A 144,179-nucleotide genomic window follows, 5' to 3' on the forward strand; every position below is an offset into this window, starting at 1 on the left:
TCTCCCCCCCATCTCTTTGGATTGGTGTGAAGAAAGGCTGGAAGAAGTACTGGAAAACTCAATAAACAATACTGGCAATGAAATACACCTACAAGTTATAATATAATATAGCATTTAAGAATGCCTGAGTGACTGGAGAACAATAGCACAGAAGACACTATATACAGTATGTGCTTTGGATATGTAGAGTTCCTGAGATGATCAGAAAGATCTTTGAATACATGCTTAAAATCAAAGATGGAATTACAAAAAGTTGGTGTAAGAATAGACTTTTTTACAGGCAAATTTAGCTTTGTAAAGATTTTGCAGAGAAGTTTTAGAAGACTTGGAAGTATCACTTAGTCCCACCCCTTCCCTCACCATTGCTGATTGCTGAAATGTAACCACCATACTCACAAATAGTCTTGGTTTGAAATCACACTTTTAAGCTCTTTTGCTGTTCACAGATTTCACCCCTTAAGACATTTCTTCTAAAGTTTAGAGAATCTGCAATTTTCACCCTTTATTTTTATTCCCTCTTTCTGAAACATCGGCAAGCAAATCTACCTTCTAAGAATCTGTTCATCATATATTAGCATCAGTATTGTAGAAAGTGAGCACCTACCCTTCTCCTAGAAGAATGAATATTTTTAGGAAATATTTAAAAAGACAGAATATTATAGTTCCCTAAAGGGAGAAATGGAGAAACATACTCTTGGAAAGCAGCCCCCACCTTTCTTAATAGCCCTCAGTGGACCTCAGCACTTAATAGATAAAGAGATAGATAGCTCTTTTCATAAGCAAATACACTCACCCTAGATCCAATAAAGGTAGGATTAGCCCTCAGCCACAATAGGAATTGCCCAATGTCAACATCAAACAAATTTAGCTCAGACAACCTACAGAGCCAGCTATGACCCCACATAACCCCTACAACAGCCAATAGAGTACATGTTCTTGTACAGGAACAGGAAGTTCAAGTGCAAATCCCAAGAGTAGATATAAATACCCCCCACTCTCAACTCCATGTGGTCAGCTGCTTCAGAACCCATGGGGTTCTGCTTCATCATTAAACCATCTTTCCAAGCAACTTCCATGTTTCCAATGTCTTTCTCCCGGCTTGGAAATGAACAGATAGATATTTCTTCCAACAGTACAAATACCGAAAAATATAAACAGGGTAGAACATAACTGATTTTCAAGATATTCAATGAAAAGCATTATAAATACCCCGTGAAAATAGAAGAAAAAAATAAGATAAAGATGCTTCAAGTTGGACACAAATTATTTAGGGAGGAGGCTAAAAGCCAGGAGAGTTCTAGTCCTCCCTCAGACACAAAAGCTGGCTATGTGATTTTGAGCTAGGCACTCTCTTTCTCTCAGCCCAACTCATCTCACAGGGCTGCTGTTGTGGGGAAAATAGGAGGAGGAAGGAATGTTAGACATGTTTGTTGCCTTGAGTTTTTTTATAAAAATTATAAAGGTAGGAAATAGATAAAATAAATAAAGAAGTAATTTTTTAGTATTATCAACATTGGTATCTTACAGGGACATCTGCTGGAGATTAGAAACATTGTTTGGCAGTGGGCTACCTCCATCAGTGAACGGTTTTAGCCTGTGATGGTGGAGAATGAAAGGTTGACTCAATGGCTTCTGCTATGTTGAGTGCTATACGGCTGAGTTCCCCAACTTTTCCACCTTGCAACAGGCAAGTGCACACATCCAGTTCCATTTGCACAGCTAGATGTGCATACGCACACACTGCTCATGGAAATGGAACATGCGCACACATGCTCACCCCTGCTCACACAAGTGGGGATATACACTTGTGCACTCGCCTCCCACTTCCACAATTCGATTCTGAATGGCTCAAGGCCCAGTAGTGGATTGCGGACAGGGGAATAGGGATCCCTGTCCCTATTCTTTAACATCTGTATGAAATTCTTGGGAGAGCTCATCTTTGGGGGAAAGTATCATTGGTATGCTGATGATACCCAACTTTAGATAATCACTCCTGGCTGGAGGAGAGATATTATCAATATCCTATTTTGGGTTTTGGAACTTATAGCAATTGTCAGCATTCCAGAAAAAACAGATCCCAACCAGCAACTCTGAGACACATTTTCTCAAAGTTGCTTTTTATTGGAAAAGTCATACTGGCAAATCTGGGAAAACCTGAATCTGAGAGTTCCGGGTTTTCCCTCAGTAAATCAAAATCCAAAATCCAACCCCTGCACCCATCAGTCAATCACATGGCCCAATCACCATCTGTCCCAACAAGAGACATCCCTTCAACCAGTCCTCCTTCAGGTGCAAGAATAACATGACCTTGACCGAATAGAAGAATGCTATTATGTCTAACTACTAACACTCTAAAAATCCCCCCTCCCAATTTCCCAAGCTCAGGAATGTGGCAGTGTGGAAGTTTCTGGTGTTAATATGGCTTTCAAAGCTGACAGCAATCTTGATTACTTCTTTATTAAAAATGTTTGCCAACCATCTCATGGCGAAGTGGCTCTGGGTGGCTTACAGCATAAAAATATTAGATTAATCAAATATAAATATTCCAACCCAATAAAATGACAATACAAACAAAAATAAAATCATTGTCAGGAGATGGAGAAGGAGGGAATAGATGCATGGCAGGAGGGGGAGACAGGGTTAATTCTTAACTAGTCAGCTATAGAAGATAGCAGTCTTGATGGGAGAATAAGATAGAGTTGTTATTAGTATGTTGGGTGTCTTTGCTAATACTAGTGTTACCTCTGAATGGACAAGCCACCCATGAAGCAGGAAGCACCTGACTTGGAGATCCTTCTAGAAATGATGGCTCCTACTTGAACTGCAAGTGGAGGCCATGTATAAAAGGAGAATATTTGCCTGGCTCTAGCTGATGCTCCAATTACAACATTTTATGGACTAGGAGGACAGCGCTACAGTAGTAATTCTCATCATCATTACCTCCTGGTTGGTTTATTGCAATGCACTTTACCCGGGGTTGTTTACCCGGGGTTGTTTTTAAAGGCTACTTGGGAACTATGACAGATCCAGAATATGACAACCTGTATATTTATTGGCTCTTGGTGTTGGGAGTAAGTACTACATAATGGATTCTGTGGGCTCTGTATTGGTTGATAGTTGGTTTCTCTGTATAGTTTAAAATGCTGATTAACCTATAAATCTCTTCAAGACTTGGTGTCTGGGAATTTGCTGTTCAGTCAGAACTTAAACATCTCACTAGATCTTGTAAGGAGAAGTATAGCCCTTCCAAGGAAACCCCTTTTCTTCTAGGAAAATATTGAGGTATAAGTTACAACTATCCATTTTGTGGTTTGGCAGACTTCTTCTACATTGATCTCCCCACTCCATCTCTAAATGTCTATTTTCTGGTCCTGGTAAATAGATATATTTTCTCTTTTGTGCAGTTGGATTCTGTGCAAATGAGCATAAATGATCCAATAATGCATTTGACTTCCATCTTCTGGTTTGATTCCATACATTCACACTAAGCAATCCACATCTGGGCAGTTCCTATTCTGAAATTCATTCCCTTTATTTTTCTTTTTAAAGCAAGCTGAAATAAAGAGCTTCTGTTCTGTTGAACAAACTCAAAAATGATCTCAGGAACATTAAGAGTCCCAAGACAGGTCTTGCAAAGATTTTCTTTCTCAAAGAGCTTGCAAAGCCTAGCAGCAGACAAAACAAACATTTTTCAGCCACTTCCTTTTCCGTCTCCTTAGCTCTTTCTGTCTTTTTCAACCATAATACAAATTTTACTTCCTGTTACTGGTAATTATAATCCAAACTCAAAGGTAAGTTAGGTTTTTCTTTCCCTCCATCCCTTAGAAACAATCTGAGTTTATAAATGTGTGTGCGCAATGTATTTGATTATTGCACTGTTGGTTAATGCTGCACAAACATTGTGAACCAATCAATTTCTATCTTGCAGCATTTGAATTTTTAGAAGAAAGCTCTTTTCAAATCCAACCTGCAGGCAGTTTAAATGTGACTCATTTGTTTAATATTAAGATAATTAGGAAGTCAAAGTTTCATGCATTAAGTAATATAAGAAATGCTCAGCTATTTCTTAAAAGTAAAAATTATAAGAGATTAGAGAGCAGGTTCCCACAATGTTAAAGGGCTGGTTTATGCTCCATGCAGCATTCCCAAAAGAAATAAGAGGTTTTTCAAGAGCTTATTTTTAGTTTTCATGAATCATCACTTTTTTCATGAATCATCACTTTGGTGAAAAATAATGCTCCTTATTCTTCTCACACTTTAATCCAAACAATACAATTTCATTTGCAGGGAAAAAACATTATTAAATCAATCTGTTCATGCAGCTTCGATTGCGATGCAAAATTGCCCTTAGTCCAGTGTATGATGGTTCATCATTGCACAGCAGTTTTCATATATATATATATATATATATGAAAGTTGTAGCAATGTTTTGGCAGAATCTCATCTGCCATCATCAGACTTTTGTATTGTGTTCATCAGACGATGGTGGCAGATGAGATTCTACCAAATCTCATCTGCCATCATCAGGCTTCTGTAGCTTCTGTCTTCTATATATATTATTCAGATTTAAACATCTATGGCAGAGGTTGTATTCAACAGGTTCTGACCAGTTCTGGAGAACCAGTAGCAGAAATTTTGAGTAGTTCGGAGAACCGGCAAATACCACCTCTGACTGGAGATCTTACAGTATCCTTCCCCTGCCACGCCCATCAAGCCCCACCCACAAAACCTGTAGTAAAAAAAATTGAATCCCACCACTGATCTATGGTCCATAATATGCACAGAATAAAATAAAATTTAAAAAATGGAGTAGTCTTTTCATATTTTAAATTTACAAAACAAAAAGTGTTCCCCTTTTTCCTCAAGTCACAGTTAAGGAAGGGTTTTCCAATATTCACCTATTTCTTTTTGAGATTTTCTGTATTGTTAAAGTTGCAGTCAAGGTAGCTGCATAAAATTTCATTTTACAGAAATTAATCTTCTATATGAAAATTGTTGGGAATATAGTCCTCGCTTTGAAGCCATTGTCTCTTTGAATGGCTGTCAGTTTCTGGGTGAAGATAACAATTCTCAATGGAAGCTCTTGAAATTGTCCATCAACAGAAAATTTACCAGGCATAGCTAATATTACTCTTTCTGTCAAAATTGCCACAGATGATCAGCATACAGTAATCAAGGTTAAAGAGCAAAAGATCACCATATTTTTCTTTACAAGCAAAGGACCTGATATTTTAAGAGAGTCTTTGGATAGTATGAATTGATTATTTTGTTGCCCCAGCCGCTGCTTTTTGATGCCCATTGCCCAGTCCTTCAAATCCTCACCTGTCACTTGGCACTCTTTGAATTCTAGAATTATAATGCCTGTAGTTCACAATTAACTTCATGGGTATCCAGCATAAAACTGTTTTCAATTATTGTGATGTTTTTGTTTTCAGACTCTATTCCTAGCCACTTAAATATACGTAGGAGATTTTCCCAGAATCTTTTGTTAACTTAATTTGAAGATTTTTTAACTTTTACTATATATTCAAAATGGGTTGCAATGGCAGGAAAGATTCCCCAAAATGTTATACAATCCTCTTTTTAAAAAACATATTGTTTGATATATTTTCCAGCACATTTGTCAGCTGAGTATTTTTTACCAATGTCCTTTTTAAAGAGCTATCGCTTGTTGAAATGCCTATGCTTCATTGCTTACAGTAGAAAGAGGCTTCCTTATAATCATCTGCAACAGATGTGCATTGTGGTATTTTTCAACTGAAACGCTGTTGCCCAATTGCATTACTGCGTAATACTGTACAAGGACTTCCTTTGCGTTTTAGGTTATCTAGCTCAACCTTCTCCAATATGGCATTTTGTAGATCTGTTCAATAACCAGTTGAAATACACGCAGAACATTTTTATACTCAAAAATGCCATGATTTTAAAATTGCTCCAGCAAATATAAATCTCCAGGGAATTAAGCCTATCATGGAGGGTAAGGGGAGGATTTCAGAGGGGAGCTATTACTGCAGACTTCACAAGAATTGTATGATTATGAAATCACACACGCTAAAAATGCTGCTTCCTATTATATCATAAAGCTCAATAGCTTATAGTCAGGGATTTGTATTTTTGTCAATAGAGTGGCATTACATTCTAGGCTGAAATAAGAATACAAAGTGAATTACTACATTTTTGGTTGTAAAAAATTACAGAGATATCAGATAATCCTAAAGCAAGAACAGGTGGGGGGGTGGATCTAAGTGTCCAGGCAGCCTTGCAAAAGTTCATCAAGAAGCTGAAGGTATCTGTGGAAGGAACTGTGAAGTTGTGGCCAGAATGTGTGTGGGTGGCTGTAAGGGTGGAGCAAGAGGAGGAAGTGTCAAAGAGCAACCACCAGCCTCAGAGATAAGGAATTTCCTGTATTCACTTTCTTTTCACTCTGCATGTACATCTCCTAGAGCCACAGACTCTGTTTAAAACCTTAGAGATGATGAAGTTACTGGCAGCATGAGGTGAGAGAGGAATTAATTTATGGGAAAGGGCAGAAAATATCAGTTTAAGGGAACCATTTCTTGGGAATATGAAGATGGGGAACAAAGCTGCAAAATATGGGACAAAGAACAATGCGTAGTATTCTCCCAGCCCTCATATATCTGGAGTAAAGAATTAAGGGAAGAGTCTCTTCTGTTCACTAGCTTCAAACAATAGCCTCAATAGCCTCAAACAAGGAGTATCCATTTTATTCAGTGAGCTTTTGGTTTCTCCCAAACAAACTTGTTGGACCAAATTGCATATTTTTCTCTCCTTTGGCTTTTTCAACCATTTTCAAGAACACCAAGCTAAGTGGCTTCTTCTGTACAAGGCTATGATGTGTCTGATTTAAATGGGGCTTGCTGTACCTGGGGTTTATGCATGATAGAAAGACAGTGAAGTTCTTAGTAATGATCAATTTGCTTGAATGTTTTCTAGGTGCTTTCCTGGGGACATGGGTTCACTGAGCTGCATTCTTTCTGTGCTTCCTGGCCTCTCTTACCTAAGTTCAACAAATCCTTGCTAGCAGAGCCCAGGCCTGGCCTGTTCAGCATGTCTGAGAAATCATAGTTTCTGCATTCTGCAGAAGCAAACGAGGCTAAGAATGGATAAGGCTACCCACAGCAATCAGGAAGTTAAGAAACATGTGCGCCTGCAAGATCGGTGAGTCAGTAGTACTCCAACTTCTATGCATAGACTCTGAGATTCTAGATATTAGTTAAGTGTTAAGCTGGTTCTGTTAGATAATATTATGTTCTCTGACACACTCATAGTTTTGCTGAATCTGGATATAATAGCTGGGAATCATGGCAATTGTAATAAAGAGCATAAAACTGGGAATGCTGATTAAATAGATTAAAATGATAGTCCTCAATTTATGACCAGTTACAATGGATGCTGAAAATGGGACTTACTTCAATTTTCCCCATCATAGTTCCATTATTATATTTTGGGCACTTAGCAACTAGCCTGCATTGATTTATGATATGTTTGAGGGAAACTGACATTTACTTTTAGTTTCCATCAAAACCGGCCCTATAGTAACAACGGGTTTGCTTAACAACTGTAGTGTTCACTTTACAACCACAGTGCTCACATAATATCTGCAGCAAAAAAGGTCATGTATTCAATCTAGTCAAATGGTGACAATTGCCACGACCTACGACCAAAATTGTGGGCTCAATTATACTTATAAAGTCAAGAACTATCTGAACCTTTAGGGAAGAAGGCTGTTAAAGAGTTCATTCACAATGCACAAAGTTATGCTACAAACCATATGCTTCACTATGGTTCATTGAATAGATCTCCATTAGCTAGTTTCATACACGCTACTAAGCCTTAAAACTGGAGTGGCTACATACACATGAATGTAAATTAGTGTATTAAAACCATGGTTTCCATGAGCAGTTTAATCAAGACCAAATGGCATCCAACAGTATGTACTTCTGTTTGTGGTGAGGAAGAGGTTTTTGTTTTGCTTTATTTTAATCTATCACTGTATTGGCATAAAATGGCTTAACATGGGTTCTTCAGGTCTAAAGTCCTAATACTTCTGTAGTCAAAGTCCTGAGGACCAGGACTTTGACTACATACTACTGCATATTTACGTATTGCTTCAATACTATGAGCGATTTAGCTTCTCTTCTTCCCAGAGAAGTCAATGTCAATCTTCCATTAAATATTAGATGAAATATTGTTGATCATTCATAAAGGCAGTGGTTAAAACTTCATTTCTGGCAACCCATCTGATTAGGTAGGGTAGCTAATCATTCTGAAGGAGATAATTAAACGAAAGCATGAATATCTAGGTGCTGATAACACCCAGGCCTACTTCCCCCACCAATTGCAAGGAAGCAACTATAATCTTTAAAGGCTAACTAATATTATTATTAGGTTGAATGAGTGAGTAGAAGCTAAAATTACATCCAGATATGCTAGAAGTGAGAAGCTATTGGTAAAAAGAACATTGTTTGGTGAACTGAAGTGAAGCCTATTCTGGGTAAGATTGTACTCTTCAGACACAGCAGATTCAGGGTATAAGAGTTTTCTTTGACTGCCCTACTATTACCGTATTTGTGGTTCAGAGCGCATTAGCACAACTGTGACTGATGTGGTACTAAGCCAGTTTCATGTAGTGATTAAGGTGCTGGAGTAAAAACCAGGAGACTGTGAGTTCTAGCCCCACCTTAGGAAAGCCAGTTGAGTTCACTCTTTCTTAGCCCAATTCATTTCACAGGCCTGTTGGCATGTGGAAAATAGAAGAAGGAAGGAATTATGTATCATGTATGTTCACCACCTTGAGTTTCTTATAAAACATAATAAAGGAAATAGGAAAAAAAAATAAATAAATACCGGTAAATACAAAATAAAATAAAATTCCTGAGCAGATCTGTTAGCAGTTATCTATGCCTTGCTTACTTAAATACATCAACACTTTCTACAGATGGCTCCCTGGAAAATTGTGCAGAAATTGCAGCTGGTGCAAAACGTACTATTGTATTTTTGACTATGGGAATTATATGATGCCTGTATACTGAAAAATCTGGATATATTTTAAGTTGGTGTTGACAATTAAAATACTAATCACCTTAGGATCTGTCATGATGAACAGTGCTAGTTTTTCAATCAGCAGCAGAGCTCTTTTCAAATTGCTTCTGCTGCCACAAGGTCTGTCTGATAGATTGGAGAAGACATTTTCTTTCATGGCTCCTAGCTGTGCATTGCCCTCCTCATGGTGGTGCATTTAGCCTCCACTCTTTCAGTGTTCAGAAAATGTTTTTGTTTAAACTAATTTTTTCCATCATATGCTAATATAGGACCTTCCGTGCAGACATTCTAGATTTAAATGAGGAAGAAACCTTTGGAGGTTAATGATTTACTAGACTACACTTGGTTATTGCAAGTCTCCCTGCTACTGTCCAGTTAGTGAACTCCTGAGTCTTTTTGGCCATTTTTGTATCATGCACCAGATACTTGACTGTCACTGACCGAGGTTGTTCTGACATATTGTAGAATACTGACTTTCTGGAAGATTGATTTCAGGTCTTCCAGAAGTTGGTCTTCCCACTTAGATACAAATCAAAGACCAAATGACTTTGCCTTTAAGGTGAGCCAGCAGTTTAATACATCTCATAACAAGAGAATTATCACTGGCCTCATCTCTGAGCCCCACTGTTCTACCAATAGCAGGAATTATTGCAGAGAATTTGCACAAATGACTTTAGGCTTTAGATACATCCAATTTAGGCTTTAGATACATCCAATTACTAGCAGATCTGAGCAATAGCTTCTGTGTTCTTGCAGTTTTGCCAGCAGAGAGGGACAGAAGCTTTAAAACGTGTTTCCATTTACACACTGGAGGCAAATATATAAACTTTCAAGTCAAAATAGAAATGTTTGTTGCATATTTTGCTTCCATGAGGAACATTAATTGGAAATACATGCTCCCCACCACCCTTTTTAACTACAGCTCAAAGAATATAGGAGAACGTCATCTTGTTTGCATATTAAACAACGTTATGAAGTTAAAAAGATTAAGCATGTGGATTTGTAGAACTCTCTGAATCACTTACAAAGGACAGGATTGAGTGTCCTTTATATATTCAATCACCCTGGAAGAAAAATTGTTGAGAGAACATGACATAACCCTGGAAATATTGATGGCCTCCAGGAGCGTGAGACATATTTCGCAAGTTAGCATAGCTTTGGAGCAGACACCTTAGGGGAGTTTCTAGGCTGCAGAAATTTGCAGATGTTCTAGCTAATTCAACAGCCAATAGATACCCAGTAAAAGTGACAGTTTACATGCAAATATTGGGAAACAGTTTGTGCCCCAAGAAATTCTTAGCAAAGTACGTTAGAGATATTCTGGCAAAAATCATTTTGCAAAAGTGTGAGCAGTAAAGCAAGACCCAGTCAGCAGAAAAAAATATATACACATATTGTTTATGGAGTCATTATATTCAGAATATCAGATGTGCTAAATAAATCGAACCATTGCATGTTAGTATAATGCTGCAGGTTAGGGTAATTGCAGGGTAATTGTAGTTAGAAAACCTATGACCTGTTGGATCATCATTTCAGAGATAATTGCCTACCAAAAACAGAGAAAGGGGAGCAAAAAAGCAGCTTACTTCTGACTTTCCTTGTTACAAGCTGCCAGGGAGCACTGAAAATGGCAATCGTATGATTGTGGCTGAGTATGGCAAAGTAACAGTGCAGCAGCACTAAAATGGTCAAAACACTGCCAAATTTCAATCCCATGGCAGTCATAGTTTTGGGATGCATTCTTAAATTAACTCATTCGAGCTACATTGATTCAAAAATTGTTATTTTATGATGCACTGTTTGCCCAACTAAAGATTACAAACAATCAAACAGACACGAGAGAGTTAGTAGTATATAGATATTCATCAACAAATAGCAAAATCAGTGCCAAGGCTGATATCAAGGAAACAACTTTTGGTGACCATGTAGTGGGTGATGGAGCATATATTAAATCAGAACTACATACCATGTCATCATCTGGCACATCAAAAGCAGATGTTTAATCTGTTACCTATTGTCCAGGCTTGAAGAAGTGGATTGAGCCGTTAATAAGATTCCACAATATCAGCTCCTCCAGCCTAACATTGCAACAGAATCTACGCTTTTGCTTGAAATTCTGAATTACCTTGAAGTTGCTAGAGATCTTTGAGATAAGATTCATTTATAGTGGATTATTATTATTATTTAAAAACCACAAAAAATAACCAGGACCCAGAAATATTAGACTGGGAGGATTCATTCTCTGCTAGAATTATTGCCAAGGTAAACTCTTCATTTGCATGACATGGAATTGACTTTGCTTGTGACCATGCCTCTTTTGCAAATCAAGCAAGGAATTTACACACAAATGGGGCATTGAGGACATCATTCTAGTCCTACTTATTCCAGTCCAATGGGCCAGAATTAAAAATAATTTAGACAGTAAAAATAATATCCCCCCACCTAAAAGCTCTCCTAAATGGTACTGATACACACATTGCATTATTTCACTTGGGGAAATGATGGGGATTGCTTTTGCTTCTCCAAGGTTGCCGAGAATCTCTGTCCCCCCTCCTGAGATTCCAAAGGAACGGTATTCTTGCTTAGGGTCATTGCAACATTACTAACACAGCAGTATGACAAAGGTAGAATTTCTCTCTCATCTCTGAGGGTAGATGAATGAGTTAGGTTCCAAGTTTTGTTGTTCAGAAGAGAGAGTCTTATGTAGTGGAGATTCAACAAGATAAGAGAAATCAAAGGAATCAAAGACATCTTAAGATGCCTTAAGTCAGTTGCATCTCCCAGAATTGGAACAGAAAGACCAGAAGATGTGTTCCAACACACACTTTCTGCAAATAATTCATCTGAAAGTCAGACAATTCATTTAGTTACTGCACAAACATAAAGTGGGCAATAGTGAAGCCATTGCATAATTTTCAATAATCAGGCCAGGATGAAGCCATTGAAGTTTGAATTGTTGAGCACCACACATCATGCAAATCAGAAGCTTGATGCAAATACACATACACACACATACATACATATTTCTGCAGAAAGGCTTGTAGTCGCTCTTCTGGTAAAGCACTGAGGCCAGCCAGAAGTCCTGTGGTGGCAACTGGAGTTTGTTTTCCAAACGATAGGTAATGTAGGATGGGAAGGGAAAAGATGGCAGGGTTTCTGCCAACTGTTGCTCTGAAACTACCCGTCATTCCAGTGTATGCAGGCAGTAACTCTAACCTGCCCCATTGCTGAGTCATGGTAAGGGCAGTGTTTCTCATACTTCCTGGCTTAGGAGGAAAGTATAGGGCTGATTATTAATTCAGGCCAAATTAACACAGCAACCTCATTTTGTCAGCAAAGGAACTCTGCTGCTATAGCATAGGCTGCTTTCTCTAGTTTGATGGTTTGTAACTTCAGGCTTCTTTGTCTTGCAGAAGGGGCTCCAATGTGTCATTGGTATTGGACATGAGTTCTCTGAGCAACACTGAACCCATTGTGCAAATCTCCACTCCAAGAGATGTCACAGTGCAATTTTTGAACACTGCCAGTCATGTCCTAACACAGAAGATGCTCCAGGAATGGAGCTGCAATCTGGAAGAGCTTCAAAAGGAGTTTGCGGTAAGATTCTCAAAACTGCCTACCAACTTCCTGATTTGATTCCAGTTTAAGCTCCTCTAGTACCTCAATTCCTTCCTGCTCGCCCTATGCCATTTTCAGTATGAGTGGCAGGAGCAAATAGCCTTTTTCCTAGGCTAGAGAGAGCTGCTAGAGAGGTATGAGATCTCTCTTAGGCACCTTCAGAAGTGTCCTGTTTTTGTCAAAATAAAGCACCTTTAGAGTATGTGTGCAGTCCTGATGCGCATGCAAAAGGGGCAGGACTTACAGCATAATGGTGCAATCTGCTTTTGTCATTCTCTCTCACACACTAAGCAGTTATGCTCTGCTGGGCTCTCCAAATGTGGTTTGTACATCAAGTAATGCATGTAGGACAGATAGTTTCCCAGGGCAGGAATGTTGATTCTATTAAAAAAGCAATTACCACTTAGGAAAAGGAAATACTGGATTGAACTGCAGTGGATATAAAAAGGAGAATATAAAAATCACAGAGGAGAATCAGCTGCTTAAAGTACACAGTACAAATTGCTATCTGGGCTGAGAATCTGAGCAGATGTCTTGGTGCCTGCCTATTTTTTTCCAGTGGAACTCTGGCATGCCATTCAGATGCCAAGTTTGACTTTGAATATCACTGTCTTGATTTAGACTGAGGCTGAATTAGTATAGGATCCAGTTGGTCATGGGTCTTAGATAGCAGCATCTGAGCAGAGCAGTAATTCTGAGTTATACATTTTTCCCCACCTCCTTTCTGCTGAGTTCTCCTTGTGGGAAGGTGGGTGTGGGAAATTGCCTACTTGAGAAGATCAAAGGCACCAATAATATTGTTTCCAACTCTCTGGTTACCATTCAAAAAGGAAATTAATTCAGCAATTGCTCCTTAACAGAAAATTCCCTCAAACTTCATCACTCCAGAAGAACTCAACATTCCTGGTCGGGCAGCAAAGGATAGATACAAATCCATCCTACCAAGTATGTTTACTTTGCAATCATATTTGAACAGGAAGAAACTGGGATTGGGAAAGGAAAACAAAATCTGTTGAGTTTTGGCTCCAGATTTTATATTGCGTAACATACTGCAAAGCATGTAGCGTACTGCAGAGCATTTCTGCAACACTGGCAGATCCCTGTTTTCAATAGGATCTCCTGTCAAGTCTCTTGAGGATACATGGCTCAGAGTCTGAAGCTGTCATTAATATCAGCAGGGAACATAGCTGTCAGCCAGTGTTTCTATACCTGGTGATAAAATTCCTATTTTAGATTTCAGAAATAGTTTTCAGTCCACTGAATAAAACGACAAAAAGCATATCTTCAGCTGGATAGGCGTTTGAGGGGCTCTCTGAGGAGGTCAATATATCATACTGGATAGGAAGTCTGGAATGTTAGTCCAAACAGTTCTGGAGAATGCTCAGTTGGATAAATTGAATGTAGAGTACTGAACTGGAGAAACTTGCCACACATGGAACATCACTGTAGAAAATGAAATAGTTACAAAGGTTACTTCTGGATGGAGGACTCCTAGGGCTACCAGTTAAATGAATCATCCATTCCTTGGGTATGAAATATCAAGAAATGATGGGGAAATATGGAAAGGTTCTAAGTAACAGAAGACAATATATTGAAGGAGTCCAATAGAATTCCATGAATAAGACAGAATGATTGTGCAATAAACATTTCAGTGGAAATTGGAAGCACAATTTCTCTTTAGTGGGATATCTTAATGAAAATAAAGGAAAGAAAAGAATGCCTTGAATTCTTCAGTAGAATGGTAAAAATTCAAACATAGGTAATAAAGCAATATCTTTCATATTTGAATATTTTTGAGGCTTGTGTGCTATTTTTGACCATGGTATAGCTTCTTTCCTTTCAGTTACAGGGAATAAAAAAATATTTACTGCCCTGAGAAACACTGAATGCTGAAACTATTGTAAGTTGTAGAAAAGCCAATCCACTCCAGACATTTTTAACTTCTGTTCCCATTATCTCCAGGCTTGGCTGGGTGGAAATTATGTGAAGAAAAGTCCAAGTTATCTGGATGGTTGGGGAAGGCTGCTTTTAAAGCTGTGATGTGATAAAATGCAAACATTCCTACACATAATTTCTTGCTGATGCTAACATTCTTGCCCAAGACTGTAAAGGATAATATAATTTAAAGTGAAAGAAGACAAATAAAATTTCCAGTTGGGCCACTTTGTTGGGGGATGCATATTCCTCCAGGTTTAGGAGAAATAAAATAATTTTTTTTTTTTACTTCTGAGGAGAACTATAGAAACTCAAGGCATCAGGGAAAAAAACTATTGGTTCAGCCAGGCATTTAACTACTGGACTTTTTATTTTTGTCATCCTTGTTTTAAAATATAGGGTTTTGAAATCCCTTTTATACTCCCATTTTGATATTATATTTATATTAATCTATATTTATAATGAAAAGTGGGTGAAATAACGGCCCCAAACCAAACTGACAGGAAACCAGAAAGATTTCAAAACCACTTTTCTGTGGAATGGTTTGGCCCAACTGACAGTAAATGCTATATTAAGCCCTTAGCTATCTCACCTAACTAAAATATTCCTCTAGATCCCCAGAGCCGTGTCTGTCTCAAGAGAGTCAACAGCCAAGAAGAGGAGTCTTACATAAATGCAAATTACATCCGGGTGAGCCAGAGAATTATCTAGAGGTGAGAATAACAAAGATACTAGCTCCAGTGTCTCTTGTTCATAGTTGTTATTTCTCTCCCATTGTCTAGGGTTATGCTAGCCAGAAGAAGACCTATATTGCCACACAGGGACCCATGCTAAATACAGTCAATGACTTCTGGACAATGGTGTGGCAAGAAGAAACTCCACTCATAGTTATGCTCACCAAACTCAAAGAAAGGAAAGAGGTATTATGGTTAGAGATGTATATAAATTTTGATTAATGAGAAGTGTCAAAGTTCCCTGTGTTTATCCTGGGTTCTGTGTCCTTTGGCAGAGGAGATCAGTGCCATTGCTATAGTATAACATCTGTACATAGTCATATGTAAGTTGGCAAAATATTCAGAAACCTAATAAAGGATAGCCACTTATAGCCATAGTAGTATTGTGACATACTATGGCTCTTCTAGAGGAACACATCATGCTATTATATTTTCTGCAAGTTTTCAGTTTCAAGATTTGTGACATTCTGGATTATGGAGTAATGAGGCTATCTTTACGGATTTAAAAGCATTGGATGAAATGCTTATGCACTGTCTTTTAACTCAGAGATCCTGAAATTTGCTGCACTAAATGTCTCCTGGTCTATGAATTTATAAAGCAGTCCTTCTGCCGCTCTAAAGCTCCACTCTTTTCAAACCCTCACAGATAAGCTGCCATTTCAAGGTCATATTTTTGGTCATATTTTGAAGCTGCTTTTATTATTTATTTACCAGTTGCTGGTGCTTTGCTTTTTCTTAGTTTTCAATTAATGACTTCTAGATAGAACTGCTACAAAGCACTCTGGGCATTTTATGGTGGTTTCTCCTTGGCAGATGGATGATACTGGTACCTCTGCATGAAGTTTTGAAAGGTGTTGGGTGAGACTTTGGGAAGTTTTGGTATCACCTACTGATGTGCAGGAAGGTTGCTTATTGTTAAACCTATTGCTTATTGCTTAACTTATTGCTAAACAAGGGCCCTGTTTAGAAATAAAAAAAGCAAGAAAGGAGTTTATCATCTGGCAAATGTGCAGAGAGTGTGGACTTATTATTTCTGGAAGCTTTGTTAGCCAGCACAAATCTCTGCAGACCTAATAAATACAAATGTGTGGCAAGGGAATATTAATAGCTACATCTCAAGTGTATTTTTTTTAACTCTTTAAGATTTTCCTAAGCCTTTTCTTTCTATAAGGAAGCTTTAGAAAATACATTAAAAACTCACACGTGGGGGTTCTGAGCCTCAGCGAGCTTGCTATTGTTTGCTTTGTAGAACTCCTGCAGCCCATTTGCTATGGGGGAATAGGTCTGTGAATGTTAGTTCTGATTTCCTCTTTTCTTTGGGGATTTAGAGTCAGCCGCTTGGTTGACATCTTTATGGATGAGGATCCCTACCTTTATAATTTCAGAAATGTATCTGTTACTGGCCTGAAAGAGAAGCATCCTATGGACCATTTAGAATTCAAGTCCAAGACATTTGGGAATGTGATGACTACACCATTCGTAGCCTTTCCCTGCAGGTATACACTTTTTTATTGATGAAGACAAGTGCTCTGGCAAGATGATTTTTCTTCACAGTTCACCCTTCCCTCCAAATCTCTATGCAAGTATTGTCAAAATGTGTACATGTATAAGTGAACACACACACACACCATATATACCATTTTGGCTGTATAAGAAATTCCTTTCTGATACTTATTAGTGTATATGAGTGGACCTGGCACAAAAGTTTGCAATCTGGATTATTTCTGTTTTATTTTCTACTTGTAGACAGAGTATTCCCTTTCATTTAATTTCCCATTTAATTTCCCTTCTATCTATAATTATCAATGACCATTTCATTGAGAATTCCATTGTCTCACTTAGTTGTCATGAGGCTATTGTGAGGACGGGAGGTGTTTTTCGCTCAGGACTTTTGTCTCCTTAAAGATGTCTGTATAGCTGTAAGTTTTGGAATTCCAATAAACACCTGGATACTTTCTCTCTTGGATAGATGCAGTCACATATATGTGAATACTTGAAAGAGTAAAAGTAATGCTATCTTGTATTTCATTATGATTTTCAGTTCAAAGATGAATGTCGCACTGTGAAACACATTGTCTTCTCATCCTGGCCAGACCAGAGGACACCAGAATCAGCCAAGATGCTCTTGCATTTGATTCTTGAGGTGGAGAAAATTCTAAAGGCTTCCCAAAACAAGGGACCAATTGTTGTGCACTGTAGGTGAGAAATTCTTCTTGTAGCTCCATAGTGTTGGAGGATGCTCAGAGCTGCTGGTTTTGAACTTATATTTGAAATCTCCATTCTAAAATGATGCACTACAGATCTAGCAAATACTTCCCTCTGTAAAATTCTGTACATATAGTCTCTATATTATAGGCAGTGGTGAAACTGGCAAACTGTTTTTCCCAGAAGCGTCTTGGTTTCAGTGAGATGGAATTTAGCAAACCTACTTGATTAGAAGGGGATGGGCAGATATATTTCTACACCTTTGTCCTTCATATCCCCAAAGATGCAATCTGACATGAAGTTGTTGTTCTATTTAGTGCGGGCATTGGACGGACAGGCTGCTTCATTGCTACTCAGATTGGATGCCAGCAACTAAAGGACAAAGGAGAAGTAGATATTTTGGGAATTGTCTGCCAGCTACGCATAGACAGGTATGGATGAAGACCGGTATAGAGGTCAAGTTCTGAGTTTTTCATTTCATTTCAATTCATGAAAAACTGAAGTGGTCTCTAGTTAGCTTACCTTTTTGCTTTGTACGTCAAGTTAAATGTACTGAAACTTCTACTTCATGCTATAGTACATACTTTGAAGGTGTCCGGAAGCATCTTGATAAACGTAGTTTCCTAAATGCTGATAATTTGATATGAAAGTAATTAAATTAGCTCATTCAGTATTCAAGGAAAATCACAGTAGTCATTAATGCTTTGGTAACAAGGCAGTTGATGGTGAGGGATGTACTGTATCCCAGGCATGTTTGTAGGAGACATAATAGGGTTCATGATTTGGTACAGCCAATGGCATCTTTTCAGTAGATACATAGAAATAAGTAAGTTTGATCCCTAAACAAATCAGACCCACTTTGCATACCTCATTTTAAGATCTGTATTTGTCTCATTCTGTATTCTCACCGCATACACAAAGGTGCCAAACTAACTATACCCAGTAATAAACTTATTTCTGTATTGTTACATTAGATTTAGTCTCCACTTTTAACTACCAAGCCCCATTAAAATTATTTCAATGTAAACTTATGGTAAAATGTTATACCTCTGAATGCAACACAAGCATGTATGACACTGTGACATACATTATTAGTGCTATTTGTACGGTGCTCCAGGACATCATGGAGCAAAATACAGTGCCAAGAAATGTATGCAAATCTTTATATATCAAATATATTAAAAAATGCACTCTTTATGAATGAAGGTGAATATACATGTCTCAGGATTATGTTGCAGGATCCAATCTGGGCCGGTCACCAGGACCAGAGGTTTTGTCTTCCAAGCTTTCGGACTCGTGTTAGAGCTCATCTTTAAGGAAGAAAGATTCCTTGAAGATGGGCTCTAGCACAAGTTAGAAAGCTCGGAAGACAAAACCTCTGGTTCTGGTGACTGGCCCAGATTGGATCCTGCAGTGCACTCTTTAGTTCTACACTGGGACATGTCTATAAGTTAAGAGCACAGCCAGACATCCAAGGGTTTGTGTTATTTTATCGACTTCAGTATCTAAGTAAATGTTGTCTATGATATGAATAAAGTACATGCAAAAAAGCAACAGAAAAACTGTAACCTCTATAAACAGCATTACAAATAGCCTGGAACAATATTACTTTACAAGCAATACAGAGAATATTGTCTATCAGGTAAGATTTTTTAAGATAGTTCCTGATGCCTTATATATAATATAAATGGATCGTGTCAACTCTTCAGTTTGCTCTTCCAGGGATTATTAAAAGCTACCTTTATATTTAAGTGCCACTCATAGTCATATTAATACGCTTCGAGTGAAAGATGTTTTTGACCTGATAAAAATTCTCAGTAATTAATTGAATGATTCTTCCCAGTGTTTAATAATGCTATTTTAGTTTGATTTAAGAAGTTTTTTTTAAAGTTTTTATTGGTTTTTAAAAACAAACATAAACAAACAAAACATAAAAACATCAAACCATCTTCCATATATGTACATACAGTGTGCCAGTTGGTTTACAAATTGTTTTGTGCTTCCATTTCATAGTCTTCAATTACAATTACATTGCATATAATCTCGTATTTTCAATCAAAAATTAAATACCTTAGTATCATTATTAATCATTTGACTATACTTTTATTCATTCATGTTTTACAAGATAATCATGATTTACTTAGTTTGTTTTATAACAGTTCATATTATCATCCCAAATCTATCCTAAAATCATTTTGTAGATATAATAAGAAAGAAGTACATCTTTATATATTTATTATTTTCTAAAAGTCTACATATTTCATTACTGTATTTTATTGTCTAACCATTGATAGAATAGATCCCAAATTTTATAAAATTGTTTTATCCTCTTGTTCTCTAATTTCAAATGTCAATCTACTCATTTCAGCACATTCCAATATTTTCTTAATGATTTCCTCCTGTGATGGTGTTTTCTCATTTTTCCAGTTTTTGGCAAATACAATCTTAGCCGCTGTTAATACATTTACAATCAGATATTTCAAGTCTTTACTAGATTTAAGAAGTTTTAAAGGTCATAGTTTCAGTCCTCATTATTTAATCTGTAGATGTTTTATTTTACAAGATTTTTTGCAATTTCTTGAACAGGCATTTGCAATTGAATTGTTTTGCAAAGTATATGTAATTCTCAACCTGCTTTGTAAGCTGTTCTGCTATGGTCTGCAAAGATTGTAAATGATATAAGATTGCAAAACAAATGTATTGTTCTTCCCAGTGCCTGTATATTTAAACAGATTTTCTTTGCATTGCAGAGGTGGAATGATACAAACCAGTGAACAATACCAGTTTGTCCATCATATACTTGCTATGTATGCCTCACAGCTTTCTGAATTCACAGACAACTAATCCATCATGCTGTGGTAGCAAGAGGAACTGTTTATATCTGGACTCTTTGCTTTGGAAAGCCTTTTTTCTGATAGCAAGATAGTAAAGTATTTATATTTCAGCCACTTGAAATACACAGCTCAAACAAGAACTGTTAGGTTGTTTGTTTTATGTAAAAGGAATTTAGCTGGATGTAGAGTTTTAATTTCATTTTTTTTATATTTTGAACTTCCTGTGTAAGTTTTGTAAACATAATATTCATTTCAAGTTCATTAAAAATACTGTTGTGTTTTACATACACACACACACACAAACAGCTGTACATCTCAATCCTGGACTAACCAGGTCATGTTGTTAAGGTCTTTTCCCAGTGTCTGAAGGCTATGGATATTCCGGATGGGTAGCAAAAGACTCAAGCTTGATCCTGACAATCATGAGTGGTTATGGTTTTGGATCACTTGAGACCAGTGGATCCATCTTGAGTCATGAATAAGCTTGCACTTTTCCCTTCAGAACTGATAACTATATGGAGATATTCTTAAACTCACATCTCCTACTTAAGGAACAGGTAGCAGCTATGGCTAAGAAGGCCTATGCACAAATCCATCTTGAGTACTAATTATAATCCTACCTGAACCAAATAGTTGTTCAGATAGTTACTCTATCATCTCACATATGACTCTAGTAATGCAGTCTACATATGGCTGCCCTTGAAAAACACTCAGAAGTTGCAACTGGTACAAAATGCACCATTATGGGCAATTATGGATGTGTCACATGATCACAATTCAGTTTGTTGGTTATCCTTGTATTTTCCAGGTCAGTTAAGAAGTGTCATGTAATGAAATTAAGAAATATGGTTTCTTGGTCACAGCACCTGCTCTCTGGAAGAAGATTTCTCTGAGACTTGTTTGGCTCTTACCCAGTGGTGGGATTCAAATTTTTTTACTACCTGTGGGCGTGGCTTGGTGGATGTGGCAGGGGAAGGCTACTGTAAATAATCTCCAGTCAGAGATTATTTACCGGTTCTCCGAACTACTCAAAATTTCCACTACCGGTTCTCCAGAACTGGTCAGAACCTGCTGAATACTACCTCTGCTCTTAACCCACCTGAGTTGAAAGAAACCCTAAAAATCGGACTGTTTCCCCAGTTGGGTTAGACTAGGTTGCAGGACCTGTGGGTTTTATTGATTTAAAATGAAGAGTTTTCCTTTCTTCAGATAGTAACAACACTTAGACTTATATACTGCTTTATAGTGCTTTTACAGCCCTCTCTAAGCGGTTTACAAAGTCAGTATATTGCCCCCAACAATCTGGGCCCTTATTTTACCCATTTCGGAATGAGTCAATCACAGATGCTTGTGATTTTATTTTTCATAATTATTTCATTAATACATGATGTCCAGAGTTACTATGGAATTAAGAAGCCCTATAAATTGAATTCATTGGTTTGTATTCAGTCACGAAATACAGCCTGATTTAAACAAGGTACTTTAAATGAGAAAGCAAGTCTTCCATGCAGTGGTGACCACATTTAACTATATAGTTAACTTGCGAAATATTCAATCAGTCTGTAAGCATTAACACACAATAGGTTATCTGAATGTATTTATTGGCTTGCTAGTGTTATGTTCAAATGGATGAATATTTAAATAAGCATATTTTATATGCTTAAATAAAATTGGAAAACATATTGTAATATATTTCTTTCCACCCCCAGTTTGGTATGAGTTAGATGCTCTGCAACTAATCAGTTAGGGCTAAAATGCATAGGAAGTTGCCTTAAAATAAGCAAAAGTGCTAATTCACTTTGCTCATCATTGGTGATATTAACTGAAATGAGGATATCAACTTTCCCAGCCATGATATTTTCAGGTATCTGGTAAAATCTACAATAACATATTACAGGTCATATTGTTATGCAGATGTCGCATATTATAGCACTGTATGTACTTTGTGTCATTTGCACAGCAATATCATGTGGGAATAATGCCACTTGCACTCATTGTCAAGCCTAGTCATATCTGGAGTGCTTATGCATACAGAATAAATCTTCTACCTCTGAATTGTGTTTTTTTTAATGTTTTCTCTTACTGTAGAAAAAAGTAAAGCATGTTTATTAAAAAAAAAAAAGTTGTGCTGTATTCTTTCTAATCTTTTCCCACCAAGGCTAGTGACCTTAACATAATAAATAATTTGCATGCATGAATCTTTAACATTCCAGTTTAAAACATAAAAATGTAGTCACTGACTTTTCTTTATTTTTATTATGATTTTTATACGAAGAAAATACCGAGAAAAGGAAATTATCCTCTAACCTCATTGAACTGGAGAGTAATCAAAAAAGAAATCTTAGTTAATTGTGATACAAATTATTTCTTACCACATTTGCATGGGTTTTCCTGATGCTTACCCTAAAACGAAGCTGTGTATTTTTGACACTAAGAATTCATATGCCTTTGAAAATGTATTTTTAATCTAATTTTTGAATTTATGACCAGTTACCCCAAACAGTGGTTATCTCATGCTAATTGTGCATAAAAGCAGGATATATATACCCTACTGCTTGGAGAAGATGATATTTATATATATCATAAAGTTGCTAAGATTTATACCTAAATGCTTTGTTAAAGTATTCAGTGGAGAGAAAGAGGAAGGACGTGGAAGAGCAGGAGGAAGAGACTGGAACAAGCATTTCAGAAAAAGCCAAAATGTAATAAATTCTGGCACAGCAATAAATTCATTGTTTTGGTGTGAACATGTACACATTTAGAACACGTTTCTCCTGTGTAGAGTGGAAAAATTACATTAGCAATCTCAAAGCCATCATTCTGAGGACTAGAAGGTGCATCATATTTTCTAACGTGATTTGTCATATATATAATCCATCTAGTTTATTAAAAATGAGAAGGAGATAGTTCCCAAGAGTCTTCCATTTAAAAATGGATTGAGGGGAAGTAACAAGTGAAAAGAATGATGAAAAAATAAGTGGGTAAACATTCACAGGTTTCTCTGAAATATATATCCCTAGGCTTAATGAATATTGCTTGATTTTAGCATGATATGAATATAGTCATAGCTTATACACATTAAGTGTGTGAACAGATACATTGTGACCTTTTCACATGCAAACTGTGAACCTGAACTGTGAATGCAAACTATGTTTGCCCTGCCTTTGTTCCTGTTGCAGGCTGTTTACTATCTATGAATAGTCCACATTGTTGTGGAAAAAAGAAGTTTACTGAAAAGTGAACCAAAGCAATGGAGAACTGAAACCAATTTTCTTTATTAAAATACTCCGTTATAGTAATCATTGAGCTTCTGGCCAAATGGACCAAGAGCCCCAACAATAGATTATATAGTAGTAGTATAATAGTTAAAAAGGTGCATCAACAGCCATGAATAATTAATTATATTACATAGACAAGAAAAGCCTCCAAGTCTGTATCAGCAATAAGCAGTCAATCAGCTTCAGCCTTTAGCTGGCACTTTGATCTTGTCATCAGTCCTGATCTACATTCCTTTTTATTTTATGGTTTCTTACTCGGGATCACTTTAAACTGAATTACAGTATCAAAGGACATGATAAATCCCAACCATTTTGATTCTATGTAATCTCCTATTGATCCAGGACACAAGTTAAAAATAAAAATAAAAGTCATAATTAATAAAATTTACTTTAAAAAAAGGTTAACTTTCAACTCCACAGTTTATTGTCAGTACAAAGCAGTGTGGTCCTCTTTTTGGTTCTGGAGAACAGATTAATGTCCTTGGTTTTGCATGCTGAGACCAGGGTAGGTAGCAAGAGAAACTCTGAAATGAAGGGAAGTTTGACATTTTAAAAGGAGAGCAATGCAGTTCTACAGATTACTGGATTTTCCAGATCAACCCTTAGAAGTACTGTATTTCAAAGAATAATGGACAAGGTCTCCTGGAACCAATAGCACGTAGGGCTATTTGTGTGTATGTATACAGGTAGTCCTCAATCTATAGCTGTAATGGAGATTGACGATTATGGTCACAAATTGTGACAACCATTAAGAGAGATAGCTTCATTTAATGGCCCCTGCCCCCTGCTCTCCCTGAAGTCCGTTAAATGAATGTGCAGGTCATTAAGCAAACATGGGGTAGCTTAAGGGTGGGAGAGGCCCCAGGAATCCCACAACCCAGCTGACTCCATAAAGGAGGCAGGCAAGTAGCAAAAAGCCAAAAACAGCAGCAGGAAAAAAGAGCCTAAATTAGGGCCCAACATCATGTTCCAATGACAGAGAAGCTTCCAAACAAGCTTTGGTGGGAGCTGGGCCTCTGCCCTAATCCGCTGGCTATTGGGAGGTTGCAAACTTCACTTGGCTCTTGCTAGGCTTTGGAGCATTCAGACACCTGCATGCAAAGGATGAGCTTCCCAAAACCTTTACCATGCTTAAATCTTGGCTGATTTAATATTTTCTCTGAAGTTCAATGCAATTATAAGGAAATAACTCCATTCCAATTCCTGAAGGGACTAAAGATCAAGACTGTTAGAAGTAAAAGTAAATATTTTAAAGTTGGTTTTTTGATCAAGGTTAAAATAGACACGTTATCTATTTAATAGACTTTTGTGATATCAGTACTGAAATGATGAAGCCTAAAAATTTGTTTATAGATGGGATATGGAAGAAGATATTACATACTGTATTTTAAACTAACCTTGTATGAAGGGGAAAGTATACTTTTATTAGTCTTTTTTCTTTCCTATTTTATTTTTTCTTTAATATTTTTTAGTTTGGATTAGTTTTTATTGTTGTAATTGTAATTTTTAATGTAATGTGATTTTTAAAATCATGTGACCACAACCAGGCTTCTGTTTTTACTTAGCTTTATGGTATTAGAAGGATTCCAACTCAGCTATGAGGAAGCCAGGCAGATGGCGAAATCTCATAGCCCTTTTCCCCACTCTTCCACCCCAGGGCTGGGATCATTAGCAAGAAGAGAATAGATGTTCACATTTATATTTATTGCAGAGGAAGCAAAGAGAATAAGCAGGCATATAATCGGAAATATAGATAAAAAGGGAATGTGCTACTGCTGTTTTTTGTTTTTTTTTGTATAGCATCTCACAGCTGTAAGTGCAAGCTGCTTAGGAGGCAAACAAAATCTTTATGAAATTGATCAGAGTCTTGTCAATTTCAGGCACCAGTTGCAAGTCTACTAAGCCTTCTAATTAACAATTGAGGTCACAGAACTGTGCTCGTTAACCTGTGGTTGATACTTTTTAGGAATAGATTGCTAGGGAGAAATGAGCTCAGGAAGAGATCACTTGTTTAGGCAATCTCTCTATTCTTCAAGATTGGAGACAAAAAATACAGATCAGGCACAGGATAATACATACTAACTGATCGTATTGGCAAATACAAGACTAAGAAAGAAAGATGCTGCAAAGATCTTAAATGCAGACATTCATCATCATCCTAAATGGGAATAGTTGCTATCTGAGACAGACACTTAATGGGGATTATCTATATTTCTTTCTTTCAGGCAAGAAAAGGATTAGGAGCTGAGTTCTGGAAATGGAATAGTTTCCTTAGATATGACAGGATTATGCAAATGGAGAAGGTGGATCTGATTTCTGTCACATCCAAAGAAGATGTTCTACAAATACATTCTTTTTTATTTCAGCCATAATGCTACACTATTTAGAGGTTCCATAGTTCTATGGCAGATTTATTTCTTAAAAATAACAAGTCTTCCATTCAGTAGACTTAGTGGAAAGGTTACGTTATTCTTTAAACCAGCATTATTACTGCATAAATATTGTGGAAGGATAATCCTTATTCTTAAGATTTTAAATATCACAGGAGTTTTATTCATAGCTATATGGATAATGTCATTATATAATAAAATCACTAAAGACCATTGGTCTTCCATCTGGCTAGAATCTTTAGACTTTTAAAATTACATGAAATGGGACCAGGTCATTTGATGGACCACGTCCCTACTGTTATATCATCCTGTCCCATCAGATCTGCCAGGAAGGATAGATTATGGGTCCTGTCTGCTAAAAAATTCCATCTGATGGGATCTAAGGGACGAGCCGTATCTGTCATGGAAGCTATCCGGAAATGCTTAGCTCTGACCATATTAATTTTCTGGACACCTCTTAAAACAAGGTTTCTCCAACTGCTTGGGCAATTGCATGGAGACATGGAGCCTACAAGATAGCTATATTGCATTCAGGTAGTCCTCATTCAGTAACTATTCAAAGTTACAATGGTGATTTATGATGGCTCTTCAAAATTGAAGTTGTTGTAGAGTCCCCAGGGTCACGCGATCACAATTTAGGCGCTTAGCAACTGGTGTACATTTATAATGTTTGCAGCATCTCACAGTCACAGAATTGCCTTTTGCAACCTTGTCAGCCGGCTTTCAACAAGCAAACTCAATTGGGAAGGTAACAGGAATTGCAAAGTTGCAGTTATGTAACGTGCTCAGCAACTGCAGGTGAGTTGCTTAATGATAGCAGGCAGAACTGATGGGAGTCAGCACGCCACACTGCATTTCATTTTGACCATGTCACTTAAGCAAAGGAGCTGACAGTCCTAAATGTGGTAGGTTAGTAAGGACTACCTGTATAGGATGTGAGTCCATTCTCTCACAATTTTATGTATATTTAATTGCTTCTGGAGGTTGTTTATACTTGTTTTCAACTACTTGTTTTATTGTAGACTCCCTAGGATCACATTTGTGAGATGGGCAATTATATAAATACGATAGTGTTTGAGAGGTTGCAGTTATACTTAACGAGAGACAATACTATTTTGTTTAATTTTCTAAAGTACAGATTGGTGGAAACTAAATTATAGCCTTCCTATAGATTTTTAAAGGATTTGGAAGAGGCAACGATCTCATTTTTTACCAGTCGGAACAAAATAGCTGTTTGCTCCTCCTATAATTAAAAGCATAACACCTCTCACTTGCGATAACTGTGATACAGATTTGTATTTTTATATAGTATGCAGATCATTCAGGATTTAATTTAAGGAGTGCAGAAGCCAACTGGCTTTATCTGTTAAACAACTACCTTTTTCTTTATTTGGTCTTAAGGTTTCTTACAAACAAAAAACAAAGATCCCATAAAAGTGGATTCTGCTCTATTCTATAACTACTCCATGGTAATAGTTCAAAAGATAAATTGTACTATGTATTTTTCCATGGTTTAGAATAGAAGTGTCTTTTGACACTGATTGGCAAGAGTGAAGAAAACAAGAGTTGTAGCTGGAAGCAGAAATTAAAGGCTTTTGAAAAAGCATAATTTGAAAGAAGATATGCAATTACACTACCGTATTGGAGAATGAAACCCGATTAAAGCAATCTTTCAGATGGCAAATGAACCACAAAATTTAAACTGATTAACTCCACTTCATTTAGAAGCTTCTGCTATTTATCTTTCTTTGCCATTAACACATGTTGAAACCATCAAATTGTCACACCTGCACAAACAGGTCACACCTATTTTTCAAAACTGCTTGTAAAATTCATGAGTTAATGCTAGCCATATTTGAATTTTAGACCACTTAGTCCAATATATTCAAATTTATTTGTTTACCATATATAAACCCTGCTTTCTCCCAGTAAAACCAGGCTTCTATAGTTAACCTTGTAAGACAACATACCGTAAGCAATAAAAACTGACAATTACAAAAATACAGTTCTCCATAAAATATAAAATCCATAAGCAACAATAATAAAACAACAGCAAGAAAAAAAATCAAAAAGCACCAATCATAAAACTAGAATCCTAACAGGAGTTGTTTGAGTATAAAAATAAGTGTTTAGTCTCTTCCTAAAGTGGAGATGAGAACTGATCTGCATTTCAAGGGAGAGGGAATTCCACCAAGAAGTATTTTTACTCTTGTATATTCCAACAGACTTCAAGGTCAGACTTCATAATAATTCCTTTGATTTGTATCATGGAGAACTCCTGATTTGTATCATGGAGAAAATAGCTTCAAATAGATAGGACTAAATCCATGGGACAGTGGAATTATCATAAATATATGCCAGTTGCCAAGCACTAGAATTTTGGTCATATGACCATAGAGATGCTATAACAGTCATAAGTATAAGAACTGGTCATAAGTCACTTTTCAGTGCCACTGTAATGACCCCTAAATGAATGGTTGCAAGTCAAGGACTACCTGTAGAATCTTTCAACCATTGTAAGTCGTTAATAAGGATATTATGGGAGAGCATAGTAATGTTTCTGTGTTGGAAGCATCCAAATGCTTCTGTGGTGAAAGGATTTATCAGTGACATCACCACTGCCCAGGGGACACCCAGTTGGGGACACCTTTATGTGCCTGTGAAGCTGTCCACCAACTTCCGTTTCACACTTTCGAACCACTAGGTTGGCAGGTGATGGATTTCACCCCACCCCATGGCAGCAACAGGTCTCAAACTCAAGGCTGCCGATCATGAGCCTAGCATTCTAACCTCATCAGCCCCTTTGAGGGTATAGTACTAAAGACTTTTGAGAGATTTAGAGAACAGGATGGTCACATTTCCTAGATTTAATTCCCACATACCATTCATGAGAGCAATGGATACAGAATTTGTGCTATATCTAGATCCAGATCTGAATCCTGACAGCGGGATGTGTGTGTGTCCGTGGGTGTATCCAGACAATCTGCTTTTCCCAAGGTTCTTTACAATTACCATCCCGCTAGCTTCTCTACCATCTTCCTGCAAAAGAGAAAGTTGATGATAGGGCAACAAGAATCCAAACTGTTGACTCCGTGAGAGGTAAGGCAATTTCTCCAAGACAGCTGGGATTTCCCTTTCCCGCAATAAAGCAACGACTGTTTCAAAACCCTTGTTCTTTTCCTCCTCAACAGCTTGTAGTTACCAAGTGGCACACAAATGAAGCTCCAAGTGGCAAACTGGCATTTCCAAGGGTTTTTTTTTTTTTTTACTCCCATGGTTACAACAGGAGCATTTTTCTGAATCAGAAATAGATTTTTATGCAACAATTCTGAGCCTTAGCGAGTGCTGCCCGAATGGCTGTTTTTGTTTTTTTGCACAACAGATTTACCCTTCATTAATTTAACCGTGATTTATTCAATTAGCCTAATTTCCGAAGGTCCCCGTACGCCCGGTAAACCATAAATTAATCACACGGTCGGCTTCGCATAACCCTCTGAAACGTGACTCGCTGGCGTGTGTCAGACGAACGCCAGCCTGCCTCAGCCATTGGCTCGGGCGGATCTTGAGCTACTGCAAAGCACAGTAGATCTGACGTCCGACTGCGTCCTAGGCCTCAGCAGAAGGAATCGAGGTGCTCGCGTCGGCGCGGAGTCCTCCGCTTCTCTAGAGGCCACTGCTGGGTTGGGCGCCAGAGACCGTCGAGATCAGCGGCTCCACCCCGGCCGGAGAGCTGCTGACTGACCCCACCCATCAGCGCTGCTGAGCGACTGGAGCTAGGCGAGCTAGACCCCGGTGGCTGTAGCGGCAAGGCCGGATCGTTCCGGGGGAAGAATAAAGGCGCTGGGCCTGGCTGCGCTGAACGATCGGGGCCGGGAGTCGAAGGCAGGATGCTGGCGCTCTTCACGAAGCTGCTGGACTGGTTCCGGGCGCTCTTCTGGAAGGAGGAGATGGAGCTGACCCTGGTGGGGCTGCAGTATTCGGGCAAGACCACCTTCGTCAACGTGATCGCGGTAAGATGCCGGGTGACAAGCATCACGGCGGGGCCCGGGCGGGTAGCACCATGCATTTTTTCCCAGGCCGGTGCCGTCCAGATGTAATGGGACTACAGTTCCCAAGATTGCCAGCTAGGGCTTCGGATGCGTTGGCTCAGGGTGTTGGTGTCGTAATCTCGGGGAGTATTGGGTGGGCACCCCGTTGGGGAACGTCGGCCCCGATGAAGGCGCTGTCACCTTCTCACGCTTGGGCATCTCTCAGTCTTAGAAGGAGGGAGGCCTTCCTCAGCCCAGGGAAAGAGAAAAGCCCCCTCCCCCCGCCCCAGGAGATCGTATTCTTTCAAGGAAAACGATCTACCCACTTCTCTAATAAGGGGACATTACTGCTTTCCTTTCCTCTTCCCAGTGGTGAAATCCTCCCTTTTTCTCTTTCACGCTATTCTGCCCTTCCACGATATCAATGGAAATAGCATATTCAACATGAGCAAAGCCTTTCAGGTCATATTATCCACCACCCCACCCGCTGTTCACATAGGTGGCGGTCCTGAGATACCAAAGAGATAACCAAAAAAATTGTTGCATTTTGTTTGAAAATTATCCTTGTATCCTAATACCTCAGTTCTGAATGTTCTCTCTGCATTTGATCTGTTTGATAGTCTTCTGCTTTTGTGGTGCCTGAAATGTATGTTTCAGTAGGTCCTGGAGGAGGGGGGTGGCGGCAGAAGGATGCTGTTTCATCTTCTGTGGTGAATGGTAATTTTATCTCCCATCTTTTCAGATCAATATGTCAGTTAACACTATGTATGAGTGATTTTTTATTTTAAGCGACTTTACATTAGGATTTGCTGTTGAAATATCTTGGAGGAATACGTTTTAAGAAGCTGCTTTGAGGAATGATAACTCTACAGCTGCAGAAAATATCCTTACTCTGGATATTTCGACTTAGTCTGCCTTGCAGTTTTTTTTTCTCCTGCCTCCCTTCTATGCATCTGCAGTAATGGCTTCAAAGTGTGCATTTATGGAAAGGGCCAAGGAAGACATTAGAGAGCATATGGGATGGAGAATATTGACCATTGGGAATACTGATAGCAATCCAAAGCTTTCCATCCTTAGGGCCTCAAACATAGGGCCCTGCATATTTATTCCTGCATATTAACTCACACTGTTGTCTGTCAATTGTAAAAATGAACTTCTTTGATCTTATCCTCTTCCTGGGAAGAAAACTAAAGCATGGATCAGACCAGATTCACGTGGCAGCTTCTCTGAATACTGAGCATTTTAGTTGGTAGAAGACAGTAGACATGAAGATTGCACTAGTATATTTTCTACTATATTTTCCCATTGCTGTAGTTTTAATGGAACCGTTTTAAGATGCAGTAGTAGAGACAAACTCATAGTGCTTTATTTAAAAAAAATCATGACTGGCATTTTTTGTATTTTGGGGAAGAATATTTTAACTGACATTGTAAATAATTTATTGTAGCTAATACCTGAAACTCAAAATCAACGTGTTTCTAAATTAAAAGTTATATTTTCAGATACTTGATTTTGAATAAATTCTCTGCTCTAGAGTTTATGCTAACTGGGAATCTCTCTTTTGTTACTACTTTGTTGTGGAAGAATTTGTAGTTATTGATACATAATTTCCCAAGATGTTATTGTTTTCTGAATACTGGAGACCTGGGTGAATAAATTGATAATATGCTAAATAGGAAATTCTGCGAAACATGATGTGCTTTGTTACTGCTCACTGATTCAGCACTGGCTACTGGACAAATCACGGATATGGCAAATAATTAGTGAAGGTCCTTGCCATTGCTTGTTTTGAAGATAGAAACTTGTACCTGCATTTTCTAATGTGCTTGATATTGATTGTTTCCTACACTATCCCAGGCATTAAAAGTCTTATTTTCTTTGAACTTAGTTGTGATTCTTGATAACTTCATGAATATGTCCATGTAGTTTTCTTGTTAATCACATAGAGATGGCATTACAACATTTTCTCGAGGAGGCTTCTTCATTATCCAATCTACCTTGTAGCTCTGGGATTTTCTGATAATATACCATCTATGTATATTATATCAAGTTGGATAAATAATACTATCTAGCTGACATCTTAGGATAAGTAAACTATTCATCTCCTTTTATCTCTAAGATAATGAAGAAAAAAAGACAAGTAGTCCTTAACTTACGACACATTGTTTTATGACTATTCGGAATTATGACAGCCTTGGAACGGGTGCTTTACAGCTTGTAAAGCACTTCTGCCCTTCATAAAATGTCACATGCCCATCCGCACAATCATGTGACCACATTTTTGGCATTTGGCAATTGGCTCACCTTGATGACTAGCTGTGATTTGCATCACTTTTTGCCAATTTCTGGCAAAACCCCCCCCCCCCATTCAAGACAATGGTTTTGCTTCACAATCAACACTGTTCACTTAATTACCATGTTAACAACTGTTGTTATTAATTTAACGATTGTCCAATGTGGGTGTCTCAATTTACGACTGCAAAACAACTTACGATTTCCAGTCCCAATTGTGGTTGTAAGTCGAGGATCTTAGTGGATCTTAGAATAATCTTAGTGATTGTTCTTGGTTTAACCAAGTGAATTTCTCTGCCCATCAGTAGCTTGATTTAAAGGTAGTGAAGCATATTTACAGGCCTTGTTTGCGATAGGTTTGAGTAAAGCCTTTTACTGTCAAGATAAATCCTTTCTAACCAGTTCCTGCAACTTGTCAATTCTTAATATTTCATCCAGTTATATGAAAGTCAGTTCTTAATATTTCCCCAAAATGTTTTCTTCTTTTCAACCACAGTTAAATCTGGTTATTATGAACCAAGACTTTTATCAGTTTGTATTCTGAAATCCTACAATATTTTAACCTTCTAATTTTTAACCAATTTTTCAACCTTCTGTTCCCACCAATTTCTCATTACACGCACATAATACTTTTTACATATGTTTTACATATATTCCAGTGAATCACTTTGACTGTTTTATTTTGTTCATTACACTCAATTTGTATGACCTTCTTGCATGAACTGAATTTATGATCTACTGTTTCTTCTGCTTCTTTGTACAATCTGTACTTTGAATCATTTGATTATTTTTCAATCAATTCCAATCAATTCCAACCTTATCTCCTTTTTAATATACAATTTAAAGCAGTGAACATTTTTAATTCTTCTATCTCCTATTACCCCATATAATAATTCTGTGAGATAGCTTGGGCTGAGAGTGAGTGACTTATCAGACAAGATCTGTAATGCATATACTAGAACACCTGTTATTTTAACATTTGTTAAATACATAACTACTAGTAATTTGATTGGAATGAAATCCAGTTGTCTTTAAAAATCTGATGTGGGTGTAATGTGAAATTTCATGTCTGTGTAAGAGGGAACTCGTTCATGCCATATGTGAAAGGGTGGGTTGAGAAATCCTTGATTCAAGGCATTCATCCATTAATGTATTGGATAATGTGGCAATAGCCAAAGAAGTTTGATTATGTCTCCACCCATATTGTACCAATGTTATAATACTGATCCACCTTACAGATATGTTGTAGAGATTATAAAGAGAATTATGCTAAATACTTAAAATATTTGTTGACAAGTAATTTTCTTCCTTGCAAACAGGTAAGAAAAATAGCATTGTATGTCATAGTAGTGTTAATTTCTGTTAGAGCTTTTGTTGATATTATTATTTGCACAATCAGCCATATGTTCGGATTTGGCATTTTTGTCTACCTATTGGGTCCTTAATAAGGAATTATAATTATAATTATTGTTATTATCATCATCATCTTATCAGGCAAGCTAGAGCACATTTGCATCTTAGAGTAATATGATTTTTATAAACATCAACACCAATACAATAGCCATTTCGCAAAGCAGGCTGACTGTCCTTGGACATATGCTCTCTCAAAGTCTTTATCGCAATAGTAACAGACACTCAAGAGCTGCAGACTCTTAAGTGATGCTATATAGAATTTCCTTTTCAATGTATACAATTGCTCTACATATACTTGTGTAAGGTGGGGTTAGGCTTAGAGATTTGTTTTGAAAAAAAAAAAAAAAAGTTATTTCTGAGAGAGTTTTATATTCCATGGAAATGTAACTGAAAGCATGTTATTTGTGAACATATTTTTGTGGCTAGAAAGCACTGTGTATTGTAGACTGTGTATTGTAGATTTTTTTAAAAAAATGTTATAAGTAGAATATGAGAATTTTGAGTAGAATTTTAAAATGCTAATTATAATATAACTAGTAAGACATTTATAAGTGTATTTTAAGCATGCTTGTTCTGTCTTTTAAAAGGAGCAAATAAATTATTTTTACAAATAAACCCCCCCTTCTTTTTCAGCAATTTAGGTTTTGCTCTTTGAACATCTGATGTCATTGGATTTGCTCTCTATGTGTCCAAAGTTTTCCAGGAAAACAGACTGAACAAGTCTCAAATGTCTAATAAGCAGGGAGCTCATTGGTAGAGGAAAAAAGGTACAGGCTAATTTTTAGGCTAATCTTAGAAATAGTCACACCGGTGTAAAGAACCCTCCCCGCTTTTCTGTTTTTGAATCAAGACATCCTTGGCCTAGGACAGAGTAGGAGCCTGATAAATGTTCAACTAAGGCAATATCAAATAGGCCTTGAGGTAGCTATATCCACAATACCATACAGGGGCTAAAAGCTTGTAAAAAGTACGTGGTTGAGCTTTCCATAATTATAACCCCTTTCTCCATGGCTATTTTTGGGGAATATGTGTAACAAACTGGAGGGTCAGTTTGGGTTAGGGTAAAGCAGGAGACAGTGAGTTCCAGTAACGCCTTAGCCATGAGAGTCAGCTGGATGACTTTGGGCCAGTCACTCACTCTCTCAGTCCAAGCCATCTCACAGGGTTGTTGTTGTGGTTCACCACCAATAAGGTCGGGATACAAATAAAATAAAATAACGTATTTATCATATTTGTATCCTACATTACCTTCAATAAGTAACTAAACATCTATACCATCAAGAATCTTGAGATAGGATGATATACAAATTCTATAAATAAATGTTTTTGACCAGGGGTGGGGTCCGACAGGGTTAACTACCAGTTCGGTGATTTACGAGGTTCGGTGATTTACGAGGTTCGGTGATTTACGATGTACTTCCCTGCTGGCACACGCTTGTAAATCATCAGCAGCATGTTGCGTGCAGAGAAGCAGCCTTTCAAAAAGCCCCTTTTTCCTGCTTTTTTAACTGCAGCGGTGCCTTGCACGGCAGCTGAAGTTGAAAAAAATCAGGAAATAAAGGTCTGTTAAGAGCCCAGGAGGGTGGGTGGGCAAAAACGTCAGCAGACATAGAACCGGTCCTATGTCTGCTGCTCTTCAGAGCTACCGGTTCTACAGAGGTGGACAGAACCGGTAGAAACCCACCCCTGTTTTTGACTCTTGCTTTATCCTCATAATCCTTTGAGGTAAGTTAAATTGAAAGAGAGTGATTGCTGGTGTGTTATATTGTACATTAGCTGTAATTTTTCAGAATTGCCTGAGAACCAAGGAGTAACTTTAAGTTCCTAAAATTTTAAGATGCTTTTCTGAGAGGCATACTTTTAAAAAAATATCCCTCAAGTGTTCAATTTCGTGTGAACAGTTTTATTTTTTGCTTGTGAATGATTACTTGGTCGTCTTATAGTTTCGCTGAAACCTCAAAGACCCTTCAGCCAGTGGGAGCAATCTGCTTATTTATTTTGGCTTTTGTGTTCCTTCATTTCTGAAGATTCAGCTGCAGATTGGGGATAAAAAGGAAAAAGGAATAAGGGAAACTCTTTTGGTCATTGTTACTATTTCAGTGTCAAGTAAAAAAATCATTGGCTACATCCATTTTGCTTTCTTATTTTACTTCCTCTCCTGTCTTGAAGATAGCAGGAGCGAGAGACAGAAGTAACATCCAAGAATGGATAGAAGCTTACTAATTTGTTTTTCTTTTAATTAGAGCTGATTTAGGATAGGAGGAGCTGTGTAGATTTTACCTCATGAAAGGCATGTGTAGCAGGGGTGGGATTCAATTTTTTTAACAACCGCTTCTTTGGGCGTGGCTAATTTGTTAAGAGCCCGGGAGGGTTCTTAACAAATTAAGAGGTATGGCTGGGTGGACATGTTATTGGCTGGGCGTGGCCAACTCAATATCACTCACATCGAGGCACGCATCTCCTCACCTGGCCTCTCATGACTGTGGGGATGCTGCAACAGTTGTAAGTGTGAAAAACAGTCATAAGTCATTTTTTTCAGTGCCATTGTACTTTGAATGGTCACTCCACACAAGCAAAGTACCAGCAAAGGAGGGGAAAAAAACTCAAGAGAGGGTCCTGAGACAGGAAGTCTAGTCCTGCCAAGAATGTAACAAGGGTTAACGGAGAGGCAGTTTCTGTAAGCAACACCAGAATGTTTCCTTCCGGCCTTCCTTACAGGATTAGGCCAGTAATTTCTTCTAACAACTGGTTCTCTGAACTGCTTAGAATGTTAACAACTGGTTCTAGCGAATAGGTGCAAGCTGGTAGAATCCTTCCCCTGATGTGTAGGTGTGGAAGACTGAAAAATGAGCTTTGTACAGTATTGGTCTTATCAAGTAGGCCAGACAGGAAACATGACCAGATAAGCTAATTCTGTTTTACTGTAAAGTTACATAAATAGAATCTTGCAAATCTGAAAAGTACTGTTTTGTCAGTTTCCTTTACAGCCTGAGTAACTTCCTTCGGAACCTCTTGCCCTGCCCACTACTAGCTGTGGGCTGTGCTGTCTCTTACCTGACCCTTCCCTAGACAGCATCTCTTTGCCTCACCGTCTCCCAGGGTTTTTCTCATATACCATTACAGAAAGGGAGTTTGGCACAGAAATGATGAAAGTATGAAATAGGGGAAAGATTCAGTTTTGAGAAAATGCGACTAATGCTCAGGGTATGGAGAGAAGAATGGAGATAAGAGATAAAGATGAGTGAATATTGCTGGACTCATTACCGCCATGAGTTACTTATAAAAATGATAAAGCAGGGATGAGAATTCGAAATAAAGCAGGGATAAGGGGAAAGTCCAGCTTGACTGAAAAACACTGTTTTGAATCATGTAATTTCTTGTCTGTATCATGGTGTCTGCCATAGCCAGAATACAATTTAGGTCAGTCCATGATCCGCTATGGATGTTGTGTCTTGTGAATTGGAATGAAATTTGAAGGAAATTGAAAGGTAGTTTAAATGCCTACATAGGGACCTTCGACAGTGATTGACATGAAGTTAACAGTAACATGGAATTGTTCCATCCTCTTTATGTTGCTAAGGTTCACTGGATGAATTGTTGGGATGCAGATGATACAGTATTACATAATAGTATTGAAATCACGATTATGTCTCTAAAAACAGATTTGATATAGTGGGGACAGGCGCCAATCTGCATATAACAAACCTAGTACAAACCTATAACCTTGTTGAAGAAACAGTCAGTCACGTGACACATGAGTAATATTTTAGGTGACTTGCATTGGACAAAATACAGATTTGTGAAATCTAAATCCCAAGACCAGAATTTGTCTTAGAAGATACTGACTCAAGCAAAGAATGTTAAGCTTTAGGATGTTTTACTCCTAAAAACATTTGAGAAAACTGGCTCTTTTATCTCTGATTATTGTGATCAGTTGCTGAAAGGAAAAAAAAACCCACAACAGTAAATAGTTTTAATTTAATCTATCTCTGTTTTAAGTCATGTGCTTTAATTGTAATATGTAACTTGGGATTGATGTAAATGGCAAAACATGCACTTTTCTCAGTGGCATTGGTGTCATACTGGGATATAATGTTGCCTTGTAATTAATGTAAGAGTCTGAAAAAGGGGCAAAATTAGTATTGCTAATGTGCTCGTGGAAGAACACCTGATCTGGATTTTATATAATTATGCTTGAATGGAATGGAAAATTATTCTATGTTACATATAGATGACCAGTTGGTACATGAAAAATCATAGTAATGGGAGCTCAGCAGGAAATCCAAGTCTATGCAAGACAAAAAAAATAAAAAAAGCAGCAGCAGCCATTCTTGTATATAGATTTTTTAAATCTTGAGCACTATGTGCAGTATTTGTTTTTTAAAAATTAAATGGAACTTTTAGAATTGCATTTCAAGATAAATGTGAAATTCTGTGCAGTTTAGACAGAGGGGCCTTAAAGAAAAAAATGATATGAAGAGAAAAAAACGTGTGTCAGTGTTGCTTTGATATAATACAGTAATGGTTGATTTTCATGTTACCTTTCAAGTTTTCATTATTTTGAAGAATTTTCAGGTCCTTGTATTATCACTACAACAATTTAAGCAGGAGTTTGTGTCAGGATGTTCCTCATTATGAAGTGGGAAATGATTTCAACATCATTATGCAAGATGTAACAGTTTCTTTGTTTTAACTGACATGTCACAGATTCTTATTGCCTTTTCCAGTATTTAAACTGATTCTTTGGAATGGAAGCGAATACAATTTTGCTTCATCCAAAAGGATCACATTTTAAACCCCAAATATATAATATAGCATCAGAAATAAATGGTCACACTTTCATTTTCTTGTATAAGAGTCTCTTGCTTGTCTGGTCATTTGATCAAGTTGTATATATTGAAATGGATGATCACAAAGCTGACTCTTCTCTCCTGCATTACAGGTAGTCCTCATTTAGCATCCACTGTTGGAATCCACAACATGATCATTAAGCGAAGTGGTTGCAAAGTGAAACCACAACTGTGCTTATGATCTTACTTCAGCTTTCATTTCTTTTATATGCCTGCAGAGTTTGTAAATGAGAAGATTGGTCATCACTATCATAACTACATATAGTTGCTAAACAAGACAGTCAACCTTGCCATTCTCTTTTACCTCAAGTGTAGAGCAGTATTGGCAGAATAACACATCTCTGGCCCATTAAGATAAGGAAAAGTAACATTTTTATCTTATAAAACCCTTTTTTTACACAGAGAGAAAGCCATGTCAGACTATCCCAAGTCTTACTAGGATAGCTGTGGATAAGAGGTATTTTCAGTTTAGGAAGACCTGCATGCAGGAATGTGTGTCCGAGCATCTTCTGTACTGGCTCAGTCTAAAGCCATCAATCTTTTTGCAGAAGGAAAAAAAGAAGCAAAGATGAAGATAGCAAATGTAAGCAGACAGGGGAGGAGATGGAAAAGAGTGGTTATGCTCAGTCAACTTAGATACTGACAAAGTTGTTTTAATGATCAACAGGAAACTGCACACAGGACTACACAAGCAGCAGCTTGAAAGTCTGTCATATCTTTACGTAATTTCAACTGAACTCTGTACATATGTGATCTCCCAAGTAATTTATTCATGAAGCTATTATTCATGTAAAGTTACAGACCTCTTCCCCAACAGTGCTACAGCTACCAAAGGAAAGAGGATTTCTTTTTCAGTGAGAAAATTAAAGTGGATGAAAATTTTAAATGATTCCAAACAATGTTTGAAAAATCCCCCCCCCAATATAAAATGGAGTGAGGTAAGATAGTAACTAAGATAGTTGCTGTTAGTAATGTCTTAGAAAATACAAAGGAGTGTTCTTCAGCCAAATGAAATAACTGCAATCGTTTGTTGGCATTGCCGGTGAAACTTAAAAGGTTGCTTTTGCAACTAATTTTAGCAGGCAGGACCAACCAGTATGTTACTAAAGATATAGAAAACACCATTTTAACATATAGATAGTCACAACTATTGGTGGGGGGTGAGAAGAAGGCTGCATCATGAGGGCATGTTCTCAACAAATGGTTAGCAAGACATTTTAACGCTACATTGACAGGAAAATGATGGGTGATTTCTGATACTGTCTCTCCTCAATCATGTGTCTACTCATCCTTTTAGATCAGGCAGGAAGGATATGCTCCAGGTGCTGTCTGTAAAGGAATGTAATTTGTCAGGACCCAGGAAGAGAGCTTTTTCTGCCACCTTCTGGAACATCATCCCTTCAGAATTTGAACTTGCCCTGACATTTCTGGCCTTTCATAAGGCATTAAAAGGCTTTGTCCTTGAGCCTACAGCCCTGATAGCATCATAATGACCATGTCATGGCTTGTTAGGATGGTTGCAAGTCTACTTTTATATCATTTTTGTTGTTTGTAACTTGTTCTTTTTATAGTTTTTATTCTGTTTTAATTGTGAACCGTCTAGAGTCATGTAGTTGAGATGGAAATTTATAGAGCAGCCTATAAATTCATAAACAAAATAAATAGAGATAGTCCTTCCTATAGCAGTTGACCTAGAATTATGATCATACGTTGTTGCAGTTATTAAGTGAGGTGCTCATTTGATCACTTTGTTTAATGACTGCAGTCCTGGTTTTCCCTGTTGTCGTGATTAACTGGGGTGCCTCAGAAGGAATAGGCTCTGAGAGAGCTAGAGAGTGCTGGGCCTGTACTGCAGTATCTTCCTGGTTCACTTATAGCCCTCACTGGGCCTGCCAGGGTGTCCCTCAATCCCTGAGGCATCTTTGCTTCCTGATCCACTGGGTCCTGTATCCTTGAGCATCCTCCCCATTGTGCCTCACTCTATTTAATTCTTCTGAAGGTCATCTTTCCAAAGAGTGCATGGCCAGTGCAAAGCATGACTTGCCTGGAGAGGCAGCTTTGCACCGTTTAAGAGGCTGGCACCATTGGTGTGATCTCTTGCAAGAGAGTTTCTGAAAGCTCACGAGAATGGCAGTTGCAAGGTGGCGTCTCTAAAAGGCTGTATTGATTCTTTTGTTGATTCTCTTTCAGAAAAATGATCTTCGGAAATTACCTGTCTGAAAGGGAATCAGCTGATGCACCATACAACCACCTCATTCCATCCACTCCATTTTGGGAATGGCTGAAATAGACTCTACTTCCAGGATGGCAGGAAGCAGTTTTTGTATAGTCAGGCTGCACATTGCATCAACCTATTCTTTTTCGGAAAAGCAGTTTCCAAAGATAACCTTTCTAAGAGAGCATTAGCTGATGCACTATGTGGCCTTTTACAAAAGGTGATTTGTCCCATCCTGGAAGCAGGTGCCATTTTGGGAGTGGCTACAGTTCATGCTTTGCAAGAATAATGGCTACTCCCAAAATGGTGTCCACTTCAAGGATGGCATAAAAGAAGGCCATCTGGCACACTCCCTGTTCTCTTTCAGAAAAGCGAGGGATGACGTGTGGGACATATACAAATGTGTACCCAGAAGGATGGAAAGGAGGGTAAGAGATCCAGTGGGATGTGATGGAAGTGGAAGATAGGTAGCTGGGGGCAGCTGAAGCATCCCTGCCGCTGGTTCTAAGGGTGTTTTTTTTGTATCCCAACTCTTAGAAATGGATACAGCAGTTTATTGATTTAGACATCAACTTACATAGCAGAAATCTTGCTTTGTCAGAGTTAATTCATGATTTGGATTATGGTTTGCAACTACTGTAGTACAAGTGACAGAATATCATTTTGAATATTGTACCAAGCACAATAGTTAAGCTTTTTTTCTTCTTTGATATGACAGATGGAGTGTTCCTCAGTAGAGACTACAGATCAATACAAAGTTTTCATATTCTACTGTGTTCTGCATGATGTTAAACTGCAGTCAAGTATGGCCTACAGTTTTATAATAAGTCCATTTCTTCCTTTAAAGATCCGTTGGAATAATGACTTGCTTCTATTTCCATAAATTTGATTAATTGCAGAATTATATATGAAGCTGTTTTGCAGTTTGAGTTGATATGAAAAACAATTAATTTCCTTGCAGTCTTTCCCTTGCCTGCAGTAGCCTGAGAGACTGACAGAGCAGCCTTTTCTGTATATGTTCCTCTCTCACAGGCTTGTTCTCAGCCCACTGCTGTGTAGGACCAAAACAGTAGAATTATAATGGCTGTGCTATTAATTAATACTTAATTAGACATTTATTGTTCAGTGACATTTCAATGCCATTTTGTTTTTAATTGCACAGATAAATAATACTTGCTCCCTGTAATTTAAACTAGTAGGATAGATACAGGGGTGGGCTGCTGGGAGTTCTTAGGGATTTGGGAGAGCCACTAGCTAAGATTCTGTGTAGTTTGGAGACCCCCAAATCCCACTCCTGGCTGACCCTACCCACCCCACCCTGCTCATCCCAGGAGTCCCCACACTGTCTGTTTTGGATGCAAGTAAGTGCAGGGTGGGCCTGGAGGCTCGGGGAGATGAAAAATGTGCCTAAAAATGAAAAACGTTGCTAAAATTGTTGAAGCCCACCTCTGGATAGATATCCTAAGTATATATTGCTAACATATGTTAGTTACTCTGTATCTTTAAGATTACTAAAGATAAGATTGCAAAACTATCAGCTAGTTGTAATCTAAGTGGCTCAATTTCCCAGCTCCCAACGTTTATAAGTTCTTATCATTTTGGGGACATATTAAAAAAAGGACAAATTTTCCTGGCCGGTACATAACAAATAGATAAAATTATTTGTTAGAAAACAACATTATAAAAGATATCACTTTAAAAGGTAAATATTATTAAAGCACAGATATGAGTTCTAGGTGATATCAAGGGCTTTAAAATCTTAGCTGCTAAACAGAGAAAGAGGCAAAAATGACATGAGAAATCTGATATTGTCAGTATTTTCAAAGCATCATTATATCAAGCACTATAAACATTCTATCCAGATTTTTCAAGCATCCATTCCCAGTAATTGAGTATCCGTGAATCTGAAATTAACAGCTGTTAAATTATTGCAGCACTGCAAAATCTCAATTTGAGAATTCCATTAAGGGAAATCTATGTCACAGCATATATGGATTGTATAAAGCAGATTTGGGGATCCATTGTTGTCTGTTGTCACTGATTCTATTCTAGGATAGTTTTTGTTTTTCCTCATGGTTTACAAAGAAGATTTGTACAATTATCTTCTTTTGAATTGAAAGATGGTGTGAGGATTATTATTAAGAGACTGCACACTGTGAAATCTTGCACACTTCTACTTTTGCATAAGGAAAGGTTCTGTGTATGTATCAGCATACAGTGGCACTTAGTACTCATCACTAATTGGTTCTAGGAAGCAATGACTACCAGAAATGATGAATACCAAACAAATTTTCCCATAAGAAATAATGTAATGAACCATAAGGCAGCCGACACCAACAAGTTCTAGCTTGTGCACTGAGTATCAAACAAATGATGAATACCGGGTCAATTTTTTCTCATCAAAATGTATTGAGTACCAAATTTGATGAGTTTCAAAACAATTGAAACCAAGGTACCACTATATGAGCTTCTCCAAAAGGAGGACATTTTGATTGGGCCTTTTCCACTTCATCCAAGCAAATAAATGGCAGCAATTAAAATATTATTTTGAGGAACTGTATTTGCTGTTGTGATTTGTGCTGTTGTGAGTAAAAATTCAGGTTTTTCACAATTAAATTCAACAGATTGTGTTTAATTTGTTGAGTAGAAATATCTTGCTCACATTTATCCTATACAGGAAGAAATGCTCTGATTGAGCACATCTAAAGGAAAAAATGCCTCATGTTTTTTTCCTTCTGGGCATGGTTAACTATGCTGGATTTCATTTATACAGAAATGAATAGTCATTACTTTTAATTGTAACTGCTATTTAGATTAAACTATGTGTTACCTTGCATTATTTTACAGGTTAGCTGTAAAATACAGACTAGCAATTATAAAATTGTATTATTTTATATGTCATCTTAAATCTGAATGTTTGATGAATAATGTTAAATTATTTGTAAAATGATAGAAATGTTGATAGGCTTTATGCTTTCTCCTAACTCTCCTGGAATTCTCATACATACTAAATAATTCTATACACTTTGCAACTATAATAGCATAAATTATTTCTAAACTTTATTTAAGGTACAAATGAATGGAATGGAATGGAATAGAGCTGGAAGGGGCCTTGGAGGTCTCCTAGTCCTGCCCCTTGCTCAAGCAGGAGAATTTATGTTTAGGTTAACCAGAGGACAACTGGTTAATTGTCCTCACTGTTAGGAAGGTTCTCCTTAATTCCAGATTGCTTCTCTCTTTGATTAGTTTTCAACCACTGAATGAATCTGAGGAAAACCAGGAAGATCCGGTCAGTGCAGTCTTCACTCATTTAATCAAGTGCATGTAGATTAGAGCAGGGGTCCCCAAACCCTGGGCTACGGCCCACTACTGGGCCATGGTCTATCCATTTTCCTCGGAAAGTGGGCACAGTTCCAGACAGCTAAACCATGTGTGCACACCATCTGATGAGTATAGGACACATGTGAATCCCACTGTTATTTTGGGGGGGAAAAAGAAGATGCTGGAATCTGTGTCCCATTTGTCACTACGAATAGCAAACCTCATTTTAGAAGTGTCCATTGTAATACATAGAAATAAAAATATGTTGTATTTCATCTCTGTAGCTAGCTGCAGCTTTATTTAGCTTGCCGGTATCCAGGTATATTTTACTTCCTTACAATTTGCTGAACATGCTTTTATTTTGGTATCACCTGCATGCCAAGGATAAATCATATGGGCATATGAATAGGTTGTGATAGCTCTTGAATTATGGAAGTTGCTTTGCCTGATTAAATTTGGGGTATAATATACAATATTTTTGGCTACTATTCAGTAACTTATGCAAGGACAGGCAGACTAGTCCTTTGGCTTCCAATTGCCATAAAATCTAGCAATGTTGATGAATGAAAAAGGACTGTGAAAATTGTAATCCAAAAAAACTGGGCACAGGTCTCTTGACTCTTTCTAGTGCTGAAAGACAGTATACAATATAATGCTTTCATTTTCTCTTGTGTCCTGATTTAACTACAGTGGCATTTTGACATTCGGCTTTATATTTCTTCCTTTTATTTTCTGTGTGCTTTGAACCATTGGATTAGGCAGTAAATATTAAAAAACATATATTCATCATACATTTTTAAATTTCTTTAAAATGGTCTTTGGCTAGAATTACAAATAAATGGTTCAAATGAATAGTTTTATATGACCTTAGGTTTCTAAATGGGCTAAACGGTGTACAATACAATAGTTAGGCAGCTATTTTAATGATAAACAGTCATAAACAGTTAAATTGCTATTGGAATGTAATTTGCTCCTTGCTGGTATAAAATTTGGTTATAGCTACTTTATAATGCTGTTGCCTTTGGGCAACAGAAGTCACTGAATTAACCTGAATTGTTAATATTCTAGAAGCCTGAAACAGTGCCCACATATTTAAAACATTTAACATTTTCTAGTTCATGGGAGTCAATTATGCACTTGTATTTTTGCCTTTTATTGGAAAAAACTAAAAGTTTGGATTTATTGTAATTAATGATCAGTTGTTCCTCTTTACAATAGGATGCCAAGCTTCTTAAATCTCTACTCTCAAATGTATGATAGACAATGTTACATGGAATATACCCACACATTGAAATAATACATGATCTAAAATATATAAAATGTCTTGGTTCAGGATGGGTACTCCACAGCTTAGTTCTCCAATTCTCTCTCATACACCTACCCATTCACCCACACGCATACATACACACTAAGAACTCAAGATCTCAAGAGGAGTAGTGTCTAATTTTTTCCTTAGACCTTTCTCCATCTCTTATCCTTCTTCTGTTGGGATTTTTCTTTGAGGTTGGTTGAAGTTTTGAACAATAATACACTTAAATAATGGAGAGGCACATTTCTGTAAGTTCAGGTCCCAGTGGTTATCTGTCATCTAATCGTATTCTTAATCTCTCTTTTTCTCTTTTACTGTCAGGTAAATTCTCAGTACTTACATAATTATTTTGTAACAAGAAAAAATGTCAGCTACTTTTTCCAATATAGTGAAATGTTTCTGAGCTATTGTAAAACAAATGTTAGAGTCATTTTTTTTTGTTCCTCTGATTTATGGAAGCCCCATGAATTATGGCTCAAGACCTTTTGCATTGTGATTAGCTTGGGAAACAAACTACTATAGATACATGTCAAGGATGCATAGATTTCAGTAGTGACTTTGTCACTATTGCTTGTTTGATTAAATTAGTTTTTGAACACTGAGCTGTGAATATGTCCTATGTGTTACTGTAAATTCAGTCACTGAACTCTTAACTGACTGGGTTAAATAACAGTTTTCAATCATAATTATATAATTCACATATAATACTAAACAATGAATTATAGCTTATAAACCAGAGAGTCTGAATTCACATGTTATGCTGACCCAAAGAAAAATGCACATTACTTTATGACTTAGTAAATGTGTGAATATGTCAGTCATATTCTATACTGGAACAATATACTGAAAGGCAACTTTTTGGATATATCAAAAGATAGGAATGCAAGTGGTAATAGTGTTGTGTTAAAGCCTAAAGTAAGTCAGCTACTATACCTAGTCTAATTGTGTGCATGTTGCTGATGTTGAAGGAAATCAGATTATGCTGAGGCAATATTCAAGTGACTGATTAGACCATGTATCTTTTTATTATTAAGTATTATATTTTAAAGAGCCATTCTTGCTTGTCATATCTATTGTTTCTTCAAGAAATAGATAGTCCCTGTTGCAAAGATCTAGCAGGTACCCTTAAAAACAGTTTAAGAGCCCTGCTGTCCTCTAAACATCCTAAGATTTGCTCCCAGCTCTACAGCCCAGTTTATTAGATTGATATCCCTGCTTTCATTCAGGAGCTCAAGGCAATATACTGCTGATCCTTCTTCCAGTTTTGCTACAAAGCAATAAACCTATGAGGAGGTTGGGTGGGTTGAGAGACAAACTGTTTCAAAGTCATCCAGTAACTTTCTATAGCTAAGTTGTCTGAAATTTGGGTCTTCCATCTTCCTAGTCTAGCATTTTAATCATTGTAGCACACTGGATTGGGGAAGATAGCCTTAAATTCTCACTTAGTGTCTTTCAAATATGCAATTTTTGTATCTTTTAAAGTCTGGCTAATCTCCTCTGTTAGGAATACCATCATAATAAAAATTCTCAAGTGTGCAGTATTGACAGTCTGTTTTAGAAAAAAAATGGACAGAAAACAAGGATATTTGAGTCTATTGCTTAAGTAAAATCTTATCATTGCTGGAAAAATAAGGTCTAGAGTAGCATGTTGCATTAAATCCCAGTGCAGTGTGAGCTGGTTGGCCTATTGAAGCATGTAGATTTTGAGCAGTCTATTATTATCTCTCTGGCAAGATCAGGATATGCCTTTTAAAATGAAAAGCTGAGGGAGAAAACATAGAGTTTGAGAATCATGGAAGGTTTGCTGATGTGCCAAATCTTTAAAAGCCAGAGGCTAAAAGCTCTCCATTTTAAAAATCAGAATTAGATAAATTTATTGCGGACACTTAGATATACTCACAAGATTCTTAAATCTCTGCTACCAAATTTAAAATGATAAATGTTTAAATGCTGGTCATTTTAAAATTGTAAATTATCGAAAGAAAAAAGCAGTGGGTTGATAAAATTAATTTCGAAGATTATTCTGAGACAAATGTTACAAGATATATGGAACACAACAAATCCAGGATAACTGAAGTTACGATAAGCAAAAAACCCTTATCCTTCATCTGAAATTGTTCAGTTTTATACTTTGGGGATTCCAGTGTATATAATAATACATGTTTATATATTTTTCCCCCTTTTGTGAAGATAAAAATCACAATAATAAATAATCAGATAAATAATAATCAGATTGTAATAAATTCTGTTCTACTTAACAAATGACAATTTACTATTACTAAGATACTACCGTATGTTTTGTGCTATATTTTATCTGTGGATTTGTTCAGTTGATTTCTATCAGATAAAACAATTGAGACCCATAAAATACTTGCAGTTGTCATTTTCAATCAGGCTGCAGTCTGATACTGATTGTATTTTGTAAACTTTCTAATACCCAACATGGAAATGATAGGTAAGTTTATATTCCTATACATCTTATGAGTATTAGTTGCAATTTTAATTATAGTTGTATGCTAAATAGACTGTATAGCAGCAGTAACATAACAGTTATTTTTTGTTAATTAAGGAAACCAAGTGCTGCATACTAGTGCTGCATTACAATGAATACCCTGGGTACCAATGAGATTCAGTTGATCTACTTGAGAATCGTCTATGATCTATCCATACAGACAGGTGGTATAGCTTTTGCTTCAGGTCTTTGAGGCTGCTTTTTCTCCTCTTCCTCCTCCCCGTTACTTTATTTCCTGGATGGGTTTGTTGTTTGATATGTTGTTCGAGATGCTTGACTATCTGAAAAAAAAAATAGCAGTCATTCTTATAGTATCTAGGAATTAAGATTCCTTTCAGTCCTCTGATTTCTGTTTTATCTCCCTCTGTTATAACGATGGACTGCTGTAGCTAAACAGAAATGTAGACATTTCTAATGAATGACAAATCTTTTTTTAAAATTTTGTTTAGTCTGGACAATTCAATGAAGATATGATTCCAACAGTGGGCTTCAACATGAGAAAAATCACCAAGGGAAATGTAACTATAAAGGTAAGATACAAAACATCTTGACTAGATTTCAAACATAGTGTTTGGGGTACTCTAGATTGTAGCCATCCAGGCAGATTAAGAAATTAAATTGAATTAACGGGAATTAAAATTTATCTGCTTCTTTCGCATGTAAAATCATACTGAAATAAGATGACCCTTTTGCCTTTGGATGCTCTGATAGATGTTGATGAAAATTGATTTGGAGGAGATTGGGAGGTATGTATGAAGGCTAAGCTGCACTTTTTAGATGATTACGCAACAGGAGCCTTTCTGTAGATGAAGGCAGGGTGACTCTTAAAGTAGGACAAGAACCTAGGAGGGAATGTTACTAAAATGTTGGGCTACTTTCAGTTGAGGAAGTGGGTTTTCAGAGCACAATTGTTTTAATACTTGTTACAGATTATTTATGGTCCATATTATTCTCAGAGACTATAACATGATTGCTGTATCCTGTTTTTGAGTTACGGGTTCCCAACTCTAGAGTTCAGGGAGGCTAAAATAAGGGCAGATTGACATGTGTTTATTAAGGCAAATTTTTCTGTACATTATTTAGATGATTTATTATCCAGTTTTTTTTTTAGGAAAAAAGAGGACTTCAGTGGAAATTTGAAAAGGAGTATCAGCAATATATCAGTAGTTGGTATAGACATATTACAATGATGAAAAAATATGAGTGTGTTAATTTAGTGCACATATCTCCTGTCATTTCAATCTTTTTGGATATATATGTAATGCATATTAATAGTTTGAAGTGTGGAGAGTTTTGCAAGTTTTATGAATGTGAGAATGTTTCTCGGTAGGATCTAGAATTTCAGTTGAGGAATCCATTTTCTGGGCTATCTTGGTAATCCTCCAGCTTTATTTTCCTTAGCTATAAATGAATACGGTCCATGGCGTAATTGGGGAGAATTGTATTACTTAGGAAAATAGAATATGTATGTAGAGTATAGCATATGCAAGATAATATGGATAAATCTATTTGTAAGGCCTCATATCCTCCTCTTTTCTCATCCTTTCTGTTTCTCTCTCCGTATAGCTCTGGGACATTGGAGGTCAACCTCGTTTTCGTAGCATGTGGGAGAGGTATTGCCGTGGTGTCAGTGCAATAGTGTAAGTAGTTCTTGTCTGCATACTAAGAGTATGGTAAGTAAGATGTGCTTGATGCTTCCCTATAGAGGGGCAGGAATAATACACAAAGAAGGGTGGAAACCTGCAATTAGTTCTAACTCTTTAACTGTAGTATGGCTAAGTGCAAGTTAGGCATCATAACAAACTTTTGCCTCCCCTTTTCATAGCTGTGGATAGGGGACTTTCCCCCTGATTTATCCAATATGCCAGTTGTGCCCTTTCCTGGACCTTGCATCTCTTCTAATAATCACTCAGGTTATCCCAAAGGTACTTTTTCAAGAGGCAACTGGACTTTCTGTTTTTTCTTTGAAGATGTTTCGCTTCTTCATCCAAGAAGTGAGCTGAATAACCTTCTTGGATGAGAAGTGAAATGTCTTGAAAAAAAACCAGAAAGTCTAGTTGTCTTTTGAAAAGTATCTTTGGGACACCATGATCTGAGTGGCTGAGAATTTCCATAGACAGTCTCTCAGGTTCTAGTCACCTCACATGTAAACAATTGCAATGCACTCAATATGGGACTGCCCTGGAAGACAGCTTGGAAACTGCAGCTGTCAAATATGGTGGTTCAGGTAGCAGGTAGTTATGGAGACATTTTTGTATATCTGTGTAATACCATTGCTGCACAGACTGCACTGGTTACCAGGATGCTTCTGGATACAATTCAAGGTACCAACAAAGGGCCTGAAGGACAGATTGCTTCAGCCTGTCCAGGAAGACCTGATAAAATAGGCATGCTACAAGTCCTGTTGTTAAAACAATGTCTTAAATGGACTTAGGCACCTTCTCTGTTTTGGCACCTGCTCTGTGGAAAAGTTACCGCTCTTCAGGTTTAACTCACCTCATGACTCAGGGACATTGCCAGGGGTGGGTGGGTGAGTACAGGACAGCCAAAAGGCCTGAGTTGGGAGAAGATAGGCAAGAGAGGGAGTTTTATACTTATTCCTCTCAATTTAGGGGAAAAAATAATGCTTTCTGATTTTTGACAGAGATTGGAATTAGCTGAAAAACTGGATTTTATTTGTTGAATCTCAATCTAGATAAAGCAGAATTGTGTCTTCTTTATGTATTAATGCTTAACACACACATGGGATTAATCTCTTCAGAATAATACTACAGGAATGATCAATTTATTACTAATCAGCTATTTCTGACCCATCTATTAGCCTGCTAGATAAGAAGGAGGGAGAGATATGATGTAGAGAAAATTATGTAGTCACATAAACAATTGGCATTTATTTCTTCCCTGCATTCCCATGGATTACTTCTAATTATCTCTAAAGGACTTCGTTGTTAGAAACATTCATCTCTGTTCATTTATGTAAAGTTGTATATCAATATTCCCTAATCAAGGCATCCATCATGTATGACAAGTTTAATTCGCACAATTTTCAATTATAGTGATGCTGACAGGAATTCTAGGAACTGAAATCCATATAACTGAACAATATCCAGTTCAAGACTACCCTTTTATGAAGCTGCATCTTTACCCATGGTCCTTCTATTTCACTCATGGTTGTCTTTCCCCTTATCAGTGAGTGCAACCTCCAGTAGTGGCCAATCCCTCTATTACTTCTGCAGATATACATGCTGAATTAGGTCTTCTTTAGCCTGGGCCTCCCTTTCCATATAGGCAAGCCTCTGGCCTTGTTCACATATATTGGCAAATGTTACAAAATAATCCACTATCCCCTTGTTGTGAAGACATTTTAATTAATTGGAAAGTCATTTTAATTCAGCTTTGTTGAAAATGTTGAACTGTATACTGTACTCCAGTTGGATTTTTATGCATTGAATTCTCCTTGAACACTCTATAACATAATGTTTTCATGTTTTTCTATAACATAAAAAGTGAATCTAGAAAATTTGCAGACATTGTCTTATATTTGCTTCCTGCTGTTTTTTAAAAAATAGAATTAGCCTAGCACATTTTGTCTAGTGAATAATTGAACATAGATGTAAGTTCGCTTGTGGTGAATGAAATTGCTATGTGCAACCAACAGTTAGATTAACTGACTGTTGAATTACCCAATACCTGATCAGTTTCCTTTGGGGTGGTTGCTGGTGGTTGCAATTCTGACAAGGGTCATGAATCGGGATGGTCCAAAGATGGGCAAATTCAGGAAGCTGTTAAGATGAAGTAAGAGCTAAAGCCTAAATAATGGCAAAGGTTCTGTTTTCTTGGAAATTTAAGAAACTGATAATAAATGTCTCTTAGAATCCAAAATGTCATCTATATTGAATGTATCTGTAAACAGAATCAATAGCTTAAAATCTTGCCTTAATTATCTGCTGTTATCTTTTTTCCTAACCCTTAAGAACTTTAACATTTTTAGTAACTTCTTACTAAGATGTGGTTAAGACTATTTGATAAACATCCTGTCTACCCCTGTACAGCTCTTCTGTGTCATTTGTACTTTTTTATGAAAGTAATCTTCAAATGAATGGGAATGTAGACTATACAAGTAGAATGGTGTATACTTCAGAAAAGATTGAGAAGGAAGTGCTTTCTGATATTGCATAAATACAACACTTCTCTATTATTCATTCAGCAAGTTTCTATGGTGCTGTCTCAAGAATGGGCTTCTTAAAGCAGTGGTGAATGATGCTTTGATAAATAGCAGAGAGGTGTTGTGTGAGGTCTGAAGCATGTCTCATACATTATTTTCAAAGTATGTTCAGCTCTGCCTAAGCAGTTCTTCACAAATATTTGTAGAACTAGAATCCCAATGCCACTAGGAGAGTAAGTACCTCCTAAGGTATGAAAAGTTGAATAAATATGCTGCCCAAACCCAAGTTTTGTAACCAGTCAGTTAATGAGACTCTGATAAAGTTTCAGAATAATCCATCTTGTTTGCTGGAGGTTGGTTAGCTGATGTTGTATTAAGCTTAGGGGTGGGATTCTACCGGTTCTGTCCAGTTCTATAGAACCCCTTGTTAACTTTCTAAGCAGTTTGGAGAACCAGTTAGAAGCAATCTTCTTTGGTTTTTTTCCACCCTTATTACATTCTTGCCAGTACGCCTAGATTTCCTGTTTCCAGAGCTTCTGGGGCTTGACTTCCTTAAAGGGGAAGGGTTGTTTTAAGATTTTTACACTGCTGTTGGGAGGAAATACTTCCCTGGACAATAAGCACTTTGAAGAAATAATTGAATAATGTAACAAAACTTTTAGTGAAAGGGAACCAAGATGAGTGATATTCAGCAAGGCTTCTTGGCTAGCTAGAAAGATTGACATTCAAACGTGAGTTTACATACCCTTTCTGAGTTTTCGTCTAAAACCTGTTTTTGGTGAAGGTTAATTCTGTGCTTGGTGACATTTAATCCTGTGTTTATTGATGGGATAATTTTCCCTATTCAGCTTCAACAAGCAACAGCTACTGTTGTGATTTAATTATTTGTATTATGTTTGAATCTTTTCCTGCCTCATGGTTTCTTTTTCTATCTGAGGAGGGGGTCTTCCTTCACTGCTTTAGTACTATCTGGCACTGTCCTTTTGGGGTATACTTCCAAGAGGCAGGATGCAAGCTTGGCACTGATTTTTTTACTGCCTTTCTGGGGGGGCATGTGACTTTTCCTTAAATCTGGATGATTTCCTTAGGATATCTTGTGAAGTGAATGAGACCAGTTGGTATCTTTAAGTGGTGCAAATGGATCTAAGGATTGCTTTTTCTGGAGAGCTTAAATGACGTCTCTGCTAAAAGGTTTCACTGTATGAGTAAGAGTTGACTGCTGATAGTTATCATTGCATTTTAACTATTTTAATTCCTCAAGGTGCTCTGGCACCCTGCCTGATTTGTAACCTCGGCTTACAGGTATTTTTAATCTAATGACTGGTAGTTAGGGCAGCTTTTTACAAGCAGAGAAGCTTTTTGTATTTTTGTACAGGTAATCCTTGACTTACAACAGTTCATTTAGTGACCATTCAAAGTTACAATGGCACTGAAAAAAGTGACTTATGGCCATTTTCCACACTTATGACCGTTGCAGCATCCCCACTGTCATGAGAGGCCAGGTGAGAAGAAGTGCCCCTTGACATGAGTGATGTCGAGTTGGCCATGCCTACCCAGTCACATGACCACCAAGCCACACCCACCAACTAAGCCATGCCCACAGAACTAGTTGTTAAAAAAACTATCCCACTCCTGATTAAGCTCTTACATAGTATCTTAGGCTGCCACCTGCAACTGCTTGTATCACCTTCCCAGCTCAGTAGTAATGTGTTGTTTCATTCTAGATACATGGTAGATGCTGCAGATCAGGAGAAGATCGAAGCTTCAAAGAATGAATTGCACAACCTGCTTGATAAACCACAACTCCAAGGCATTCCTGTAAGTTGATCCAATTCTGGAAAGGGTAAAGTATATACAAGTTAATCCATATGACGGATTGAGTAAAAAATTCATCTCAATATTCTCAAAAACTACAGACTAGATTTTGGAACCAACTACTTCTCATTTTCATGACTATTCCACATGGTGCTGAGATATATCTTTTCTAGGATGTGTAAGCTTTTATGGAAGGACTATTGGAAAAGTAAGAAAGGGCAGAATCTGTTTTTACAACATTGCAGGAGATAGGGGTGGCTTTCTTGTTTGGAATGCAAAAAAGAAAAATATCGCACAATAAGCTCCTAGAAAGTAAGGCTGAAGTTTACTAATATAATTAATACTTAGTTTTTAGCGCATCCACAGTTAAATATTTTCTCAGCTTCTGATGACTATATGGATATAAGCATGTAGGGTTTTTTTTTTGCCAATAGTAAGGAAGGAGCTTGCTAGTCTCTTCTTCCATGCTGTTTCTATTTTTTTTTCCATTTATTTTTTTAGCCTAGAGCTTTGGAACTTTCTGATGGTCTCCCATCCAAGTACTAACAGAGCCTGACACAGAGCCAGAGTTGGATAGGTGCTCCCACTGGCTACTGTTCAGATAGAAGATAGAAATAGCACACTGTATTATTGCACACATTGTAAAGATATATGCAAATCTAAGTGCAACTCTGAGTGTTTCTACCTTCTATGAATTAAAATCCTTTCCTCGGAGTTTTTAATTTTTTAGTTAGACAATGAAATAGCTTATTTGAGGCAAAAAATGTGAATACGTAACACATATTTGCAATGATATTAAATATATGGAGACGGTCATTTCACTCCTTTCTTTAAACCTGCTACACAGAAATGCACTATGTTGCCTTTTTAAAGATCTGTGATTTCCATTGCTTGCCAGATCCTTCGACTATTACACCAGTGGTATGGTCTTTAGCAAAACAAATGGGGAGATAGATGTCTTTGGGAGAGAGTTTCATGGTCCAAGTCTTATGAAAATTAGGAAGTCAAGAATTGTGTAGGGTAATATTTTAAAAGAAAAAAAACCAGTTATCAATTAGTATGCTGCCATTTGAACTGGTCCATAGGGAGCATTGCCAAGAGTGAAGTAATTGCAAAGAAAAGAAGCAAGTACTCTTTTGGGTAGCTAGGTTTTAATAGCATATCTGGACACTAGACAACTTTCTGTTTATTGGTTACAAAAGATGTATTGGCTGCCCCCAGGGAATACATTTAAAGGTTAATCATATGCCCTCCATGAGCATTTGATTTTTTCCATGAATGTCTTTCCAAGGGAACCACTTAAATTATTAATATTGTTATTCATATCTGCATTTAACCTTAAAGCAATGTAATGTTTTGCTTCTTTTATGTAAAATCCATCTGGCATTTTACAAATTGGTATTTTAAATATTTGTAGAGACAGCTTTCCTATTATCTTTTTCTCTTTCAAGCCAAGTTGTGTTTTTTCCAACTTCATGCTTGGCAGACTTTCCCTGGATTATAAAGAAACTTCTTGAATTCAGAAAGTATACACTGGTGCACAAGATGCAGCTTGTTTGAACAATGGAGTCATTTCAGACTGTTCCATAACTCTTTGCAGCTTGCACGTATCAGACTAAGAGCACTGTCCTATTCTCTTTTGCAGGTTTTAGTTCTTGGGAACAAGCGAGATCTGGCTGGTGCCTTGGATGAGAAAGAGCTAATTGAAAAAATGTAAGTGTTTATTGTTGTCTTCAGTATCTCCAGTTTGGCTGGAGCGCCTCCATTGCGGCTATAACTTGAGTTTAGTTTCTTGGACATCACATCTGGATATTATGCAATATGCTATTTTTATATAAAAGGCAGAATAAAAATATAATAATCATAATAATAAATGCTCGTTTTGGTATTATAAAGTTACACTGCTTATATGCCACCCATTTTCACCAGTCTAAAAGATATAAACAATATAAACATAAAATACTCCAGCTGGCTGCGTGACTTTGGGTCAGTCACTCTCTCTCAGGCCAGCTAACCTCAAAGGACTTCTGTTGTGACTAAACATAGGAAGGAAGGAGGAGTATTAGATATCCCAAAGATGCTTTTTCAAAAGGCAACTGGACTTTCTTGTTTTCTTTGAAGACATTTTGCTTCTCAGCCAAGAAGCTTTTTCAGTTTTCCAATTTTTTCTGCCCACCCGTTAAGATCCAGCAGAGTGGGTATAGTTCAAGCTCCCTTGATTAAACAACATTATCTGTTAGGGGCCTTTGACGCCTGCCTTCTGCATTGTGGTGCCTGTGCTCTGGAATAATATTTCCCAGAAATCTGTACAGCTCCTACTCCAATGATGTCCCATGACATCACTGAAAACTTGACTTTTTGTAGATATTGAGACAGGGTAGTAGATAAGTTCCTGTAAGTTTTTGTGTAGCATGTATTATATAGGTTTTTTTTTCTGAATGCACTTCAGTTATTTCTTTTCATTGTTCTTTTGGACAGACCAGGATTTGGACTTTATATTTTTTGTTATGTATCTGCAGTAAGTGTTCTTTAAATCAATGTCAGTAAGAAAATAGCATAAAATTAAAAATATCCACAGGTACATGCCAGCATTCCCATGTTCTGGTCAGAGAACATCCTTCTCTTCTGCAAGAATGAACAAGTAGGTCTTTAAAGCTTGCCTGAAGTCTAGGATGGCTGAAGCTGATCAAATTCCCACTAAGAGGGAGTTTCAAAGCGTGGATGTAACTACCGAGAGCCTCCAATATGTGACAATCCCATATAGATAGGGTTTGGAGGAAATGGCCCTATTTGATCTGGTTGTATAGGCAACTTCCATTGTGACATTTGTTTGGCCTAGCGACATAATATATTGGCCTAGAAACATCATATATAACTAGATACCTTCAGCTTAATATTGATTCCAAACAATATTGATGACTTCCTTTAGCAATTTCCTAGAGATCTTAAAAAGAACTGGATAGAAGAAACATTCCACAAGTGAGTAAACCTCTCCCTTGCCACCAAATGGCACTAATCCTTCAGGAGGAGGAAGCACTGCAGAACAGAGGTGGTTCAGAAGGCTATCATGGTCAATAGTATCAAAAGGAGGATTATAAAGTCTAGATCCTGGTCTGTCCAAAAGTCACCCACAAGCCAAAAGTTTCCATGCTGTATTCTGGCTTGACAACTAAAGAGTCCATATCTATTGCCTGTAGGATCCTTTGCAGTTGTAGGACTTCTACTTTTTCTACAATATCTCGGGGTGGGGGGAGAGTAAACAAGTCTATAACTGTCCAACATTGGATTGAGTAAAGCTTTCTGACTGGGGTCTGATTACAACCTCTTTCAGATATGAGAGAAACATATTCTCAGGCAAAGATTATACATACACGTAAATTGCATGCGTACCCCCCCCCCACACACACATGCAACAGATTTTAAACAACAAATCACACCTTGTCTTTACAGAATCATTTTGATTAATTAGTATCTCCATTTTATTAATAACAAACCAGGTCAAAGACCAAAAGTGAGCCTTGACTTCAGTCCAGATTTTAAATTTCTAGTAGCAGTTTCTTTCCAACAAAGCAAAATCATGTTTGTGACTCTACGTTAAGCTTGGTAAATCCAGTTCTTCATAAACTAATAAAATTCCAAGTTTTCAGTATATCACAGTTTCTTTATTTTTTTTTCCTCTTCACCAATCATTTTAACAACAGTTTAAGTATCAGCCTTAAATCAGGACAACTAGAATAGGCCACCCAGAGTCACTGTAAGTTGGGTAGACATATAAATCTCCTTAATAAAAAAACAAAGTCCCAAATCTCTTCAAGCTTCACTTTTGCTGGTGGGATTTTTGAAGAAATGTGAAGCATACCTCAAATTGCTTCAGTCCTGTGTATTTTATTGCTGCAGTCTTGTGCATTTTATTGCTGCATGTTTGTTCTTTTTGTCACACCAGAGCAATTTATTAAGCAGCATTTGCTTTCAATTCCAAATTAATCAGCGCGCATGCTTCTTTCCCCCCACTATTGCAGTATCTCCTTTTTTTAAAACCAATTTGATACTCCCAGTTTATTCTTTACCATCAATGTTCTCCCACCTGGAAAGGAATTATTTTTGTAGAGGAACCTTCCTGAACAATGACACCTGAGATTTCTGAAAAGGGAGATCTGCTTCTAAGGACATCCAGGCCTAATATCCAGGCAGTATTTATGAAGACTTCCACCTAGTTGAACATCTGAAATATGATACTGAAGCTTGCCAAGGCCTTCATTCTTGAACTTGTACAAGTCTAACCAGGTCGGGGTTGCTACCAGTTCGGTGACTACGTTTTGTGCATGCATGCGCGCTTTGCATGTAAAAATCCTTAAGCTGTGGCGCCCAGACAGCTGAAAAAGGGCTGCACGCAAGTGCGCAGCGTTTGAAAAGCCACTATTTTCCTGCTTTTTCAACCTCAGCTGTGCCATGCAAAGCAGCTGAGGTTGAAAAAGCAGGAAATAAAGGACAGGTAAGAGCCTGGGTGAATGGGTGGGCCAAACAGCAGCAAACACCGAACCTGTTCCGTGTTTGCTGCTCTTCAGAGCTACCAGTTCTGTAGAGCTGGGCAGGACCGGTAGCATCCAACCTGTGAGTCTAACTAACTTGATTTATGGACTGTATTTTTTTCAGATGTACATTTGCTATTTAGATTACTTGCATTGTTATTATATGAGTTTGCAAATCATCAGAGACCTTGGAGAATACTATGTTCAAGTATAGTGTAGATTATTGATAATACATTGTAGGTATTTTTAACAGGGGACACTATCCCATGAATACATATGATGATGACGGTGGTGATGAATCTCAGGCAAGAGCAAAAGGCTTTGGGGAGAAGAGCACAGTATCAGCTCTATATCAGCTGTTTGCTTCAGAACTGAAATAGTTGGAAAGGAGCACAATGACAAATCATATTGGACACTACATGGTTTTAATCAGCGAGAAAGCACAGAATACATAGAATCATAGGGCTGGAAGGGACCTTGGAGGTCTTCTAGTCCAGCCCCATGCCCATGGCAGTAGACCTTGTACCTTCTCGGACAAATGGACTTCCAATCTTCCAACCCACAACCCCAGCAGGCAGGCTGTTTGATTATTAATTTTTCTTACTGTCAGAAAATTTCTCTTTAGTCCTTACATATTTCAAGATAAATTATAGGCATAGAGCCATCCACAATTTTTATTTTCAACAGATGGTTTTGTAACCCCTGTGGGATTTAAAGCCATCTTCAAAATCAAAATGCAACTGGATATCCCATTGTTTGAACACTGATAATTATAAGAACAAAACAGAGATACCACTTACTGAGAAAATTACAGTCCAGGGATAGTCCTGGAAATAAAAGCACTATGAACCCATATTGGGTCACAGAAATGCAATTTGCTGAAAGAAGCCAACATGCTCTTTGAGTTTTTCACAGCCTTTGCCACATGGTGGCAGCATAGGCAGGCAAGTATTGCTCATTTCTCCTTTTTCCCAGAGAGGCTGAACAATTGTTGGCAGGGTTCACATATTTCAGGAATTGTTTTTATAGTAATATTTTCTGCTAAAATAAGGAGAAGACTCAAGAAAGCAAGGATTCATTCAAAGTAGGCAACTTAAAAAAATAGAAGGGAATTAGGAGAGGGGAAGAAATATCATTGGCTAAGTCCTGCCTGTGAAGGATCCTGTGCAGGATTCTGCTATCCTTACTGGGTTCCACTTTCTTTGTAAGATTACGAAACACCCTGCAATAAGAAACTAATATTTTTTTCCGTAAAGGTGGTATAAACTAAAATGATTGTATCTGAAAGAGTCCATGATCTTATACAGACGTTCTTAGGCGAGTGAGACACTGGAGTCACCAAATCTTCCCTAATTTTTTTCCTCTCTTGGCAAGAGAGTTTGGGCAGTGAATGATGAGCATTGTTGTGTGCCAGCGCCATTAGTATTTTCGGGCAGAAATAGCAACCATTTTTCTTTGAGCTCTTCAGAAGAGGCTGAGGTGAAAGAGATAACAGGGGCTAATATGTACTATTTTATTTTGCTATTTCAGGGTATTTGGTGTGCTTTCTGTGAATGATGCCCAAGTCTGTTCGTCCAGCAGAGTTACCCATCTGGCTTTGAATGGCCTGGAGTTTGGGGGCAACTTATGACTGTGATCTCACAGATGCCAATAGATCCCAGCCTTTCTCAAGCTTTGAATATAAGCCACAATTGTTAACTGCCAGCTTTCACCCAACTTTGCAGCTTCAAAGTTAAGAGAGGGTTGACCACCCACTAGAAGGCAATCTCATACTTGCTCTGTGGTTCAAAATCTATGGATGCTTATTTATTAGAAGAAATTGTTGTGTTGCTTACACACTCAAGCTTTTCTGGAATAGCAGAGTTCGTGTTAGTCCTAATTGTTGGGTGGGTCTTTTTACAGCATATTTTAATCAGATATGGCTGTCAGAGCTAATTTAGGCAATCTGTTCCATATGCATACAGTAATGAGATCATTATTTTTAAATCCATACCAACAGGGTGCAAATATGAAAACTTTCTCACTTTGGAGAAAGTGACACTTTGGAACACATTGTCAGTTGGAATTTGCCAATCTTCAACGTTTAAGAGCTTTCCTACTATTGTTATCCATCTCTTGCACTTTAGTAATGGAAAGTTCTTGTTTTTATTATTTATTTTTCCTCATACTCTATCCTGGAAATCAAGTTAAAATGGCTTTTATTTTTAAAGGTGGAAGATTTTTGTAAATGGTTGTGTGAAGCCTATGTGAACAATATTTGACTCTTAAATCAGATTGGCTGTAGGATAACATTCCCAAAGTTTTAGGAGACACAGAGTGAGTAGAGATGATAAATGAGGACAGCAGGATCTCATGAGTAGTGAGGTCATCATTCAAAAGGAAATGTTCTGAACTTGTCCTCTTGTCATTATGTTTTAAGATGCAGGTTACTGGTCACTTTTTTTGGCTGGCAATGATTCTTTTGTGCAAGTTGTCCTTTTTCTTTTCTAAGACTTCTGATCTTTCATGCTGTTACATCTCTTTCAGGAACTTGTCTGCCATCCAGGACCGAGAGATCTGTTGCTATTCAATTTCTTGCAAAGAAAAAGACAACATTGGTAAGCTGGAAAATAAAAGGCTGGGAAAGATCAGAGTATGGTCAGAGTATGTAACAACTTGGAAGGTGCCGATGGGGGTTGAATCTGCAGCTAAATCTTAGAGTTCCTTTGAGGAAACACCCCAGTTGCTGGTTTTTCCCATAATGTGGACAGGTTCAGCCAAGTCAACTGAGCTCTATAGTCAATTTTATTATGAGGGTTCTGTATGCCTTTGGGGTTTCCATTCATTTCATAGTTGGAAGAGGGAAGATTTTGGTCACATCACCCTTTGCCCTCTATCAATTCTGGTGGGTTGTGAGACTGAATCAGCCAGCATTTGAGAAAAGATCTGGCTTTTAGCTGGGCAAACCTCTGCACATTTTATTTCACCTCCAGGTAAGGAAAAGAAAGTTTAGCATATCTTCCTTTTCTTCTCGATGGTCATAAATTGTTACCTTCTTCTTTGACAGATATCACCCTACAGTGGCTTATTCAGCATTCAAAGTCCCGGCGAAGCTGAGAGCTCTTTGTTCAAGTTTTGGATCGGGAAGATGCGATTGTAAAAGCCAGGCGCACCTCCTCCTTTCCCTTTCCCCATCTCCTGCTCTTTCCATCCCTCTTGCCCACCTCTTTTTCCCTAGATGGGTATTTTTAGGGGACACCAGAACCCTCTTCAGCTGAGATTGAACTCCTGTTTTTATTATAAAGAAACTGTCTGCCCCCTCCTCTCTTTTGCTCCTTACTCTGATTTTGGCACTGTTCTGTTGTTGTCAGTGTGTGTACAGTTTTGTTTTCTGCGGTTTTCGCGGGTATTTGTATGTGGATCTTTGGTTATTCGGGTTTTCTCCCGCGTAAAATTGGAAGTATTTAGGCGACGTTTCGATGAAGTCTTCATCAAACGTCGCCAAATACTTCCAATTTTACGCGGGAGAAAACCCGAATAACCAAAGATCCATGTATATATATATATGTATATGTATATGTATATGTATATATATATATATATGTATATGTATATGTATATATATATTTTAATTTTTTAATTTAAGCAATTATACTGTTACTAAATGGGGCCTGTCAGCTGTCAAGGGGGCAGCAGTTAATGGATGGGGTGGGAAAGTAACAAATGCAGTATTGGGGATGTCACAAGCAGCCACAGAACAAGTGAGATCTTGCTGGGTACAGAGCATAACTTTAGGTGCATAACTCTCCCTGCAAGATAACTCTCTCCTTCCATCTTTAGCACCTCTTTTCTCCTTCTGTATATGGCATGATTATGGGGCAGGGAAAGGCATCCCCAGAAGAGCCTCTAGAGCAGTATTTGCATTTCATCGTCTGTGCAAGACTTTAGGGAAGAGCCAATGAAGGGTTTTGTTTTTTCCCTCCTTTGCCATTAAATCCTTAGAAACAATGGCCGGTTTGGTTGTTTTCCAGCAGGCAGGAGTGAAGCCCTTTGATCTGAGCTTTAAATCTCATTCACCTTGCACTTGAAGATACAGAACACCATCTCTTGCTACTACTTCTGTGTTTCAGAAATATATCTGATTATTGCTGGATGCGCTCCCCGTCTTTGAAAACCCGTAAGGCAGCTTTCTTTGCAAGGATCAAGATATCTCCCTGAATGGAAGCAGGCAGTGCATGATGTACATCCTGTGACTATGCAGATGACTTAGGATTCTGGTGTCCTGCCAAAGTGACTAGGTTTGGATCGCTAGCATTCACTGAGTCCATGTTTTAGGCTGTCTCCTCCCTCAGACATTTGTGGATTGTTGAGGAACAGAATGACTTATGCAAAGGTTCCATTCAAAAGCCTTTTGAGCAAGACAGAGTTCATAGAACGGTTCACTCAAAGCACAGACCTTATTTGAGTTCTAGAGCAGGGAAGGTGTGGAGAAGAGGCTGTCTTTGCCCAGAGTTCAGGATGAAACTGTGAGAGCCAGGACACTTTTCTCGGTGTCCTTTAATCTTAAATCCCTCCTCCTCCTTCCACCAATGTATGGAGAGCTATGGAAACTTTGTTTCTCAAACTCAAGGGTAAAATTTTAGGATAATTGAGTAGAAGAGGGAATTTCATTCTGTGGGTTTGTATAAGAAACCCCTTGGATTATAGAGTGCTTGAGTTTCTGGCAAAGCCTATGATATTCCTGGTTAAGGGAGGTCAGTCTAGGCTAGTGCTTCTACGTATCCTTTTGACTCACTCTGAAGCAGCTGCAGAGAAGCTCAGGAAGTGAAGCTGTGGAAAATATTTGAAGATGCAATTATAAGCTAATACTGTTTCTTGTAAAGATAGTTGATGCTGCTGGGTGGCTATATCTCTTTCTGTCCCATGTAAGCTATGGACAGGTGTACAGTTGCAGGGCCCATCCTGCCATGAGCTGCTTCCTTCAAGAGTGGGAGGGTGCTTTCTAATTTCATTTTTTCTTCTCATTTTCACAGAACTGCACAGGGAAGCATTTTACTTTTTTAATTTAATCAATTGTATAGTGTCATTTATTCCTTTTTTAAAGGTACATTTTTGGCTCATACTTTGACCTCCTCTGGAAAACAAATCTTGTAACAGTACTTTTTTTGGCTCAAAATAACAATAAATTAACAATTTTATGTTGGTGGTGGTTGCACTGTTACCTTTTTTCTTCTGGTGGTTTGTCCATACTTCCTTTTCCTTGCTGTATACGAAGATTTGATTCTTCTGAGGGTTTTTTCCTATTGTGGAAGAGGAAAACTTCCTTGCCTTGAAAAAGAGACCACAATAATAAATAAAGGAGTTTGTTCTTGAGATGTTAGAAATGTCATTCTAGAAAGGTTAGGAAGGAAACAAGCTAAACCTCTCCCAGTATTCTTCTAGTAAAGATGTGAGGCTCTTTGTGGGATAGATTTAGTGAGATTTCTGCAACAGCATATTCTTCAGGCCGATCAGACTACGATTCCCATTATTCTCAGCTAACATTCTCACTGACCATGGAAATAGTAGGCCAATAAAGGGAATAAATCTGGTGTTAAGAAACAGATGTTTAGCAAAGACAGCAAGAGAATATTGGAGCCAATTAATAAATGGCTTAGGGTTGCTTGACAATGAGCCATTGCTATTGTCTACGGTGTTTTTGTCATTTTGCCAAAAATTTGTGTTCCTCTAGACAACACAATAGTATAGCTCCATTTCTAGAATGTAACATAACTTTTCTCTTATACCAAACTGACTGGAACACTCTAATAAAACTCAATATTTTGACTTTAATTTAAAGATTTATTTTCAATTTCTGATCTATGATAATTTCAGCATTATTTTAGAATCTGGTTCAGGATCAAGCCAAGAAGCTATATTGTATAACTGGATGTCTCTGGAATAAAAACAGGAATGGCCTGAGCAAGTGCTAAAACCATAAGCCCAACTAGTCTGGCCAAGTCATTATGGGAATTTTTGTGTAAAACAAGAATTTGGAGGGCTCCAGATTCTCCATATCCTAGGTCTGTTCTCCCCCCACCCCCAACATAATGCTTTCCAGTTGTTTTGGATTTCTGTAGATCCTCTTCAGCATGATTGGCATGTTTCCTCTTGGGCCATAAGTAAATTTTGATTTGAATTGAGCATGATTAGCTGCTTTGAATTTGGATTAATCCCCCAGTCTAGTATGCTAATAGCCACTGAAAATCCCAGCGCATGATCTTTTTACATTTTTAAGTTAAACCTCCAAGGAATCTCCAAATTGACTTGTGTTGTTTAAGGAAACTCTTAAAACTTGCCATGGAAACATTGCTTTCTGTGGTGGATAATAGGATATATTTGACTATAAATTCTGTCTTCAGATGGAAGTTGTCAGAATTCACTGCCTCCTCATATCACCTATGAATATTTTAGCTCACGTTCTCCATTGCAGTGCTACTTTTGCCCAACTGTGCATTGCAAAATAAAATTTTGGGGTGATCTATCCATTGAGTTGTAGGACTACGAAAAGAAACAATTTCCCTTTCTGTGATGATGCCTTGATTATGGAACCCTCTTCTACACTTGGTCTTGTTACAATCTTCATGTCTTCCATACAGGTCCATAGTTAAAACTACTCCGCTGCTGTATTCTTACCCTTATGCACTGTACAGACTGGGGCAAAATGACAGTACCTCAGATATTTCCTCAGATCTTATGAACTCCAGGAATATGAGTGCTTTTTTAAAACCTTACATCAGCAACTATGCAAATAGTGAAACCGTTTCTGCCATCTCACCCTTCTTTTTATTCCAACAGTAACAAGTCTGAGCAATTGTCTTGGAAATAGCCGCCCTGTGTACTTGCATGCTTCGGGGGTAGGGAGCAGGGGGTAGTTGAATTGAATGAAGTTTGCCCTTCCTGATTTCAGCTTCTTTGAAATTCTCAATCCTTTCCTTTCTCGCCCTCCTCCAGTTCTGCAATATTCCAGGAAAGCTTGGTTGGTCTCTCTCTTTCCCCCACCCCCCCATCCTCCATTCCCCACCCCCAGTGTTCTGACCAACCAGGAGCTGTGACAACAAGCCTAGCATTGTTCTTGCTTGGCCCTTGCTCAGAGGAAACCAGCAGGGAGAGCATAGTATGAATAGCAACTCCCATCCATTCCCCTGTTATACTGCTAGATATTCAGGTCACACTGGTGCTTTGGCTGCACACCCTTCAACCATCCTGGTAGGGCTTGGATCAAAAGTCATGAATCAAGACAGCAGCCTCCTCTGACTCTGTGTCATAACTGTTCGGTCTGGCTTCAATCCCTTGAGATTCTAGCACATTATCAGCTTGGTAACAGTTATATGTTAGCTTACATGTAAGTAGTCTCTTGAGTTTTTTTTCTTAAAACTGGAGGGGTTGTCATTCCCACCATCCCTACCAGTTTTGTGGTTGCTAGAGTCCAGCATCATCTCTATCACTGAACTACACAGAGATGCAAATAAAAATGATTGACTCATTTTTTTTCCCCTGATATACTTTTATGTGAAGGCTACGTGGAGGTCAGAAAGGATGTGTCTATGGTTGTATTGATGTTATGGCCAAAATTTGGAGAAGTGCAAATTTATCAGACTATTGCTGTTTCACTGTCTGTTGTGATTTATGTACAGCTGCTCGTGCTGCTTCATCAACTCTAGCCCCATAGACTTTGTTGAAGTGGGTGGAGTCTAAGTAATGTACATAAATAAATTAAATAAACAGCACATTTATGTGAGCAATTTCTTCCTCCCCTCCCATTCCTTGTCTTTTGAGTATAAAGCCAAAGAAGATAGTGTAATAAATTAATACATTGTGGGACAAGGTTCTAGCAGCTTTTTGAGGATGCAGGAGACTCACAAGAAGAATATTGGGGAAATCAAGCAGAGACTGTACAGTTAGCCAAATTGAGAGACCTGCAAGGGACAGAGGGTTTTTCTTGTGTGTGTGTCCATGTGTGTCATCTTGGCGTTGTATTTTCACAATTTTTGAAGCTTCCAGGCTTTCTTGAAACAGGTGTTTACTATGGCTCATTCCCAAAAATATTCATAGTTAAACGAGCAAAGGGGTTTTCCCTGATTCTCGGGAGAGGGAGAATCTGGAAATAGAAAGGGAGAAAAGTCTGGTTGTCCGAGAAGAGATGATTCCTCAAGAGACAGAAAGCATGGCTGCCCCTGGCATTCTCCTGTTTGCTAATGAGGGCAGCAATCCAAACATCACTTTCTTTGTACATAGATAGAGGCTTTGTCTCCATGGCAGCAGGCCCATGAAGGGACTGTGGGTGTCATTCCCTATACAAAGCCCTTACTGATCCCCTTATGGCAGTTGCAGCCCATCCCTTAGCAACTGCCTCCCTCTCACTGGGCATTTCTCCCTTCTGAGGGTGCAGTCCAAAGAAAGCAGAGTACAGGGAGATTCAACCCTCAGCAAACTGAGCTGGGAGGCTCTCTTCACAGAGAAATTAGGGAAGGAGCAACCCCCAAAACAAAAAAGAGCCATAGGCCAAGCAAACACTCCTGAGAAGATGCTTGTTTTATTCTGTAGCAATCCCTGAACAGAGAGAAACATCTGGACCAAGCAGGAGTATTGAAGCTTTATGAAAATCCGAGCCTCTCCCTGCTTGTTTGAAGGAGCTTAGCCATTCTGCAAAAGGCCAGCACTGGGATGGCAACTCCTTTCTTTGGGGTGGAATTTGGATAATGATGTCTTTAATGTTGGTCTCATTCACACATCAGAACATACCATACTGTATTGGTTATGAGGGTAGATATTTGGCAGCTTTTTTGCTTTGTAAACCATGGTTTATAGCTTGGTGGTTTTATTAACTGTGTTAAGCAAACTCTGATGTAAAGTAAGTACCCTGTCAAAAAGTCAGGCTAGTTTGACTAGTTTGAACAGCTTTCTCCACTGAGTCTCCCTTAGTACTATGGAAGGAATCACTAATGATTGTAATTCAGAAATGCACAGTGAATACCGTGTTTCTCACAAAATAAGGCCGGGCCTTATTTTTTTTTGATCCCCCAAGAAACGGCTAGGCTATCTTTTCGGGGGTGACTTAATTCCCCCCCCCTTGCATCCTCGGGTGGGTGGGCGGTGACGGTTTGGATGTTGATTCGGCGTTGGTGGGGCACTTCGTATCGGGAAACCTGCCACCGTTGCTTTCCCTTCTCCCCATGCTGCCGCGGCGTTTGGTGCAGCCATGCGCGGCCAGCCAGGGCTTCTCCCTGCAACTGTAGCCTGGTGGAGACACTCGGCTTCAGACAAGCTTTTCAAGGGTTACTTAACTAGTCAACCACATTGTGACTGCACAAAGCTGAAGCATAAACTAGCCACATTGTTTGGGTTGCTTTCAACTCACTGAAATAAAACATGGTTGGCTAGTTTAGGTATGCCCCCGTATTACTGGATTTGTAATTCCAAAGTTGATTGGAACCACTGTCTACCATCATGTTTATTTGTATAACATCTAAATAGGTCACAATATGATTTTTCTCAAACTACATTTTCAACCAGGAGAAAACTATACTTGTTGAAACTGACATAGTTGACTAGTATAGAGAAAACTTGTGTTCAAGGTTCAGTTCAACTATGTGGCAAATTGTTGAACTGAATAATGGGTAATATAAGCTCCATTAGTCTCTCTCAACGTAGCCTAGCTCATGGAGTTGTGAGGATAAAAGGGAGGAATAGGAACACTATCATGAGTTTTTAAGAGGAATAAGGGCAGATAAATGTAAGCCATAATATTAATGTGACAGTATTACAACTATAGCTTATGCATGAACAGAATATCTCTCTTAGAAGGATAAATTTTACCTTATTTTTAGATGTGAATAGGCGCTTGCTGCCTTGGTGAGAGGTCTGCCGCCGGGAAGGAGGGCCTGCCTGTCAGCTGCGCTGGGCACCCCAGGCGAAGCTCTTCATGCTCTTCCCGGCGCCAGGCAGGGATGGCGGCTGGGCGCTTCTCCCGGAGTGGGCCAATCCTGCGCTGTGGCCCCGGGAGATTCGCCTCCCCATGTGGGGTTGGGCTGCCCTCTCGGGCAGGGAAGTCTTTGTTGTATTGGTAGTAGGGCGTCGTTTTTAAAAGAATTGGCTTTGCCTTTGAAGGCGAAGGGAATGAGGCAACAGGAGCGCCTGAAGCCGAGTGTCTCCACCAGGCTACGGTTGCAGGGAGGAGCCCTGGCTGGCCGCGCATGGCTGCACCAAACGCCATGGCATTGCTTTAAACACTGTGGCAGCATGGGGAAAAGGGAAAGCAACGGTGGCAGAAGGTTTCCCAATACAAAGTGCCCCACCAACGCCAAGATCAACGCAGGCAGCATCATATCCAGGTATGCAACAAAAGTACTTCCTAATGGCCAGCCCCCCTGCCATTCCCCCCATTTCGCATGTTTAATATAGGCCTTAATTTGGGGGGAGGGGCTTAATTTGATTTTATGCCTATAATGCATGCTGGGACTTCCTATTGGGGGAGGCCGTAGTGTTGGAGAAACACAGTATTATAATTTGCTTTCCCTTCCCACATTCCTTATGTTGTTGGAAGAAGTACTTCCCATCACTAAGTAATTGAGATCTATGAGTAAGAACTGTATACAAACAAAACTCATAACAAAACATTCTGAACTCACTCACTCACACATCCCAGGTAAGTAACTAATTGCTATTATTTGTATCCACTCCTCACGTCTAAAAATAAGGTAAAATTTATCCTTCTAAGAGAGATATTCAGTTCTTGCATAAGCTATAGTTGTAATACTGTCACATTAATATTATGGCTTACATTTATCTGCCTTTATTCCTCTTAAAAACTCATGATAGTGTTCCTTTCCTCCTTTTATCCTCACAACTCCACGAGCTAGGCTACATTGAGAGAGACTAATGGAGTTTATATTACCCAATTTGCCACATAGTTGAACTGAACCTTGAACACAAGTTTTCTCTATACTAGTCAATTATGTCAGTTTCAGCAAGTATAGTTTTCTGCTGGATGAAAATGTAGTTTGGGAAAAATCATATTGTGACCTATTTAGATGTTATACAAATAAACATGATGGTAGACAGTGGTTCCAATCAACTTTGGAATTACAAATCCAGTAATACAGGGGCATACCCAAACTAGCCAACCATGTTTCATTTGAGTGAGTTGAAAACAACCCAAACAATGTGGCTAGTTTATGCTTCAGCTTTGTACAGTCACAATGTGGTTGACTAGTTAAGTAACCCTTGAAAAGCTTGTCTTGCAAAGACAGCTGCTGATAGTAAGAAATCACTAAAATGGATCCTGGGGCAGATAAGTCCTTCCTCATTATAGATTTTCAAGCAAAGGCTGGATAATCACTTCTTAGGGATACAGTACTTTCCTGCTTAAGACAGAGCATTAAATATTACACTATATCCCCGCATAGCTCTTCCAATTCATATTCTGTACAGAATTATGACTTTATAGCATAAAAGGTATAGCAACTATCAGGAATTTTGATGCTTTGCTTTCAGCTATTGGATAGGAAGAAACTAATTGTGTTTTTTCCTTGTCATATGACTTTAAGACAGGGTAAAATATATTTGTTTTTCAAATATTAGACACTTAATCAACCCCATAATAATGATTGGATTGATTGGGTATTGTAGTTTAGCACTATCTGAACAGGTCTCTACCTTTAAGAGCTGAATGACATTCAAGGATATTGAGTATTTCCCATTTCTTCATCTCCATGGCAAGAACAATTTCACCTGCTATTGCTCTAAATGTTAAAGTCACAAGATTGTCCAGAGCTGAAATTTAATTTAGATTGAATTGCTTGCCTGATAATCCTATTATTTGGCTGTATACCTGGAGTTACATTTCTTTTCTTTTGGACACCAGTGTTACTAGTCTGAGTTAATGATATTAAATCTCAGGAAGTCAATAAATATAAATTTTGAATAGCAGCTAAGATATGGAAAATCTCTGTTCCTAGAAGGAAAAGGAGATGGATGCATTGCTATCCGGTGGGAGGGGTCATTAATGCAGGGATGACCAATCTTTGGTCTAATTTAAAAATATATTTTAAAAGGCTTAGTGGTTAATTGTTCTGTAGTCACAACCTAATGATAGGGAGAGGGAACGGATCCAAAAGAACCATACCAAAGCAGAATTAATATCTCACTCTTTCCTTCAGACCTGTTCACAAAGTGATCTGAAACTGATGCCCTCAGAGGGAATAAAATATTGCCCTCCCTTGAATCAAGCATAATAAATAGCCCACTTGTTTATTAAGTAAAGAACAATACACGGACCTCTGTATATGGTTGAATTCCAGTGTTCACAGTCCAAAATGGTGCCGGCAAGTGCTGAAAGGAAATGGAGCTCAGAACGCTGGAAGGCCATATGTCATGTACTGCCCCTGTAGTTTAAAACACAGAAATTGGTTTTTCCTTTAACATGTTATAAATATTGTATACTCTGATGGAGGGCTGATCAAGAGAAGGGCAAAATAGTAAGAGGCTGAACAGCAGCAAATGCTACTCTATTAGATATTCCTTGTTTATTTGTAGGGCTGTATTTGCATTCTTGCAGGGGAATGATGGGTTAGAACATCCTTTGCCAACCTATCAGGGGATGATAGTAGTTGTAGTCCAATATACTTGCAGAGGACCAGATTTGGAGAAGCTAGTTTAATAAAGAAGAAATATAGAAGACTAGAAAATTTCTTGACAGAGGCATCTCACATTGCTTAATTCAAGCTTGCTGCTTCTTGGCGCTACTTATGCTTCACCTCTTGTCTATATTCTTTGACACTTTCTATTATATAGTACTGTAAGCTACTTCTGCTGCAGCCAGCTGCCTGCAATTTGGCAGTTCAAATCTCACCAGGCTCAAGGTTGACTTAGCCTTCCATCCTTCAGAGGTGGTAAAATGAGGACCCAGATTATTGGGGGCAATATGCTGACTCTGTAAACCTCTTAGAGAGGGCTGTAAAAAAAACTATAAAGTAGTATATAAATCTAAGTGCTATTGCTATATAAAATCTGTCAATAGGGCCTTGATCTGTGAGCTTAACATAAGCTTTTCACAACCAAAACTGCTAAGTATAAATTTCCATGGAGGCCAATCTGGTAAATAAATGGCTGCTTTCCATCTTGTGTGTTTGAACATGTTTGGATTGCACCCAGGTCATATTTCTCGGCTGTTTCCTGAAAGTGCAAAACATTTCAATGAGATTCTCAGTGTCCAAATCCTTTTTATATGGTGCTGATGCAATGAGGGAAAAAGCATAGAGAGATGTCACTATTGAACTTAAGTCTCTGACTGTCAGTGACCCACAAAAAGCTGTGCAGTACTATATAGTGACAAAAATTCATCATTCTGGTAAACATTTCATGTGCTACAAAAAATACTATGTATCAGACCTGCAAGTGAACTAGGCTTCCCAATAGAGTAAATTCTATATTTTTAATGCCACTTGAATATCCCAGTGTATATGAGAACTGGAAACCATATATCCACTACTATTAATCAATAATCTTCTATTTGGATATCAGGGCTGTTGAATTGATTTATTCATGAAGTTACTTAATGCTCTAAAAAAAAGATAGTTAAAATTTGAGAGAAAGAAAAAAGTGAATCCCTGATAACTACATATGGAGGTTGGGGACAGGGAGTGTGAAAGCTCTTTATGTACAAAATGCCTCAAATATCATAATTTTGAACATGTCTCTTGGGCCTCTTAAGGACTTTTTGACCTACTACTGGTTTAAAGTGAAACCTTAAGCTGGAAGAGGAAGTTTGCAGTGCTGTTGAAACTGACTCAATATGAACAGGTCACTTGTAATAGTTGGAATGAAGGTGGAGAGACATAACCGGGCTAGGAAACAGAAATGAAGCAGAATGACTTACAGGTAGTCTTCTTTTAGTGATCAGCAACCATTTGAACTTACAATGACACCGAACAAGCGGTAGGTATGAGTGGATCTCATACTTTCGACCATCCCCGCATCCTGGAGTCACATGACCTTCCTGTCAGATTCCCACAACAGTCAGTGGAAAAGTTGACAGGAAGTAGGAAGTCATGGTGATGTGAGGTCATTGATTAATGAATGGCACAATCGTATAGTTTTTCAACTTACAATTGCATTGCTTAACAGAGTTTCCGATCCCAATTACTGTAGTTAAATTAGGACTGCCTGTAGCTATTTCTGCCAATCTAATGATTTCTTCATTGGCATTTCTTCACCGCTAACAATTTTGCAGCAACCAAAAACAACATGCATCTATGTAGACATCACCAGATAAGAGTTCGCAGAAATCAAATTGACCTCAGGTGGTCTCGACTTACAACCATTTGAAGTTATACTAGCACTGAGAAAATTGACCTACAACCGCTCCTTGCGCTTATGACCGTTGCACCATCTCTATGGTCACATGATTAAATGACAACCAACATGTATTTATAACAGTTGCAATAGAGTCACATGATCACCTTTTACAACTTTCTAGGGGCAGGGGGGTGCTTCCAAAAAGCAAAGTCAGTGGGGGAAACTGGATTTACTTAACAACGTAACAATTGTGTGATTTGCTTATTGAGTATGGCAGAAAAATGTGACAAAATTGGGCGTAACTTAACCAAGTTGTATTGCTTAGTGACAGAAGTTCCAGTCCCAATTGTGGTTATAAGGCAGGACTACCTTTATAGTATTGTCACAAGGAGGTGGACAATCTCAATTACAACAACAAAGAGCCAGGAGATAATTGAACAGATCATGTGCATGTTCCAAATGAAATAAGCAGAAGAACAAAGCCAAGCAGTTCCTAGTGGTACAATCTTGACCCATCATTTTGAAGGAAAACATCAGCCTTCGCTTTGAAATTCTGAGTCTCATTAATAGGAACCAGAGGAATTGTAGAATGAAATAAGGAAGTTGGTAAAAATGAATGTGAAAAGAGACTACTGTCAAAGGTTAAGAAATGGAAGAAAACAAACTGGATGCCCAACAGAACAAAGAAAATTGTCAAGAATGCTGCCATTGATGCCACAATGACTTAATTGATTATACACTAAAGTAGATGGTAATGTGATGGTAGTCACTTGAAAGCATGGATAGATCAAAATAGCCCAATCCGAGGTCTTTAGTGTGAATTTAAAAACCAACAATTCCCCCTATTCTCCCCATCACCACCACATAACACAAGATACAGTGAAATCTGTTGTAAAATCTTGATTCCTTGGCTAGTCAAGAATTCTAGTTCATACAACGTGGACAGATATACTTTTTTAAAGAAAAACACTTACAGAATGATCAATTGTTCTACCACATTTTGAATAAAGTGACTAGAACCTTTTTCTACTTAGTCTACTCGTTTATTGAGACTAGGATAGTGCTGACTTTGTATACAAGGCTGTTTTGGGGGAAGACATGAAGAAGAGGACAGTAAGGTCCTGCATCAGGGCAGAATAGGTTAGTGTGTACTATGAACTCTTTTAAAAGAGGTGATTTCTCCGTTCTTGAAAGGGTTGCAAGTGGGCCTTTCCACAGCATCTTTCGCATTCAGAACGGCAGCCTTTCTAGTCATGGTAGATCAGAGGAGTCAATGGCACCCTTGGTAACTGTTCAGCAAAGAAGAGATAGCTATTGGTGATGCCTTGTTTGTAAGGTGTTCTTTTACAAGACAGTGCTGGAACAAGCAGATGATAAGACACCAGGTCCCACCTCCAGTGTCCAGCTATTTCACCAATTAATACTAAAAAAAAAAAAAATCACAACTTTTGGTCTTGGGAAAAGGTAGCGGAAGAATTGCTGTTGGTCTACCACTAGGATGATTGAACTTAGCATGGCGTGCCAATGGCTCCTACAGGGGGAGGTGACTCTCGGGTCTTGTCGAAGAAAATATTTGAGGACATCTCGGTTTTGATTTTGCTTTCAGAACCACCATCACTGGAAGTTGTTTCTTGACCACATTCATCACAGCAGCAGCAGCAACAGTCCATGAAGGCCTGCCCCAGGGGTTTGCAAAGGCACAGTAAAAGCACAGGAGTAACTGAACATTTGAAGAACAGGAAGAACTGGTTGACCAAGCTTAATAGGTCCAGGGTCTGTTTTGTCATGTCGGGAGACAGATAGGCCACAACAATATTACTGACATTTTCAGGAATGGTGCAGAGACCATAAATCACTGTCAGGCCAATCACTGTGCAGTTGAGTTGGCTTTCACACTGCCCATGCTTATTGCCACGGCATTCCGTCTTCTCTGAGCTGCTGATCCTTCTGGTGACCAGCTGGCAGCTGATGGTAAAGAGGATTGGCAGGCAGAAGTAGCATCCAAAATACCACCACATCCTAGCATTCTGATAAGTGAGAACCAGAGAGTAAATGGACTCAGGCAGCTCCTGAAAAGGTTTCATTGTGCAGTAGTCAGATACTACACCAGAGACTGGTGAGGTATCTTGTGCCAGCTGCCAAAGAAGGAGCTCTGGGATTGAAAGGGTCATGGAACCCACCCAAATGACAGCCAGCTTGGCAATGATGGAGTGGCAGTGTTCAATTGGACGGAGCTTGGCTTGAGGGCTGGTAGCCGCATGGAATCTGTCAATGCCCAAGGCACAGAGGCTGAAGGTGGTGATTCCCAGAGAAGTCACCTAGGAGCATAACAAAGGGAAATGGTTGAACTGAGATGGCCAAAGAAATAAATAAAACATTCGCCTCTCCTTAACTTTTAAGTTAGTGAGAAAATACAGACTTTTTCAATTTTGTGCAAAAGGGTTTCAAAGAAAAAATAAACCCTGTCTCTAGCATAGAAAATTCATTTACCATGCAGACTAATGCAGATCCCAAATTATGCCAAAATAAAATGGGATGTACAAAACAGGGAAAGTCATTCCAGTCCCCAGCACTTTTAAATGCTTCAGGAGCAACCATACAAGTTTGTGCAATAATTCTCTAGAATAGAGATAGCAGCACGGGAGATGGCAAATAACCCCAAATGAAAAGATGCATATTTAAATATTAGTGTCTGTTATGAGAATAATGATTCCATTTATTCCAATAACCTGAAAAGAATAAGTCACATTTGGGGGACCAGCTCTACCAAGGAATGTGTGTGACTTGATATATCAGCTTTGAGCATTTCCATGTGGAGTTGATGCTGAAGTTGTGTCATACACCGTGTTTCCCAAAATGTTTCCCTCCATTTGCCCCAAAGGTGATTTTTTTCAAGAGGCAACTGGACTTTCTGGTTTTTTCTTTGAAGATGTTTCACTTCTCATCCAAGAAGCTTCTTCAGCTCAGAAAGTCCAATTGCCTCTTGAAAAAAGCACCTTTGGGACATCCATGATCTGGATGACTGAGAATCTCCATAAACATTTCTCTACATTTGTTTAGTAACTAGAGTATCAGCATGGGAGCTGCAATTTAGTAAAGATTGCTTGTACCATTTAAAAACAAGCATATTGACTTTCCTTCACCATGAGGATATTAAAAAAAGCTTTTAACTCTCTTTTTGCTATCTTTCCTTAGCTACTTCCCAGGTCTTTGCAATGCGTGAGGACATTTTGATTCCAACATTGTTTAACAAAACCCAATGTACATACATTGATATGTAGTTGATTTTCTAATTCTTTATTTGATATTAAATTATTAAATATCTATCAAAGTTACAATCTTGCTTCCCTGCTTCATTTATTCCAATTAGTTTCCCCTCTTTTATTATTTCCATCCTTTTTGGATTCCTTATATTCAAAGTGAGCAGAAGGAGACTTAGAACCTTGATGGACCTTTGAACAATTGGCAGTAAATCATAAAAGTTACGAACTCCTAATGATAAAGTAATGTTAACAGCAGAAAGCCAATTCTCCTCCTCAGTTAGAGTCCTAAAATCAAGGGTGGGTTTGTTAGGAAAGAGAAGCATGTGAGAATTGTGATAACAGGAACCATTTTGGGAGCTGGTACATTTTCAGATTGCTTTATACTCATTTCAGTTTCTACACATCACATAAGTTCTGTTTTACAGCTGGCTTCATTTGGTTCACATGAAAATAGATCTTGCAGATTTAAAAACAGTTTGGCACTGTCAGCATTGTTTTCACTTCTATTATAATTTTTAATAACAAATGCAGAAGGGATGCACCTCTTACTTCTTTGCAAACATTTTAAAGACTATAATGTGAACATGGAACTAATTTCTGCCGACTATGACATCATTCTTTGTCTTTCTTCAGTATCTCTGTCTCATCAGGTGCCAGAACATGGCTCAGAAGCTAAGCAGTTTTTCAAGCCTATCTTTTTCTTGGATGGGAAACCAGTCATCAATAGAAAGTTTTAAAGAATCCCAGGAGAAAGCAATGGCAAACAGTTCCATATTACGGTCAAGAAAACTGCATAAATATATCCATATGGTTGTTAGGAGTTGAACTGACTCAAAGACAATGTCCCTAAATAATTGCAGGTTAAATACTATGTTACTGTACAGTGACACTGCAAACAATTAAGAGGATTGGAACATCTTTACTAATAAATGTAATCAAAAAGGAGTAATATGACAGATAACAGATAATCAGAGTTGGAAGGGACCTTGGGTCATCTAGTCCAAGTGGGAGACCCTACACCATTCCTGACAAATGGCAGTCCAATCTCTTCTTGAAAGTCTCAAGTGATAGCGCTTCCACAACTTCCACATCTCTCTCCCTCTCCCTCTCCCTCTCCCTCTCTCTGTCTCTCTCTCTTACACACACACACACACATACACACGCACACTCATTCTCTCTCTCTTCCTCCCTCCCACTCTCCCCACTCCCCCCCACCCTTTGTGTGTATCTTCCCAAGGATTATACATATAATGGAATATAGTTGAATACACTGTAGAAGGACAAAGTCAAATTGAAAATGCACCCCTGCTTAAAAAACCTTTGGCCATCTGTGCAAATACTGTGGAAAATGTATATGGAAATGAAAGGATAGATTAGAATTTTTCCCTTATGGTTTGCATGATGTTCTCTATCCCACCCCCAAAATCATTCTACCAAAATGGATGTGTCCCTAAAAGCTTTTTTATCTCCCATGTCCCATCCCTTTATTTTGTTCCTTGTATATCATGCTTCCCTGATCTACATGCTTCTTTTTACAGAGGGCAATTAATAAGAAAAAACCAATGGGAGAAACAACTTAGAAGATCAGGAGAGATGGTACTCCTTAAGCAACCTTTGGTCCTTTCCAAAAAATTCACTGAGTCAAAATGCATCTACTTTCTGAGCATCAAATGAGTTAAGTAAGTTTGTTGATGTCCCAAACTATTTCCGCTGCATTCAGAATCCCAGGAAAACATACTTGTCTGCCAAAAAGGAAGATGGCAAAGCGTGGAGGAGAAAATGCCAAACACTGGGTGGGTTGGACAGACAATGTAGAACACGAATAAATATCAGCTGGAGGGTGGAGGGAGGGCTCGCCTCCTTGCACAACACTCCCCATTACAAATGCTGTGCTTTCCTTCAGTTCAGGAAATACTACGCCTCATTTGGACAGTTGTTCATAGACTGCTGAAGAGCTCTGGGCCCTAATTGCAGGCGCCCGCTCACTTCTCTGAGGAAAAAGGGACATTCATTTAACACCGGAAGCTTTGGAAAGAGGCTTATTTTCTTTATTTTGCCTCCCCTTCCCCCTCTTTCCCTGTCCCATGTCCTTTGAACTGCTGCCAAAGCAGCGGAAAACAGAGCAATTCCAGGGTACAATCTCCCATGGTGTTTATTAAAACTATGAGCTTTCAAGGGATGCTTTAAAAAATTGAGGCAAGGCCATATTCCTATTTGTGGTCATCATACTGATGAATACTAAAGAAAGATGGGGTTTATGGAGAGCTTGTTTGAAAAGCCAATCCAAATAAAGAATTTGATGTTCCAAGCAGTTACACTATATGGTTTGAAGGACTTTGTAGATTATTGCAGAGGTTGCTTGGTTGCTTCTGCTGGATAGTACTATGATGTCTGAATCCAGTTAGCTTGTACCATCAACTGTTTCTAAAATATACAGAAAGTTAAGATGTTTCAAGATGTTTATGGAGATTCTCTGTCATCCAAGTCATGGTTGTTCCAAAGGTGCTTTTTCAGAATTCTCTCATCCAAAGAAGCTTCTTGGATGAGAAGTGAAATGTCATCAAAGAGAAAACAGAAAGTCAACTTGCCTCTTGAAAAAGCACCTTGGGGAAAGATTTCAAGATGTCTACTTGTGTTAGAATAATGCAGCAAACAGGAGGATGTCTTCAAAATGAACAATCCATTAAGGTGCAAATTGTCATTTGAAACTTGACTTCTGCTGTTTTACTATAATAGTATGATCCACTATAACACTTTTTTTGTGTGTGTAGCTGCCTTTGAGGAAGAGTTGACTTCTGGTGAATGTTTGGACTAATCCCTACAGTTTTCTTGACAAGGTTTTCCAGAAGTGGTTTGCCATTGCCTGCTTAGGCACACTAAAAGAAAAAGGGAAAGCAGAAGAAGTTCATGTTTGGTTGAAATTAAGGGGCATCTGGAGTAAAATTCAGGTATGAAAACCTTTCTGGAGAAAATACAAAGCTATGTAAGATTCGGAGAATTGGTCTATAATGGAATTGCAAATTTGCAGCAAGGTTCCTGATGTGGCCGACAGCAGAGAGGGCTGTCATTAGCAAAGCAGCTGCAACAAAATCTAGTTCCATTTAAAATAACTGCCCTTATATAGATGCTATCCAGATCTCTTAAAGTAGATTTCTACATTTTATCACATTTTATAGAATATTCCTATGGGGTTTCTTTTATGAAGAATAATCCAAACCTACAATCTTTCATCTACAACCTGAACAAGTTCCTGAGGAAAAAAGAAATGCAGCATGTGATAATTGCTGCTTTGATAGGAAGCTTTTTATATAACTGTGCTTAGGATCACAGCCATAAAGTTATTGGCATAACAGGAAAATGTTGGAGTCCATTGCAGGTCTTGAATTAACAATTCAACTGTCAACATTGTAGGAGCATCAGTGCAAATATAGCCATCTGGGTTGAGGACATCAGGAGAATTTGGGTGATATATCTATGCAGGTCTGCAAATTTGTATATTTAATTAACCAAGGACAAAAAACCCAGTGAACAGTTGTTCCTATATGTCCTAAATGTTTACTGTGACTCCCTTGATATGGATAGAATTATCTAGGGTTAATTTTAGACAATATTTTGTTATGAAGCTATGAACTTTTAGGATATAATCTATTAGTTATTCTGAGATAAATAAAACAGGTGCAAAAATAAAGACATATTCAGTGAGATGAGGGGAAGTCAGTAGTGTTTATATAAGAGCCATGGTGGCGCAATGATTAGAATTCAGTATTGCAAGCGAACTCTGCACTCCATTGCCAAGAGTTCAAGTTTGACTCAGCCTTCCATCCTTCCAAGGTGGGTAAAATGAGGACCCAGATCGTTGGGGGCAATATGTAAATGTCTTAGAGAGGGCTGTAAAGCACTATGAAGTGATATATAAGTCTAAATGCTATTGGTATTGCTAAGGCAATTTTCAGTGAATTTTATGAAACTATGAATCCTAAGGCAGCTCATAGGTTGAAAGGAATATAGCATGGCAAAATGCAACTCTGGTTCTGCCATTTTTCCACTGCAAATTATCCCTTTCAAGCCACCTTTCCTGTTTTCTGATATGGATAGCTGCATGTCTCTTAAATGCAAAACCAAACACAATGATACATAATAGTTTTTGCAAAAAAGAAGCTATTGGTTCATAGAATTCCATGCAGAATTGCCGATGTCCTTTTTCCCTAGAAGATTAAAACTTGCCAAAATAAACAAATACATCAGTGAATATCAGAATATGGTAGTTTAAATCAAATAATGCTCTTCAACCTTTCATAGAAGCAAGATCAAATATCCTATTGCCCTATCTAACAAGAAAATCATCTGAATGAATAAATATGAAGATGGCCAATGCTTAATGTTAGTAGGTCTATTACATCTGGACTGCAAAAACCCTTAAGATCACTAGATGGTAGCAAAGCATTAGGTTATTCACTTCTCTTTGCCACCATCTACTGTCATGTAACCTAGATCTTGTAACTCTGATTTAACTTTCAACCCGATAGGAGAAAACTGCATAGAAAACCTAAATCTGCCTAGACTTTTCACAGTTCAAGTGTGGTTTCTGGCAGTGATAGGATGTGTTGATTGCAAGAATAAGTATGATTGTGTGTTCTTATTTTGAAATGGGCTTTTGATGTGTCCAACTGTTTGTGGCCTTGTCCCATTACGTCAGACTCATTGTCTTCCCTGCCTCCTTCATGTACTCTGCTGTCCCCTTAGTCAAGCTCTGAATCATTCACAGATGTCCATCACCTGCTTTGCTCTCATATCCTCCTGCATTGAGCAGGGAAGCTATAGAAATTATGTTGAAACATTGCAGTTTCTAAGGAAGGACAATCTATTCATTATGTTTGATAGAAAATGACTTGTGTTCAAAGGATCTGAATGTTCACATCAGATACATTACAATCCATTTTCAGTCTAAACAAACTTTATTTTCTTTATGTCTAATCCTACCTCATTCCAACTTCTTTCTTCCAATTGCTCTCTTGAAGACAGAAGGAACCTGATCTTTTGAAATTATATCTTAGATATTAAAGAAACACAGATACACACCCCATTGTTTCTTGCTTTGTAAATGCTCCAGTTTTGCACATTAATAGGATGGCACTATCTTATAGTATTTTTTAAAGAGCTCACAGTTCAAAATTCATTAAGAAGATTCAACAGAAAATGAGTGGAATGAATCAAAGATATAAATAATAATGAAAGGAGTAGATAATTGTTTCAATTATTTTGTTTTATTAAATGTGTATGCTGCTTCTTGATTTTCCCAAGATGTCTTACATAATATTAAATATTTAAAAAAGCCTTTTAAAATAGTCATTAAAAATTAACAATATCTATTTTCATATAGCACACTTAACCAGATTAGTTAAAGCCTACCATACAGCATTCTAAACTTGATTTCAGTTAGTTAATTTGGTTTGGGGGTTTTAAACTATTGGTATGCTGATAATTCAATGTATAAGTCAGAAAATATATTAAATCAATAATCAGGCTAAAAACAACGTGTGAATCCAATGCATGTCCTTGAACACAATTGTACTCGAATTACAGTATGGCACAGGATCTAATGATAATTCTGAAAAGTGTTGCCGTGTTGACAAAAAATGCCAACCCACAGTTAACTTTATTGAGTAAATCATGATGAATAGATTTTTCTCCATGACAATCTGTTAGATGGAATGGTTAGATATGACTCCCACTTCTATCTTCTTTTGTCCCACATCCACTATACAATATTTTCTTTCCTGTCTAATAGAGTATAAGAGATTGAACCTATTCTCTATTTCCCTAGAGGCCGGGACCATAATCAATTAGTTAAATCTATAAGGATGTAGATTTAGGCCAGGTATCAGGAGGAATTTTCTGACTCTGTACACTATGCAGTAAACCAGCGGAACAGACTGTCACTGGTCTGTTGTTTGACATCCAGACAGAGCATGGATAGTGGTGATCTCTCAGTGATGCTCTAGTCTATTGGATCTATGACACTGAGCTAGGTGATTTCTGAGATCCCTTCCAATTTTGTAATTGTGTATGTCAAGACATGATTCCATATAGCCTTATCTAAATAGATATTTTTCCAAGTAAAGATCACAACTTGATCAAAGGTTGGTGTGATGGTAGCACAGATCCTGTAAATTAGTTTCAGGCTCAACCACTTTGGCAGGTTTTATTGGTGCTGCTCTCTGCCTCTGCCAGTGATGCTTAGTTTTGGCATTAGGAGAAGTGAGGAGAACCAAGAGAAGAGACAGTGTGCCTGATACCTTTTAAATTAAATACACTGATTTTTGGTTGCAGAATAATCTAACCTTGCCGTGAGATGCTCTTTTGTTTAAGAACACTGAAGCTGTTCTGAGAGTATTTCTGAGAATATTATCCAAAATCCTGTGGCACCGTTGAAAGAAAATTAAAATGGCCTTCATCCTGCCCTTATTAACAAAGACTCCATGGTAATACATTTCAGCCAAATAGATTTTCTATGGAAACCCCACATCATTCAAAACACAACTCCTCCTTTCGTCTCCTTTTCATCTTAGGAGAAGCCCAACTCCTAGGGAATTCATGAGGAAAGACATGTAACCTTCATGAATCACAAAGCTGAAGTTATACACTACAGCAGGTTTTGTATAGATTTATGATCAGTTGTAAAGGTCACTTTGTTCAACATCTCCTTCTCTCAGCATATCTTTGAGATTAAATTCAAGGATATTATATATACCCTAAACTCTCTCTCACTAGGTATTGCTGGATGTAACCAGGGATGCTGATAGCTATAGACCCATAAATTATTCACCCTGGTTATATGTCTTCCAAATATTTTATAATTTATCTTGATTAAGGTAGTTAGTAACTTTTTATTAATTTAAACAGTCCCTGAGATTTTTAAAAATGAGAATAACTATTGTTGTGATCTCAGAAGAAATTCAACATTTTCAGGCAATGATTCAATGATAGCAAAGCCTTTACTTGCTATCATTTTGACCTATTAAAAGTAAAATTCTCTGGTTCAGGGAGAATAATTTAAGGAAGACCATCCTTTCACAGATAAATGGTCTTCAACCAATTACAAGTAATAATCTTTTACTTCTAGAAAAAAGCTTGACTTGTTTCCTTCTTCATCCTGAGTTCCTGTCCACTTCCTGCCTGTGGCTGTGGTGAGCAGGTATAAAATCTGAAATGCATTGCATCCATTGAGCAAGAATTTCTCTTAGTCTGGCATTTTGTTTCAAAATTCTCAGGCTTAAATTATAGAAGAATTTTTACTCGGTGTAATTAAATGTGCATGACAAATATGCCTTTGGTAAAAAAGGAAGCAAGCACAGTTATGCTTATTTCAATGCCAATTATTTGATGAGAAAAATGTTTCTGTTTTGACCCCAGAGATACAAAGTGGAAGCTGTGGGTTATATTTCCAGGAGATATTCATGTCTAAATTCCAATTCTAAAGAATGGTGGCTTGAGTCTAGGTCTCAAAATGTCAGGCTACAGGAGGCCTACACCTGCTAATTATAGATTCAGCACAAGCATTAGGTGCACTTACTCTTTTTAATTAATATCTTCTCCTTTTTTAGGTGATTTTAAAGCCCCACTTTTATAAACTTGATGTGAGAAGTACCTCGTTTTCATTTATTAATGCAGCATCCCCTAATCTGTTGTTCTCTATACATTAGTCTTATCTACATGGAAGATACCAAACTGATGGACAGTCTATTAATGGTTAGAACATTAATATTAATGGTTGAATAATTAATATTAATAATTAATGATTGCATAAAAATTTACACATGAATATCTCCTGGAAATATAACCCACAGCTTCCACTTTGTATCTCTGGGGTCAAAACAGAAACATTTTTCTCATCAAATAATTGGCATTGAAATAAGCATAACTGTGCTTGCTTCCTTTTTTACCAAAGGCATATTTGTCATCCTCTTTGAAACAGAGATGGTGTTTTCTATAGCTCTTCAATCAATCAGCCCTCAAACTTGATATTAGGCAAACTCATCTTATTGAGGACAGGTAAAGTAAAATGACATGGGATTAAGTCAAATTCAAAACATAAAGCTGTCCAAGCACAAATAGCAATTTCCTTCTCTTCCTCAACTGAAGACTCAAGGTTGTTGATGATACATACTAGAGGTTAGCAGCGGAAATTCTTACCTCCATGAAGGGCACAAGGCGACAGGAGAAGGTTCCCAGCAGTCTCTTCTTGGTAATTTCATTAAAGATGACCACAGGTAGGCAGAAGAAGAGGATAAGGAAATCCCAGAAAGCAAGACTGGCCAAAATGGAATTCCAAGCACTTTTCATATAGTAATTATGCCAGACAATGCACATGACCGAGAGGTTCCCAACAATGCCTACAGCAAAGACAATGAGGGACAGGAACATGACAGCATAAGCACTGTAAGAGCTTTCTGTCACTGGATAGAGAGGGTTCTGTATCTGAAAACGCTTTCCTAGTGCCACAGTCCTATTCACCTGGGCCGCTCGATCACCATAGACTGCCGGGCTCTGTTGGTGGGGTTCTAAAGGATCTGTGTTGGATGGAGCTGGAGGCTTCATTGGCTGTAAAGTGGCTGGGTTCGCAGGCAGAGGAAATTCTACTTTGACTCCTGGAACATACTGCTGAACTGACTTGGCATCATCATCTTTTGCTCCTCTACGTGTTCTTCTCCACCTCAGCTGCTCTTCTGAGAACTGTTGCTCTTCATGGTTGCCAGTCAGTCCCGAGTCTCTCTTCCTGCCCAGTTCTCCAAGTACCTCCATCAGGACACCTTTGGAATTGATGTGTCTTTTTAAGTGATCTTCTCCAGCCTTTGCCTCCATTCTGGAGGGTGCATAGTTTTCTTCAATAAACGGGACAGCTCCTTCTTTCATCAGGGCTTCCAGTAGCTGCAGAAAACTAAGCAAAAGCATACCTGTCCAAGGGAAAGACATCCTTCTTTCTGCAAAACAGAGGTGAAGAGAAGAGATGCGGAGAAAGCAATTCACCAAATGAACAGAGATGTCACTTCCCTCAGTGAGAAAAGGAAAAAAGTTTCTTCACTTTGACTTGTGGTCTTAAAGAGGGCCGGGGGCATGGAAGAGAGTAAACGAGGAGATTGGAGTTTCAGTCCAGCTTGAGCGACGACAAAGAGGCACTTTGGTCTGCTTGGCCAGCTCACTGCTGCTGTTTATTCCCTCAGATCGTTGGGCAGAATTAAAAAAGAGAAAAAAAATCAGTAATTCATTTCAATCCTCTTTTGTTGGACCACAGGCCCCCTGGTGGCCAAACTACAATGCCTACCAGCTCTCGTGAAAAGATCAAAAGCCTCACAGGCCTTGAGCCAGGGAAGGAAAGAACCATGGGAAGAAACCACCTGCTTTAGCCATAGACCTTGGTGCAGATAATTCTATTTGTTTTGGTTGTTTTTTTTTGTATATTTGTATATTTGGGGTAAAAAGGGTATATTTCGGAAAGAATCTCTCTGAAGATTCTTCAGCCTCTCACTGAAATACTTCCCTTAGGCCAAACTCTAGAGAAATCCAAACTCTAGAGAAATTCTAATATCAGTTTATGTTTTTTGTAGAGATCCTAGAAAGATGCTTTGAACAAGGACAGAATAAAAGAGACACGCGTGTGACAGTGCATTAGCTTTCACAGCTGTCTGTGAGGGAACAGTTCAGAAAATCAAGCAGACATGCCAGGACTGTTGGTTGACTAGACCAAAGAATCTTTAGAAAACTTTCCCTTAAGCCACATATTCCAAGAATATTTACTTTATGTACATATTACAGCATTCTACCCTGTCACTTTTCCACAATGTTGGACCTTCAGTTTTCCTTATTGCTGAATTCTACCCCCTTTCAAAGTAATGTAACAATTACAATTGGATTAAGACAGAGAATGATTCTGATTTATATCCTGATCCTGATTTTGCCATGAGAACTGAATTCTGCCACTGGATAGGTTCAATCACTATCTGACAGCCTATGTCTGTCCCAAAGAATTACTATGTGGATAACATTAGGGAAGGCAAATATTATGTGCTCTATGTGAAACTGATGGTGGAACGATGAGATATAAATCCACACATAAAAAAAATACCAGCCTCTGTTGCTTGGTATTATATTATATGGGTTTCTCTCTCAACTTTACATATGATAGCATAGCTAAACTATCAAAATGCAATTGAGATGCCTAATCTAAGATCGGGATGTGGTAGAGACAGTGAGCTCTCACTCTGTCTCAATAAGGCTTACTTCAACTTTCTAGATGTCTTAAGAAACTATTCTTTACATCAATACAGCATTTTTATCTATCCTTTTATTATTTTGCTTCAAGAAATGTCATCTATATTCTGTATCCAGGCAATATGCTCAATATTTTAAAACTGAATTGTATGCTAAATTTTTCCTCTTCTGCTTAAATTGCTTGCTTCTTAAAGGACCATACCAAGAAAAGTTCTAATTTTGTATTGTGATCCCCTAATGTTGTTGTATCTGGCAGCTGAACCAGTGTGTTTTCAGCTCAGCTGTTTGTGCAACCAGAAATAATGTAAGTGTGGTTTTCCAGTTGAATCACTGGAACTTCCCACAGCTTGAGAATGGATCTTTTTTCTTTTGCATTAAATTATCATTCTTGTCATTCCAACTAATGTTGATATAGTCTGATCTGAATTTTTATGTGACACATCTGAAATGCAACAGGCTGGACAAAAATGCTGTGTATAGAATAGACAGACATGGATTTTTCAAATTCTGTTCCTTCTTGCTGCCTAGTATATAGAGAAATCAATGGCATTTTTTTTGTCACTTGCATGTTTCATTTCACGAGGCAAAAGATTGCACTGGTCTCAAAGTTCTTTGATTCCCACAGTACAATATTGGAAATGGCATAATAAACACACACACAAATGGGGGGAGGGGGGGAGGGAGGGAGAAAGAGAGAGATTATGTCATGTAATCATTTAATTCTATCAACATTTTTGGGAAAATAGACTTAGTCTCTATGTAATGTCCAATTTGCTGGTTGGGCCCAGAACATCATAGATGCTATATTATCCTCAAGTGGACAAAGCCAGTAAAATATAGTCCAATCTACATTCTATAAAGTTGGAGGTAAGCAACAGAAAGCAACAAGACAAGAAGTACAAGGATTAAGAAGGTTCTGCTTATAGACGTTCAAGCACAAGACACAATGTCTTGTCAATCTCTTCTTTGCAATGTACAAAATGTCTTCAAAGAAAAACCAGAAAGTCCAGTTGCCTCTTGAAAAAAGCACCTTTGGGCTCTTCCAAGTACTCTCTTCCCCATTGCCCTATTCAATCCTGCATTCCTTCCATAATTCTCCTAGCAGACACTCCTTTGGCAACTCTGCTTCTGGACATCAAAGGGAACAAAGATAAGGAGAATCATCTCAAACACCCAGAATGTTACAGTAACGAAGAGTTCACAAGAATACAGCCCTAGCCATAAGAGTTTTTCTTGTTATGAGTGTGTTCATTCACACCTCTATTCTATGGCTCAACTAGCTAAACTTATTCTTACTCAGCAGTGAATTCACCTATGACATGAGTAAACTAGCCTAGATAATGCTCCATTTTCATCCAGAGGTACAGTAGCCAACATGACCACTAAGAGACAACTCTGCTTTTACTGGAACAAGTCAAGTAAAAGTACAAATCAAGAGTGGAATTTTTTCAGAAGAGGTTTTAATTGATATCCTAATACGACTAAAGGGCAAAAAGATACAATCTCTAAACAACAGAAAATACAAAGAGTACAGCACCTCTCCTGTGAGGCTCTGACAACCTCAAATATTCCTTTCACACACACCCCAAAGAGACTCTTGAGACACAACAAACATTAACATCCTACAAAGGGGAGAAACCTTAAAACTACCTATTAAGAAGTTGGTATTTGAGATACATATCAAAATCATTTGTACCAAATCTAAGGCTCAAGTCAGCAGTATAAGATATGCTGTCATGATTATTTTGAGGCCCTGCTTTCACCTTTATGTATAGCCCGGATTACCTTCCCCTTCCTTATGTTCACATCATCAACACACTCGCGCAACCCCACTGTTTTTCCTCCTATTTATTGATTGAAACTCTTGAAGGCATCATAATAAACATATCAAGATGGCATTTTGGACTAACTATGAAGCAATCATTCCCTAAGCAATAAAATTCTACGTGTTATTTAACCATTAACAAAAGCCTTAGGAGGTATCAGTCCTTGTAAACGACAAGAGTTGATCATATGATCCAATCAGGCCATTTATAGAAGTGAGAGGGGCAGTTTTATTTTCCAAATAATACGCCTTCCCACATGGAAGAACCCTGGCATAATGGTTGTATTACGACAGATGTACAGTGACTTTTGCAGTTGCTCAACATTCAGATAATTAAAGCCTTGGTATTATCTCAGCTAAAGCCTCAGGCACTCCCTGTCCTAGCAAGAACCAGAGATGGAAATCCAACCTTAAATACATATGAATTACAAAAAGGTTGTATCATGAAGATTAACTGAAGCTTTTAAAATGGCACTGGCATGGGGTTTTACTTTGTCCATGCATGCCATCTGAATGAGGCAGCAATTTTATAAGTTATATGTGGTATGGGGGCCAGATAACTTGCAGGACTGCCTAACTTCCGTGGTCTTTGTCTGTCCCACCGGATCTGGATCCCCTTGGTGAAGCAGGATCAGCTGCTGAGATGTAGGAAGCATACCTTCTGTGTCATGGCATTGCCTCATGGAAATTCAGGAGGTCCCACCCTGGCTCCCTTCTGTTCCTGCCCTCCTCAGGCACCAGGAGCAGGATATTAGCAGAAGCTCAGTATGTGTGTCTGAGTACAGAGATTTATTTTAAGGGCTTTAACTTAGGTAGCTCATAGTTGATTCTAATTGTCTATTTTTATCTTCTATTTGTCACTCAGAGAAGATACGTTTTCCCTTTAGATTTATTGGGAGGCAGGATTTGTTTTGCATTATTTTATACTGAAGCTTGAAGGAGTGTTTCCTTCAGATAAATGATTATTTGCAATCAGGTTTGTAGGAGAAAGGTTTGTGACTTTGCATTGTACAGTTCTGCCACAAATTTACTTTATATATCTATCTTTCAGGAAGAACTACTTGAGTAGAATCAGTGGATAAGCCTCTGTTCCTTGTTATTAAACACCAGCAATAAGACCGTTTGGCTGCACCAGTTTCCTTAGGTTTGTATCTTTTCACCTCTGCTTTAAATATTCCCAATTTGTCCGCTGATCAGCAAGCTTTGAAAATAATAAGCAAGAAAGCCCAAAGGCAGAGCTAGCCTAGCTGAACTGGGAACGCTCCCTAAATACCTTCCCTGAAAATGACACAGTAATTCAAGGGTTTTCAAACAGATTCAAAAGCTGTTAGTTAAAAACAGCTCTGATCAAGAAGCAAAGCCCTGGTGATAGGAAATTGGCTGCTTTAAAATGAATCTGAGATTTTGTCTTTTTTTTTGTCCTTTGTTTCTCATGGAACCCCAGAGAGGCCTATAGAAAAACCCTGTGCTACTTCATTCTTTCCCGTCTAACTTAGGATTGCCTACTCCAACTTGCAAAGTCTCTTGGGTAGCTTTGTAGAAGCTTTTCCCATCTATGGTTACTGATCCTTTCCAAACAGCTTGTAAAGCAAGTTCAATAATTCAGAACTTTGAAGTGTTCAGAAATTGCAGGGAACATAAGAGCAGTTTCTCTTATTAATGTTTGTCTTCTTTACAGTGACCTAGAAATTGAGCAATTTCACCAAGGCAATTTCTTGTCATAAAGAGAACTATTTTTAGTTCACAAAAGGGTTACACAACGGGGCTGATGTGTCATGGAATTTCTGCAGTGACAACAGCCACCTATTGTTAAAGAAAGCTCCCAAAACTGACACTCCCACATGCATCCACAGGAGGTGGGGACGTGGACAGCTAGGACATAGCTAGACCAAGTCTTCAAACCAAATTGCATTTATATTAATCTGAGTATTAGATTCAGATCCTGATTCTAACCTCATAATTTTCTGATCACAGCCTAGTGTTCCGAATTAACTTCACAGTTTAAAATTCATTCCCGGTGGATTTAAAGCTTTTGCCTAAAGAATTCTCAGCAAACCAAGGGTAATTTGTTCACTGGGGCTCAGTGTATGTTTTGTAATTCAGAGCATTTGTGCTTGAGAACTACAGCATGACTCACCTGAGTAATTCTATGCTTCTGATATTCCAGGTGAGAGAGATACAGCCAGGACATAGAAGTTGTATCCTATTATACTTAGTACTACTCCAGATGTATTAATGCAGCTGTTATGTTGCTACAATGGCCAAGCAGAAGATACTTAGAGGATTTATTGTAGAGTTGGGGAAGGCATTGATGCAGGAAGGCCACGTGAAATGAACATCTTCCATTCCATCCCTGCAATGTCATTTTATTTTCTTCTTTATAATGTGAAAGCCATTTTGTTGGACTAACTTGTGTGTGTGTGTGTGTGTGTGTGTGTGCTTTTGACTTAAAATCTGGTGCCTACAATTTTCTTTGCAAGATTTTTGAATGGTTTGCCAGTGCCTTCTTCCCAGGGCTGAGAGACCACTGGCCAAGGTCACCCAACTGGCTTTGCACAGTACCCCAAAATGCGCTCTAACACATATTAATTACTGCAAAGTGTGTATCCCTGCAAATTTTTTATAAGAACCAATTAATCAAATTATTATTCCTTAGCTCCTTTGGCTTGAGGGCCACATAAGGCTTATGTGGCACACTGAAGAACAATACACTTCAAAACATAGGCAGAGGCAGGACATTGTGTGCTAGGAGGAACAGGAGTTTTAAGGATGCAATATGTAGTTTGAATATTTTCAAGACTGAAGGCACCAGTTTTGCTTCCTAACTCCCAAAATGCAAAAAACAGCCCAAATGTTTTGCCCCATCAACTTTGAGATGCTCTGGGGATGCCTATACTAGGCCCAGATCTAGCTCTTGGATTGCCCAGATATTCCTGGAAGAGAATGACTAACCTATAGACAATTGCACCAGTGTTGCATTGCTAATGTCTCAATCAGTCATTTCTACTAAAATTGGCCCTACCATTCTGGTCTTTTGGAAGGACCTGAAGACTTGGCTGTAGTGTACCATCATGCCCGGGGGTTCAATAGAAGCAATTAGCCTTGCAATGGCTATATTAAATGGAACTACAATTTATATGATGATTTATATGACTGTGTTTAATTGTTCTTTTTAAGATAGTAGAATGCTGTTTTGTTTTATTTTGTTCTTTTGTTTCTTAATTTAATTATTATGAACCACCCAGAGTTATACTTATGAGATGGGTGGCTATACAAATTAAGTAAGTCAGTAAATAAATAAATAAATAAATATGTGTGTTCATTTACTTTCTTTAGATCCAAATGTATTAGTTAGAATTCCTGATATCCATAGAGAGATGCTGATTGCAAACATTATACCCCTGAACTTTTTCACTATTAAAATGTTCTTCACATAACTCATGTATTTCATGGTTTGTTAGTTTATCTGTCAATATTTCCATGCTGTCTTTTGATATTATTTTATGTTTTATCTTTAATATGCATTCTGCAAAGTCCTGCATGCTCTTGTCTAGTGGTTAAAGCACCAGGCTAGAAAGCAGGAGGCTGTGAGTTCAAGTCCTGCCTTAGCCACGAAAGCCAGTTGGATGGCTTTGGGCCAGTCACTGTCTCTCAGCCAAACCCACCCCCCAGGGTTGTTGTTGTTGGGGAAAATATGAGGAGGAAGGTGTGTCTGATATGTTCGTCACCTTGAGTTATTTATAAAACAACAAGGGCGGAATACAAATAAACAAAATAAATAAATATAACACTTTGAAAAGATAACATCATGGATCTTAGTAACTGGGTCTAGAAGAAAGAACTGGTTCTGGGGGGGGAATTCAGATATTCAGACCCAATCATAGCTTGAATTTTTTGGTACTGTGTGACTACGCGATGTTCTTCCTTCCCTCTAATCTCAGCAATTTGGTTCCAGACCAGGTTGTTGACCTCAGACACAACTGATGATTTTGGAACAACTTAGCTATGATGTAAGTCCCTTAAATTAAAGTAACAATTTGGATTTAATCCAATGGGTTAATGCCTCTGTTGTCTCAACAATATATCTACACGTATACTGGAGACAGATTAGCCTATTTATAAAAAGGCAATACTCCCTGCATTACAGGCATGAATGCTTTACTGGATCACATCCAAATGAATGTCTTTATAAGTATGCACTGTTAAACAACATTGCCTAATAGCCTCTTTGTTTTGTCCAAAATGGCCCCCAATGCTAAACATTTTATTTTCTCATTGTGTGTTGAGCGTGATGACATACCAAATGTATCCTGTTTCGGTATTCCACTTACTAGTAGAAGTGTACTTATATAGCTGGTAGACTATACCATCCTCAATGCTATTGCACTGAGGTGCATGAACTGAAGCAGAGTTGGGATTTGGGGGATGGCACCAACATTTTCTTATGTGGGAATGAAATACCTTGTTCAGATCAGCATATGAACACTTGAATAGTTTTTCTTTTTCTTATACTGGCATCAAATAGAATTGACTCTTCCAAAATACACGCTGCTTTGTCCTATTATTTGTTTTGGCCCTCTAGGTTTGTCTCTTCACAGTGCTTTTAAAGGTTCACTGCAGTTTGGTGTATTGTTCATTTGTTCCCATCCTATCTTTGTCAAGGAGTAACAATGAACTCTGTCTACATCAATATTGTAGGAACTCTTGCCAAGGGAAGTTGACAGAGAAGAAATGGACTGGGTTTGGTTATACTGAAGGCTATGTTATTACAGTGCAACCGGCTGACTTACGAGAAAGTTTTGTAACTACTTCAATTCACAGGAGCCTGGGAATTTCTGTCTAAAAGGAATGAGAGCTGCCCCTGATCTGAAGTCTGTTTGTCTGAAGAACCTGACATCATATCATGTTCCTTTAATTGAGTTCTTGCCTACTTTCTCCTCCTTCATCAGAAATTCAGAAATCCTGCATAGTTTTGGAACTGTGCAGCAAAAGAACATTCCCAGGATATCACAGAGAAGCCAATTCAAAGTGTTATTCCCAGAACACCCCTATTCTACATGTGGCTTCTTGTTATAGCCAATTGGCATAAGATGCAAGCACAGAATGAAGAAATTCAAATTAATGCCTGAATCTTTACAGCATCATTTCTTTAAACAACTCGGCCCCAAATCAAGTGATAGGATATTACACAGAAGTCTATGATCTATTTTCTATTACCCCAGAGCACAGAATGTGAAATAATAATCTTAAAGAAGTCAGATTTAGCTAAAAACAAACCCACTATTAACTGAGGATGGTTTGACCTGGCTTCCTGTACTCAGCAAGGGGCTGAACCCAGTGACCTAGATAGACCCCTTTAAGCCTATGTTTTTATTCAGAATGGCAACACCAAATGACTTGGCCTCAGATTGTTCAGATTGTTCTCTTGGATCATGTCCTCTTCTATATAGTTGTCACAGTCTTACTATTGCTTTCCTTGCTTCACCTCTAGTATTATTGGATAATTTTATTCCTTCCCTGACCAGGCACAGTGGTTACATCACTTGTATCTTACTCTTTTTCTATAAACAAGTGACCTTTTATGTTGCTCCAGAGAAAGATCATTACTATGAATGTGGTGTGTGTGTGTGTGTGTGTGTACATACATACACATACATACATACATGCATATATTAACTGAAGGCAGAGTTTTTAGACTCTAAAACTAAAGGATTAGGAAGCAACATATAAAATTTATTTCCATTTTTGCTTCAGTTAAATAAATTTGAAACCTAATTCTGCTTAAGAAGAACAGTGATGGAATTCCAAAGAGAGGAAAAACTACAAAAGAGGTGGGAGGTGGGGAACAAGTGGGGAAAAAAATTAATTAGTGTAGTGTTCTTAACTACACTACAATTAGTTTACAGGCGTATAAATCATTCTAAATCAGGACTGTCAAACTCAGATCATCAAGGCAACACCATGTGACCTATCAGGACTTTTTCCCCCTTCACTGAACCAGGCATGGGCATGGCCAGTTGTGACACATCTGGCCTGCAGGCCAAGAGTTTGACAGCCCTGTTCTAAATGAGCCAAGGCCCAGAGACAGAATGTAGACCTGGAAATATGTCAATGTTAACCCCCCTCCCCAAGATTTTTATGAGGAGAGAGGTGTTATCTAAATTCAGTTTGGATACTATTTTATCTATGAGCAAATAGATGTCAGTGGGCAGACAACCAACAGAGTCAGTTGTCATGGGCCAATGGTTGGCCCAAGCACTCTAAGTATATACCAAAAGCCATGCAGAAACTGCCATGCATTTCTGCCAAGCAGAAATCACCTTTTCAATGGAAAGGATGGAAAGGGCAGTTGGGCTTTGTTATGATGGGCAGCAAAAAGAAGCACTCATGAGAGGCAAACAACCAAAGCTGCAGTGAGAATTGCCCTTGGTAGCTAGCTGACAATGATACAGAGGTTACCTCATGACATGAGGGAATACAGTGTTGGCAAAGGTAAGCGAGGGGGTTCTTTTGCATGGAGCAAGACAGCCATGTACATGGATTCAAGATGGTGCCTATGGCCTATTTGTCCCCAGACTTTTAAAATTATTTTTAAATTTAAAAAAGGAAAATACTATACTTCTAGAATCATATTTATTTTCAGACATGCTTTCAAATAAAAAAAAACCCACTGGATCAGTAAAAAAATATTCCATGAGACTAGTTGATTTCTTGAGGCTTTTTTCTTCTGAAAATGATTATCATGTAATTATTGTATTAATAGATGAGTCTCCCACTGCAGTACTGTATGCAATATAATACAAAGATGGTTGTGAAGATTTTTTCAGGTTTCTTTTAAAGAAACTACAGTAGATTCATCAGATTCACCACCAATTTGGAAGGCATAAACATAGAATGAAAAAAGAGAAGGCCTAAAGTAGTTTAGCTACAATGCAACAAAATGTAGAATTTTTTATTACAAACATGAGGGGTGTAGAGAGATGTGTGTGTGTATAATCATTTAAAACTTATCTGGCGTCACTTCTTCCAAGGCTTCAGTAAAAAATATCTTCAGCGGGCTGCCGTGGGTCAGTCTAAGTCACCTGCTGCTCTTCTCTGTCCAGCTAGAGAATTCTTCATCCTTTTCCCCAGGGGTTGATCCTTCAACCAAGGTCTAACAAATTAGAAAGATGCTTTGGATCTTCTTGCCCAAACAAAGTGCCAAACCTGCAACAAAAGTTTTGCACACAGGGAAGATTTTGATTAGGCATTCTCTTCTAAGCAATGAAGTCAAATTTCTAGAAAGAAAATGACTTAATTGGGGGAAAGAAAAATACAGAGCAAGCAAGGAAAGGAAGCAATCATACACAGAGAGAATTCCAAATGAAATCAATAGTCAACTTGTTTAAGTTAGTTACTTATTACCTCCTTGAATAAAATCTCTGGTTTCAGCATTCAGTACATTGGCTTATTTTATTTTATTTTGCAGAGGTGAGAGTTGGAGAAAGACCTTTTGGACCACATGCTTGGATGTTCAGAGTTAAGCCTTTTTTTGGTGTGTTCTTCCAAGCACTCAATCCCAGTTTGCAAGAATGTGGAAGATACATGAACACCCCATTACCAAAGAATGTGGATTGTTTCTTTGCCTAGAGACTGAGCTCCATCTATGATGTTTCTGGGTTGAGCTAGAAAATCAGAAATTAACTAGGATTGAAACCTAGCTTTCTAATGAAGTTTAATAGAATTACAGATTAAAGGTGCAGAGGTTTTCAGTGGTTTTCCATTTTACTCCTGTGGGAATTAAAACTGGGATCTCATCTATTCAAATCTGATGAAGAGGGTTCCAGATGCTCTAGAGGGCACTGCAGTGCCATATCACACCTTGGAATTTGTTCAACTGCTTGGTTGTTCTTCAATCACTTGCCTATTTTATAGACAATTGTGTGTGTGTGTGTGAGAGTGAGAGAGAGAGAGGGAGAGAGAGAGAGAGAGAGAGGGAGGGAGAGATTATTCTAAAATCATGATTCCTTGACTGCTCCTTCTTCTTACTTGTTTATTCTACAGGGAGAGGCTCCCTTTTCTGCAATGTCTGATTAAGATAAATAATTTACAGCCTGGCAACCTCCAGAGGTGCTTGGACTAGTCTCCAGAATTTCCAGGTAGTTGGCAGGAAACAGCCTCTAGCCAGACTACTGATTCAAGAGAAGGAACAAGAAAGGAAAGCACTAAAATATTTGGACAACCTCAAGTTGAAGAAGGCAAACGTTGAATTGCTGTTCTGTATGAATAGATGATAAATGAAAACATATTATTTAATTGTAAATCTTTATTAAAATAATCTGTGGTCCAACCAATGCTTCTGGGCTGTTGAATACATTTGGAATATTCAGTTATACTATATCAGTAGCTGCAGTGCATAAATGCCACTTGGAGGGAGCCAAGAAATACCACTTATTTGCCATTATGCAAATTTGCAAGGTAACTTCATTTTAACTCCAGCCACCCAGAATGCAATTTCCATGTATGTGACTTTTTTCATGACAAAAGAACATATTTACTAAACACTGGAATGTTCCACCCCCTCAATAATACTGTTCAGACTGTTTGAATGGGGCCCAGAGATATTTTTGAAAATAAAAAAAAAAGATAACTGAGGCTACAGCTTTGTTTTGCATGTAATAAAAAAAAAGTTTCAACATGCAAAAATGAAGAAAAAAGTCAAGGAAACTAATGGGAGAAGATGGGAGTAGATGGCAAGGAGGTGAGGGGCAGTAGGGAGAAAGTGGATCTGCTTGATTTATTCTTTGCATCTGTCTTTACACAAAAGGAAAAAAATAGTCCAACCTATCAAGAAGACAACATCTGTCAACTCTAGACAAGTACAAACCAACCGGACCAGATGGATTACATCCCAGAATTCTGAAGGAGCTGGCAGATGTGATTTCAGAACCACTGAACCATATCTTTCAAAGATCCTGGAGCACAAGGGAATTATCAGAGGACTGGGAAAAGATTGATGTGGTTCCCTCTTCAAAAAAGGGGGGAAATGGATTCAGAAAACTACAGACCAATCAGCCTAACAGCAATACCTGGGAAAACCCTGGAAAAATAATCAATCTGTAGAGATCTGTAAACACCTAGAAACAAGCAAAGCTATTACTAGAAGGGAACAAAGGTTTGTCAAAAACAGAGCAAGCAAGACAAATCTTATTGCTTTCTTTGACAAAGTGATTAAATTAGTAGACTAGGGAAATATTGTGGACATAGTATACTTGGACTTCAGTAAGGCATTTGACAAAGTAGGCCACAACCTACTTCTTGGTAAGGAAGGGATAGACAGCATCATCACCAGATGGATTCATAACTGGCTGACCAACCATACTCAATGTGTAGTCCTCAATGGCATTTCGTTTACATGGAGGGAAACACACAGTGGAGTACTCCAAGGTTCTGTTTTAGGCCTAGTTACATTTTTTCTTTTTATTATTTATTCAAAAGATTCTCCTTAATAGACACCAAGGAAGATTCTGTAAGCACACAGGTATCACATTTGGAATTTTGGTCCTTGTAACAAACTAGGTTATAGAGTAGGTAAATAAAAAATGTTTATCAAATATAAAATCAAAAGCTTCAGGCTCTTTTCTTTCTACCAGTTTTTCATATTTCATATTAATTTAAAATTTAATGTCCCAGGCCATTTTATTTGCTATTGCATAGACATTTTATAGTCCAGATGCATGCATTCAACATTAATGGAAGCCTTTTCATCTTTAGAACTTTGGACAAATATTAACCAGCCTTTAGGCAATGACTGTTCTTAGGTAACAAGAAACCCTTGTCCTCTAGATTCCAACCAAGTTAAAAATATGAGTGACTCACTCTCAAACAAACCCTCTGTTTCTCATCTGCATAAAAAAAAGAAAGGAAAAGAAAGAAAGAGATCAAAACAGTGGTCTTATTTACAAGCCCCAAAGAACAGAAGGTATTACTCTGTAATTAATAGCATGGCTGGTTGCATAAAGATAATTCTAGAAGACCTATTTACTTGAAATCATTAGTACAGTATAGAAATTTCTAAATCAAGGGTGGTATAGTGCCTGTGTCCCTGTTGTTACCAACAAACATAACAGGAACAATTTGAGCTGCAAATAACCTGTGTTTGTAAAATGGTAAAAATCAGTAGGTGAAACCTTTAAAAGCTTGGAGATTGGTTCTATCATTCTTAATATCTGCAGAGTAATTTATAGAAGATTACTGACAACTGAGTGACTGCTTAACTAGGGTGGAGCACTGCTGCTTTTTATGCTACAGAAACATATATTGCTGTAAGAACACAACCAGGTTACCACTTGCAGGAAATATTAATCCATAGATAATGGATTAATAAACATTGCTATGGACCTTTCTACACTTCAATCTTTTCCTCCCCCAAACCTGAAATAGTTTAGAACAAATTCACAACTGTTTTTAACTGTAGCCCTTGAAATGGTGAAGCCCAAAAGCAAAGTTCCAACACATCTCCCATCCACATTCATGTAAATCATCTGCCAGTTATAGTAAACATCAACACTTTATTCAGAACGGCCCCCGGGCACCAAGATGCTAACTGTTCAAATAAACCAAACAATTAAATGATGACAGTAAGAATAAATAGCTTAAGAGGGACTGGATAGGAAAGTGAACTTGCATGGACAGAGGACTTGTATGGCAGGACTTGAAATTGTGAGTTTCTTTTAAAGTTCTAATCATGAACCTTCCTGTGGAAGATTTAAAAAACGTTTTTTTTTAAAAAAAAAACAGTTTGTGATGATTAGCCCTGTCTAGCAGGGCAGGGCTATTCATCCATCTCTTCATGTTTTGGGGAGCAGTTGCTGGAGACACAGAATTCATGTTTTTGGGGTGGGGTGGGGGGAAGGACAATAGGGCATTCACCAGCCACAATCCCAAATTAACCATATGTTGAGATGTGTGAGGGCAGTTGCTAAGGCACAATAAGAACAGCATTCTTTTTAAATACCAACAAATTTTCTTCCAACCTCCAGGATAGGAGGAAAGTTGTGTAGATGAGCCATTGGACTTCAGTAATATAAAACAAAAAAGAATGGATCAACAGAATTAAGTATTTTCCTGTTGGGGTCCAGAGGGATATGGGGGGTGGGGGAAATCAAGGAAACAAAAATTACACACAATTCAGTAAAGAATGAACAAAAACTTGGAAACTGCCAAAGGAATTCCCAGAAGTATGTATGTATGTATTCAAAAAAAATTACTACCTGTTCTGTGGGCGTGGCTTGGTGGGCATGGCAGGGGAAGGACACTGCAAAATCCCCATTCCCTCCCCACCCCACTAACCTGCTTTCCAGCTCTGTTCTCCTGTGCAGGGCAACAAAAGAAGACCCAATCGATCAGCTGGGACTCGGGAGACAGAGAATAGATGGGGGTGAGGCCACTCAGAGTTGGTATTTGCCGGTTCTCTGAACTACTCAAAATTTCCTCTACTGGTTATCCAATACTGGTCAGAACCTGCTGAATACCACCTCTGGTGTGTATGTATGTTCAGTGTCTATGTGAAAGATTCTGGATGGCTTACAATTCAGTAAATACATTACAATTAAAAAGACATTTTAAAACAATAAAAACAGTAAACAGTAAAAAAAAACAGTAAAAACATCAAATTCAACATACACAAAGCAAACTTTTCAGCCAGTTAGCCATATAGCCAGGAAATGGAGCCTTTGACACAAGCTGTGCCCAGGCTTGGAAATGTAGCCAGATTTTTAGGGCCTTATGAAGGGCTAACAACATTAGGACCGTTCTGATCTCTGAAGGGGGGTGTTCCGTAGAGCATGAGCCGCTATGAAAAAAGCTTGCCTTCTGGTTTTGACCAGACAATTTCTTTGGCTGATGGGATCTGCTTGACCTAGATGGATGAGTAGAGGCTATTGAAAAAAGGCAATTCTTCAGGTACCTCTGTCCCAAGCCATGTAGGGCTTTATAGGTGACCACCAGCATCTTGAATTGCATCAGGAAATACACTAGTAACCAGTGCAGCTCACACAGAAGTGGTGCTCGGTGTGCTGTATATCTGGCACTAACATTCTGTACCAGCTGGAGTTTCCAAATGGTCTTCAAGGACAGCCCCATATAGAGTGTGTTACAATAGTATAACCTGGAGGTTGCAAGGGTGTAAGTTACTGTGACCAGGGCCTCCCAGTCCAGGTATAGGTGCAACTGATGGACCAACTGAGGTATGCAAAGGCCTCTTTGAGCAGGAGCCATAAGTCCAGGAGGATCCCCCGGATTAAATGTTGGGTCTGTTTGGGACAGTGCAATCCCATGCAGAATTAGAAATGGCATTTATAGTGACTTCATTCACTCGGAATCTCTGAATGATTTGAAAAGCTTATTTATGGGTTTCTTGCCACCTGAGCTGAGTTGTCATTTATAAGATAAGCTATGAGTGGAGTCCCTTTCTTTGTCTTCTGTTTATGTCTAATGTCTCTTCCATTGATTTCCCAGGCCCCCAACAATATCTCAGATTTATTTCTTTGTTAGAACAGACCAATGTGATTTCAATCATATGTTAACAAAAGAAAAGTCTGGTCTTGTCCGTTCGTCTACTTCTGTTATGTTCCTTACCCATAGTTCCACTTGCTTCTATCAAAACCAAGTTGGCGATGAATGTAAGCATTTGTTTGCACAACAAATAGTGCAAAACTAGACAGAACCTGTGCAAATGATCCCAAGCCCTTTGCCTTCCATTTAGTAAATGGGAGAGAATAGAGGAACACATATATGAAGCAAGAATGAATATCACCACTATTCATGTGACCATTACCTGCTTTATATGTGTACTGTTAAGGTAAAGTTTAAAGACAAAGATTCTTCTCCTGGACTGGCTGTGGATAAATCTGGCACATTCAACAGAAATAACCTTTACAGACTTATTGTTTAACTACTGTATGATTTAATTGCTAGTCAGGTGAATTGAAACTATTGGTTGTTTAAGGTTTTGCACACAATGCCAGAGATTCAGCTTATATTATTTTTTTAGAAACAGAACTGTATTCCTCCCTTTGGACTAACATTGGCAATACTGTAAGCATATTTAATAACAATAAAAAGATCAAATTTGTTTTAAAGTAGAAGGTCATTCATAGGCCAGCATGTTTTAGCAATCCAATATTTATTAAACTTTTATGGACATGGAATATAAACAATACTTTTTATGAGGGACATTGGGATGCCACTCTAAGAGGAGGAGGGAGGAGATTTAGAGACTAATGAAAGACAACATATTTTAATAATATCCTTGATTTTCTATAATATTTCTTAACGGAATGTATTAGCCTTGCATATGATGACATCTTTCAGTACAGATATTCCTCAACTTTTGATTAAAAATTATTAAAGAGTAGCAATGTATTCAGGCTATTTTGGTAGTTGCTGAAAATTCCCTTTCACAAAGATATGTTGAAGGAAAAAATATTATCGGTAGGATCTGCAATGCTTTTTCACTTGAATGGTTGCAGGAACTAGGTATGCCGAGGCCCTAGTGTAACAAACAGAAGGTCTAGGAGTGACATGGTAGAAATCTTCCAATATTTGAGGGGCTGTCACAGAGAGGAGGTGGTTAACCTATTCTCCAAAGCACCTGAGGCCAGGACAAGAAGTAATGGATGGAAGCTTATCAAAGAGCAATCAACCTCTCTTTGGATTAAGGAGAATTTTCCTGTCAGTGAGAACAATTAATCAGTGGAACTCCAGAAGTTCTCACAACTGGAAGTTTTTATGAAGAGGTTGGACAGCTTTTGACTGAAATTTTATAGTCTGCTGTTTGAGCAAGGGGGTTGGACTAGAAGATCTCCAAGGTCCCTTCCAACTCTGTAATTCTGTAATCCCTGTGCACTTTCTTCAAAAATTCTTTTAGTGTTACTATTTCAGTTGCTTCAATGTAATATGGGTAGAAAATTTGGTTGATTAGCAAAAGAGAACGGGGCTCACACCCCCTTCTCTTTAACCTTAGGAACAAATTTCTGGTACAAGTTTTTCTACTCATTCTGGGAGGTATCAGGAATTGAACTTAGACCTTCTGCCCATAAAGCAACATGCTTTGGTGTTGAACTATAGCACCTCTGCTATTTCTGTCTCACTTTGTAGTCCAATTACTAATTACAGCTCAATGCAATAAACCAATTCCACAGAAGTCTAGGATTGCCAAGTACAATGAAAGTGTCGGCAAGAAATATGAGATTGAAAGTGGATTTCAGAGTAACTGTTTTTGCAGCCTTAACTCAGAAATGGCAATATTATCTTAAGAAGGCTTTTTAAAAGTCAGCAAATATTAACCAACTGAACCCTTTAACCACTGCTGCATATGGTTTGTTGTGTCTGGACGTTTAGGAAACAAAATGTCTTCCTAGCATGTTTTCATTCAGTTGGACATGGTATTACATAAGCAACATTTTAACATAGAATGTATACCATTGTGAAAGATTTTATCAAATGGATTTTTTTAAAAAGAGCTACTATTGAAGCAAATATACAAATAACTACTTCTTTCATCCTTTTAATTTAAAAAAAAGCCAAGAAAGATCTGATTATGTCTTGTACTTAGATCAAACCTAACATATGCTCCAATTCAGAAGTAATCTAAGACTTAATCCACACAGAGAGTAGAGTTGACACTTTATTCTGATTAAATTACTACTTAAACCAGAGTAGCTGCAATTAGGTTCATGTAAGTTTATATCCAGAACATTAAAAATGGATAATTCATGGGAACATTAATTTTTATAAACACAGGTCAAGGCTGTTTTGTGAAAAAAGTTTTTTTAAAAAACTCTTTTAATTTTATGTTGATATGGGGGGGTGTCTTAAATATAAATTAATGTTGTGAATTTCCCATTTACAGTCTTATTAAAGATCTGCAAAATGGCTTGTGCTTATTTATTTCTTGTATAGTCTACTTTTCTACTCTGTTGAATGCTCAGGACAGCTTATACTTCTTTGACAGACAGACACCCCCTACTCACTTGATACCTTACTCAGCACAGAGAAAAATCAGTAACTCATGACAAATATAATGAATTAATGATTTTTCTTAGTGCTGAATGAAGAGGGGGCAAAACAGAGGCATTGCAAATAGAAGAATAACCCCTCCCACAATGCAAAAGGCATGTCTCTGACGGCTCCTTTTGCAGCGTGGGACAGAGGCATCTTTGAAGGGACTCTCCTACAGATCTGAACAACTGAGTTGGTCCACATGGATAAGGTGATCCCTCAGATGTCAGTCTCTAATCATTTTAGAGCTTTTTTTGAGTTTTAACAGATAATATCAGTTGTGCCCAGTAAGCAATTGGCAACTTGCATAGAACTTCCAGTTTTCACATCCTTGAACCTTGAAGCAGTTATCAGTCCAGCTGCAAATTATACCAATGCAACTTCTGGTCATTTGTCAATAGTTTCCACACTGACTGCATTGCAGCTATCAAGATAGGATGAAGGAAGGTGTGTTTTAAATGATACCTAATGACTAGCTTAGTCATATATGTCAGGTACGTAGAGGAAATACTAGTTGTGGGGAAAAATAAATCTTGCTGTCATGTGAGGAAGGACTATAAACAAATCTGATAGGTTTTAATAAATGAAAGTATATTTTTTTTACTTTTTTATGACACGCACTGTTATATGTTTAATGATGTTGTACATCATAATTGCAGACTTCATCCTGTAGGAAGTTAGCACCCACCCCTCTCCTAGAAAATTGAAATAGCCTAGCAAATATTAAAAAGGCAGAATATTTCCTCTAAAAACAGTAGAAACTCAGAAGCAGAAACTCACCCCCACCTTTGTTAATGGGTGGGCCATTAAGGCCTGGGCCAGAGTACTTTACATAACAAAAATCTCCAGGAAAAGCTATAGCAATTGCCAAAAGCCCTTTTAAGGGCATAATCTTCCAGCAAGGGCCAACCAAGCCTGGAACTCAGGACAGCCTACAGAGTTGCCCCTGCATGGCCCCATGGGGGTCTGACAACAATTAGACTACAAGCTCCAATTCAAATCCCAACAGAGGGTATAAAACCCAGGCACTCTCAGCACCTCAGCCTCTTTCTTGATCTCTTCCTTTTCACTCTGGAACTCCAGGCCATGTGGAACTCCACTCCACTATTAAACCTTCCAAACAGCCTCCATGTTTCCAGTGTCTTTTTCCCCACTTGCAACTGAACCCAGAAGGATATTTCTTTCAACAATCCAACACACTTAGCCAGTCTTAACTTCTTACTTTTGGATATGGCAGCATATAAAACTAGCACTTGTTCAGAAGTGCCCTCTTAGGAAATACAGAATGTGTGCCCAACATTTTTTTTTTTTACTCCTGATTGGTTTCCCATGAGCCCTTGTTCCAGGAAAATAATGATAAGGTTGCAAAGACTAGTCCCATTCCCACTGGCCAGTCCATGGATCAGCTGCCACAGCAGCCAGTAAATATAAGTATCTGGGAGACATTGAAAATATACCCTGAACCCTGCCAATTCCTCTGTCAACTCCGTGTCATTTAAATGCTACCTTTTTTTTCTTTTTTCCTTGCCTCAAATGGGCTCCTTGTTCTATTAATGGAATGAATTTCTTGTCATGCAGCTGCAGTAGCCACCAACCATGCAGTTAATACAAACAGTGAAATAAATTCATATCATCATCTATCATACAATCTATACAGCCACCCAAGTTTTCTTTCTTTTCAAATCTCCAAGGCACAATGGTAGCCCCTGCAAAACATAAGATGCTGCATTAAATGCTTTTTAGTTTCCTTCAGCAGTATTGGACTACGGACTTTTCTCCATACCACAAACACACCCTGGTGCCTTTTGTTGTGCAATATCCCCACGAAGTTGCCTTCATTGTGTCCCTAACCCAGCCATGAGACAGGCTTAAATCATACTTATTCTAATACCATCCAAGGGCAGAATCTCTGGGTGTCAAGTCTGCTTAGATTTGCTACTCCTTACCTTAGGTGACTGTGATTAGGAACAGAAGTCTGTTGGCTGCTGCTGTTGTTTTGCAGTTGGTGCCCCATGGGCCAGATTCCTATTTTAAGACTGAGTTAGAATTTGAGGCTGTCAGAATGCCCTAAGGGGGTCAGTCATAATGTCCTTCTGGGAAATCTGGTTTATTTCAAGTATTGTGAGAGCCTTTGATCACTCCAGGTATTCCTCATGCCATGAAACATTGCCTATCGGTTGTGAGGGAGGAGTCCCCTCAGGGAAGGATTGGCTTTTAAGCTGGAAATATTTATCCATTTCTAGTAATGGCTATTTGAAATCACTCACTGTAGTAGTAGTTTTTGTGCTGGTATGTCAATCCTTCTTCAAGCTTGAATATAATTTATTTTAGATGTGTCCTAACCTGTAATATTTTAAATGTATGCATTGTGCCTTTTCTCAGGGTACACATAACCAAATCAAAATAGGTTTTTAGTATATTATGTAAACAGATAAACTAAGTCAGCATTGTGGTTTGAGGCCATTAGTTTTAAACCAAAACATTAGGTCTCTGTGATCTTTCTTTAACCCTATTTCCAGAGATTATGTTAGCTAGAAATAAGCAGAGATAGAAACTAAAACTAGAGTCATGCAAATTATGTGCAATTAAAATGTTTTTTTCCCAAATAAAGTTGCAGTTCTATTAGTTCAAGGAATGGGAGCACATCCCATCACACAGTGCTCAGGTCTTTCCAGCTGTCAAGCTCAACATCTGAACCATGGTGCCTGTCTATTAACCCTATGTGACTTGTATCTGAGAAAACCTTGCTCAAATTGGGCTCTGCCTCTTTAGGAAGTTGTGTTGCAATGCACGCAGGAAAGAAAAAAGTAGAAATAGTTTAGAACAGAGGTCTCCAACCTTGGTAACTTTAAGACTTGTGGACTTCAATTCCCAGAATTCTCCAGCCAGCACTGGCTGGTGAATTCTGGAAGTTGAAGTCCATAAGTCTTAAAGTTGCCAAGGTTGGAGACCTCTGGTTTAGAATATGAAGAAAGAGAAGGAGGAGGAGAAGTGGTGGTTTTTTAAAAAATATAAAATCTAGGATGCATTGTTACTAGTGAGTAAGTTTCATTGTATTAATGATTGGAGTTCTAAGAAAACATGCCTAGGATCAGGATAGTTGTAGATTAGAAAGAGCCAAATTTGTTTAACTCATGGGGTAGGTGGGTATGAATGTGTAAAAATTACAAATCCCTTCTCATATTTGTAGATGGTCTGTATCTTTCTCAATCTTGTCTCATCACACCCGGTTTAGCAAAGGGGGAAAAAGTCCCGATGCATCACGTGATGCAGTGACGATGTGAGTTTGACACCCCCAATTTAAACAATACAGTTAAAAGATGAACAGCAGTAGATGCAAGCATTTTGTATTGACTCATCATTACAATAGCACAGTTATACTGAAAGAAGAAAGTCTGAAAATTAAGAAAGAGGAGGAGTCAAGAAGACATTATTGTTTACTTTTTTTTAATCTGAGAGATCAATAGTCTTATGCAGGAAAAAAGAAAAGAAAAGAAGAATGAATTATGATTGATTCTAGAGGAAAGGGGAAGTGTAAGTGATCCATGGGTTCAAGTGGGTAGTGAGGCAATTATCTGGATCAGAGGAATGTTAACATCAGTCCTTTGCCATGGACAGATTATGGCCTCTTGGCTCTGGTTTTATGTTTTTATTGTTCATCACACAGACAGCCAGATGTTTAGACTGGGTTTAGCATTTTTATCCACCCTCCCTCTGGGACAGGCAGTTTGTGATGTTTATTTTTATTGCTTTTATTGTTGTTTGTGAGCTGCCCAAGTTTATACTGCATAAGATGGACAACCATATAAATCTAATAAATGCCTGCACGTATGGAGTTTTCTAACCATGTACCACCATAATTTTGGGGAGTTATTGGTAGTTTCCCCCATATTTGAGGAATCCATCAGCTGATTCCAGAAACTATCCTGCACTAAATCTCTAAGGACAGTATCACTCCCTGGGCTCACTGCAGTGAGTGCAGCTTGTAACAGCTTTTCTTCTCAAAGACCTGAGGGATGTAAAGATTAATGCTGCCAAGAGAAGGTGCAAGTGCAACATTCCAGATGTAAACAGAAGCAATATCATACTTTTTCAAAACTATAAATAAATCAATTGAATTTATCAAAATTGAGCTATTTTACTGAATACTCCTGGAATCATTCAATACATTGTCCTTGCTCTGCTCCATTGAGTTGGAGTTTAATTTCTATAGTTCTCAGCCAGGTCTGATTGCTACAAAGCTTAAAGTCCAACATATCTCCAGCCCCAACTGTGCCCCCTCCCCACAGCCATTATGTAGATTAAGGGAATAGCAATACAGGTGTTGGTACTGTACAATGTTTGATTGATATTGCGTTGAAGTTCTTAGTAGGTGATTCAGGTAAGTCCTTGCAAACTAAATAGGTTAATTTGTACCTAGAGATTGCAAAAGATCACCAATTACATCAAATCTTACTAGAACAGAGAAGCAGTGCTCTTATTTCTCAGCCTTTACTCATTTTCTTTAAACAGGGTGTAAAGTTTATTGTTAGTTGGGCAATCCCTTCATAAGGAACAAGTGACATTTCACAAAATAGTGAGCAAGTTACAGAATAGTTTGCTCTTTCCCACAGTGACATTAAAAATGGATTTGATTTGGCAACCTTAAATCTTAAAATGAAATTGTCGTTTAGTTTAGATTAATCTCTGCTTGCATTGCAATTTCAAATTAAGCATAAGACTTGAGTCAGAGCAGTAAAGAATTGGATGTTGAAGAAATTCTAATCTTTGAGGTACCACTAGAATCTTTGCTATTGGGCTATAATAATCTCTCTGGAAATGTATATATTTTGGTTCTTTGGTTGCTTTGGTGCCCAACTATTTATTTCAGACTTTTCTCCCCCAATCATTCTTCACAGCTTCCTTTGCTTTTAAAGCATATTTTTCCATATGGAGGATACTCTCCTGACAGAAGTCTCCTTTTCTTAGCTATGTGGGTACTCAACCTAATTCCAATTCCAGCCTTTTGAAGGGTGTTTGCTCCAGGCAGGGGATATGTTCACTCTTTCATTGCAGAGAGAGCAAATTAGGTTCCATTGCCTAGGCAAAGATGTAGATATTCCATCAAAGCCCAGGACAATGTTTTCCTACCCAGGCTCTTTGACACTTCATTAAACTCCTGGCAGGATTCCTCCAGCTCCTGGCAGCTTCCTCAGTCTCCTTTTTGGTGCCTCATTAACAACCAACTACTCCCAGAAGTGCTCAGTAAATAACCTCTCAGAAAGAATGGCATTTATCATGACTTAGCTAGCAGATATTTCACAGAAACAGTGGTTTCCCAGGACCAGCTGATCCCTGTGAGCAATAAAGCAAAAGTATGCACACTAGTTGTTTTTCTATTGTAAAGGGCATTAGTGATGGCCAGAAATCCTAGAGCATGTAGAATTCTTTTCCTGCGGTGCCAGTAGGAAAGATACAGTTGGCATATGGATGGAAGGGTAAGAAGTGGAAGAATCTCTGAGTCCTTGTCTGGGGATTGAAAATGGTGTTTTAAACCAACTATGGAACCTGAATTCTATATTCTACATTCCCCAGCCTTTCAATTAATTTTCCTAGCTTTTAACTTTGACAATCCAGCAATGTAGGGTGACTGAAGTTTAACCCATTTTCATGACCTCTGTTTGAAGAAGGTAGATCCAAATGCAATCAATTATTGCTCGATCAAATAAAAACAGTTGTTCAGAACATGTGAGAGCAGTGCACAATGAATGAATTATTTTATATTATTGATGCTGACCTATAATGTGCTATATTCTTATTGCTTTGCTTATATTATGCTTAGGTGTAAAAGCATACCAATTAAAAATGCTAACTGGATTGTTTTATTATGTGCCATTAAGTCACCTTTGACTCTTAAAGACCATACAGACATATTTTCTCCCTAGTCTGATTTTTCCAGTCTTCGAACAATCCACTCTTCACTGCTATAACTGCGTCCAGTTGCTGTTGAATGTCCTTTTCTTTTCGCCGACCTTTCCTAACATTAGAGCTTCCCTAGATTGATCTTTGTATAATGTGTCCCAAGTAGGATAGTTTGAGTCAGGTCACCTGAAAAATATTAAACACAGTGCTAAAATAATGACAATGACAATAACAATAATGTAGGACAAAAAATTCACTGAAAAGTAGGCTACACAATCACTTTCTAATAACCTTCCTAATAAGCACTAAATGTCCTCTTAAAATATACATAGTATAGAAACAAAATTGAATATACAATATATATCACATCAAAACTAGTAAAGGATTCTCAGACTTAGAATGAACTTTTAACTTGGAGAAATCTACTATATGTAACATAACAAAGAATGCTAATAAATATTTGGATAGATGGTCTTCAGTTACCAGCCCCAATTGGGACTGGCAATCCTATTGTAAATCCAGTGGTAAAGCAAATTCTTATGTGATCATGCTTGACTTATGATGTCAGTTCCAGCTTGGTTATTAAGGAAATTATTGTGGTTGTTTAAGCATGATGTCATGTGAACAAGACTTGCAACTTCTTGTCAGCTTCCCCATTAACTTTGCTTGTTGGAAGTCGACTGTGAAGATCACAAATGGTGATTACGTGACTATGGGAGGCTGAAAGGATTGTAAATGTGCACTTGTTTCTAAGCATCTGAATTGTGATCATATGACCATAGGGACTGATTGTAGATCTCCTTTTTCAGTGCCATTATAACTTTGAACAGTTGCTGAACATGCAGTCAATAAACAAAAACTACCTGTAGTCTGCATGCATTTAGAAATCCAGCTGCTAAACAACAATGGAAAAAATGCTTTCACTGTACATAGAACATGAGACAAGGAAGAAAACATGTTTAAATACAGTAATATCAAGCTTAAGAATAGGGCTTTAAAAATGTATGAGCATATTAATCAATATGTTTGGAATATGAAATTTGACTCCATACCTCCTGCACTTTTTTTCCCCCATTGGTTCAGTACTGTGTATCATTTATACAGTTTTATGCAGGTTTTTTGGAAATTATAATACTAACATAAAGTAAAAGAAGGCCAAATAGGAATATATCTAACTGAGTGGACATTCTAACAGTTAACTAAGAAGTAGTGAGGAATGTTCATTTTTATTAACCCCAAAGGAAAGAAAATGCAAATACTTTTTATTATTATTACCGTATTACTTAAATCAATAAGCTGCCTGACTTCAGACACTGCTTTATCATTTATACTGCTTTACAACGAAGTATGATTTGGAAGTGGAAGGAATATAAATGGCAAGAAAAAAAAATCTCTGGCAAATTTTGTCTATGACTGTGTATGCCATCCAATTTCCACTAACAGCAGCTCACAACAATTAAAGAAATTATAATAAAAATCAATAAAACATAAAGATGATTAATCATTAAAGATGAAAGACAGATAAGCAAAAAGATTGTGTCTTTGCTGTGGATATCCAACATTGTCAATTCTTTTATTTGATTAAAACAGTAACTGTGTGGTACAACTGAACTAGGCTGTCAATCCTAAATAATGATTCTGAAAGTCGTCTTCCCCAAACACAAATTCTTTCTCTTGAATGTTTGGTTTGGGGGATGTTGAAGTTTTCTGATATTATGATGAAGATGCTTGTTTCTTCCTTGATTGATTCAGAACAAGGAAGAACATGCATGCAATCAGTTTGCCTTATTTATTGTGCCAGATTTCAACATTTACCACATAGTTGGCAAATACTAGAAAATAAGTCACATCTCAATAAAGAATGGGGGGAAATATAACAGCTAGGGGGCAGTCACAGAACAGCTATATTGAACAGAGAACACTAAACATTATAAAAGGGGCCATAAAGAGACTATCTCTGTTGCTTATACAGTGCTATGGTAACAATGACAGGTTGTTATGTTCCAATTTATATCTGCTATAGGAGCAACTATGTTTTCAATGTTAGATCAAAGATGGTAATTTTCTCTCTGATGTAATGTCATTGCATTCCCACTGGCATTATCCTAACTACACGTCTTACTGTGGGAATGGAACATTGTGGCCTTCCAGTGGTGCTGAATTTCAACGCTCAATAAGCTTCCCATGCAATTTATGTTGTACAGGTTGTCCTTGACTTACGACCACAATTGAGCCTAGAATTTATGTTGCTAATTTATGTTGATAAATTTCTTGCCACATTTGTTAAGCGAATCACTACAGCTGTCAAATTAGTAACATGGTTGTTAAGTGAATCTGGCTTCCCCATTGACTTTACTTGTCAGAAGATCACCAAATATGATCACATGACCCTGGGGCACTGCAACCGTCATAACGATGAACCAGTTGTCAAGCATCTGAATGTAAATCATGTGACCATGAGGTTGTTGCAGAGGTGGTATTCAGCCAGTTCAGACCGGTTCTGGCATACTGGTAATGGAAATTTTGATTAGTTCAGAGAACCGGCAAATACCACCTCTGTCTGCCCCGCCCACCTGCTCCTACCCTACCTTCTCCTATATCCCCTTGTTTTTAGCTCAGTTGATTTGCTCGGAAGAGCGGATTGCTGTGCCTCAGCTGAGCTAAAAAACAGTTCACCACATCAGCGCTGACAGAGGGAGGGTTTTTATTGCTGCCCACATGAAGTGAGACTGCTGGGCTGATTTGTTTGTTGATAGGTTTGTTTGCTTTTTGTTTTCCATGGTATTCTCAGGAGTTTTCCCCAAAACAAAACTTCAGAAGTGTCAATATTCTTCTTATCCTGCTTCTTCAAAGTCCAACTTTCATAAAGGCTAAAACTAAGCTGAGCTAGTTATGTGAAAGTATCCTGGAGTGTTCCTTGCAACAGTTTTCAGAAATGGAAATGGAAATAAATTTGGTTAAATATTTCTCTTACTTGAATGACTGATTTCATTTGGAACCTGGTCAGTTGATCCTTCAGTGCTGATCAGATAACAAATCATAAAATATTAAAAAAACAATAAAAACTGTGCATAATATACTATTGGTAAGAGAAAACAAGCAGCATGACCCAATTAAAGAAGAATTTAAAGCAAGATAAAACTGGCATAAAAAAAGTAAAAGTAAAATTGTACAGATGTAAAACCTCTAACATCAGTTCTTAAAATAACAAGATCTTTTCCTGATCCCCAACTGCACACAGTAAGAGAGGCCTATGATTTTTATCTGGGTTTCTAGCAATAGCAATAGGACTTAGACATATATACTGCTTAATACTGTTTTACAACAGGGGTTCTCAACCAACCTTTAGGAACCCCTTGTGGCTCATTGGAAACTGGGTCACGCAAACAGCGTGCGGGCATGCAAAGCTCCACTGGTGTAAGCAGCGGGGAGGCGCACGAATCCATTTCCATCCCCTCTTCTTCTGCCGCCAGTCTGCAGAGCCAAAAAAGTTGGGAACCACTGCTTTCTAAGTGCTTTACAGAGACCGTATACTGCCACCAACAATCTGGATCTCCAACCTTGGAAGGATGGAAGGCTGAGTCAACCTTGAGCTGGTCAAGATCAAACCACTGGCAGTCAGCAGAACTAACCTGCAATACTGCATTTTAACCACTGCACCACCATGGCTCATCTTTTATCTCCAGTTGCAGCAGAAGAAATAGATCAGTGTTGGTGAACCTTTTCAGCACCGAGTGCTGAAATGGGAGCACACGCACAGGGGGGAGCACCAGAAACTGGAAGAGCAGCTCCCTGGTGCATGTGCATGGGAGTGCTGGAAACCGGAAAAGCATGTGCTTGCCGGGAAGCTGAGCATCTGTTTTCTGGCATGCATGAGTGCGTGAAGACCAGCTGGCCGGCGCGTGCCTGGACCCAGAAGAGCAACAGGCAACATGTGCCATAGGTTCACCATCACGGAAATAGATGATGTAAGGGATAATAGGATAGTAGTTCAACACATTTGAAGGGTGTTCAAGTAGGGATATAGCATTTTAGTAGTCAAAATATTATTTTGATAAATTACAGCAAACATGCATATTTTACCGGGGGTGGTGGTGGTGGTCCAATTATGTTTTAAATGAATGATTTTACTGTGCTTTTATTAACATTACTAAGAAAGTAATCAGAGTCAGGACCATGTGAGCAGATGGGATCAACTGTCAGCAGTTTTGAGTATCTCAGCATAGAAAAAAAAAATCTTTCCACTTCAGATTGCCCTAATCCCCCTAATCAAATGCCCCTGTGCTTGTTTTTTTGCAGTTTTTTTAAAATCACAGAATGCCATAAGATAGCATTTACGTAATGTGTAGCCTGATGCTGAATATATGACAAATGTGAGTTTTGATCTCAGCCTCATTAACTGCATTAACCCCAGCATGAATTCAACTCAACATTCACCAGGTAATATTGGAAACAGACAGTCCTCTGTTTCAAACTAATTATGAGTTTCACAACGCTTAACACTTGGCTTGTTTCTTTGGTAACAGTCAGCATCTCTCCAATGTAGGGTATTGTTTCCATGTTGATCTCAGGAAAGAAGAGTGGCAAAAGAGGTAATGAGAGACTTCTTATTGCACCAATTCCATTGGCAAGAACACTTAAGCTCTTTGGTTGTACATAGCGACTGCAGTTAAATTAGGATATAAGCCCTTATATGTTCCTATATGGATCTAAAGGCATTTTTATTTTTTTCATACAGCTGTTAACTTTTTGGAGGAGGGTCAGACCTAAGGCAATGGACAAAATGCAAATATAAAGTGAATATAAAGTAAAACACCATAGTAGTACTTAACATTTCTAACAAGGTCCACGAATATATTCATCATATAAAAGATCCTTAAAGCAATAAAATTTTACAAATACAACAAAAGGATATAAATCCTTCCATTCCTCACCACTCAGTTAGAACTGAAGAAGCTTCCTGGATGAGAAGCAGAACATTTTCAAAGAAAAAAAAAACCCAAAAAGTACAGTTGCCTTTTGGAAAAAGCACCGTAGGTTCAGTACAACAATAATGTCTAAATAACCATATTGGTTAAAAGCAGTGGTGGGATTCAAAATTTTTTACTACCGGTTCTGTGGGCGTGGCTTGGTGGACGTGGCAGGGGAAGGTTACTGTAAAATCCCCATTCCCACCCTACCCCACCCCACCCCACCCCACCCCACTTTCCAGCATCTTTCTCCTGTGTAGGGCAATAAAAGAAGACCCAGCTGATCAGCTGGGACTCGGGAGGCAGAGAATAGATGGGGTTGACGGGGCCAGTCAGAGGTGGTATTTGCCAGTTCTCCGAACTACTCAAAATTTCCACTACCGGTTCTCCAGAAGCAGTCAGAACTTGCTGAATACCACCTCTGGTTAAAAGCCCTTTAAAACAGGATGATTTCAAAAGATCTTTAAAATTTCAAATGAGGAACTTGAGAGAAATTATTCCATATGAAAGGGAATCCTAGAGAGAATGCCTTGAATCTTGTTCTATCAATTAGTTGATCTTAAACATTCTCTGCTGGGGAGGGCTTCCTAAAACTATTGTATGTGAAGGGTGCACAGTACCTCCCCGTCTTCGGTTTTCTCTGGATTTCTGTGGGATTCTTTCACCCTCACTTATCAACTCTTGAGCCTTATCATTTCCAAAGAGCTATTTCATTTATCAGTTGCCCCATTGACTTAGTGACATCCTGTTTTCCTTTGCTTATCAAACCCAGCCTATTTATAGTTCAGCTGTAGAGACTTTTGTTGAATTATTCACTTTCAGTTTTTACTTCAGATTATAAATGGGGTTCAGTCTAGTGAATACTCCAAGGCCGACTCTCTTGTAGGTATTGGTCTGTGTGTAGCCCCTGTCAAGCATTTTGAAATGGTACAATCCTAAACCTTCAGATTACAAATGGGGTTATATGGGGTGAATGCTCCAAGCCTGAACCTCTTGTAGGTATAGTACTGTATATAACCACCTCCTAGCATTTTGAAATGGTACAATCCTAGGCAAGTTTACAATTTCAGTAAGGATAACATCCTTAGAGTTATTCAAATGACCTTTCTTCCCGACAATAATAAATAAAAGGTATTGGGAACATATCCATACTCTTCCTTAGAAACTGTTTTTAGTTTGTTTTAATAATTTTATAATGATATACATAAAGTATCCTTTACAGTTCCTACAAAAATTGATAAATAATACATAAGACCTGGCATTGGAAATGGCAATATATTTAAACCGGTGAGGAATATTTCAATTTGTCTAGACATTTTTCAGATGCCCACTAGAAAAACCTCGTTTTCTTATCAAACAGCTTGAAGTAGAATGTAAGAAACTCTATTTCTTAAAGATTAAATAAACACTGCCAAGAGTTCTTACTACACTAAATGTGTTGATGATCAATGAAAGAATCATGTCATTCCCACACAGTAATGGTTTTGGAGTGCTGCACCATCCATATTTGTTTCTTCTTTCACTCTTCCCCTTCCTATACACACCCAACCACTGGCATATAGATACTTCCCTTAAAATAATGCTTTACATAAATGATGAAATGGATTGTAGGATATGAAATATAATCTTTCAAAGTGCCTCAGGATTCTCCGTGACTCTGCTTATTGTTCTGATCTGATGGAGATCCCTGTGTGGAGAGTTTCTTACCCTCATAATGGGAAAGTTCACTGTGAGAGAAATTTTTTGAGAGGCCAGAAGGGCAGCAGATAGTGCACCGCCACTACCCCTTTGCATTTTAATAGGGCATAAGGCAGAGTTCGTGTAAAAATACCTTTTATTGTTCTGCTTTTAAAAATGGTTTAGAGAGAACTTCTGAGAGTGTTCAAAACATCTGCTGGCAACCCTGGATGGGTTTATAGCTGTTTTAGGCTCTCTCCCAAGGAATAGCTCTGTCATGTGCCCATTCTCTTTCCCCTGAACCTGGGCAGCATGCTCCCTTGGATTAGGCCTTTCTTCCTTGGTTGTTTGTGAATTTGTGCCTACTTCTATAAACTATTGCTAAAGTGCTTTAGTTCTGCCTGTTGGCTGAAAAAGGACACCCTTTCTCTCCCCCCTCCCCAGCCCCACCTTACCCTCAACAAGCATCGACCTAGAATGCCCCTTGATCAGTTTGCAGCCAACAGCTGTTTGGGGCTAAGCAAACAGTCAGGTGAAAAGGACGTCTTCAGTTGGCAGTTAGGAAGGGCAACTAGCCAAGCATTGTTAGGGATGGAGGAGATAACTCCAGGGACTGCACATTGTGCTCTCTCCCATCCGTGACCTCCCAAAGACCTGTGTATGTGTGCTTGCATCTGCAGATATAAAGGATTGGAAGATGGTGTAACGATTCCCACCCAAGCAATGTTTACAGCACAGTGGGTGGGGAAGTATCAATAGTTCACTTTCCGCTTCCATTCTGTTTGGCAAGGACTGGATCACAAACAAAGCAGATCAGAGTTGCATCAGAGCTTTCTAGAAAGGTAATGTCAGGCCAACAGCACCCCCAGGCAACGTACTATCTCTTGGTGTCCACTGCATACCTTGGATTTCACATTCCAATATTCTTAGATATTTGGATCCAGAAAAGTTGGGGAATCTGCATTCTGTTACTCACCAGCTTCCTTTCCCACTGTTGGCCAAGTCTACTATTTTGCAACAATATCTAAAAGATGATATCTACTCACCCATTGTCTCATTTCTACATACCCAAAGAGGACAAGAAAAGAAGATATTATATCAACATTAAAAATCAGAGATCTTTTAAAAAGATTCTAAGAAGACCAAGTGAATTACATCAGCCCCCCAGCCCCGCTTTTGGGCACCAGGGTCTGGTTTCATGGAAAAAGGTTTTTCCGCAGACCAGAAAGGGGTATGTGGTTTCATGTGCTGCATGCATCCTGTGGATGGGGCTTCGCTTGCTTGTGTGGACCGGTTTCACGCTATGGACCGAGGATTGGGGACCCCCTCCCACCTATCCATATTAATGCCTGCCCATGTTAATAATGGTAGCAGTCTCCCTCCCAGAAATTAATACATTACAGAGTCAGGATTTAACCTTACCAGTTCCTAGTTTCTTGTAATTTTCTATCTTCAGGCAACTTTTTCTGTAGACAAAATATCCAAAAAAGCAGTCTTTTTCTTTTCTCAAAATGTAGTCAGACCCCAAGGTGGAAAATGTTACAGTATTTGCAAAAGGATTACTATACTTCCTCTTCTCTACTATAATTTTGTCATGATACACTGTCTATATCTGATCCAGGGCTTAAAGAAATTAGTATCTGCAGCATTATAGGATGTGTCACTGATTATCATCCTCTGTGGACAAATTGATGGATGATACCTTCTTTGAATGCTGTCTGAACTGTAAAACAGCATGGAAATTAAGTACTAAGTTTTGCATGTGGAAAACATTACAGTTAGACCCTTACTATTGTAGCTTGACAAATAATAAATCATCCTTTGACAAGAAGTTGGAAGACCATTGCCCTCCAAGCCCTAGATTCACCTTAGATCACCATCTCTGATGCCTATCTTTCAGTGCTTTCTATTGTCAATCATCAACAAAATGTTTGAATTCGACTAAGGTTTGTACTATCTAGCTGATATGAATCAATTTAATTGTAACTCTAGTACAAAAAGAGAAAGGGATGGGGTGGAAAGAGGAAAAATGCGAATATAAATTATATATCGGGATCTGTAGTCTCCATAATGGCATGTTTTTTTGTTTTTGTTTTGCTATGAAATTTATACACCACTCAAGAGGTGATCCAAGGTGGCTTACAATAAGTAATGTTCTCTTTCCCTGTCTCCCTTTCTATACTTATTGCATTTTCTCTTTGTGTTGTATTTAAAAGAATAACATGTTCTTTGAGTCATGCTCCACTCGTGATGGTTTCATGTCCATGCATTAGCAGCATGGAAGTGAGTTTCTTCTACATTCTTTCAGCTTCCCAATGTAGCCTATGGTCCTTGTATTCCCATTGTTTACAGATTTGGCAGCTTTAAGATGTGTGGACTTCAGTTCCAAGAATTCATGTCTGCCTGGGGAATTCTGGTACTTGAAGTCCACATATCTTAAAGTTGTCAAGTTTAAGACACACTTGCCCTAGAGGAATTCAACTAAATATTACCCAAAACTATGCCTACTTAGTTTCTAAGCTGGACCAAGGTTATCCATGTGCTGGTCCATTGCTGAGCCACGGTGATCCACAAAATACAAGAGTTCCTAAGTAGCCTTTATGTACTCTTTATACCTAGCAAGCTTTGTTCCTTGAGTGCCTTGAGTGGATATTCCTTTCACAAACAATGATTGCTGGCTGCCTGACACAAACTGCCAAGCCTCTGTGCTCATTAGTTTATAAGCAAAATTACCATAGTAATGCTGCCACCCACTCTAGGGCCTTGGCACTGGCACTCCCCCAAAGGTTGTGAAGGTCACCAGATCAACTATCTGGGAAAACCGGGGAAATTCCCTGCTTTCTGGTATGTAAATGACTGAGAAAATGGAGTATGCATAGTCCTACCTGTGCCTGAAGCCTCTTACCCTTTTAATTAAATACCATCCTGTCTGCACTCTCCAGGCCTTGCCACCAGCTATGCAATTAGTAAGTTGCAAAACCCAAAGCCAGGCTTATTTCAGCAATCTTTTCATTGCAATGCATTTTGAAGGATGAAAACCCTTTTATCAAGACTCATGTGCTTATTACAGCTTATATACAATCATAGCATCAATGTGTGAATACCAATCAGTGTTCTCTACCTTTTTTGGAGGGTGGGGGGAGAAGGTAATTGTAGATTCTGGAAATGTGTAGTTCATAACTCTTTTAAACTCTTGAAAAGCCTTGGGGGACAATTTAATTTAAATCCTCCTTTCTTACCATTGAATCTTCTTATCAATGTAGTTTTTCTCTCCCTGTTCTCTTTGCCTACTGAAGTCAAGGGCTCAGTTAATAGAAGCAAGTGGGAAACCCAAACCACTGAAGTAACACTATAGAGAATATTTTAAATGATTAGTTTACTGTCTTGAATGACTGATGCCAGTCTATCTCAGAAGCTCAAACAATACATTGTATTTCAGCAATAGCAATAGCATTTAGACTTATATGCCGCTTCATAGTGCCTTACAGCCCTCTCTAAGCACTTTATAGAGTCAGCATATTGCTCCCAACAACCTGGGTACTCATTTTACCAACCTCAGAAGAATGGAAGGCCGAGTCAACCTTCAGCCAGTGAGACTCGAACAGCTGAACTGCTGGCAGTCGACAGAATTAGCCTGCAATGCTGCATGATAACCACTGAGCCACCAAGGCTTTTTTTATATGGTTGTCCTTTTTAATATATTTTTATTTTTTAAAAAAATACAGTATTGCTTTAACTATGGATCCAGATCATAAGTCCCCTTCTTTAGATCTGTTGTAACCTTGAGCAGTCACTAAGCAACCAATTGTAAGTCGTGAACTCCCTGTATCTGATGGGGGCTACAAAAATGTGGATCAGCACTGCTGCTTTTTCACAGTCTGTATTTTTGCAACCCAGATCTGGTAATCCTCACATAATAAGAGGCAATTGTTTTCAAAGCTGGAGAGAGACGTGAAGAAAAATGAGCAAATTGTTCACAAAATCTGGGTGTGGTTCATGTACTAACTGAGGTGAGCAAACCAAAGTACACAACTGTAAAATCAGGATTCAATAAGCTACTAAGTGGGGAGAAAGAAATTGCTCCATCCATCTCATTGTAGTAGTTTCCTTTATTGTCTCTTATAATAATTTTCATGCTCATTAATATCCAGGAAAATACCTTGGATGTAGCTTTTTAAAAATTTCTCTGACAATCTTCCTCCTTTTCAAAATGAGGGGGACAGATCATCATACTGTACAGGTGAAGTTGTTGGCATCTCCCATTTAAAAAAGAACTGCTCCAGCAGGAGATGGGTATCTGGGAAATAATTTTCCTAATCCCCAAAGAGCTGTTGTCTGTCAGTCTTGACACTTTTGAGTCTGATTAATTTGCTGACCTAAAACAAAATGTCTTCTCCTCCCACCTACACCAGTGGGAATGAAGCAGCAGATGTGGGATGATTTGAGGACAGAAACTGGAAAGTTTTACAAGAGCTCTGTAAAAGTTGCATACTGATCAATGTTAATCTTTTCTACCATGATAAAGTGTGTCTCCCTGGCTTGTTTGTAGTGAAGGACAGGAAGCAGTGCTGTTAAGTTTGAGCAATGAGAGGCTGAACCAGAGCATGAGTGCAACAGTACTTTATTTTACAAATAAAGGGCTGACCGTGCTTGCCAAACCTGGAACTGGCTCGCAGCAATCAGCAACCAGTTGGACCCCGCAGCCTGCTTTTATAGCTGGCTGCTGGGGAGAACCAACCAATGGGAATGGGGGAATATCGCCCACACAAAGTGAGTGGACCTGAGTGAGAACTCCTTGAGTCCTCAGGACATAACACCCCTTCCCCCCAGATGCGAACACGCATAGTCCTTGAGGTAGACGGGGGGTTTGTGTTGGCGCCCGGAGCGGCGCAACTCGGGAACATTGTCTGTCTGTTCGGTATCAGTCTGTGACGGTTGAGCTGGCATAGTGTCGCCAACACTCTCTCTGGACTGGGCATCCTCGGGAACCACCGGGTTGGTTTCTGGGGTCGAGCTCTCGTGGGTTGGATCAGGTTGGTCAACTCTCTGGGCGCTGTTGTCCGAATTTGGGCTGACCGGAACGACCACTGGCGCAGACTGGTCGCTGGGTGCGGTGTGGCTGGGCGGCGGATGAGACGGTTCCCCTTCGACTGGAGGCTCTGGATTCTTGTTTGCGAGGTTGCTGAGGCGCCTTCTGAGTTGGTCTATGTGCCTCCTCCAGGCGCGACCATCCTCCAGCCTGACTCTATACGATCTTGGCCCGTGTGGCGATGACCTCGCCCGGAATCCAAAGCGGGTCCCCAGCGAAATTCCTTGCAAATACCGGCTCCTGTAACATAAAATGTCTAACCCCGAAGTGGAAGCGAGGGGAGAGTCAGGGCAGTATTGTGGGTGCAGTCTATCTAATACAGTCCTCAGGCGCCGGCCCATCAGAAGTTCCGCTGGGGACTTATTGGTGACTGCACAGGGGGTTGAGTGCTGGCTCATCAGGAACCGTGAGAGTTTGTGGTGCCAGTCATCTCTGCCAAACCTAGCGAGGGCCTCTTTGGTGGTCCTGACGGCCCTTTCAGCCAACCCATTACTCGCAGGGTGAAATGGGGCTGTGAAAATGTGGCGAATGCCAAGGTTGGCTGCAAAGCGGCTGAATTCTACTGATGCGAACTGTGGGCCATTATCGGAGACCAAGGAGTCGGGTAGTCCATGTGTAACGAACAGGCGCGTTAACACGTTGGTGATTGCTAGTGTGGTGGTCGTGGATAGCTGTGCCACGTCTATCCACTTGGAATAAGCGTCCACGACCACTAGGAACATCTTTCCATGCACGGGGCCGGCCAGATCGATATGGATTCTAGACCAAGGGGCGCTGGCGCTCTCCCATCTGGTAGGGGTGGCGATGGGGGAGCAGGACGGGATTCCTGGCAAATGCTGCAGGAACTTACCCAATTGACAATGTCCTCGTCTAGACCCGGCCACCACACGTAGCTGCGTGCCAACGCCTTCATTCTCACAATGCCGGGTGTCCCTCGTGCAACGCCTCCAGGACTCGGGCATGCAGCGAGGTCGGAATGACCACTCGAGTGCCCCACAGAAGACAACCCTGCAAACTGGACAGCTCCTGCATGCAAGTCTTAAAGGGTGCGAATTTGTTATTAACGTTGCCTCCCGGCCACCCCCTCCTCACCCAGTCGAGCACCTGGGCGAGTGTTTGGTCTGCCTTGGTTTTGGTGGCGATGTCAAGGGCGGTGATGGGCAGGTCCAACTGTGTGATTTCAAAAATGGCATTGACAGGAGCTGGGTCTTCAGCCGGAGCGGGTAAGGGGCAGCGACTGAGCGCGTCAGCGTGGGATAGAGTTTTGCCCGGGCGGTGGATAAGTTTGTATGAGTAGGCCGCTAGGAAAAGTGTCCACCGTGTCATCCGAGGGGAGAGGACTTGAGGTGTCTGTTTGTCGCCGGCCAGTAGGCCCAGAAGGGGCTTATGGTCGGTGACCAGTTCGAAGAAGTGGCCAAAAAGGAATTCGTGAAACTTTTTCACAGCTGCAACAGCTGCTAGGGCTTCCTTGTCAATTTGGCTGTAATTTCGCTCCGTGGCCGAGAGCGTCCTGGAGAAAAAAGCGATGGGGGCCTCGGCGCCATTGGCGAGTCGGTGACTAAGGACCGCCCCAATTCCAAAGGGGATGCGTCTGCTGCCAGTACTAAAGGAAGGTTGGGGTCGAATTGGATGAGCACTGCCTCTGACGTAAGTAGTGATTTGACGGCGTTAAACGCCTGGTCTTCTTTGTGCCCCCAGTGCCACGGTGACTTTTTGTCTAGTAATCTGTGTAGGGGTTCGGCTACTGAGGCTTTATGGGGCAAGAAGGATGCATAAAAGTTTAGGAGCCCCAAGAAAGCTTGTAGCTCCGTTTTGGAGGTCGGTGTGGGAGCTTCTGGATCGCCCTAACCTTGGACTCCAGGGGGTGAATGCCAGAGGCGTCAATTTTATAACCCAGAAAGTCCACCTGTCTAGTGGCAATGGCGCATTTTTTTTTTTAACTTGAGGCCATGCTGTCTGAACCTCTCTAACACTGCTCGCACTCTCTGGAAGAGTTGGGGTCTGTCCCTGGCCGAGACCAAGATGTCGTCGAAGTAGGGTACTACACCAGGGAGGCCCTGTAAAATCCGCTCCATGAGGGACTGAAAAATACCCGGGGCAACACTTATGCCAAATTGGAGACGCTTGCATCGGAAGGCACCCCTGTGAGTGACGATGGTCTGAAGTTCCGCTGTTTGGTTATCAACAGGGAACTGTTGATATGCTTGAGATATGTCCAATTTAGCAAAAATACTGCCCGGTTCGAATGTGTGCAATAAGTGCTGAATGACGGGCACAGGGTAGGCGCTAACTTGTAAATATTTATTGATTGTTGTCTTGTAGTCCGAGCAAATTCTCAGGCTACCATCTTTTTGAGGGTGTGACAATGGGCGTCTCCCACTTGGCGAAATCTGTTGGCTCAATGACCCCTTGTTTTAGTAGTTTATCCAATTCAGCGTCTAGTTTTGGTCGAATAGCAAATGGAACTCGACGTGGTTTTAATCTGATTGGGACTGCCTGGGGGTCAACGGTGAACGAGATGGGGGTTCCATTATAACACCCCAGCTCTTCGCTGAACACATCTGCGTAGTCAGCGAATAAGGAGTCAGTGTCTGAGGTTGAGACAGCATGGACTCCTGTTAACCCTAGGCCGAGGTGGGGAAACCAATCGAGCCCCAATAAGGTGGGTAGATTGCCGTTAACTACCACTAGAGATAGGTGGCCTTTAAAAGCTCTAAAACTGACAAAGAACTTGCCTCTGCCGATCACGGGAATGGCCTTCCCCTGGTAGTCCTTCAGGCCGAACTGGCATCTCTGAAGCCGGGTAGTAGATAGGCTGGGGTGGAGTCTCTTGAGGGTGTTCCACGAGATTATTGAGAGCGCTGACCCTGTGTCAACCTCCATGTGGCACGGTTTACCTTCTAGGGAAACGGAGAGAGAAATTTACTAACAGTGTGGCCAGTACGCCTGGCAAGGTGGTGCGTGCGACAGTTTAATACTTGCCTCTGTGGTCCCGAGTGCGAGGACGGGGGTCTGTGTGCAGCGCTTTGGGGGGCTTGGCAGACTCTCGCAATGTGCCCCCTCTTATGGCAGTTGTTGCAAACGGCTCCTTTAAACTTGCAGGTGGCCCTTTGATGTGATCCCCCACAGGCTAGGCACAGCGTGATGTGCTTGGGTGGACCGGTGTATTCTTGTTTGGCCCCTACCTGCGACCGTCTGTCATTGGTGAGGCGATGGACATCGTTCTCATCGTTGTGGGCTTCCTCCGCTTCCACCTCTTCGGAATGGACTGGGAACGATGCTAGCTTGGCACTTGGGCCCTGAATTTCGGTGGCTGAGTTCGTTGCTAGCTCGGCTGCTAGGGCCTCCTCTACCGCTTGCGCAAGGTTGAGGTCTTTTTTAGCTAGCAGTCGCCTCTGTAGGTTGAGATCCTTGACCCCACAACTAATTGATCGAGGAGCATGTCCTCCAGGTATGTTCCAAACCCGCAGTGCAGGGCTGCTGTTCTGAGGGCGCCATATATTGATTGATGGTCTCCTTACTTGATTGCTTCCTCATACGGAACGTGAACCTCCTGGCGATTTGTGAAGGTCTGGGAGCGTAGTGGTTAGTGAGGATCTCAAGCAACTCGGACCACGGAACGTATTTTAATTCTCTCGGCGCTACGAGTGCTGCGGCGGTATCGTAAACGGTGGCTCCGCAGTAGATTAGGAAATAGGATTTTTTCCGATGCTCTCTCGCATCCGCCAGGCCGACCGCATCGATGTAATGATTGAAATGGTTCTTATACGATTCCCACTTCTCTTCGTCTGGTTTAAACGCGGGGAATACTGGGTTGGAACTCATGGTGCTGGAACGGCTGGGCTACCTGCGGAAAAAATCTCTCTGGGACTACGAGCGCTCGTGAGTAACTAGTGAAATCAGCTCTGGAGAGGTTTTTTGCTAACCTCTCTTTCTCTCTCTGGGTTACCACGTTGGCTGCTAGCCGTTGGAGGTGTCTAGATTCGTGCCAAAAAAGTGGGCGTTAGTGACTCTCTACAGCGCTGTGCTGTGATTCCTACTGGCTCGAAATTCAAATGACACCCGTTTGAATTTCACGCCAAATGCAGAGCGGCTGCGGCTCGCAGAGCTTCACTTTCCCCGTGCGGGCTAACAAGCTGCTACAGACGCTTCTAACTTTTGACTCAGACCGCTTTCTCTGGCTGCGGATCTGCGTTTGCTCTTTTTGATCGCTCGTTTTGTTAGCTGACCGCTCTCTCTGGCTGCGGATCAGCGTTTCCCTTATCGCCAGCCGATCGCTCTCTCTGGGCTGCGGATCGGTGGCTAGTGACTCAGCGGTTGCAAGGTGCATCTGGTAGCCATCCCATCCTCGTCGCCAGTGTTAAGTTTGAGCAATGAGAGGCTGAACCAGAGCATGAGTGCAACAGTACTTTATTTTACAAATAAAGGGCTGACCGTGCTTGCCAAACCTGGAACTGGCTCGCAGCAATCAGCAACCAGTTGGACCCCGCAGCCTGCTTTTATAGCTGGCTGCTGGGGAGAACCAACCAATGGGAATGGGGGAATATCGCCCACACAAAGTGAGTGGACCTGAGTGAGAACTCCTTGAGTCCTCAGGACATAACAAGTGCTATTTCCGGCTTCTCCCCAAGCAAGTTGACCAGAAAGGATGACATCTTCTACACTGAAGATCTTGGAAGGCATCCTTCTGGTATAAAAGGAACACCTCTGCAGAATCTTTTTCTTTTTAACTCAAGAAGGAATATCTGTCAATTCCAGAATAAGGTATTGAAGAATGTTTTAGTTTTAGCAGTACAATTGCCCAAGAATTTGGTTGAAGATTTCTAGACTAGAATGGAAATATGTTTTTAATTAATGATGAGTAGAGAACTGAAGGAAACTATTGACTTTAGCAGGACTATTTCTACAAAAAAACAAAACTAAATTAGTAATACTAATAATACTAAATGGAAGACCATTTGGGTCAATAGAAACAATTAAGGATTATTGTTTGAGTAAATCAATATAGCAGCATTTGGGTTTTATTTCATGTCTTTAAACAATGATAACTTATACAGTAAGTGTAATTTAGTCTGTTAGAAACAATATACATTCTGTATTTTCTGAAAAATGAAAAATCTCTTTAATGGCCAAATATAAATCTGATAAAATATGTGAAAGGTTAAAAGGGATATTGGTATGTATTTCCATTCAAACAATAGATACAGTGGGGCCAAATTATAGAATGATTTTCCAGAGTGCTATCAGCCACATTTTTAGATTCTCCTCTTCTTTTCAGAGGGATGGTCCCTAGTGCTCCTATTTCCATTTTTTGTTGTTGTTCTGTTTATTTTTGAAGACAGAGGATCATCTTTCAAAACATGGGAATTTCAGCATCCATCTTTATTTTTCCTTTTGGGCCCCAGAAGCATTGTAATGCCAGAGGATAACCCTCAACTTTGGGACTAGAAACCTACAATATATATCAGTGAACATGCAGATGCTTACAAGGGTTACATTGGGGATTCCAGAACTACACTCCCCCCCCCTCCAAATAAAGTATTGTTGTCTACTCTGCAGGAAACACAGAAGATCTTTATTCTGAATATATTTGAGGGGGACTTATTATCCCTGTATAGCCTGTAATAAAATGCTTACTTTTTCACAAACAAGTAACTCAAGAGAAAAAGTTGGAAAAATGTTTTAATTAAATATCCTAGATCCTTTTGGTAATAATGTTGATTCAGATTGTGCTGAAGAGATACATACGCCTATATCTGTAATGAAAGCCATAGGTACTTCTTACATATGGCCTTTGATATTTAGCTATGCTTTAACATTTTTATGTAGATAAATTCAAAATCTTATTATATCTACTAAGAATTCTGTTAGACTTTAACAGCATGCAGGGGAGACAATTGGCCAGAAGCTTTTGGAGAACAAATCTGCAAATATTCAGTAAAACCTCTCCCCTTCTCATCTTGAACCCTAACCTCAGAAGAAAGTTCACATGTACTTGTTATGACTCAGGACACTAGCGCTGCATTTAATCATTCTTGTACTGCACAGCCAGGTCTGTAGGACGGGAAGAGGTGGAACACAAATTCTTTTCCTAGCAAACAAACTAGGAAAATAGTCCCTTAGGCCTCTTGAGCCCAGCTCTTCATCTTACATCAGTCAATTTCTGTGACTCAGAGGATGATGGGAATTCACTAAACTCAGGCATGTCAATATCTACGATCGCTGAAGCAAATTAGGAAGCTTTATGGTGAAATTAGTAACCATCGAAGGAGGCAACCAACACTATGGATGAATCCAGCCAGGAAACCTGTTAGTATGGTAAGTAGTAAGAAAGTAAAAAATATTAAGAGCCACATGGAGAATAACTGCTTCTTCAGTTATGAACACTTCAGAGCCAGAATAGATTGTCCATCAGTTGGCTTTCAAACAGCTAAATAACTTCTTCCCTCAATGGGATGTCAACAAAGAAACCAAAACCCTACAAAAAAAAGTATTTGAAAAATGTGAATACCTACCTCATGACATCATTGCAGCATTGCCATATCCACTGTTGTTCTCGGCAACATATCCACTGTTTTTTTAAATGCAACTTTATGGCTGTCCCAAAGTTATCCCCTCTATCAAATGATTCTAGCATCCAGCCAATGTATTACAAAGAAATTGAAAATAACAAAACAGAGAACAATCCCACCTGCTTTTAAAATGGATGGTCATATATTTGCTTTTGACAGAAAATCTTTGGGGGGGGTGTCTGTGCTTTTTGATGTGATAAGATGCATATGTTGCCTTGCCAGAGCTTATTGCTGTGAGTTAAATTCAAGCAATCTACTTTGTAGGGAAGGAAAACAAACATTCAACCGAACTCCTTTTGTATTGCAGAAGAACCATACAAAAGGAAAGATGATGCCCAGACTTACAGTCTCCATCTCCAGGGATAATTACATTGAAGTCCAAGTATAGAGAAAGCCAATTAGAGTTGAGGCATTTGGTAGACTGGAAGTGTCAAAACCTTTCTAATACTGAATTGGGGAGAAATTGACTAGGAGACAATCATGTTGCCCCACCCCCCTTCCCCCATATGTAAGACTGGCCTAGGTAATAAGGCTACTTCTATTTCTGCATTAACAAATTCTTCATGTGTTTAATTAATTAAGAATAATGATCTAAGGAGGCATTAGAGAGCTACCTTTGCCAGCTACCTAAAGATAAACCTTGCCTTCAGGTTTGGAGCTGATCCTATTTTCAGTCTGTGCAGTCAAGTTATCTGCTTGGCCTCAGGCAAAAAGCCAATACAGTTTTAGTAATTGCCAGGAACCCCTGCCTGCCTATCTGCTGTGATTGCTCAAGAAAGATCATTTGGTGTGTACTCAAAAGTAAAGCTGATAACTAATTACAACACTGATATTTACCTGGAAAATCATTAAGGAAGAATTATGAGGCCAATGTTCAAATCTCACCAAATGAGTTGGCTTAAGTCAGTCAGTCTGAATCCTGCTTCTCTCCACATGCATTGGGTCACACAAAATGCCAAAGAATAAGAGAATGAAAGGAGTAATGTCCCAAACATCTAGAGGAGGGCTGTCAAACTCCCAGCCCATACACGAAGGGGGAAAAAGTCCTGATAGGTCACGTGATGCCACCATGACGACGTGAGTTTGACACCCCTGATCTAGAGGGTTTTTGTCAGGGAAAACTGATGTTTCTATTTCAGCCAATGCGTCTTTTGGCAACTGATGCACCATTTAAACAATGGCAAAAAGATAGGTCTAAATTTGTGTGGCAAACCACAAATGAAATATAAGGTGTTACAATATGCAGAAGAAAGAGGTGGATTGGGTCTACCTAAATTACATTTTGCAGCTGGCTGTTTGGTTTGAATGAAAGAGCGGGTGCCACTGCGAAATAAAATGCTCTTGGACTTAGGAGGATATGTCCTGGGATTTGGGGGGGCCTAGATATTTTATGTACAATAAAGTCTTGGTTAATGTGGATTTTAAAAATCATTATGTTTGATGTACCATATTGGGAATGTGGAATAGCTACAAATCCACGTTGTACCAGAAAATACCTTTGTGGCTCTAAGCACAAGCATTTTATTAAATGTAGTAATAGTTTACTTCAAACTAACTGGAAAAAAAATATATGCCTGGATTAGCATAGATTAGCATATATTGTTGCTGCTGGTGTTTACCTAATTCAGTGATAATTTTTCATGCAATTATTGAATTTGCTTGTAAATTCTTTTTACATCTTTTTTTTAAAAAGTTTGTTGTCAGTTACCCAAATGATAATTAGGATTCTTTTCTCAAAAGTCCCCCCAAATTTTAAAAATTTTGAAGCATCTTTCCATGTCAAGCAAATATTGAAATATCAACATTGGGAAGAATCCAAAATTCTGAAAATCAACTGACAATCAATATTTTAAATTTATAGGAAAACTGGTTCTTTATGGCTCCACAATTGCTATCTTTGGAACTAAATAAAGCAAATAAAAATATCCAAACAATTGCTTAACTATGAGATTGAATTTAACTAGGTGTGAATTTAGGGGAAATAGAAGAATTGGTATAAACCCAAAAGAATTCGCTTTGTAGGTTTCTGCACCTGTGATCCTGGCACAGGGATATGAAACTCTTTTGAATGTTCATGTTAATATGATAGCATGCTGGGAGAAAGGAGGCAATCTCAAAGTGTCAATGCTGCCTATTGAGGATTGTTTCTATGGAAATGATCCACACCCACTTGCTAATGCCAAGTTATTCTAAATACACTCAGCTAGGGAAAAGTTACCAGCTGGCAGGTTTAAAACTGGTGTGGCAGGGTTTTAGGCCTCTTTCTTTCTTTCTTTCTTTCTTTCTTTCTTTCTTTCTTTCTTTCTTTCTTTCTTTCTTTCTTTCTTTCTTTCTTTCTTTCTTTCTTTCTTTCTTCCTTCCTTCCTTCCTTCCTTCCTTCCTTCCTTCTTTTCTCTCTTTCTTTCCTCTCTCTATCTCCCTCCCTCCCTCCCTTTCCTATTACCCCATAATATCCACAGCTTCTTGTGCCAATATATAGTTTTCCGATTTTTCTTCCCTATGGATAGCATTATGTATAGCTGTTGCCCACATAGGATTGTCTGGTTATTGCTCAGGATAATTTAGTAACAGAATTATACAAGGTGATAGCTGAAGCTTGATGATTGAAAACCCACTTAGCTAAAGTGATAGGCTTAATATTCCAAGGGAACATCATCAGTTTACCTGGTCCCAAAGAATATTGATGAATGTAGGAAATAATAAAAGGAGGTGAGAGAATAGTTAAATTTGATCTTTTTCTTTGTTGGGAGGATGAAGAACTAGAAAAAAGGACAATGTGCAAGGCTTTGCTGTAGTACAAGGGACCTCTAGCAATGCTAGAGTCAAACATTAAACTAAGCTTGTTCAGCTTCAGTTTTGTACGCTGTGTGAATCCAACCATTATGGTATGTACCTATATTGCTTAATGTGGTTTTGTTATTTAGTACAATGGGTGTGCTGAAGTCAGTCATGGCTTAATCAACAGAGTATAAAATGCGTAAGGAATTATGATGCAGGTGGACCTGACTTTCATTTGATTCATACACTTTATCATGGGTTCAGGAATAAATATTACTGTAAAATGCATGTCATAAACTGAAATACATACCTACATATACACGCGTGGCTGAACAAAATAACATTGAGGTGAGTCATGTGACAAGCATTATAAATAATTCAGTGGAAAATATATGAAATGACCTTTTCTATCTGTGCTAAACCTGCTGCAGTGTGTCATCATAACATACAGATATAGATATAGATAGATAGATAGGTGTGTGTGTGTATGTGTGTGTGTGTGTGTGTGTGTGTGTGTGTGTGTATACATATATATTAATATTTGTTTTCATAGATTTTCACAAATACAGGTATGCAGGTCTTGGCGTGTTTGGGTCTTTTCCCAGGTAAGATTGAGAGTATCTTGGCGACGTTTCAACGAGGTCCCACTCGCCATCTTCAGGCTGGTGCTTTCGGCTTTGTGCTTGTGAGGGGGTTCTATTAGAATCAAAATGCAGCCATTCTAGCTATACACAAGAAAAGTATTAGTGCAGACAGAGAAATCCAGACCTATATATGGTGGGAAAGAATTTTGAAGGCATGAAATGGTAACTTCTTCTTATCTATACTGAGATATAAATGACTTTCATAAGGGAAAAAAGTGAAATATTGTTGGTTGGCATGCACCCAGAATTGGTCCTTTCCACATCGTAACATTTTAATCCTGGTTCTTCTAGTTAATTTCTCATTTTTTAGTTGAAAACAAAAAAAAACTGTTTTATTCATATCCAGTTGATCTAGAGCAAGGCTGGCAAACTCCCGGCCCATGAGCCGGATGTGTCACATATGCTGGCCACGCCCACACCCAGTTTAGCAAAGGGGAAAAAAGTTCTGATATGCCTGCCGTGATGACCTGAGTTTGACACCCCTAATCTAGAGGAAGAAATAAACATTATCAGTGTAAAGCAATATTTTATTCAATGAATTTAGCATCATACAAGTAGTTTTTGATGAGCCACAGTGGTGCAATGGTTAGAGTGCAGTATTGCAGGCCACTTCTGCTGACTGCTAGCTCCTGCAATTTGGCAGTTCAAATCTCACCAGGTTCAAGGTTGACTCAGCCTTCCATCCTTCCAAGGTGGGTAAAATGAGGACCCAAATTTTGGGCGGCAATATTCTGACTGTAAACGGCATAGAGAGGGCTGTAAAGCGCTCTAAAGTGGAATATAAGTCTAAGTGCTATTGCTATTGCTTTGAGTTACAACCATTCATTTAGTGACCATTTGAAGTAACAATGACACTGAAAAAAGTGACTTATGACTATTTTTCACACTTATGACTGTTGTAATATCCCCATGGTTATGAGATCAAAATTCAGATGCTTGACAACTGGCATGTATTTATGATAGTTGCAGTGCCCTGGGGTCATGTGACCACCTTTCCCAACCTTCTGACAAGTTAATGGGGAAGCCAGGTTCACTTAACAACCCGTGTTACTGAGTTAAAACAGCAGAGATTCACTTAACAATAGGAGCAAGAAAGATTGTAAAATGCGGCAAAACTCACTTAACCACTGTCTTGCAAACTTTGGCCTCAATTATGGTTGCAAGTAACTGTAGTATAATATGCCATTTTGTCCATAAGAGCCTCTGTGGCGCAGTGGTTAGAGTGCAGTACTGCAAGCTACTTCTGCAGCCAGCTGCCTACAGTTTGGCAGTTCAAATCCCACTAGACTTGCATCCTTCTGAGGTGAGTAAAATAAGGACCCAGATTGCTGGGGGAAATATGCTGACTCTGTCAACCGCTTAGAGAGGGCTGTAAAGCACTATAAAGCAGTATATAAGTCTAAGTGCTATTGCTATATAAAGAATAGCTCAAGCAGTTATGAGATAAGATGGATATATGCGTGTATCTCTTTAATAGTCTTTATTGTTAGTTTTGTTTGTTTGTTTACTAAAGTTCCAATAGCTTTAGAAGGTGCGCAAGAAGAGGAAATGTTTCATCAGTAGGCTTTTCACAACACCTGTTATGAAGGATGCCAAAACATCTTTAAAAAATGAGAAACGTAAAGGAAATGTCATAATAACTCAACAGGGAGACTTACTACATTCTGTGTAAAAACAATGTTGTCACCGGGGTGGTAGGGGATGGTGGGGGAATGAAACTTTTGTTAGAGAGAATGCCCATGCTAAGAAAATTCCAGCCTTTATCCAGTTATGGAAGAAAGAAGTGTAATCAAATGCACTAAGAAATCAACAAGATGTATAGTATGTGCTGTACAGTTAAATAAAAATAAAATGCAAAATAAAAATAAAAAGTTTGTGAAAAAATAGTCAGGTTTAGAATTGTTTAAAATTGCCATAAAATTAGATCACACTCTTGTAAATATTTGTTAAATTATGGTTTGTTGAACAAACCATAATTGCCTGGGATCATGTATGTCATAAATTATAAACAAGTCAACAGAAATCCCAATAACTATAGTGAGAGCAAGTCATACTGTAGCATGATTTATTTTGTTTTAACTTAGCAGGAGATGCGAATCCTGTATGTCTCAACAGATAACAGATAATCAGAGTTGGGAGGGACCTTGTAGGTCATCTAGTCCAACCCTCTGCCCAAGCGGAAGACCCTACACCATTTCTGACAAATAACAGTCCAGTTAAAAGCCTCAAGTGATGCTGCTCCCACAACTTCTGAGGGCAAGCTGTTCCATTGGTTGATTGTTCTCACTGTCAGAAAGTTTCTCCTTATTTCCAGGTTAAATCTCTTCTTATTCAGTTTCCATCCATTGTTCCTTGTCTGGCCTTCGGGTGCTTTAGAAAATAACTTGACCCCTTCCTCACACATACATACATACATACACATACTCCTGAAACACGATAAAAGCCTCTCCCTAAAGAATAATAAGTAGAATCCCAATAAAAGAAAAGAAAATATTACTTGGATAAATTTAATGTAGATTTATACCACTCAGTATACTTCTCTATAGTTTTCTATCCAAGCTGTCCTTTCTTCCATTGTAGCTGTATACCACTTCTGGAATGTTATATTGGCAATTACTTTTGTATTTAATCCTCTTTCTGTCAGTCCTGATTCATTCTCAGTGTATGTCTTCTTGCTTCAACAGACATGCTTCTTAGATGTGATTTTGGATTCAGAAGTCATCTAGTTCTAAAGAAATACCATCTTTAGTTCTGCATGGGTTGTGTTCCCTTGGATAAAACTGACATGTAACTTGGGGATATTCCTGAAGTCATAGTCTCAAGAATGGGCTTGAACTCCATCTAATGTATCCCTTATGGTCCCTTCTAGAAGAGGAGGTTCTACTCATAGTTGTCCATTTCTTAATCTGTTAATTAGGCTATTTCAATGTGTTTTACAGCACACAGGGCTAGCTTTGAAGGAGCATTTGGAAGCTACAATTGCTCCAGAATGTGGCTGCTCAAGTAAGTATGCATGCTGTCTCATTTACTGATATAAAAGCAATACCTCAATGAGTTTCCAGGTTGATTTCTGGGTTTATTCAAAATGGTAGCTGTCACCTATAAAGACCTTCATGGTTCAGAACCTGGTAGTATTGATTTTGCTCCCATTAACAGTGGGAGTCTCTTGATTTTTAGTGAGATAGATTATTATTCCCAGAATGAATGACCTTCTTTTGATTGTATTGTTTTAAACCCAGTATACAGAAATTAGGTTTTTATGTCACTCAGAGTCATTCACATCAACCCAATAAAATACATGAATGCCTACACAAATGTGCTCCATTCCTACTGCATTCAATTTGCTTTTGTTTCTCCTGACTACTCTATTTTTGTATAACAAAGTAGGCAGAAACATAGATTGCTTTCCGATAATCAGGTACAGTCATAAGCACACACCCACTAAACAAATTGCACAGTAACTCAATAACAAGACCAATCTGTTTTAACATTTCTCCACGTAACACCATGTACCACTGCAGTCTTTCGATATTTCAATATTTTACTTTTATTTGTGACTTCCTTTTGATTAATTTTTCTTGACGTTAAAATCCATAGCACTTATTTCAACTCCACTTTTGAGATTAAGCTGTCATTCACAAACAGATCCTTAAATACTCCTGCCAGCATTTTCTCATTTCACTTTCATCTCAAATCATTTCATTGGGTTGATTTATAATTTCTATAACTCTACTATAAGCTCTTTGTTTAGTCTTCTTCACCCAACAATGTTCTACCTCTACCAAAACCATGCTGCATTATCCCTGACATTTTGATTGTTAACTTTTTTGACAGCATGCTTTGCAACTTTTTTTCTCTGCAGACATTTGTTGATCACCTTCATTTATTTTAGCATATATTCTTTAAAATATTTTCTCATCCACAGAGTCCTTTCCTTTATCATCTCACCAAACATCATTGTCACATTTTCCATTGACATATATTTCAGCTTCAACCATAACAACACAAGAGCAAACAATAGATAGATAAACTCAATGTTAACCACACCAAACTTGACTGCAGAAAATACAACTTCAGCAACAGAGTGGTCAATGTCTGGAATACTCTACCTGACTCTGTGGTTTATTCCCCAAACCGCAAAAACTTTAACCTTAGACTGTCTACTATTGACCTCAACCCTTTCCTAAGAGGTCTGTAGGGTGCGTGCATAAGCGCACCAACGTGCCTGTCAGCTGTTCATCTGAGATTGAGGGGTGAACGATAAGATATCAACTCACTCCTGTAGCTTTAGTGAAGTTTTTTATTCGTCTTCCACACCACAACAACAGGTAATAGTGATCAAATTATGCTTAAAGTCAGCTCTGGGTTGCAACGAAACCCAGAGCTGTATTTATACATGTTATACTTTGGATAACAATATAATTACTATAACCAACTTCCATCTGGCTTCACTGCCTAATATCTGTCATCCTTAAATTAAAGAAACATGGTAACTGCACCTTTCCCCTGCTCAACGAGCCCGTGTACCCTCATTTATTTCTTATCATTATTACAACATCACCCCCTTGACATCCAGCCATGAATCATTATTATTACACCACTCCTTGTCAGGAAGCCAATGTTAGTTATTTGACGAATATTCATTATAGTGTCCACATGGCAACACTAGATAAGTGAAAGAATATGGTTGTATCACATCCTGGCTGTCTCGGCTCCAGTCCATTCTTTATTGGAATTATGACAGGGTGGCCCCCTCTACCAAGATTCTGCCTAGAATACAAGAACACATTAGACAAAAGGGATAATGGTGTATAGAAGTTATACATCAGCCCCTGGCTTATTGGGATGTTGGGTGTGGAATTTTTTCCTCAATCTATCTGCACACATATCCAACACATTCACCCAGGTTGCCTCTGATTTGGGATACCCTTTCCATCGTATGAGGTATTGAATAGTATGTCTTCGTATTCTAGAATTTAGTATTCTATCTATTTCAAATTGTTCTGGTTCTCTATGTACTGGTTTCATAGGTATCTCATCGTTTCTAGGGATACTTGTTTTAAGTAAATTTATATGAAAAATGGGATGAATCCACCCTAGCCATGATGGTAATTTGAGTTTAACTGTCACGGGGTTAATTACTCTTACTATATCAAAAGGGCCTAAATATTTTGGACCCAGTTTTCGGCTGTTCAATTTTAATTTGATATATTTGGTAGAAAGATACACTTTATCTCCCACCTGGAAGGGTTTAATATCCTTCTGTTTTTCGTTTGTTTCAAGTTTATATTCTCTGGAAGCTTTTTCTAAGGCTTTTTGTACATTACTCCAACATCCTTGTATTTTTTCTGCCCATTCTTTAACACCAGGTGGGGCTTCCTCTTGACAGATGAATTCTGAACTTGGGCCGAATTCCATACCATGTACTATATAAAATGGACTATACCCGGTGCTGCTATGCAGGGCATTGTTGTAAGCAATTTCCACGAACTGTAATAAATCTACCCATTCTCTTTGTTGGTGTGAGATATATATGATCTTAAATATCATTCGACCATGGCATTTACTCTTTCTGAGGCTCCGTTTGTACTTGGGTGATATGCCGAGCCGAGTCCCTGAGAAGACCCCATGAAAGCAAGGAACACCCTCCAAAATCATGCTGTGAATTGCACCCCCCTGTCAGATATTCTTCTTCTGGGCTCCCCGTGTAATCTATATACTTGTGTCACAAACATATCTGTCAATCGTTCTGCCGATGGTAGGCCTTTACAGGGGACAAAATGCGCCTGTTTTGAAAATAAGTCAATTATGGTCCATATTACCATGTATCCCTTGCTGTTTGGCTATTCAACAATAAAATCCATGGTTATATCTTGCCATGGATGTGTTGGCTCTGATACTGTCTGCAATAGTCCCATTGGTTTGCCTACTCTAGGCTTAGATGTTGTGCAGACATGGCATGTCTTTACATACTGTTCAACATGAACCCTCATTTGGGGCCACCAAAACTGACGGTGGGTTAGATGTAATGTCTTTAAATATCCGAAATGTCCTGCCTGTTTTATGTCATGACAATTTGTAAGTATTTCATCTCTACACTTGGCTGGCACATACACTTTATTCCCTCTCCAAGCTATGCCATCTTTAAATGAACACAAATGGGATTTTTTTTTTCAGCCAAGCATCTTGTGTAGTAGCGTTTCGTAATGTGTCATAGGTTGTTTTCTTTAAACAAGTCACTTGACCAACATTTTTAGATGAGTTATCAACAATTAGGGGTTGAATAATAATATCTCATGTTGATTGATATTGGGGCAACTGGGACAAGGCATCCGCCATGAAATTTTGTCCTTTTGGTACATACTTTAATTTGAAATTAAATCAATTAAAGTACAGAGCCCACCTGACCTGCTTAAAATCGTCTTGGTTTTTGTAATGCTTCCAAATTTTGGTGATCTGTCCACACTTCAAAAACCTCCTGTGCCCCTTCCAGGAAATGCCTCCAAGTACTCAGTGCCCATTTTACAGTGAAGGCCTCCTTCTCCCATATTGCCCAGCCTCTCTCTGTAGTAGTAAACTTCCGTGATGTATATGCACATGGCTGTAGTGCTCCGTTTTCATTCTCCTGTAACAGGACAGCCCCTATGGCTACATCACTCACGTCCGCCTGCACAATGTATTTCTTCGTTGAATCAGGTTGTCGCAAAATGGGTGCTTGAGAGAATAATGATTTCAATGCTTCAAAGGCCTTTTGACATTGGTCTGACCATTTAACTGGTTGATTTGGTTTTGGTTTTACTGTTGGTTTCTTTGTTTTTAGCAACTAGGTTAATGACAGTGCAATGTGGGCAAATTTAGGTATAAATTGTCAATAAAAGTTTGCAAAGCCCCAAAAACTTTGTACCTATCTTCTTGTTTGTGGGATTTTCCATTCCATTACAGTTTTTACCTTCATGGGATCCATCTCCAATCCTGCATTAGAGATTCAGTATCCCAGGTAGTCTAGTTTTGTACAATAGAACTCACACTTAGATAATTTGCTATATAATTTGGCATTCAATAATTTAGTTAATACACTCCTCACCAATTGGTTGTATCCTTCCATAGTTTTTGTGTAAATAAGTATATCATCCAAATATACTAGCACCCCACAGTATAAATGTTCCTGTAGTACATCATTAATAAGTTGCATGAACACCGCGGGGGCCCCTTGTAATCCAAAAAGGCATTACTTGGAATTGATAGCTTCCGAGGAGACAGTTGAATGTTGTTTTGCATTCATCCTCAGGTCTTACTCTCACTCGATAATATGCCTCGCGCAAGTCTAATTTAGTAAAGAAATGTTCAGTTGATAGGGTAGCCAACAACTCACTGATTAATGGTAACGGGTATAGGTTATTGACGCAGACCACGTTAAGTCCTCTAAAATCAACACATAAACATAGGCCACCATCTTTTTTTTCTCTCGGAATAGTACAGGGGCAGCTATTTGTGATCATCCAGCTTTAATAAATCCCCAAGCTAAATTCTTGTCCAGAAAGTTCCGCATTTCTGTCATTTCTTTCAGTATTATTGCATACATTTGGGGTTTTGGCAATTTTGCCCCTGGAATCAGTTCAATAGCACAATCTGTTGGGCGATGCGGTGGTAGAATCTCACACTTTTTCTCACTAAATACTTCCGCCAAATCCTGATAAACTGATGGAAAAGAGGAACTACTATGCTCATCTAATAAGCTAATGGGCTCCACCCTTAAAGTCTGCTGTTGTACGTCTGGTTCTTGCTGTGGCAGTTCTGGTCCTATAGTAAGTCTCAGCTGTCTAAAACCACCTTCCCACCAAATGGTGGGTTTCCAACGATCCAACCATACTAAACCTAAAATAACTGCCTCTCGCATTTCTGATACCACAATGAATCTTAATCGTTCCCAATGGGTTCCGATTTCTAATCAAATAGAAATGGACATCATCAGAGCTGGCACTCCTCCTAACAATGACCCATCAAGCTGCTCGAACTTCATGGGGTAGGAAGGGGTTCTAATGGTACATGCAGTTCATCTACCACACGTTGACTAATCAGACATCTGGTACATCTGGTATCTATCAATGCTCTATATCGGCCTCTAATCCCTACATTATCTAATACTATGGGTATTATAAATGGTCTAACAGGAGAGCTTACCATGGTGTCTTCTTGGCTGACGTCACCACTATCATACAGTCCCGACACAATTCTCGGCTGCCGCAGTTCACTGTATTGCTTCATCTCTCTTGTGGCTGGAGCTACAGATGGTTCTTGTTGTGTGACACCCTGTGATTTTTCATGACTACTAACTCCCCTGCCACTATATCCAATTTTTGAAACATTTCTGGAAGGACCCCTCGCTGTTTGCTTCATACGTCCTGTATCTATCGTAGGGCATTCAAACACCCTATGTCCTAATATGTTACAACGAAAACACCTTAGGTTTAAACGACCCCTGTTATTGTTGGTCACAATTCCTTGTAAACCCCTTCTTATTCCCACATCAGTTCTAACCAGACCAGTCCTTCTTGGACCTTCAGATTTCTCTCTAAACTCCTTCAACCCTACGTCTAGTTCAACAACAGTTTTACACCAGTCTGTTATTCATTGGGGCAACCCCTGTAGAGACAAGCCTGTTGTAATCCTCTATCTAAACCGGCCCTGAATTCCCTAATCAATAGACGTTCTGGCCAGGTTCTGTTTCCCAGCCGATCATCTGAACTCCCTGACATATTCAATAGCTGGTCTTCCATTCTGTTTTAATGTCATTATTGCTTCTTCAGTCTGGTGTACTCTAGACTTATCCTCAAATTGATTACGAAGTGAATCCAAGAACAATCCTACATCAATCAATTCTGTAGCATGGGCACTATGCAACTCTGCCACCCAGTCTGCCGCATCTCCAGTTAACACCCCAGTAAATGCTACTATCATTGACAATTGGGAGGGGTAACATGTTGCATATAATTCCAAATGATTTACTACTTGGCTGAGAAATAAAGCTATACGATTGGGATTTCCATCAACAGAAGTTTGCCATGGGGGTGGACCCCATACCATGCGCTGTTCCCAGTGGCCAGTCCTTCTGGGGAATCCCCAAGTCTCTTCTTGTGGTTCACGTCGAGGTAAGGACTCTGAACGTTCACCGCTAGATGTCATGTATGTGGCTCCTCTTCTTCTGGGCTCTGAACCTCCCACCACCTCTGCAAGCAAGGAAGCAAACCCAGCTGAAAAGTCATGTGTTGTTCTTCTATGGGTATGGTCTCTTTCATCCTGGGGCAGAGAACTAAAGAAAGAAGTGTTCTCCGTGCTGCTTCCCCAATGATGTTTGGCATTACGGCTGCTGATACTCAATTCCCCATATTTTACATGGAGAAGTTCAAGAGTACTAGCTCCAAGGCTAGATGGGGATGTGCTCCATTCATCTCCTTTGCCTATTCTCCTTTCTCTCCACTTCCCAAAGGTTTCAGAATGTGCAGGAACCTGGGTAGGAGATTTACTCCAAAGAAGCCCCATGTCCTCTGTTAAGTCAAACCCACTCCTCCTCCCTGTCCTATTGTTTCTTTTATTTTTCTTATATGTACCCATTTCATGTATTCATAACTATGTATATACTTATACCTATTATCTTGTAAACGATTGACAAATCAAATAAATAAAATTAAAAAACATAACTAAAGACCCTTCTATAACATGTTGTAAAATACTGCTGCTGCTGTTGTAGTTTTACTCTGTTCTAAGCAGAATGGGAAGCAATATCTTCCTTCCTTACATCCACTTTCCATTCATTCTTTTGGGAGATTAATTTGTCTTCTAATACTTTTTCACACAGGACTCCTACTTTCTCTTCCTAAACATTTATTTTGTTTTTTCCTTAATTTCCTTCTTCCGTGTCCTTTTTTATCATTTGATCTTACCAAAGAATGATTAGCTTCACATTCAGAACCTCTTCATTCTTATATTATTTAATTATTCTCTATATCTTTTATTATAAGCAATCAAACCAATCATGTTTTTCAATTTATTTTCTGCATATATTTATGAATCACTTATACTTAAACCACCTGTTCAGAACTGATCGCTTCTTTCAGCAGATATTCACCAAATAATATCCATTGTTGATTAATTTGGGCTCTCCAAATGTTTCTAAAATTACACTTTCCTATAAGTGTTCATCTCTTCAGTGCATGTCACCACAATCCCTTCTTGATTGTTCAGAATGTTGTCCAATTTCCTCCAAATCTTCTTGTATTATCATCACTCATGGAGGCATCTATCATCAATCTATAATAACAACTCCCAGATGCACTTAAAACAACCTAAATCGTACCATGCCATATTTTCTGCCAATATATTTTAGCCCTTTCATTCATAATTAAATCTATCTCTTCATTCCCTTAAATGTATTCATTAACTTCACTGTACAAGATTAGGCACCTTCATTAAAACTTGTCAAATCCTTCCTTTTTTTTATTATACAATCCATTTACTTTTCTTTTGTCTTTTGAATCTTTTAACCAGGTTTGAGTGTAAAGGAACCAAGTGGATTATTTCTCTGAAGTTTTCCAACAGAAGTAGAAATCCTCCAATAATTTCTCAATATAGTACTTTGCTCTAATGATAACTGCCAATGAAAAAGTTTACCGAGAAGACTGTCCTCTGGAAGTCTTTTCTTCATATTTGCTTGAAGTGTAGGGAAGTAGATTTTTTAAGATCAAATCATAAAAGACCAAACATTGAAGAGCCGCAGTGATGATTGCCAGCTGATTGCCAGCTGCCTGCAATTTGGCAGATTGAGTCTCACCAGTTCAAGTTAACTCAGCCTTCCATCCTTCCATCAGTAAAATGAGGACCCAGATTGTTGGGGGCAATATGCTGACTCTGTAAACTGCTTAGAGACTGCTGCAAAGTGGTATATAAATCTAAGTTCTATTGACTCATATATCAATGCCACTACTTAGTAGCTAAAGAAGTGCAATCACCACATTCAATTTGGAAAATTCTTAAATTCTCATTTGAAACAAACAAAATGAAAACTTGCTGAAAAAATATTCAGAATTTCTCTGGGGGGTTGTTGTTTTGTTGTTGTTGTTGTTGTTAATATGGACTTGCAATCTAGGCTGGAGGTCTCTGAGTTTAGCAACACTTAAATAAAAAGCAGAACTGGAACATCCTGAGAATTTTGAATACCAAAGGAGAACCCCAGAAATCCTTCCAGCCTATCATGACCAGAAAATTCTGCCTGTTTTAAAAGGAGATATTAAAATGACAGAAAGTGTTTCTTTCCATTTGCTGCTAGAATATCTGGGTTGAACTTCTCACCCTTCGTCCATTTGGTGTTATTGTTCTTAGATTAATATTTAAATAATTTGTCTTTCCTTTCTTCCTCATGAGTTGTTTCTTTGGAATGTTTATCTGCTGTACTTTGAACTTTTATATTTCATTTACATTTTTTTTTAATCCTTCTTGAATCTTTGGAATAAACATGTTATCAATCAAAATAAACAAATAAAATCATAGTGGGCAGCATAATTTACAGCATTTGCACAGAGGTCATTGTAACTGCTTTATTGATATATGTATTTTTTGGATTCCTCTTTTTTTTTTACTATACAGTCTCTGATTTTTTTTTATCTCATCTTTCCTCCAAGAGTGATTTATACAGAGCTTTATCATTTCATCTTCATAATAACCTTAAGATAGATTGTTTTGAGAGCAAGCTATTCTTATCACTAGGAACAATCAGAAAGCCTCTTTGAGTGGTTGACTGGATGTTTGCAAACTGGTCCAAACCTTTACTTTTTGACCCTAGAGCTGCTGCTTCATTGAGCTCAAGATTTTTATAGAAATGTATTGTGAAGAAGCTGTGGGGAAAACTGTATGTATGGCTGCCTTGGCTATTTTACAGTGGGTTATTCTTGGGAACTCTGATACTGCTGATTATGGAGGCAGCTTGTTAGTTTGTCAAGCAGTCAGTGAATGCCAAAGATCAGGAAAGGGATACATGGAAGGGTGCATGTATGAGTAGTCAATCCTCCCCCATCTCTTGCAGTAATACTTCTTACTTTTCATTGCTAGTTCAAGAAAGGGACATATGATAACTAGATAATTGGTTTCTGGACAAGGAGGTCCTTCATCTAAGTCTATCATTCTAGCTAGTCTTCCCTTGGGGAACATCATCCAGATACATTGGACTACAACATCCACAATCCCAGAGTTTAGGTTAGTGTTTCAATTTTTTTTACTAGTGGTTCTGTGGATGTGGCTTAGTGTGTGTGGCAGGGGAAGGATACTATAAAATTGCCAGTCAGAGGTAATATTTGCCAGTTCTCCGAACTACTCAAAATTTTCGCCAGAACTAGTCAGAACCTGCTGAATGCCCCTCTGGTTTAAGTCAATTATTATGCTGATTGATAACACATAACTGATAAGTGTATCTGGTTACAGTCCCAAATTTGGAGCGGATTACCTGTGGAAAGCCATTATATCATACTGACTCTCTTTCAGTTAGTGGACCTCATCTTCATCTCAAATGCTATTGACCATAATTGCTCAGAGATGTGGGTGCTTTTAAAAGAAGTGTTTAATTATAACCACCGAAGCTCATTTTTAGAATCTAAAACTTAGCCGAAATGTCACTGTTTTTCATCTTCTGTATTTTCTTTTCAGGTGTATGGTTATTTTTCTTCTCAAAGAAAATCCACCGAGGAGGAAAAGAGAATCATTACTTGTTGATTTTTTAAAATTTTTATACTTTTCATCCTACCTTTATTATTTTATAGCTCACTCAAGATGGTGAACAGGCCTAATGCTCCTTTCTCTCCTTATTTTCCCCATAACATTTTGTGAGGTGACTTGGGTTAAGAGAGAGGATAGAATCTAGTATACTAGATTCGAAGATGGTGGCATATACCTAGCAAGGTGAGGCTCTCGCTCCGATGGTCATTTCATTGCAAATGGGTCCCTACCGTTTCCCTTCCTGATTAAAATAAATAGTTGATCGTGGGAAGATTTGCTGTTCATCCCCAATCAAAGGGGACTCTGTTAGGTCACCACCTGCATCAGTTATCAGCAAAGATCACCCAATCCTGTGACTGAGGACCGGTTTTGGGAATGCTTGCCATCCTTGTGTCCACCCTGAAGGACCGCTTGTGCTGGGGATCCCAGTGCACCAGAGCTACTGTTTCCTTCAAAACGCTGTAGAGTGACTGGCCAAAGTCTTCCACATGGCTTTCATACCTAAAGCAAGATTAGAACTCACAGTTTCCTGGTTTCTAGCCTGGGGCCTCAACCACTAAAGTTT

The 144,179-nt window shown here is 38.7% G+C and overlaps 3 protein-coding genes and 1 long non-coding RNA gene across 5 annotated transcripts; 3 read left to right on the forward strand and 1 right to left on the reverse strand.

Moving 5' to 3' along the window:
* The first annotated feature begins 6,401 nt into the window (after positions 1-6,401).
* On the forward strand, positions 6,402-22,499 carry PTPN7 (protein tyrosine phosphatase non-receptor type 7). The gene is made up of 10 exons (XM_026712929.2): positions 6,402-6,497; positions 6,955-7,179; positions 12,477-12,660; positions 13,542-13,626; positions 15,230-15,306; positions 15,399-15,536; positions 16,736-16,846; positions 17,392-17,549; positions 17,873-17,986; positions 20,306-22,499. Exons 2-10 carry the CDS (start codon positions 7,121-7,123, stop codon positions 20,397-20,399), a joined length of 1,020 nt encoding a protein of 339 aa, XP_026568714.1. The 5' UTR covers positions 6,402-6,497; positions 6,955-7,120; the 3' UTR covers positions 20,400-22,499.
* A 5,440-nt stretch (positions 22,500-27,939) lies between these two features.
* Positions 27,940-63,703, forward strand: ARL8A (ARF like GTPase 8A). The gene is made up of 7 exons (XM_026712932.2): positions 27,940-30,067; positions 48,447-48,527; positions 49,564-49,637; positions 53,887-53,980; positions 55,623-55,690; positions 61,033-61,103; positions 61,553-63,703. Exons 1-7 carry the CDS (start codon positions 29,945-29,947, stop codon positions 61,600-61,602), a joined length of 561 nt encoding a protein of 186 aa, XP_026568717.1. The 5' UTR covers positions 27,940-29,944; the 3' UTR covers positions 61,603-63,703.
* Positions 63,704-73,843: 10,140 nt separating this feature from the next.
* Positions 73,844-85,297, reverse strand: GPR37L1 (G protein-coupled receptor 37 like 1). The gene is made up of 2 exons (XM_026713041.2): positions 84,279-85,297; positions 73,844-75,140 (listed from the first exon to the last, which is right to left on the reverse strand). Exons 1-2 carry the CDS (start codon positions 85,056-85,058, stop codon positions 74,331-74,333), a joined length of 1,590 nt encoding a protein of 529 aa, XP_026568826.1. The 5' UTR covers positions 85,059-85,297; the 3' UTR covers positions 73,844-74,330.
* LOC148126071 (uncharacterized) lies at positions 75,136-96,804 on the forward strand. 2 transcript variants are annotated; one of them, XR_015742742.1, is made up of 3 exons: positions 75,136-79,033; positions 89,231-89,323; positions 96,223-96,804. It is a non-coding gene; the product is annotated as an uncharacterized LOC148126071 (long non-coding RNA). The 2 variants fall into 2 exon arrangements; XR_015742743.1 differs by lacking the exon at positions 96,223-96,804 and adding an exon at positions 90,347-93,392.
* Positions 96,805-144,179: the final 47,375 nt, after the last annotated feature.

This window comes from Pseudonaja textilis, chromosome 3 (genome assembly GCF_049901715.1).
Source record: "Pseudonaja textilis isolate UNSWEBS1 chromosome 3, rPseTex1.2, whole genome shotgun sequence".
NCBI classification, from domain to species: Eukaryota; Metazoa; Chordata; class Lepidosauria; order Squamata; family Elapidae; genus Pseudonaja; species Pseudonaja textilis.

What these genes read in the sequence shown, in the direction of transcription:
- PTPN7 (XM_026712929.2), top strand. Translation starts at nt 7,121, where the DNA reads ATGGATAAGGCTACCCACAGCAATCAGGAAGTTAAGAAACATGTGCGC. An exon ending in TTCGTAGCCTTTCCCTGCAG is followed by an intron (nt 16,847 to 17,391) that starts GTATACACTTTT and finishes TATGATTTTCAG; the next exon opens with TTCAAAGATGAATGTCGCAC. An exon ending in TGCCAGCTACGCATAGACAG is followed by an intron (nt 17,987 to 20,305) that starts GTATGGATGAAG and finishes TTTGCATTGCAG; the next exon opens with AGGTGGAATGATACAAACCA.
- ARL8A (XM_026712932.2), top strand. Translation starts at nt 29,945, where the DNA reads ATGCTGGCGCTCTTCACGAAGCTGCTGGACTGGTTCCGGGCGCTCTTC. An exon ending in CCTTCGTCAACGTGATCGCG is followed by an intron (nt 30,068 to 48,446) that starts GTAAGATGCCGG and finishes AATTTTGTTTAG; the next exon opens with TCTGGACAATTCAATGAAGA. An exon ending in CACAACTCCAAGGCATTCCT is followed by an intron (nt 53,981 to 55,622) that starts GTAAGTTGATCC and finishes TCTCTTTTGCAG; the next exon opens with GTTTTAGTTCTTGGGAACAA.
- GPR37L1 (XM_026713041.2), bottom strand. Translation starts at nt 85,058, where the DNA reads ATGTCTTTCCCTTGGACAGGTATGCTTTTGCTTAGTTTTCTGCAGCTA. An exon ending in GCCTTGTGCCCTTCATGGAG is followed by an intron (nt 75,141 to 84,278) that starts GTAAGAATTTCC and finishes TTATGCTCCTAG; the next exon opens with GTGACTTCTCTGGGAATCAC.